The 144,179-nt window shown below is 37.6% G+C and overlaps 1 protein-coding gene across 2 annotated transcripts; it reads left to right on the top strand.

Moving 5' to 3' along the window:
* Window positions 1-33,647: 33,647 nt before the first annotated feature.
* SLC16A12 (solute carrier family 16 member 12) lies at window positions 33,648-140,319 on the top strand. 2 transcript variants are annotated; one of them, XM_072624955.1, is made up of 7 exons: window positions 33,648-33,944; window positions 114,194-114,447; window positions 122,213-122,316; window positions 127,469-127,612; window positions 130,112-130,694; window positions 134,890-135,149; window positions 137,970-140,319. In XM_072624955.1, the coding sequence occupies exons 2-7, from the start codon at window positions 114,338-114,340 to the stop codon at window positions 138,227-138,229; spliced, it is 1,461 nt and encodes a 486-aa protein (XP_072481056.1). In that variant the 5' UTR covers window positions 33,648-33,944; window positions 114,194-114,337; the 3' UTR covers window positions 138,230-140,319. The 2 variants fall into 2 exon arrangements, with proteins under 2 accessions (XP_072481056.1, XP_072481063.1); XM_072624962.1 differs by lacking the exon at window positions 33,648-33,944 and adding an exon at window positions 33,977-34,072.
* The last annotated feature ends 3,860 nt before the right edge of the window (window positions 140,320-144,179 follow it).

The raw sequence follows: 144,179 nt of genomic DNA, 5'->3' as shown, positions 1-144,179 counted from the left end.
ATTTGAATCAACTTCAAAGTCAGTGCTCCTTCCATTATCATGCACTTCCCCTTAGGCTGAGGAGATGAAGCGAGTGGTGAATAGGGAGGTGGGCTAGATTATTTGAAAAGATATCAACATAAATGTTGATGCCTCCAAGAAAGAACCATATTTGAGGTGAAGAAGACTGTGAGTAAGGCACTAAACTCCTTGAAACAAGAAAGACAATGCCTTAGAGACTGGTAGATGCCGAAGAAAAGGATATGAACGCAGGCAGATGAAGTAGAAATCAGAAAAAGGGAGATTTTGAATGATGGTGGAGAGGATGTATTTGGGGACAGCAGTGGGGAGCAACTTGTCCACCTGGCCCAGTGTTTTGGGGAGACATGAGGAAAGAATAGCCAGCATTAGAGAAGGTAATAGCGGATGGGGTGAAGAATCAGAGAATCCAAAAGGAAACACTGAGATTATTCAATCCAACCCTTTCCTTTAACAGTTGGGCTAACTGGCTTGCAAAGGAGTTGAGTGACTTGCCCAAAGTCATTCAGCTACTTAAAACAGAATTAGCTCTTTAGATGCCCAGTTCTGTGCTATTTCCACCAAGTTTCAGTTCAAAAACAAAACCAAACATACACTATGTAATACTTTGGTCAGGGAAGATGGAGGAGGGAGCCATTTAATATGTCTTGAATTTCTTTGGACAAGGACAGTAGAATTGGGAATGAACATATGACAATATCTTCATTCTCCTAGGTTCAGTTTAGACTTCTTCATATTTAAACCTAATATTTCCTGCAAGCACATTACTCAACAAACTCTGTAATCATATTAAAATTTAGGTTATTAAAATGCATTCTATTTATTTCAACCATGTACTTACTTAACATTTTCCCCCAAGTTGGTCATATTTTCCAGATATGAGAGAAAGGTTTCTGTGCCTTAGTGAGGTAGATGATAATGAAGGGGAAAAAAAGTCAAAGAAAAAAGGTATTCTTTTTGGGCCCCTCACACATAATGTTACATTTTGCCAGCTTAGATTGAAACAAACAATTGAATGAATGAATGAGTGAATGAATGAATGAATATAGTTACATAAATACAAACAGCTAAAGCTCTAGCTTTTACATGAAGCCTTTCATGATCTCACCATTTAGTGCCTTCCCTTCCCAAACTCCGTTGTATGAGCATGCTTCATTTTATTGTGCTCTACAGATATGTGATTTTTTTTTTTAAACAAACTGAAGGTTTGTGGCAATCCTGCCTCAAGCAAGTCTATCTGTGCCATTTTTCCAATAGCATGTGCTCACATGTTGTCTCACACACAAAATGTGTCACATTTTGGTAATTCTCACAGTGTTTCAAACTTTTCCATTATTTTAATATCTGTTACGGTGTTCTGTGAAAAGTAATCTTTGATGTTACGATTGTAATTATTTTGGGGAGCCGTGAACTGTGCCCATATAACATGGTGAACTTAATTGATAAATGTCATGTGTAGTCTGACTGCTCCATTGACTGGCTGTTTCCCATCTCTCTCCTTCTCCTCAAGTCTCTCTATTTCCTGAAACAGCACAATATTGGGGAATATTACATTAACTTAGTTGACAAAGCATCAGCAGGGTTGAGAGGACTTACTCCAATTCTGAAAGAAGTTTTGCTGTGGGTAAAATGTTATAAAACAACATCGCATGCTACAGAGAAATCTTTCATGAAAGAAAGAGTCAATTGTTGCAGATTCCCCATTTTTAAAATGAAGAAGTTGGACCAGACAATATCCAAGCCTTCCAGCCATAAAAAATAATCACAAATGTATGTGTGTATATGTATGTATGTGCATGACACACACACATATGTAACTTTGGTTCACATCTATAAAGAGATTTATAATATATCCCCCCATTGTAATAACTTTGCCCTTGGAATTATAGTCATGCAAGAACTAGTTTACACCCCCACTTAGAGAGCAAAATTCTGGCTAATAACTTTCAGCTCTCTACTCAGAAAAATACCACTTTTGTGTGTCTCCCATCTCATCCTCATGCTCAAAGGGGCTCTAGACAACATAAGGACAGGGTCAGCCATAGATGTTTATGAGAAATAATATGAAATCTGGCAAACAAAAGGAAGGCTGGGACAGAGCAGGACATACTGTTCCTCTCAGTGTGCTTCTTTCATCACTCTTAGTACTGGAGTAATTGCTGCAATGAAAACACCTACAGACAGTTCTCACTATATGTGATTTTTACATAGTTCAAATTGCCCTGACCCACTCACTTCCCTTAGCCTGTATAACAAAGGCATACACAAAATAATACCTGTATGAAAGTTACAAAATGTACTAAAACACAGACATAATAAATACTGTACCACAATAATAAACAGAATTATGAAATGAAAGGTAAAGCTAATGATAAAGTACATACAGTACTGTACAGTAAAGTTAACATAGGTGTGCAATGTGTTGCCACTTCCCCACCCACTGCTCCTAAACCTTTATCACTGGTGGTTGGCTGTACAACATTTTCTTTGAAGCTATCAAGACACGTTTGGACAGTGGCTTTCTTTTTTTTCCTCACATATCTGATTATAACAGACAATATCATCGTCAACTAGTCCTTGAACTCTTAAAAATCTTGAAGTATTTGGATTCATCTTTTCAATACAAGAAAAAAAATCACTCAAATGATGAAATGCTTTTAAATGTTTCATTGTGAACCTTTTTGGTTTGACCTCAGGTTCCAAAGCTTCTTCCGCATTCTTTGCAGCTAGCATCTCAGTTATATCTTCATCTAGCAATTCTCTCCATGAGATTCAATCATCTCACGTCATTCTCACTTCTAACTCCAATTCTTGTGCTAATTTTCCAATCTTGTTACTTCTTCCAAGGTTCAATCTTTGTCAAATTGATGAAAATTGGGAATGAAATAAGGGCACAGTTTTTTCCCAACTCTGTTCATATATATTTTTATTATATCTTCCCATGACTTAGCAATATTCCAGATGGGATGGTAAATATTATAGGACTTCCAAAAATCTCTCAATGTCAGGTCTTTTTCTGTATCCAAAACTATAATTACCTGGACAAATTTAATGCATAAATAGTATGCCTTGAAATTTGCTCTCACTTCCTGATCCATAGGTTCTAATTATGAAGTAGTATTAGAGGAAAGGTAGACCCCTTTTATGTTTTCGTCATATCATCCAGATGGGGAGGGTGACCTCGGGCATTATCCACAGTCAGTAGACTCTGGAAGACAATGATGCCATTATTATTACAAACTTCACAATTTCTGGATGGTAAGGGTCATCCACGTTTTAGAGCGGGTGATTTAAAGCACAGTGATTGTTGCCTAGCCTATTCCTTTCAAAGCTCTTGAACTTTCTGTATGGTGCACAAGAACAGGTTTTAATTCGCAAGTCCCTGATGCTTTCCTCCAAGCAGAAGAGTAACAATTTTTTGAAGTTTTATGCCCTGGCATAGCTTTCCCCTCCACTGAGATATGGGTTCAAGACGTCATTCTTTGATAAAATAAGCTAGCTTCATCTCCATGAAAGATTTGCTCCAGCAAGTAGGGACCTTCATTTATTATTTTTTTGCAGGAACTCTGGAAGCTTCTTTGCTCCTTCAATAGCTGCACTAGAAGCCACCTCTCCTGACACTCGACCATTATGAAATCGTGCACGATTTTAAAATCCACACTAATCCCTGCTTGCTGTAAATACTTGTGTTCCTTCAGGGTACTTTACCTTTAAATCTTCAGAGGCTTTGAGCCTTGGCTTGCATCACCATCAAGCTGGAAGAAATATTCTTCTGAACCTGGTCTTCTATCTATATAATTAGTAGTTTCTCCATCTCTAGAAGAGCATCTTCTCTTTGTTTCTGCAGATAAGCCACCTTCGTGTAAGCACTGCCTTTCCGTGCTCCATTATTTGGGCAGCATCCTTCTTTAGGGCGTTCACAGTCTACACAGTAAGGCTAAGTTCATGTGCCATAGATGACCATTTTTGTTCTCCTTCATATTTTCTAATTTTCATTTTTATTTCCAAATCTATTAGCTTATGTCTATGAGAGGGTTTATTTTCCCCCTCAAGAGCACATTTGCCACTAGCTATGATGAAAATATAAGGATCATTATTGAACACAGGGAGAGGAGCAGTATTTCTCACTGTCTGCAGATGGGCAAGAAGTGACTTGGAGATGTTTCTCAGCTTCTCACTACCATTTAGGCTTCCTGCGTCATAGTCATACAGCTGTCTGCTTTGCATATTTATTTTGGAATGTGGATTTCTTTCAGAATTGTTTACTAAAGTCAAATTTCCATAGTGCAAATTTATATAAAATGAGAATTCTCTATACAGCCAGTCCTCATTTAGCATAAGTGGACCATTCCATGGACTTCCCCTTCCCATCTGAGACCTTACCTACTCTGAGGTTCTACACCCTGTAGCTGGAGCAGCTTCAGTGTCTGAGGTACTCACAGCAACCTGAGGAGAGGACCCTGGGCACCAGCACTGCTGCTGCCCCTGCCACCACCTGCTAGAATTGTAATGTGAATTTATGTAAAGTGAGAAGTGTCCGTGGTTATAACCTTGTCCATTTAGGTAGAGGTCATCTCTCATGGCCAAAATTTTAGATATAGCAGACAATGGAGCTGCTGTCATGAGACAACTGCTACCTTTTTTTTTTTCACAGTGACTCCACAAAGGAAGACCATGGCTTCCAATAAATAGGACCTGTGAATTACCCTTTTTGCCACATGATCTCTCCAAGCTTGATCTCTTCTACTTCTAGATTGTGTATGTTTCTGTGAGAGAGAATGTTCCAGATTTTTTTGGAGGGGAGGGCATTTGTTTTGTGCCAGCATGTCTTATTGCCTTGTTTTAGTAAACACTCAAAAAGTTAACTCTGGCTAGCTAACTGGTAGTCACTGGGTAGCACAATGATTGGGGGCTCAGGGCTACAATAGGAGAAGCCCTGAAACTCTCAGGGTTATACCTAGAAAACTCAGGGGAGAAATCCAATAGTTGTCTTCCCTGAAGCTGACCTACCAGTATTACCGGGAGCTAGGCAAGTAATTCCAGAGTGGGTGCTGCACATACATACATATACACATACACAAACATAAATACATACTTAACATAGCCTTGAGGTGACTGCCACTGCCTGAATTTTTCTTCAAGTATACACAAACAAAAGAGATTGCAGTTCATGTAGGAATATTAACCATGTTTTTCAAATTAAGTTTTAATTACTCTGTTTCATATTTCAAATTCCTTTGAAACCCCAGTGCTTCTCTGTTCCCTTTAAAACAGAAGTCAGCAGGAGATATACAAAATCCTGAAATGATTTTGACCTTTGAACCAATCACATCATTTCGGCCAAGACTCATTGTTCTTTATTGCTGCCCATTAAAAATTCATTTTCGTGGACGCTGTTTCGATGACTGTTTACTCTCGCCTCCAGCTGAGGGAAGGTCTAAGTGAAGACATTCGGGACTCACATTTCTTCTTTCATGGATAATTTTTGTAGTGAGTATTCGTTAGCATTTTTCTTGTCCTTTTATCCACAATGTATTTTCCTCTCAATGCTAAAAAAAAGTAAGAAAAAGGAAAAGACTACTGTCAAATAAACTATCGTTTCAATCAACAAAAGGGAGGGAGTAAGAAGTTCAAACTATTGATCAGGCCAGACTGTGTTCTTATGTACAAAATCAGAATATGGTGATGATTAAGAACAGACTGGTCAAACCAAACAATAATGATAATGATGAAAAACCATATGCTTCTAAAGGGTAGCCGTTTTGTTTTGGTTTTAAGAGTGGCATGAAATAAGGATGTGCCAACCTTCCATTTTGCTTAGAAAATATTTATTATATTCAAAGTTAACATTCTGTTTCAGAGCCTCTAAAATTATAACCCTTTTCAACTAAATTTCCAAATAATCCACTGGCTGGAATAGTTGAAGAAGAGTACTTTGCCATTCCTCTAATACCGGTGACCAATGACCAATGGTTGGTGACATGGTTACACTGATCCTGTGGACAAGGCTATAGATTGGGCCCTTGAGGTTTCTTACTGCTTTGTGACTTTGCTATTACAGTAAACACGGTATACATTTTATTCCCATCTGCCCTCCCCAACCCTCTATCCCACACTTCTTTCCTAAGGGCAACAGGGGAGCAGACATAGCATTTGAATGTGACCTGGGACTCCAAAATTTGAATGCATCCTCATGAAGTTAAAGATCCTAGCAGAAACTGAGTTTTATGATCTGGGCAGGACCCCAGAGACCATCTAGTCCAACCATGGCATTTTATACCTATAGAAACTGAAGCTCAGAGAAACCATATGTATCACGGCTAGTTGGCAGCATGTCTAGACAAGAGTCTCCTTCTGCTTGCTGAGCCAGGCTCTTTGCCTCCTCAGGATGCATTAGAATTGCAAGAGCAGTGGAGCGGAATCATTAGGCTTCCAACTAGGACTGGAATGCACATGCCAGAATAAGGGGCCCCCTGCTCCGTTATTTGTACCTTCTGTTATAGACACACTTGCTTTTCTGGCACTTTATGGGCTCAGACCTGGCACTTTCCCGAATTTCTAAGCCCATTACTATTTCCCCCTTCAAAGAAGATTTTGAAAAAGTGTTATTTGACTTAAAGAAGACTTCCTATGGCCCTGCTGCTGCCAATGTGTTCTTGATCTGGAATGATTACATACAGAAAACTCCTGCAACTTTAAAATGGGAGTTCTTAATTGTGTGTGTGTGTGTGTGTGTGTGTGTGTGTGTGATAGACTCCTGTGGGAGTCAAGTGAGACTTTGGACCCCTTCTTAAGAAAATACATAGGATTACAAAGGAAATTAATCACATCAAAGTACCAACATGAATATATACATATATACACATACATGTATGTATGTATACATATATTTTAAAAACCCAACAATTTCATAGAACCAAGTTAACAACCCCTGCTCTATTGGCATTTGGTTAATAATTGTCCAGTTAGTTTTCACTAGATTCTCTGTAACACAAGTTACTGATTTTTGCAGATATAGAAAAGTTCCATCTCAGACTTTTTTGAAATTTTGGTCTATATGTTTTTAAACTGAGAAGAAAGAAATTGAACATTATCTCCTTCTTCAAATATTCATTGAACATCTACTTACTCTGAATGGCTACTATGCTACATGCTATGAGAGACATATGGGAATGACAAGGTTCATGTCCTCAAGGCTCTTCCAATCTACCAGAAGAGACAGGTCATATGGAGGACAACAGAGTATAACCATTACATAAAGAAGAGCAGAAGAAAGTGTGTTCTAAGGTGAGAGGGATAGAATTTAGAAGATGGTATGGACCCAGAGGCCTGGGGCAGCCAGGGAATTCCATATGAAAGAAGTGACATTTGACTTAAACCTTAGAGATGGAAAGAATTTTCCCAAGTGGAGATGAGAGGGTATTCCAGAAAGAGAAGGTTGTGGGAAGAATATTCTCTGAGGAAGACAAGAATTGGAACAAACCAGGGAACGGTTTATATAGGGGAGTAATAGGAGATAAGGTTAGAGATATAGGTAATAGGTTAGATTGTAGAGAATCTTGTATACTAAGTTAAGAAGTTTGGTGGGTTTAAAAATATTATTTTGCTATTTTGGGGGAAAAAAGAGGATCAAAGGTAGGATATGTGCTTAAGATAGATGAGCAATAATAACTGACAACAGAAAGAAAGCAGAACTCAATTCTTATGTTATTTCTGTGTTCTGAATGACTTTTACTAGTAATGACAGAATGAAATGACTAAAATGGAGCTAATATCCTAGATAAGCAAGGAGAATGTTCAGATGCCCTTGATGAATTCAAGTCACCTGGACCTATTGGACTGTATTCTTGGGTACTGAAAGAACTAGCAGATGGGATTGTTGAATGACTGTCAGTAATATTTGGAAGATCATGAAAAAAGTACCAGAAGATTGGAGAAGGGCAAATTTCTCCCTGTTTTCAAAAAGGGGAAGCAAATGATCTGCAAACTATAGGCCTGACTTTGATTTTTTTTGGACAGTTCTGGAACAGCTCATTAAAGAGGTGGTTGGTGAATATCTAGAAGTGATAATCATGAAGAACCAGTCAGCATGGCTTCATCAAGAATAAACCATGCCAGATTAACCCTGTTTCCTGTTTTTGATAGGATTACTAAACTATCAGATGAAGGAATGTTGTGAAAATAGTTTGCCCAGATTTTAGCAGAGATTAACATTTTTTAAAAATCTGAACTTAAAAAAACATCAAATAAAACAGGCATTTCCACATGCATAGTAGAACAGATTGCACATGGAACTGAATTTCTATTATGTACATTAGAACAACTTTTGATAATAAAGTATTTCATACTATTCTGATGGAAAATGAGTTGATAATGCAGTCAGATAGATTCAGCACTGGTTGCATGGCCAGGCACAAAAGGTTTGATATCTGTGTGGCAGGAGATCTCCAGTGGAACACCCCAGGGAACTGTGCTTGCCTCTGTGTTTCACATTTTTATCAGTGACTTAGATAACTCTGCTTATCAAATTTTCATAGGACACAAAGCTAGCAGGGATAGTTCACACACTGACTGATCTGACCGATTGCGCTTGAGTTGGGCTGGATCTAACAAAATAAATTCAATAGGGATAACTGTAAACTTTGCACTTGGATAAGAAAAACAACTTCCCAAGCATAATAATAACAGCTAGTATTTATATAGCACTTAATGCCTTGCAAAGCACTCCATTCTATGTGATCCTTTGTGAGGTAGATGCTATTAAGTTCCCATTTTTATAGATGGGGAAATGGAGGCAGGCAGAGATTAATTGACTTGCCCAAGGTCACATTGCTGCTAAACATCTGAGGTCAGACTTGAACTCAGGTCTTCTTGACTCCAGGCTCATCACTCTATCCACTGTACCACCAGCTGCCTCTTGGGGTGCCTTATGAAGATCACAGCTTCCAGGAATAGGGAACTGATAGTCTTTCTGTATTCTGCCTTTGTCAGGTTTCATTTGGAGTATTGTGTTCAGTTCCTGGCCAAAAGGTTTAAGAAAGACATTGATGAACTGGAGAGTACGAAGAGGAGAGTATCAAGGTGGCATGACATATGACAATTGGTGGAAGGAACTGGGAGTGGTTAGCCTGGAAAAGAGAATGCTCAGGGGCTTGTGAAAAATGTATTGAGGGTTTTGAAGGGCTGTTTTGAAGAAAGAATTAGACTAGTTCTGTGTGACTCCAGAAGATAAATCTAGGAGCAATGGATAGAAATTGTCAAGTGGCCAATGTGGGCTTGAAAGCAGCAAAAACTTCCTGATGACTTGGTTGTTACTGAGTCATTTCAGTGTGTAATTCTGTTACCCTATTGGGGTTTTCTTGGCAAAGATACTGGAGCGATTTGTCATTTCCTTCTCCAGCTCATTTTACAGATGAAAACACTGAAGCAAACAGGATCAAATGACTTGCCTATGGTCACACAGCTAGTAAGCATCTGAAATGGATTTAATTTAAATCCTCCTGATTCAAGGGCCAGCATTCTGTCCTCTGTGCCACCTAACTGCCTCAATTGTGGTTGTTCAGTCATTTCAATTACGTCTAACTCTTCATGTCCCCATTTGGAGTTTTCTTGGCAGTGGTTCGGAGTTATTGGAGTGGTCTGCTATTTTCCTTCATCACTTTACAGATGAGAAAACTGAGGCAAATAGGGTTAAGTGACTTGCCCAGGGGAACACAGCCAGTGTCTGAGGCCAGATCTGAAATCAGGAAGATGAGTTTTCCTGACTCTAGACCCAGAACTCTATCCACTGTGCCATATAGCTGCCTTTCCTAGGAGCTATCTGAAAGAAGAACATTTTACCTCAAGAGGTAGCAGGTTCTCCCTCCTCAGAAGGCTTCAAGCAATGGCTGGATGACCACTTGTTGGGGATGTTATAATGAGAACTCCTTTAGTGCATGGGTTTGCCTAGATGGATACCAAGGGTGCCTCTGACTCTCAAATTCTTTGATTCCAGTAGTGAACCTCTCTTTTTATATAAACTTGTGTGCCAAGTGTTGATTGGTCAGTGCAAACCTACCACAATCTACACTCCAGGGTGTGTAGTCTTTTAGAATACAGGAACCTTTCCATGTCAGGATGAAGTATCATAGTATGACTTCAAGTCACAAAACCTTTGCATGATAGCTCAGGGTGAGGGTCTGAAGGTCTATATGACTGAAGTATTTCCAGTAAACTTCATTTCCCATCAGCTGCCTAGTTTGATCTAGACTTCAGGAAATCAAACCCTCAACTATTTTAGCTTCCTTTTGTCTGTTGTTTTCTCCTATTAGATTGGAAGCTCCTTGAGGGCAAGGACTATCTTTTGTTTCTGTTTTTTTTATATCCCCAGTGCTTAGCATAGTGCTAGGCACCTACTTGTTGAGTTGTTTTCAGTCATGTTTGACTCTTCACGTCCCCATTTGAAATTTTCTTGGCAAAGATAGTGGAGTGGTTTTCCATTCCCTTTTCCAACTCATTAATGTTTATTAACTATGGCTATTGCTAAAAGGAAGATTTAAGGGGATAAAAACTATTCTCCAGAGATCACGTATAAGTAAATTGTACTCGAGCACTATATCTCTGTCTCTGTCTCTGTCTCTGTCTCTGTCTCTATCTCTGTCTCTGTCTCTGTCTCTGTCTGTCTCTATCTCTATCTATCTATATCTGTATCTATTCCTCTGAGGAGGGAGGGGAGTGGGAGTGAGTAGGATGTTTAAGGTCACATTATTCTTCTTAATGACTGAATTAAGATTTTAAAAGGTTCTGCCACACTAGAACATTGGACTGAATCTACCAAGATGAACTTCGATAGACACAAATACTAAGTCTCAATATTGGGATCATCATTTTGTTTGCTCTTGTTTAGACCACTAGATGGCATTATGATGCAATGTTTTACTTGGTTTGAAAGGCATAAGGGACCTCAGAAATTAACTGGCTCAAACCGTACCTCGAAAAGAATTCTCTCTAATGATAATAATAATAATAGCTAGATTGTATATAGCCCTTTAAAGTTCCTAAACATTTCATATGTTTATATCTCATTTGATCTTCACAATAACCCTGTGAGGTAGGTGCTATTATTAAACTCATTTACTAACAGCATCTTTGCTAAGAAAACCCCAAATGAGGTCATGAAGATTCTTCTGAGACTGAAACAACTCACCAGCACCAACATATGTATATATACATATATCACCCTTCATTAGCTTCTAATTTTTATGTTTTAAAAACATTTTGTGTGTTTTTAAAATTTAAATCATGGATCCATTTGAAATTTATTGGGTATAGTTCATACAGTGTGAAAAGTGGCTCTACTCTCGTTTTTGACTACAGTGCTACCATTTTCTCCAACATCTTTTATAAAATGGTGAATTATCTTCTGGTGGTTTGTGATCCTACAATTACAAAACACTAATTTACTAGATCTGTTTGTATGTATATTATGATAATCTAATCTGTTCCACTGATCAATTATTCTATTTTTTCTAGCACCAGATAGTATCATCAATTACTTCTTTAGCAAATCATTTGAGCTCTAGCAATGCTGCTCTCTTTGGCTTACATGATTTCCATGTAAAGGCTTGACTTTGTGTTCATCCATCAGAATTATGTTTTTCCTTTATCTATTTCTATTAAGTATCCCAGTGGTACCTTGATTTGTATGGTATTAAATTCAAAGGTTAATTTAGATAAATTGTCATCTTTTACTCTAACCAGCAGCTAAATTGCATGGTAGATGAAGTTCTGGAAGACTTGAATTTAAATTTAAATCTGTCCTCAAACACCGACTAGCTGTGTAATCTTGGGCAAGTTACTTTGACCTGTACCTCAATTTTTTCAACTGTAAAATGGGGACAATAATAGTATCTACCTCCCAGGGTTGTTGTGAGAATCAAATGAGGTGATATTTGTAAATGCCTAGCATAGTAGATATTATGTGAATGTTCACTATTATTATTAGCTGGACAACCATTTACATTTAATATTTTTTAAATAATTTTTTCATTAGTGTTTATGTAAAAGTTGTTTCTCTAGTTTTTTACATTGATGATTCCTTGATGAGTCCCAAATATTTAGTATGTTTTTATTATTATTTGAAATAATATTTCTCTGTCTATATTTTTCTGTTATTAACACATGGGATTGCTGCTGATTTTGTGGTTCCATCTTGTTTCCTGCTATTTTGCTTAAATCATTTTTGTTGAGTCTCTTGGGTTTTCTAAGTAAATCTTCATACCCATCTTTCAATAGACATTTTAATTCTGTCTTTGCCAATTTTTATTCCTTCAATTTCTGTTTCTTGCTTTATTGCTACAGTTACCATTTATAACTATGTTGTCTCATAATGGAAAGAGTACACAGCTGTGTCTTAGTGGGAACATCACCAGTGTTTTTCATACAGCTCTTACATAGGATCCAGATAAATGTTTTTTTTATCAAAGGGAGGAAAAATCCTTCATGCCTGTGTTTTGTGTTTGATTAAAAAACAGCACCTAAATAGGTGTTGTATTTTATCATAGATCTTTCCTTGATCTCTTGTTATAATCTTCTCATGTGGTTTTTATTATTGATATTTTTATAATTTATTCATTATTGAACAATTGCTATTTTCCCCTGCTATAAATTCAACTTGATCATAAAGAATATTTTTTGTATTGCCATGTCTTTTTTGTAAGTAATTTTAAAAAACAATTTTACATCAACATTTATTATGTTTATTAATTATAACTTCTTTTTTCAACTATCCCTCCCTGGCTTAGGGATCAGGCAGTATAATGAGTCGAGTACAAGACTTGGAGTTGGGGAGAGCTGAGTTTGCATTTTGTTTCAGATGCTAGCTGTGTGACCCTGGGCAAGTCACTTAAACCTCTCTCATTTTCAGTTTCCTCATTTATAAAATGGGGATACTAATAGCACCTTCTTCATAGACTTGTTGTAAGGATCAAATAAAATAACCTATGTAAAGAGTTTTGCAAGTTGCAAAGGCATTATATAAATTCTAACTATTCTTATTATGTTTTATTATAGACAAAGAATTGAGTGGATTGGTATCTTTATTTGTGAAAAGAGTTTATACAGTACAGAGATGATTTGTTTCGTAAATATTTGATAAAATTGACTTATGAATACAATTGATCTTAGTAGTTTTTAAAGTGTCAGGTCATTAATAATCTGTTTAATATCTCATCCTAATTTTGTTTTATTTTGACTATTTCTTATTTTGTCAATTTGGATATTTTATATTTTTGCAGATATTCATTTCTTTTTTATTCTCAAGTTTCTTGGCATATAATTATGTGGAAGGAATTATTCTCTCCCCCATCCCTCCCGAAGACGGCATGCAATCTGATAGAGACTATACACATACTTTCCTATTAAACACCTTTTCACATGAATCATGTTGCATAGAAAAATTATAATGAATGGGAGAAATCATGAGAAACAAAACAAAACAAAAAAGAAAACAGTCTGCTTTACTCTGCATTCTGACTCCACGGTTCTTTCTCTGCATATGAATGGCGTAAAAGATTAAATTACTCTTTTTGGTTTCAATTTTGTTAATTTGGTTAATTTGTCATGATGTTTGTGGTCTATTTATTTTTGATATACTCATTTGTTTCTATTTTTTAGCTATACAATTTAATAATTTTTTCTCCATTTTGTTCTTATAATTAGCAAGAGATAAAAATTCATTTCTGAAGACTACTTTAGCTATCCCATAAGTTTTGTCGTATTTAATTTATGCCTTTAGTAAAATTTTTTATATTTTTAAGATTTGCTCTTTGATGTAAAGATTATTTAGGTATTTATTTTTGAGTCTTTTATCTAGGCCTGTATCTTTTGATTATATTTTTCTTATTGAATACTATTTTATTATTTTCACTATGGTGAGAAGAAATACAGGTAGTGAATAGAGAGTGAGCCTCTAATGCCAGGAAGTCCTGAATTTCAAGCCCTCTCTCTGATATACATGGACTCTCTGACCCTGGACTGGTCATTTAACCTCTTAGTTCTCTAGGCAATTCTTTAAGACCAAAAGATGCAAGGGTAGTACTGACCTGAATCAGTAGAGGCAACTTTTTTTTTATCAGTAGGTTCAATGAAATCAAAGGAAAGTCTGGTTTCTATTTCTATGATGTGTGAAAAGTTTTAAAAAATTTATCTTTTGGAATTTATCAAGAAGTTCTTTATATCCTACACTTTTATATTTTGAATCTATATCTTGCTTGATTTTTGTAGATGTTCATTCCATTACTGAAGTAGAAAGAAAATTTCCTGCTGGTTTTGTTGCTTGGGGGTTACCTATCTCTTCAGTAAGAAAATGAGGTTTCCAGGGCTTCAATTCTAATCCTGCCTCAGATTCCTGAGGAATGATTTTATTTTTGATTCTGGTCTAAGGGGTCCTCTTCAGTGGTGGGTGGAGGAAATTAAATATATCACCATATATATCTTATACATCTATATGTTTCTCCAGAATATACACATAAGTCAGGTAGGAAACAAGAAATTTATTTCTACATGCAGAAAAGGAATATAATAATACGTAATAGAAATCCTAAAATGATGAAAACAGAGACTAATATCGAAGCCTCTTTGGGATCTTTGCAAACAGCTGCTTTGTGAGAACTGCTTAGTAGCTGTCATACATTTCACTGAGAACACACTGATGGACACCAAGCAAGCTCTTTCTTTCAGAGTTTTTTCTCTGACTGTGGCTTACTCTTTCCCTCTCCAAGGGGAAGCCACAGTGGCTATTGCAACTTCTGTTGCTGCTGCAGCTTCTCACTGTTGCTTATACTCTGGTGCTCTGTTGCCCATGAAGGGGGAAGAAACCGATTAACTACTTTTTGAGATCCCACTTAGGTCATTGTCTAAGGAAAGAAGGCACAAACAGGAGATGGCCAGATCCCAGATACAGGCTTGCCAAGGAGGAGATGTGCTCACAGCTTATGTATTGGGGAAAGGGCTTTGTTTTGACTCAGCAGCCAATTAAGAGTCCTCAGTTACATGATATCTGCTCCTGTTCTGAAGGTAGGCAGGAGCAGGGTGAATAGGGCTTTCTATCATGTTTCCGTAAAAAGGTGCTCTTGGTTGTTGTTGAAGTTGTGTCCTACTCTCTCCAACCCCATTTGGGGTTTTCTTGGCAAAGATACTGGAATATTTTGGCATCTCCTTCTTTAGGTTATTTCAGAGATGAGAAACAGAGGCAAAGAGGGTTAAGTGACTTGACCAGGGTCATATAGCTAGTAAGTGTCTGAGGTAGGATTTGAACTCTTGAAGATGAGTCTTCTTGATTCCAAGTCTAGTACTCTATCCACTGTATCGCCGACCTGTCCTGAGGCATGCTATACTGTTATATATAATAGATGTATATAATTATAACAATAGCTAGTATTTATATAGTACTTACTGTGTGTCAGGCACTGCTATAAACACTTTATCATTACTGCCTCATTTGATCTTATAACAACGCTGACAGGAAAGTGCCATTATTACCCCTATTTTACAGATAATAATAGTAATAATGATAACTAACATTTATATAGTGCTTATGTTTCAGGAACTATTCTAGATGCTTTACAATTATTATTTTATTTGATCCTTGCCATAACCCTGGGAGTTAAGTGCTATTATTATTTTCCTTTTACAGATGAGGAAGCTGAGGAAATGAGAGGTTAAATGACTTGCCTAGCTAGTAAGTTTCTGAGGTGGAACTTGTTATCTTCCTGACTCCATGTCTGGAGCTCTATCTACTGTGCCATGTAGCTGCCCCATGGGATTTCTTTGGTGCAGTGAACTCCGTGTGAAGGAACTCCCTCTACCAAGGCAGATCAGCAACTTAGAGAATTGCCTTGGACACCGAGAGGTTAATCAGCCTGCCCAGGGTCATATGGCTAGCATGTGCCATGAATCTAGGTCTTCCAGACTCTAAAGCTGGTGCTCTACACTACATGACCCTGACTTCCTAGTGTTTATCCTCATTCTATCCCCATCTCTGCCTCCTGGCTTCCTTCAAATCCCAGTTGAAATCCCACCTTCTACAGGTGGGATTTCCTGACCCTTTTTACTCTAGTGCCTTCTCTCTGTTAATTATTTCTTGGTTGTACCACATGCACGCGCATGTGTGTGTATGTGTGTGTGTATACACAATATTTTTATATCTATTTGTCTGATGTCTCCCCCATTTGAATGGAAGTTCCTTGAAGGCAGGGGCTATATTTTGCCTTTCTTTGTTTCCCAAGCACTTAGCACAGTGCCTGGCACATGGTAGGCACTTAATAGATTCTTATTGACTTACTGAATGACTGATTATAGACATGTATTTTTAATATAAGCTAGTTGATCTATTCCCTGAGCATTCATACCAAGTGTTTTGCCTCCTATGTATGCATGTCATACTTCTGGTGGTTTTCTGAGAGTTTTATATGTGTCAGCTCCACCTTTCCTGTAGCATAATGAAACACATTCTAAGATCCTTTAGCATCTCCCCCTTTTTCTCCTAATTAAAACTGTTACTCTTTGCACCTTCAGAATGTCTTTCTTCAGAACATCCCTTCCTTCCTGGGCTGACTTCCCCCCTACAGCTTTATGCCCTGGGATTCTACCTATCCTTTGAAAACTGTTATCCTAAAATCTAGAATGCATTTCAGGCTTCAGTATTCCTGGTTTTCCTCTCCTTTATCACCAGCTCTGTGATCTAGTGGTCAGCTCCCTCAAGGTTCCCATCATTTCCACCTTAGTGGTCTGTTAGTTGATTCTTTGTTGGTGAGAAACAGATATAGAGTAATATCACCCTTGATTTTTCCATCTTTTGAAACATTACATTATCGTTGTATCTGTTTTGTATTTGGCAGAGAGAGGAAAAGAGAAAGAGGGAGAGAAGGAGAGTGCTCCAACAGCTGTCTGTGTAATGGCAGCATCAGTATTTATCCCCCTATCTAAGAGGAATTATTCCATGCCTTGAGTCAGCACTGACCCCAAACCCAAAAAACAGAGGATTGATGAAGAAAAAGGGGGATGTGACATCTATAGTGGCTTCTGAAAGGACTTTGGATGTTAAATGAAGGATTGTAGGTTGGTGTCTGGAGGCAATACAAAGTCACTAGAGTTTATCGAGTAGAGCTGCAACATGGTCATGTACATGCTTCAGTAGGGTCACTGATGACTGATTGATGGATGGATTGTAGTGGGGAGAGCCTTGCGGCAGGGGCACCAATGTTTGGGCTATTCTAATAGTCTAGCTGTGAGGTGATGACTGCTTAGAATCACTGGGATGCGGAGAGTCTGGTGAGGGAGTTTGTTTATTATTGACAAACCAGTTCAGATTGATTGTCACCATCACTAAAGAACGGAGTACTCTCAGAGTGTCAGGCAACGGAGGTGAGGAGACCAAAGGCTGGATGTAATGGAACATTTCTTTCTTTTACTTGCAGGCAGGACAGGCCAAGAGATAGGCTTGGGAGCTGGATGGAATGGAGATTTTCTCTTTCCTGCAGGCAGGAAGGATACACTATAAGTGGGAAGAAGTCATTCTAGAAGATGGATATGCAATGGAATGGCATCCCTCTGTCCCCTTGCAGACAGGAAGAAGTATGTTCTAAGAGACCAGCATGTTTTCTGTATTCCATGAGGAAAGAAATTGGTTAGCCAAGGAAATCAACACACAATGAAATAGCATCATTCCAATATCCTGTGAGCAAGAAGAGGTGGACCTAGCAGACCAACACACTCTCTGTGTCCTTTGGAACAGAAAGAAGTCAGCCTCTTCCTCTAGGATTCTCTAGGAGACTGGCAAAATGATGGAATTAAGTTATCCCTCTGATCCTCTGAAGGCAAGAAGAGGCTGCTTTAATGACCAGCATGCAATGGAATGTGATTCCCCTGGTCCACCTGGAGTTGGGTCCACCTTAGAGTATATTTCAAAGAAAGAACATTTTTCTATGTATGCCCATCAAATAAGTTAGCATTCTTACTATACTTGACATATATGTGTGTATGTATGTGTATGTATTATACACACATATTAATGTAACCCTCGGCTCAAAGGACCGATTGCATCAGACTATCTTCATTAGTGGAGATTGATTGCTTGGTGGTCTGCACCTGCATGAGGGATGGAGTTGATAAAGGCTAGAGAAAAAAGACATTCTGGGTTTCTGACTTTCATTTTGAGAGAGAAGTCATGTGGTTCTGATCTCTCTTTAGGTCTCTGAAGGGAGAGCAAGACTGGGAAGCCAACATGTAGAGTGGCTGACAATCTCTATCCTGTCCTTAACCCCAGCTTGCTATACTTTGGGGAATTTCCTTTTAGGGGAGATCTGAGACTATGTTGAGTTGAATTATCTCACTCTCAATAAGAAAGCTCATTCTCTCTGCATTATTTGTTGTAAATTCTCCTATGTATGCTTTCTCTGATTTCTGTTTTATTATCAGATCAAGTAAATGAGTTTATTTGCTATTTGATACATGTGTTCACTGTGGAAATGTCATTTGACTGGAAGGGAGTCAAGTCTTGGATATATGGATTGGAACCTCTTTCCCCATTAAGAGAAAACAATCAATCGTGCAGCTTGAATCTAAAAATTATTTCCCCTAGAATAACAATATTTAAGGGAACAAATAGATATGGTTCTAACCTGATGCCTCCTCTGTCTGAGAAGAGTGGAGTCACTAGCCTTTGGAGCCCATCTCCTGCTTTCCCTTCCGACAGGACTCAGTCTCACTTGGAGAAAGACGGGAGGAGGTTGTTCTAGAGATGTCTATCTATTATTGCCTGTGTGTGAGCCAAATCCAGACAGACTCATGTGTATATAACTAACCAATGCAGACAACACCACAGCAACCTACATAATACATGACTAAACCATGAGTGTAGAGCAGTGATAGAGGTGCTGGACCTGAAGTCAGGAAGACTCTTCTTCATGAGTTCAAATCTGGTCCCAGACACTAGCTGTGTGGCCCTGGACAAGTCACTTAACCCTGTTTGCCTCAGTTTCTCCATCTGTAAAATGAGCTGGAAAGGAAAATAACAAACCACGCCAGTATCTTCTCCAAGAAAGCCCCAAGAGGGGTCACAATGAGACAGACATAACTGAACAACAAATACTATAGAATATTAAGTGTACATGAATTAGCATGGTATATTAAGTATATGCATCTTATATGTATATACTATGTATAAGTTGCTTACAATGTATAATATATTTAAAGTATATCTAACATTTACCAGCATATTCCTGTTAATCACTACTACTGGGTGCTGAAAAGTCACCCCTGTAGTTACCTGGAGAATGTACATGTCCCTTCAGGGAGAAGTTTAACTCTGGTTTCCAATTTACTTAGTGAAGTCAACAAGTGTTTATTAACCACTGAGTATGTGCTAGGTACTGTGCTAAGCAATGGAAATACAAATCTAAACAGATAGTCCCTGCCTTTAAGGAGGTGCCATTCTAATGGAAGAAGAAAGCTCATAGAAGAAAGAACAAATGGAATGGATTCCCCTCTTCCCTTCCAGGGGCAGTGGTGCCTGGACGAAATACAGGCAGTCAAGAGCAGAGCCTGAGAAGAAAGAAGACATGGCTGACCTAGGTCTTCAAATGGAGTTCATAGGAGGAATCAGTCAATCAGGAGCTTTAGGGAAGGAGTGTACTTCTAGCATGAGAAGGTCAGGAGCTGAGTAAAGTAACCTCCATAGCTTCATATGAAATACATAAACAAAAAATGAGGAAAAAGACAGATACGTGCTGGGAACAAGCAATATGGTGCAGTTTGAAAATATTTACCTTGTGTAAATGGGCTGTGAGGTTTGTTTAGGTTTAACTACTGTGGATTAATAAAGCAAACATGGTCACCTTTCTTTTGGTGAGACTTACCTCTCTCCCCTCCTCCTTTTTTTGGTATGAATTGGTAAGTTTCTCTTCAAGTATGAGTGATCCAGTGGATAGAGAGCTTGACATGCAGTCAAAAGAAGACAAGTTTAAATCTGGCTTCAGATACTTCCTAGCTGTATAACCCTGGACAAGTCACATCACTTCTGCCTCAGTGTCCTCAACTGATAAAATAGGGCTTATAATAACTCCTCCCTCATAGGGTTGCTGTCAAGATCCAATGGGACACTTACAAAATGCTTAGGGCAGTGCCTGGCAGAGAGTAGGCTCTCTATATATGCTTATTTCCTTCTCCCCTTCTCTCCTTTTCTTTCCCTTAAAAAAATAGATTAGAAAGTTGATCTGATGAAAGAACTAGAGACTTAGAGTTGGAAGGCATATCACGGGTCATCTAGTTCAGTTCCTTCATTTTGTATGTGAAGAAACTGAGACCTAGGGGAGTTGGGATTTGCCCAAGGCCACACAGGTGGTGCCAGCTTCAGAGATGGAATTTGACCCCAGGTATTCTGACTCCTGAGGAATATCTGTAATAAGTCTTTCAAAAAAACATTAATTTTTATTTATTTTTCTGAATTACACATAAACCAAAATTTTTAACATTTGTTTTGCAAAATTTTGAGTTCCAAATTAAGAATGGTGAACAAAGGATTGAAAGAAAAAAATGGAAGGAGATAGATAAAACCTGTTTGGAGGCTAAGGTTTTGTGTCAAACTATTAATAATAGATGAATCCTATGATTCTGGAATTTGATAAAAGGGATGTTAGAGACCATCTAGTTTCGCTATTAGAAAAATTAACTCTATAAGACTGTGGAATACTGCAGTCCTGTTAAGATCAGTTGATGAATTCAGAAGTTTGCGGAGCTTCTTGATTTTTCCTTTAAATTTTTTGTCTAAAATGTGGTGGGGAGACTGGCCCATGAGAACCCAGTCATTGGAGCTTGTGTAGTATGTCCTGCCTGATTCCAAAAGCTGGTTAAGCAAGCCTCCCTATAGGTTGATATCAGGTAGGGAATATTTCATGTGCTCTGGAGACTGGGCAGGCTCTCATTGACTAGATTGTCCGTTACACAAGGATTGCTCCTCAGGAGAGAGTCTAGGGAGGGGTATGTTTGGAAATGTGAGAGATATAAAAGCAAAATATATTAAAAATTTTTTAAATGCAGCAGCATCCAGAGCTGAACACAATAAATACACCAACTGGGGTTGGGTCAGAGCAGAGTACACCTCCCTGGTTCTGGCCATTACCTTTAAAAAGAAATTATTCATATATTTTACTTTGACATAATGAATACATCTCAAAAAGCACCTCCTACCCCTCAAAATAGGTATACTAATGCACTGTTGGTGGAATTGTAAACTGGTCCAACCATTCTGGAGAACAATTTGGAACTATAGCCAAAGGGCTACAAAGTTGCTTATACCATTTGACTCAGAAAAACCACATTAAGCCTGTATCCCAAAGAGATCAAAGAAAGGAGAAAAAGATCCATGTGTACAAAAATACTTGTAGTCCCTCTTTTTGGTTGCAAAGTACTGGAAATTAAGGGGATATCCATCAATTAGTGAATGACTAAAGAGGCTGTGGGATATAATTGTGATGAAATACTATTATGCTATAAGAAATGACAAGCAGAAAAACCTGGACTTATTTGAACTGATACAAAGTGAAATGAGCAGAACCAGGAGACCATTGTACACAGTAACAGCAGCATTATACCAGTGATCAATTGTGATTTAGCTATTCTGATCAAAACAATGATCTAAAACAGTTCCAAAGGATCTATGATGAAAAATACTATCCACCTCCAGAACAGATTGAAGCATAGTTTTCTCACTTTCTTGGTGTTTCTTCCTTTTTTTCCCCACCTGGCTAATGTGAAAATATATTTTACATGACTTCATGAGTATAATTGATAACATTGCATGCCTTCTCAATGTGAGGGGGATGTGGAGGTGGCAGGAGGAAGAGAACTTGGAATTAAAAATTTTTTTAAATAAATATTAAAATAAATAATTGAAGGAGAAAAGAACAAAAAAGAAACTTAAAGATCTAAAGAGCAGAAGAAAGAAAAATGCCCCAAAATAATCTCTTGAAAAGACTCATTTTTTCCTTCCTCAGGCTTCACATTGGTCCTAGAAAGAGGATGCTTCAACCTCCATCAATACATATCCAATATACCTATAGGCCAAATATATTAACTTTTATTGAGAGCTCTAATTCAGCTTGTTTTGTACTCAGACTTTGCACAGTTGTATATAGATATCTGAGGCCAAGGATTTTGCTGCTATTTCTCTTTTTGGACATTGATTCCTGAGAAATATTGGTGCCTTCCACAAGTATTTCTTTTCCCATGAATAGACTAGTCCTTGTAGTTTCTGACTTTTTGTGGATCAGATAGAGAGGTTTGCCCTACCCTTCGATTTTCTTTTGCATATTTGTTTGCTTATTTTTTTTAAATATTATGTTTTTATTTTCAATTTATTGAACAGACACAAAAATCCATATACAAGTAGAACAGAAAAAGAAGATTTATATAGCTTGTCCCAAAAGTCTTAGTGCAGTTTTGAGCTAAAACTCTGTAGAGCAAGATATTATACATAACATGCTTTTGTAAAGCCTGTGATAAATTGAACATACTGCTTTCAAAATAAAAAAAGAAAAACCAACCATAAGGCAGAAGAAGATACATTTGGTATTCAACTCTAGGTTTTAAATTTCATATCTTAACTCAATCTACAGGGCAGCTAGCTGGCACAGTGGATAGAGCATGAGAACTGAGGTCAGCAAGACTAAGTTTGCTGAGTTCAAGTGTGGCCTCAGACATTTACTAGCTGTGTGACCCTGGGCAAGTCACTTAACCCTGTTTGCCTCAGTTTCCTCATCTGTAAAATGAACTGGAGAAGGAAATGGTGGACTCCAAGCAGGTTCCCAAAGAGTGGAACACACTGAAAAACTAAACAACAACAAAAAACAACCTACCCTTTGGGTCTTATTTCGTGCCATTCCCTTTCATGTGTTCTCTATTCTGATCACAACAGATACCTCTCCTTTATCCTTATTTTTCCCTCTCTAGTCTCTTCCTTTGCTAACATTTTTCAAAAGACTCATGTTACCTACATGACAGCCATGTGACCCTGGGCAAGTCACTTAACAAACTTTCAAGCCATGGGCAATTTTTTAGAGGTTGAAGAGCAAGTATAGATGTGCATTGGTGAAAAATATTCCTCTCTGGGAATTTACTACAGCAATAAAACTAGTTCTTTCCATTTCCCCTCATACTTTGCTTCCCCCAAGTGTATACAACAAAGATAGAAGCTTCAAACATATGAAAGGACAGTCCCTTTTAGGGAAGAATGTGGTGATTATGAGGGCAGCTTTGTGCTGCAGTGGATAGAGATCTGGGCTTAGAATCCGAAAGACTACTGTTGAGTACAAATCTGGCCTCAGACACTTACTAACAGTGTGACCCTGGGCAAGTCACTTAACCCAATTTGCCTCAGTTTCCTCACCTGTAAAATGAGCTGGGGAAGGAAATAGCAAACCGCTCCAGTATCTTTGCCAAGAAAACCCCAAATAGAGCCAGGGAGAGCTGGATACAATTGAAAAATGCCTTAACAAATGATGACTACGTAGGGAGTTTATGTATAGCAGACTCAGATTGCTACATTTAGACATTTCAGGGAAACACATTACTTTAAATGCTATGTTCCTTTCTGATTACAGAAGGTTTCCCAGTACTGTTCATCCTAACAGCTTAAAAACTGTAAGAGAAAAATGTCTAGAGTTTCTTACTTATTAGTAAAGGCTATGCTTAGATAAGGCATAAAGTAGTTTTTTTTTTTGCCTATATGATACAATTTGTTTTTTTTCCATTAAAATTATTGACCAAATAATAGGCATATTTCTCCTTTGTCTTCATGCCTTTTGTTTAATTTATAAATGCAAAGTAAAGGGTATCCTAAAAATCAAAGAAGGAATACACAAATTGAAATTTATAATAAATAGAACAAATAGCTTTTTTAAAAAAGAGCAACAAATAGACAATCCATTAGATAATTTGATTTTTAAAAATTTATTTATTATTAGTTTTCAACGTTTACTTTTATAAGATAGAGTTATAAATTTTTCCACCTCCTTCCCTTCTCCCCTCCGCAAGATGGCATGCAATCTGATATAGGCTATACATATACAATTTTATTAAATATATTTCCACATTAGTCATGTTGTGAGAGAAGAATCAGAACAAAAGGGAAAAACCATGAGAAAGAAAAAACAAATGAAAAACAAACAAAAAAATAGAAAATAGTATACATTAGTCTGCATTCAGATTCCATTGTTCTTTCTCTGGATGTGGATAGCATTTTCCATCATGAGTCATTTGGAATTGCCTTAGCTCATTGCATTGCTGATGCCATGATACATCAGCATCATTAACTTTGTTAAGTAAACTTAACTTTGTTAATCCTAACAAAGTTGGTCATCACACAATGTTGCCGTTACTGAATACAATGATCTCCTGTTTCTGCTTACTTCACTCAGCATCAGTTTATGTAAGTCTTTCCAGATTTTTCTGAATCTACCTGCCTACTATTTCTCAAGGAACAATAACATTCCATTACATTCATATACCACAACTTGTTCAGTCATTCCCCAGTTGATTGGCATCCTCTCAGTTTCCAGTTCTTTGCCACCACAAAAAGAATTGCTATAAATATTTTTGTACATGTGGGTCCTTCTTCCTTTTTTATGACCTCTTTGGGATACAGATCTGGTAGTGGTTTTGGTGGATCAAAGGGTACGCACAGTTTTATGGCTCTTTGGGCATAGGTCCAATAATTTGATTTTAACAAAAGAGAGAAGAGAGTAGTGGAAAAGTGAAGGTTAGATTTGATCAATATGTTATTTAAATCTTTATGTATTTTCTCTCTGATTAGATTGTAAGTTCTCTGAAGGCAAGAACCATCTCTCATACTTCTTAATTTCCCCACCAGAGTCTAAAACAGTGCCTTTCTTACACACAGTAGGTACTCAGAAAACATTTGTTGATTTGATTTCAAGGAATGAATTAATGAGTGAATGAGAACAGTCTTCTCAGACCCTTGCAGCTTGGTCACTCAGTAAAGTAGCTCTTTGAAAACAGGCCTTTTCTTTCTTTTTCTCCACAAAGAAATGGTTCACAAAGTGCTTTTTCCTGAACACTTGAAAAGAATAGCAGCTTGAGAACAGCATAGAAACATGGGCTTGTGTAGTGTGGTTTCCAGTAAATTGTCTCTTCTGAATTAGCACAAGCTTTAAGATCCTTAGACACAGGATGTCTTGCTACTAACATTAATGCAAATATAATACCTAACATTTATATAGCACTTTACAGATTTCAAAGGGTTTTCATACACATATTATTTCATGAAGCAATGAGTTACTTGGAGAAGCAAATAAAACTGAGCGGCAGTCAAATCTCCACATCAGCCCCCATTTGTGTAAAGGATGCTGAACAATCGTGAAAGATTTTAAAGTAACACACTGAGAAAATGAAATTTCTTTCAAATAAGTAGATATTGTAGCTTAGGAAGTTAACTTGGATGAATTGATCCCCCAGAAACAGAGTAATAATAACATTTGCTGACTTTTTTTTAATAGTACTTTGTCATTACAAAATGTTTTACAAACTTTTTATCAATTAATCTTCACAACCATCTTGTGAGACAGATGAGGAAACTAAGTGTCTGAGAAGTTAACTGACTTGTTCAAGGTTCTATAACAAATGAATGGCAGAGCCAAGACTCCAACCTGGGTGTACTGACCCCAAGTTCAGTACTCATTCTATTATGTCATGCTGCCTGGAGTACTCGGTTTGATGTCCAGCTCTCCTGGCCTTGCCTCTGGTTCTGATATTTCTATCAGTCTACTTGGGAAGGCAAGGTTATCATATGTGAAAAAAATTAGAAAATTTTATAAAACTGCATATAATTAAATGTTAAATTGTGTGGTAGAGACCAAGACCCCCAGTTTAAAGAAAGGGGGAGCTGGAGTAGTGGAGGAGGGCAGGATTTATGGAGGAAAAGCAATGTGAGATAGGCTTCACAGGATGGGTGTGATTTAGACAGAGGAGGGAGGGAAGGGAACTTCTGGGAGGGGAGAAGACTCTGAGCAAAGGCATATAACTGAGGATGGCCACGTTAAAAAGAGAACGACTGGAGGAGAGGACACATATTAGGGGTGAGGGTGGCATGGGGGTGGGAAGGAAGAATAAGTAATAGAAGGAGGCAAGATAATGGGAGTTCTTTATGGCCAAGAAGAGGAATTTATGTGCTAAGCAGCAGACAGCCTTTGTTGGTCTTTAAACAGAGGAATGACCTGATGAAAGCAGAGTAAGGAGCATTAGTCTGTCAACACTATGCAGAATGGATTAGAAGAGAGGGAGATGGGAGTCAGGGAAGTCAGTTAATTAATGGCCATCGAAACAAGTCAGATATAAGGTGATGAGAGCCTTAACTGAAGGAGCTATGGTGGAAAGGGAGAGAAATGCAAGAATATTAGAAATATTTCAAATAGACAAGGTTTAATGAATAACTGGATGTCAAGGATAAAGGAATGAAATGAGCTAAAGTTGACTCAAAGTTTCTAGCCCAGAGGACTGGGGAAAATGGTGTTGCATTTTATTTTTTGAAAAATATTTTATTTTTTCTAATTACATTAAAAGCAAATTTTAACATTTGTTTTTTTTTTTTAAATTTCAAGTTCTAAATTCTCTCCCTCCCTCCTTCTCAACTCCTCCCTGAGATGGTAAGCAATTTAATATAGGTTATACATGTACAATCAAGCAAAACATATTTCCCTATCGCTCATATTGGAAAGAAAACATAGGCCAAAAAAACTCATGAAAAAATAAAGTGAAAAATAGTATACCTTTATCTGTATTGAAACTCTATCAGTTGTTTCTCTGGAGAAGGATAGCATTTTTCATCATGAGTCCACTGAAATTGTTTTGGATCATCATATGCTGAGAATAGCTAAGTCATTCACAATTAATCATTATATACTATTGCCGTTACTGTGTAAGATGTTCTCCTGGCTTTGCACACTTCACTTTTCACCAGTTCATGTAAGTGTTTCCAGGTTTTTCTGAAAACATGTTGCCCATCAATAGTATTCCATTCCAATTATATACCACAACTTCTTCAGACATTTCTCAATTAATGGACATCCCTCTCCAACTTCCAATTCTTTGCCACCACAAAAAAGAGCTGCTATAAATATTTTTGTACAAATAGGTCCTTTCTCCACTTTTTTAATCTCTTTGGAACATAGAACTAGTAGTGCTATCAAAGGATATGCACAGTTTTATTAGCCCTTTGGGCATAGTTCCAAAATGTTCTCCAAAATGGTTGGATCGGTTCACAATTCCAAGAACTGTGCATGTGTCCCAATTTTTCCATGTCACTTCCAACATTTATCATTTTCCTTTTCAGTCACATTAGCCAAACTGATAGGTATGAGATGGTACCTCAGAGTTATTTTAATTTGCATTTCTCTAATCAATAGTGATTTAGAGCATTTTTTCATAACTTTTATTTCTTCGTTTGAAAACTGCCTCTTATCCTTTTTCTATTTATCAATTGGGGGAAATGACTTGTATTCTTATAAATTTGACTCGGTTCTCTATATATTTGAGAAATCAGGTCTTTGCTGTAAAACTCACCCCCCCCCCCCAAGCTTTTTGCTTTCCTTCTACTCTTGATACATTGGGTTTTTTTGTACAAAAGTTTTTTAATTTGATATAATCAAAATTATCCATTTTATATTTTATAATGCCCTCTAACTCTTGTTTGGTCACAACATCTTCCCTTCTCCATTTATCCGAAAGATAAACTATTTCTTGCTCTCTTAATTTGCTAATGGTATTGCCCTTTATGTCTATTTTGACTTTATCTTGGTAAAATGTTGGTCTCTACCTAGTTTTTGCCTTACTGTTTTCCAGTTTACCCAGAAGTTTTTGTCAGATAGTGAGTTCTCATATCCAAAATTTGGGTCTTTGGGTTTATTAAACACTAGATTACTATGGTCATTAACTACTGTATATTGTGTACATAATCTACTCCACTGATCCACAAATGATGATGCCCTTGATAGGATGGTAACAGAGGAAATTCAATTTTGTTGAAAAGATACCGGTTTCAGTTTTGGACATGCTGAGTTTGAGGTGAGTTTGAGGGATATTTAAGCAGAAAAGACCAGGTGATAGCTCAAGTAATAGGAACTAGGATAGAATGAGAGATTTGACAGTCATTAGCATAAATGTGATCACTAAAGTTATGAAAATGACTTAATTCTGCCAGGGAGAGAGATTGGAGACATAGAGAGAAATTAAAAGGAGCAAGTGAGATATAAGAGAGAAAGAGAGATGAGGGAAAGATAAAAGAGAAATTAGAGAGAGAACAAGAGAGGGGTCAGGAGAGTGAAGATAAAGTACTAGAGGAGACAGAGCAGTGCTAGAGGCAACATGCTACTCTCATGTAGTTGTTCATCTTTCATTTTTTTTTTTGAAGAAGACCGATGACATCATATGGCCATATCTTGACTTGTGCCTGAATTGGGTTTAAATGAGATGGAATTGCACAAAGTCATCAACTTCATTCTTTCTTCCAGAGTCACTGAAGTCCAATGGCAAGACAAAAGTCAGGACAACTGGCGCTGACTTAGGATGCAGTGGGTACTCTTGGTGTCTTCAGTGTCTGACCAAGCTCCACAAAGCCCGTTGCAGCTGCCTTCATGACCATTGGAACAAATTGTTCTCATCTGACCATTCTTCTGGAGCATGTCTTCACATACTTGGGGCAGACATTCTTTAACTTTTCTACAGTTTTGAGACCTGTCACTTATCCTCAACCTGGTTTAGTGCCTTCTACTGAGAAGGTTTTACTGGGGTGTGGCTGCTGCACAAGCTACAGCTTCTTGGAGCCACAGGTGAGAGTTCGGTGAATCAGGTGGACACCAAAGGTGGATGAGCAGCCCTGAAAAGGTCTCAGCAGAGGTGCTAGTCCTCCCTGAGCACCCCATAAACCCCACGTCAGTTAGTTTGCCCTTCATTCTTGAAGAGGACCAATGACATCACAAGGATGATGTCTTGACTTGAGTGTGACTTGAATTTAAGTGATGCAGAGCATTTAGTAGCATGGAAGCAGGGTGGGAGGTAGGGGGAAGAGGATTTTTAAGAATTTGACTATTTGAAAAGTCATTTGGTTTGAAACACATATTCTGCAGTGAACACAGAAGAATCTAGATCATAATTTTCTTGCTTAATTGTTTCCTTAATCCACTGTTTGGCAGACACTGCCACCTACTCTCATTTTACTCAGACTTACATATGAGAAACCTTTATCAAATATGACAATGAATTTTTCCTTCCTTCCTTCCTTCCTTCCTTCCTTCCTTCCTTCCTTCCTTCCTTCCTTCCTTCCTTCCTTCCTTCCTCCCTCCCTCCCTCCCTCCCTCCCTTCCTTCCTTCCTTCCTTCCTTCCTTCCTTCCTTCCTTCCTTCCTTCCTTCCTTCCTTCCTTCCTTCCTTCTTTTCTTGTCTCAGATTTGGATGGAGACGATGCCTTGTGCACAGAGGATGAGCCCTAGTAAGTGGGAATATTGCTTCTCTTGGTGTTGAGTCCAATATACATCCTTTTTTGAGCAGCTGCAAGGACAAAAGATTCCATTCATAATAAATGTACTTAGAGGTGTCACACTTCTGAGAAACTGATTTGAAAATTAATTCCATTAAATGATGGTGCAATGTGGTTTTTAGTTACAATTCTTGTTAATTATGAGCTATATAGCCATAGAGGTTTAATCAAATATGTTGTAGATCCAGTAAAGCAAATCAACAATTTGCAATTAAGTTGTTTTTGTAAAATTGGTGTGTAAATTGTTAATGAGGAGCCTGGAATACATTTAAATATAGAAACATCATTATAATTTTTGGTCAGGATCCTAGAATAACCTGTAGAAGCTTATTTCTATGATTTTTTTGGTGTCTAGAACCCATCTTGTAGGTTCTAGAATTTTTGCATTGCTAGTTCTAGAATTTACATTCTAGACCTTTCCTTCACTGGAGTCTTCAGGTAGAGACTGAATGAGTGCTTGGTGGGGATATTGAGGATATTGCCTTCCAAAAGTTACTTCCCACTCTGAAATTCTGATATTATTTCTTGGGGAAAAAAATGATAACTAGCTAGCATTGACACAGTGCTTTAAGGTTTACAAAGCACTTTACATGTGTTAACTCATTTGATTCTTTTAAAAAATATTTATTTTTAACTTATGAGATAAAACAAGCATTTCATATTAAAAAAGATGATTGCAGAGGCAGCTGTAAATCTATTATGTACAACTTGCTATTATTTTAAAATCTATAATAAAGTTATCATGTACGTTTTTTTTTGCCTCTTTCCCTCCCCCCAGAGATGGCTACCTTTAGACACAAATATGTATATATGTAAAATCATTTTATACATACTTCTATTTATCAATTTTTTCTCTGGATGCAGATAGTGTCTTCTTTCATAGATCCTTTGTAGTTAATTTGGGTATTTGTAATAGTTAAAATGACTCAGTCACTCAAAGTTGTTCTTTAAATAATATTGCTGTTACTATATACATTGTTTTATTGGTTCTGCTCATTTCACCCCATTATTTCTTGCAAATCTATCAATGCTTTTTTAAGATCAAGAAGCTCATCATTTTTAGTTTCATCATTTCTGCATCACAATCATATATCACAATTTATTCAACCATTCTCAATTGACAGGTATCCCTGCAATTTCCAGTTCTTTGCCACCACAGAGCTGATATAAATATTTTAGAATATATAGGTTCTTTTCCTTTTTTTCCTGGTTCTCTTTGAAAATAGACCTAGTAGTGGTATTTCTGGGTCAAAGGGCATAGGCAGTTTAATAACTCTTTGGACATAATTCCAAATTGTTCTGCAAAATAGTTGGATCAGTTCATAATTCCACCAACAATGAATTAGTGTCCCAATTTTTCCACATCTCCTCCAACATTTGCTGCTTTCCCCTTCATTCATTTTAGCTACTCTGACAGGTGTAAAATGATATCCCAAGATTGTTTTAATCTGCATTTCTCGATTCAATAATGATTTAGAGAATTTTTATATGACTAAAAATTGTTTTGATTTCTTTAAAAACTGCCTGTTCATATCCTTTGACCATTTATCAATTGGGGAATGACTCATATTCTTATGGATTTTACAAAGTTCTTCATATATTTGAGATATGAGACCTTTGGGGAACTGTCTATAAAATTGCCCCCCCCCCCTCATTTTCTATTTTCCTTCTTATCTTGCCTGTTTGTTTCTTTTGTATAAAAACTTTTGAATTTAATGTAATCAAAATTATTCATTTTATTTTTTGATCCTTGCAACAACCCAGGGAGGTAGGTGCTTTTATTATTTCCATTTTATACATATGGTACAGAGAAGTTAAGGGACTTATCCAAAGTCATATAGATAGTATGAGACTGAGGCAGGATTTGAACCTGTGTCTTCCTGACTGCAGTTCCTACACTCTATTCATTGTTCTACCTAGCTGCCCCAAGCTATCTTGGATTTCAACTGGAAAATCTGGAAGCCAGAGAAGTCCTCCTCTACTACAGTTCCAGTATCTAGAAATGAAATCTTTCATCTGTCCTATTTCTGGATTAGAGGAACTTTCTCTTCTACCTCTCTCCACAGGCACATCCTTTCCCCCTCTTTTCCCATTTCCAACTCTCTCAATGATATGAAACCTTTTCCTTCTTTCTACCCACCCACAAAAAAGAGCAGCAGGGATGGTGAGGGTGGAGGGGGTTGGAGATAGGATACAACTGATGGCTTATAATTATTGCAAGGGAGAATTAAAGCATTAGCACCATCAGTGTATTTATTGAACTCACACAGGGTGCCAAGAACTCATACAAAAAGAAATCAAATGTCTAAACTTTATTACTTTTTAAACAATCAATGAATTGTTTTGTGCAACAGTCAAAATTCTCTACTTGGGTTGTAATGCCAAAACTGAAGTGGAAAATTGAATCAGCTAAGAGGGGCTATGTTTCCTTCTCTTTTTCCTCAAATAATTTTAAAAGAAGTCATCTGTCAAACATTATAATGGGCAAATATTTACCTAACAGCAAAGTAGCCTTTTGCTACTTTAAACTTGTTTAACAAAGAAAAACATTTAGCTGAAAAGAAGCCATCTCAGAAGCTAATTTTCAAGAACATCTCTTAGGGGCATATCATGACTCATGTCCTGCCTCTCAATTTATAAGCTCATTTGGAATGGTTTAATGAAGCCTCCATCAAACAATATTTGTTAAATCCTGAGCTTTCAAACAAGGGTTAGTTAATCATCACATAAAACTAGCCCTAGGCACAGTCCTGAAGACATGCCTTTGACATTTATAATTTAGAGGCCTGGAGACCCACGAGTCTTTCTAGAAGTACAAGATGAGAAAAGCCTGTGGGAAGTTTGGGTGGGTGGGTGGGTGTGGAAGAGGCAGATGAGGAAGGATTAATGACTTTACTCCTCAGTCTCATTTAAACTGCCACAATTTATCTTAGCAACAAACAGAAATTGTCCTTTCATCTCATTCTGCAAACTCCAATTTTCAAAGAAAAAAGAAATGTCACCGGTTTGCCTATTAAACCTAGAGAGGTTGGCACTAGGTCGTGTTGGTCCAGAGGTTGCTCTCTCCGAAAGGTACATACATAAAATAAACTGAAAGCTGGTGCTGAGACCGAAGCTCAGTGGACAGGGTGTTCTGCCCTGTGGCCTCAAACAATTCTCTCTTCCCAAGTGTGTCTGTTTTTAAGTCCTGCTGACTGATTCGATCTCCATGACATCTGGGCGACTCAGTTGCTTCATCTGTAAAACGGAGAAGTCAATAGTCATATCCCTCCTGTAATAATAAAGAATAGGATCTCTTTCCTTCAGTTATTATGTGGATTAAACAGCTGTCAAGCATTTAGTAAGCGCCTGTTGTGAGCCAGGCCCCTTCCTGTTTCAGATACTAAGACAAAAACAAAATAGCTTTTGAGCTCAGGGAGTTTACAATTTAAAGGGGGAGGGGACATATTTATCTATCTATATAGATATAGTTCTATCAATACACAATATTTGGACCCACATATGTATATATGTATGTATATCTACACACGGATATAACGTACATATATGTATATGCCTATAGATATATACAAAATGAATAGAACTGGATAAAATGATAATTTTGGAGGGAAGACACTAGCAGCTAGGGGAAGCACGAAGAGCACTTTGAATGTTTTTATTTACTTGGTTCTTATTAAATTCCCCAATATTTCAAATGACTCCTGGTCTGTAAAATAAAGGGGTCGACCTAGATGGCCCCTGCGGTCCCTTTCAGGAGCCTAGCCATGACCTTGCCCAAGAGTGCCTGATCATGTTGGATGGGTTGCTCATGGTGACTGCTCTTCACTAGGTCTCCCTACCTCTCGGTGGTCAGTTCCTCTGGGTTGGTGAAACACGGAGCTTCACTTACATAGGGTGGGCAGTTCCATTAATTACACTACTCGAACACCCTTCCTCCTCTCCCCATCAATGCAGAACTATAGGGCTCCTCCGAGCCCCCAAATCACCCCACCCCCAGTGCAGTGTGTCAGGAGCTCGGAGAGCGGAGCAGCGCTGTGTAATTCGATCTCTAGGGATCGAGGAGCCCGGATTTCTCAGGAACTCCTCCGCGGACACTGGCCAGAGCTCAACTGTAGGCAGCTGCAGCTGCGGCCCCCCTTTGCGGCCGCGGACTCCCGGTGTCACTGCTCCCATTCCCCCCTCGCCGGCCCCCTCCCCTCCCCCCAACCCTCCTCCCCCTTCCCTCGGAAGCGCTGAGTAAGCCCGGAGCCGGGAGGGTAGGCACTAGGCGCTGCAGGAGCGGAGCTGGGGGGTATGTCCGGATCCAGCCACAAGTGCCCCGAAGCTGCAGCCGCCCCTGCGAGGTGAGGGGGCCCCAAGTGGCTCGGGGTGGGAGCTGAGCTCCTCTGAGGAGAGGTCGAAGGATTCGAGGCTGCATTGAAGTGGGGATGGTGGCGGGTGGACGGAGGAGTCTCTGGTATCAGGTTCCCAGGTAGGGGGCTAACCACAGAGAGATCTCTAAGCACCCAGTTGGTCCGAGAAGAAGTGAATCCAACTTCTTCGCTTCCTCCCCTGGGAAGGCATTGGCCTGGGGCTTGTCTACTGATCAGCTGGAAGAGGAAAGGGGCAGACTTTCGTAGACTAGGTGGAGCAGGTAGCCACTTGCGGGTGATGGGTGCGCGGGGCATTTGGAGAAAGGGGGCCCTGGTCCCCGGAGGAGAGGACAGGCGGGCGCAGGCAGGGTCAGCTTCCCTGGCCGTTCTCTGGCGGTTTGGCCCATCGGCGGGCAGACAGAGGCGTCCTGGGTTTCAGGCGCTGGGCTTTCCTCGTTCGGGCTGCTGGATTCGGGTCCGCAGTGCTCCGCGGCTTGGCAGCAGCCTCGTAGCCAACTTGCGCTTCCCAGAAAGAAGCGCAGCGAGAAGGTGGATTGGACAGTCGGCTTCCCATTGACCTAGATTTCTGCCAGCACGGTATTGTATCCAGAAGGAGGAATCGGTGGCCGGTTTCACTAGAAATCAGACCAAATAGACTCTGCTAGCAGCGATTCCTAAGTCGGGAGAGGCAGGCACCCTTCTTGGCTGACCTCTGGATTCTCACGGGGCTCCGTCGTAGCCAGGGCTTAGAGATCCTGGATCTCCCAGTTTTCTGAATTTCCAAATGTAAATCTCATTTCCTCTGGGCTCTTTTCGTGGTTTTGTCTTTTTTCACTAGAGGAAAAGAGTGACTTTTTGCTTGCTCAGTAATAGAACTCTATTAAAACTTCTAAACTTTGAAAGGTTTCTTGATTTCTTAACTGAGTTTAATTCAAAGGAAAGCAATTGCTCTAGGACAGTGACCAAAGATGTTTTCGGTTTTTCTAGAAAGGATAAAACTAAGATGCTACCAACTTGGTAATAAATGACATCGTCTCTCATGTCTCATAGAGTACTTGCTCTTGTAATTGTTTGATGGATTTATCATATACTACTGTATGTTACGGAACCTGCGTTTGTGTCTTAACTCTGTGATAGAATATAAACTCCATGAAGGCAAGAACTGTCATCTATGTCCTCAGCACCTGGCATAGTACTTGTGCATAACTGACTTTACCTTTTGTTGAATAAGCTCGTGCATGGATGTACGAATAATATTTGCAGTAGGTCACGTAGGGCACACTGTTTCCCTAAGTCCTGGGAGTTGTTTTTAGTCTCTAGTTTTCACAGTTTGGAATTTAAACGTAAAAAAAGTAATTCTTCCTAGCTTGAGCTGCAGAGTTAGGTGGCACAGTCGATAGAGGGTCCAGCGTGGTGTCGGGAAGATCATCTTCCTTTGTTCAAATCTGGCCTCAGACACTTACTAGCTCTGTGACCTCTAGCAAGTCACTTAACCCAGTTTTGCTTCAATTCCTCATCTGTAAAATGAGCTGGAGAAAGAAATGGCAAACTACTCCAGTGTTTTTGCTAAGAAAATCCCAAATGGCATCAGAGAGAGTCAGACAGGACTCAACAATAACAACTTGGGTAATTAAAAAATTGTAAGAAGGATCTTTAGAGGACATTAAATCATTTTACAGCTGAGGAAACTGAGGTTCAGAGATTATGTCATATTCAGTTACTTATCTAAGGATAAAGAAAGGGAATAAATGGTAGAACCTGGGGGACTTGAACTTTCCTTGTGATACTAAGTTTGTCACCTTCCCACCTTGTCAAGCTAGCACATTTTGATAAAACAAATTGGAGTAGAATAAGGGTTGAGAAATGCCATATATACACATAAAGTAATGGTTTCCCAGGCCTATTTAAATTAGATAGAGGATGGATACTACAATATGAGATGATTAGTTTTTGAGTTTGCAGTTTGTTTGAATGAGAAAGATATCATTTGCTTGTTCTACAATTTGCTTTTCAATAATAATAACTGATTTCTTGCCAGAAGTAGCTTCTTCACTTAACAGTAGTCACTGCTGACAGATCGACACAAATGGCACATCAATTCTTTGCCACTACAGAAAGTTATTACATACATTTTAAACATATTTCCCCTTTTTCTTTGATGTGCTTAGGGTATAGTCCTAGTGGTGGTATTTCTGGGTCAAAGGGTATCTAGACATAGGCTAGGAACTTTTGGAGTATAGTCCCTAATTGCTTAATGACAGGACCAATTCACAGCTCTACCAAATAGTGCATTATTGTGCCTGCTTTCCCACAGCCCCATCCAACATTTCCCATTTCCCATTTTTTATCAGTTCTGCCAATTTGATAGATATGAGGTGAAACTTCAAAGTTGCTTTAATTTTAATCTCTTTATTAGTGATTTGGAGCATTTTTTCCAATGACTATAGCAAGTTTGGATTTCTTCCCTTGAGAACTACCTGTTCATATCAGTTGGGGAATGCTTGTAGTTTACTTAGAGTTGATGGCAGGATACTTGGAGGTCACCTAATCCAAATACCTTACTTTTATGGATGAAGAAAGAAGAAATTGAGTTTCAAAGAGAAATGAATTCCCCAAAACCGCAGTTCGTAAGATGAAGAGAAAGAAGGGACTTTAGGTAGGATTTGAACCCACTTCCTCTGACTCCATAGGTAGATTGTGACAAAACTGGCTCTAGATTTAGGAAACCTAAGTCCCTTGCCTAATGTTCTTGCTACCACGTAACACTTACTTATTTGCTGCCAAAGTTTAGAATCTTAAGATTTCAAAGTTGAAAAGGACTTTAGAAAACATCCAGTCCATCCTTCTGCTTAACATTATTGAGAAAAATCATCCAAAGACATACTTTTACTTCATATATCATCTTATTTGTTCTTTTGGGAGTAGAGTGGGAAAAGGGAGCCATACGGTTTTATTATTACAATGGCATAGTAAATTCCTTTTACTAATGTAATTCAGCAACTGTTCTGCAATTTACCATCACAGAGTGGTCTGGGGTTAAATGTGAGAGGTTAAGTAATCTACATGAAGTCACAGGTGTCAGAGGTGGGATAGAAGACTTCCAGGGTTAGTTCTCTGTTTACTACTCTATAGTCTTTCATACTTCCTTTCTGAAGGTTGAAAGAGTGATAATAATGACCTGCATCAGTGAAGGCAGTTTCCATGCCACTGAGGACCCCAAGCAAATGAAATAATAGCACCAAAAACCAAAACCAAAATTAAACCCAACATACATTGCAGTGCTTAATTTTATGATTTGATTATTTTATGCACTTCATGCAGTCAATGAAATAACATTTCCTTTAGAATACAACTAGTTAGGAAGCCAGAATTAGCCAGTTAGTAAGGTAGATTTTAATGATATGTGGGAGAAGTATTGCTTTTCCCACAACATTCTGCCATGTCAGTCTCCTAGTGCCCTTGGTTACTCATATTATAAATTTATTAGTTGGAAATACCTAGACCATTAGTTACAAAACTGTTTTTCAGTTTTCATTTTCTTTTATTTATCCCTTTAAACTTAGACTTAAGTTGTCACTGTTATTTTATTGTTGGATCTATTAGTAATTATTTTTATCAGCTACTCCCAACTTTAGAGTTTTCTCGGTAACTTTTACTTAAAACTGCATGATTCAAAAATGATCTGGCATGTAAGTTGAGACATGTTTATTGTGTTTTTTTTTTTTTTTAAAGAAAGGATTATCAAAATGTGCTTGGCTGTTTTTCTGTCACTTTCAGCCAAAAAAAGGTATTTAGTCCAGGCTAGTGGAATGTTGGTGCATTCTTTACCTTTAGCCAAGCACTTTGTGTTTGTATTTAATAAAAGTTTGAAGTCCAGGATCCTAGGACTTAGAGAAGAAAGAATCCTTAGATAGTCAATCTAGTCAAAAACTCTTTATTTTACTGTTGTGGAAACTGAAACTCAAATTCTATTACAAAGTACTTTTGAAAATGTATTAAAACTACCCTAGTTCAGTGCTAGTGGCAGGTTATATTTCATATAATTTGTATATTTTTATTTTATATGCTTAAGACTCACTCCTAAAAGTAGTTTAGTTGTTACTATAGAAAACTAAAATCAGTCATAAAAAGACTGGATGATTCAAGAATACTTTCCCTCAGTCTGTCTTTCCTATGGTTAGAATCAAGGGAAATCAGAAGTTTGGTTTTGAGGTTTATTTAACATTCTGTATGACTGCAAGTAGGTGAAAACTAGGAAACTCCCGGAAATAACAATAATGATAGTTGTTGACCTTTCTGTTGCACTTTAAGGTTTTTAAAGCATCTTGCACACACACACACACACACACACACACACACACACACATACACACATACACACAGCCTCCCTTCATTTTCACAATGATCCCAGGGGACTGATAACATAGATAAATAGATAGATAGATGATAGCTTGCTAGCTAGCTAGCTAGATACTGGAGGCATTATCACCTCCATTTTACATGAAGAAATAGAGAAAGAGAGTAGTTAAATAAATTGCCCATGGTGACACAGATATTAAATATTGTTTTTCTTGACTCCCAGGCTTTCTAGTGCCTCATAATAAATTACTACCATCTGTTGAATCCTGCTCAAGAGATCATTTGTTCAGTTGCTGAGGCATCCAGAAGAGATGAGTCTTTTCTCACTTTATGTCTCTTCTTCATCAGGAATTCTATCCACCATCCAGGCTTGCACTTAGATGAATTTCTGTAGCTAGCTTAATATTGGTGATAAAGCTATAGTAAAAGGAGAAAGGGGAACAACTAGATGATGCAGTGGATAGAACACTGGGCTGGGAGTCAGGAAGAGTCATCTTCATGAGTTCAAATCCAGCCCTAGACGCTTACTAACTGTGTGACCCTAGGCAAGTCACCTAACCCTGTTTACTTCAGTTTCCTCCTCTGTAAAATGAACTGGAGAAGAAAAGGGCAAACCACTCCAGTATCTTTGCCAAGAAAACCTCAAATGGGGTGATAAAGAGTTAGATATGACTAAAATAACTGAACAGTCATGAAAAGGGATAAAGACATCCGTCTCTGCAGTCGTTAACTTTACTGTCTTTATGAAGTCCAGGAGGCATAACAGAATGTTCCCTCTACATGGAAGAAAAAATAGGGCCTGGTATTTATGTGCACCCATGAAGTACTAATAGTCACCGTATTGAATGTACAAAAGACACAAGCCCATAACTTTCAAATCTTAATTCTGAAGAGCAGTACATATCCTCAGATTGCCATCAAAAGCAGTACCTGTTTATCATATTGAATATTTCAACATTATAATTACTTAGTTGAGAATCTAATAGATTTTAAGTTCCTTCTAGGCATTTTTAGGTGAGTTACTGTTTTTTAACTCCTGCACTACATTCCAGCCACAAACCAGTTGAAGGTATACCTACCCACTTGTTGCACATAAGCTCTGGTTCCAGTCGGTGGTTTTGTCCCTCTCCATGGTAGGGTAGGTGAACTGATTTGCCTGAGAAAACACACAGCTGCGTGAGTGACCCAATTCCAGCCCAGTTGAATCATTTGATTTGGCAATTTCATCTCTTTGAAGTTGTGGCTTCAACAATAAACAGGCCAGAGGACATGAGAGGAGTTGCTTTAAAAAAAAGGTAAATCCTTTTAAAGGAAGAAGTCAATGACTTCTCCAGTTTTCAAAGACAAGTCAGTCAAGCAAATGGGTATCAGTTGTCTTAGCTATTATCAGATGGTCAGCAGATCAGAAATCATTGGTACCATATGGAACAGAGGCTGAGTGGGATGCATTTACTATAAGACTGTCCAGCACCAAAGCTTAGTTCAGGTTGACATCAAACCAGTTGAAAAGTGAAAAATCACTCAATTAATGGAGCTATTTAATTATATCATGACTATTTGATTTTTCTAACTGATTTGACTGAATGGTGCTGTGTAGACATAAATTTAGTTGATTTAGTGGGAAAAAATTGGGCGGGGGGGAAATCAAATAAACTACTGAATTATTCCCTCTACTCCAGATTTCTCAGTTGATTGTTATAACTATACTAGGAAACACTCAAATCTGGATACTTGGAAATTACCCATTGATTGAATAGATAGTTGAAATATCCAATGGGATCCGGCACACAGCTTTAACAAGTGTTTGCTGAATGGAATTGCAATGATGTCTGACTTTTTCACTTTTCTCCCTTAATTATGCAAATATGTGAATAATTCAGTCAATTCATTATTGAAGGATTAATTTTTACTAAATTATATAATGTTAAAACATGCAATCTAGTCAAGCCAACAAGAAGAATCAGTTAATTTGCATTTTGGAATCAATTCAACTACATGATCAATTAACATCACATAGGTACAGTCTATGTCAACCCATAACCAAATGGGTTTTTTCTTTTTAATCTTTAACCATTTGGTTGTCATATTGGTGTACCCTTGTTCTTCATATATATTTTTTTTACTGATAAAGTAGTCAACCTTTCTGCTTTGAAAGAAAAACATCTTGACTCCTATAATTGTCCAAGATATTTTAAAGCATTTACAGCCATTTGCATTCAATTGTACAACCATTCAGGGCAACTAGAAGGTACAGCGGATAGAGTACTAGGCCTGGAATCAGAAAGACTCCTCTTCATGAGTACAAATCTGGCCTTGGACCCTTACAACTGTATGACCCTGGGCAAGTCACTTCATTAATCAGTTTCCTAATCTACAAAATGAACTGGAGAAGGAAATGGCAAACCACTCCAGTATCTTTGCCAAGAAAACCCCACAGGAGTTCACAAAGAGTCAAACATGACTTAAAAAACAACTGAACAACAACCACAAAAGTACAAACATTCAGTTCTTCCGATTTCATCAGTGTGGGTCTCTCTACCATCAGTGATTATATAATCTCCACATCTTTATTCATTTTTAACTTTGTGGTCTTATTCAGTTCATTCATTCATTTGGTCATCAAACATTATAAAGTGCTTACCACATATTAAGGCAAGGTGCTAGGCTCTATAGATTTAAAGACAAAAATTCCCTTCAAGGAACTTTCATCATACTGGGAGAGGTGCAATATATGAACAGATTAGTATATACTTAATAATTTGAAGAGAGAAAGATCCCTAACAACTGGAATTGGAGAAGGAAAAAGTGCCTGTGGAACATGGCACCTTCCTACATGTGACCAGTCTGCATTCCCTTCAGGTACTAGAATTATCCCTTCTACCAATATTTGTCATTAGTTATCTGTGTACATTTTGTCCAATAGAATGTCAAGTCTTCGAAGACAGGGATTCTTTGTAATCCTAGTGCTTGGACTTGCACACTGTAGGTGCTTAGCAAACACTGATTGAGTTTAATGATCTTGTATTTTTGAAGGCTAATAGTTGTCAGTATTTCAGCTGATTGACTTTGTATCCTCTCTCTTACTTGGAATGTTATTTACTCTGATCAATTTTTATACAAATCCTTTCATGGACTATTCCCTTTAGCATTTTTTTCATCATCCTTTAATTGTTGTTTTTGTAGCATTTTTTATTGGTCTATACTCTTCTATATTGTTTTAATTTTAAAATACACATTGTAGTGTTGGTTGACAGAGCTCATAATTATTTCTAGTTATTACTACACATCCACATTGAGATTTGATGAGAAATACTTTTCCCACACTTTTTTTTATATACAGCTCTCATAGGGGTTAGGAAGGGCACAGTTCAGGGCATGGAAACTAGCTGAGCAAGTTTTTCCGGGAAGATTCCTCTCTAGAAATCCATATCCAGCATAAAGCAAAAGAACTACTTCTCTGTGTAGCAGGAATAGTAATGGGAGATTTCAGCAGTCAACTGTCCATTGAATTCTGACATCATTGTCAGGAAGCCTAAGGAAGTTCAGTCAGAGCTCTTCGTTTCAGGAACAGTTTTTTATTTGTTACAAATTCACACAAAATCAGCTTTATTTTTCTCATGTAGAAAAAGCCCATCACCTGTGAATGGCTTATTTAGTTGTTAGAGATAGAATAGTTCACATGAGGTGAAGAGTGTGAATGCCTTAGTCTACACTGAAGAATTAACTTTCCAAACTGCCGTTTTTTGCTTGGCTGGATATTTAGAAATATAGTCAATGAGATGATCTAGTAAGAGTGCGAGTGGATCTGCCCATTGGGCAGAGCAGATCTCTTACCAGGCCCACCAGTGATTTATAGATGATGGGATGGGCACATGGTTCCAACCTTTCAATTGGTGGCTGAACCAGCTTGGGGGTGATCCTTCCCAGCTTCCCCTCTCCTCAGATGCTGCTTCTTTCCCAAGTCCCTCCTTCTCCTTCATGTTCCATTTGGGGAAAAGACCCAGGGCCAACATGAAGGCTCTTGGGATTCAGATCAGCCCTAACACTCTGAGGAGGGCAGACCAGTGGCCCCTGCTCACCAAGTGCAGGCTTCAGGGCTAAGGTCACCCTCTATCTAGACCTCACTTCTTAGTAGCCAAAGGATTAGGAGGGGAAGAGGGATTGGGATGGTGGGGGGGGGGGAAGGCAGAGTGGGTGCACTGGGGGGAAGGTCAGGTTCAGAAGCTTGTGACTTTTGATTGCACAAAAATAATTTTAAAAAATTGCAAAAAATATACAGTTAAAAAAATTTAGAATACTGATGGTGGGCAGTGGTTTCATGCTTGTGTATGAAAAGTAACATGTAACACCAAGAACTATGCCAGACTTAGTATGGTCTTGTTTAACAGCAAAAGGATGGGTCATGTGATGGCAATGGGTCCTATAAGTAATTTTTTCTTCCATTCTACTTTCTAACCTGCTGTAGTTATTTGGGTGGCATGCTTCAACTTTCATATAAATTTTCACCCAAGACAGAAAAAAACTGTAGAGTGACAGAGATGGACAGTATTTCTTTGAGTGGGACTGACAATGGCTACAATTACATAGTACAACCCAGAGTCATAGCTAGTAGTCTTCTCACCTGGGGCAAAAAATAGTTTAGGGAGAATAGGGAGTAGAGAAATTAGCGGTTCAGAGAAGAGTCTGTCAAAGATGGGATGGAGAGAATGGCAGAGCAGAGTTTAGAAGACAATGAAACCATGGGCACCTGTTGAAGTTTAGGGGGAGGCATACCTAGAAGAGGAGAACTGTATGGACAAGACCCTGTGGGGGGAGTAGAACTGGGTTGAGGAGAAGGGGCATACAGGCAGGTAGAAAATTAAACTATAAGGTCTACAGGTAACTGTCTCACAGGCGGAGAGAAAGTTTCCCTTAGAAGGACTCCCTCTTCAAATTAGTGTTCTAGGGCAAAGCTCTGGTTACTTTGTCTTCATTATAGATCTGTTAAAATGCAATTGGAGATAATGTTCAGTTCTCTTACCCCACAATTTAGTGTGTGGCAGTAGCTTCATGTGTGATGGCAATAGTGCTGAATTCAGAATCAGAGGACCTGAGTTCAAATCTGTCACTTACTTCTGGAATGACCTTGGGAAAAATCTCTTAACCTTTCTGGACCTCAGTTTCTTCATTTTTAAAATGAAGAAGTTGGTGTAAATGACGAATAAAGGCCCTTGCAAATATATGATCTTACATGTATCTGAAAGATTTAAATTAATTGCAATAGTCAAATTGACCATATATCATAGACATTCCATATAGATGTGATACCCAGAAGATCATGTACAATATGCCATGGGTTCAATTAATTACATAATACAGAAACCAGTATCTACCTTAGAGATCTAAATTGTTTAATCCTCAGACTAGTATATTACCCCAAACTAACTAAACATCTTCAATTTTATACGATAGCTTTTGCTTAAAAAAATTTAGCAAAACAACTCTGTATCTAGCATCATTGGATCTGTCAACAAATTCTTAATTGGGGCTGTGGGAAGTAAAAATCTGCTTTAATGAAGGTTTCTTTTTGTTTTTCCCATGCAAGTGTATGATACAAGCCTCTCTGGGTCTTGAAATGGGCTGCTGAAGATCATCAGGCTTCCAGCTGTATTGTATAGCTTTGTCACAACTCACGTGGGTGGAGTAGGTCATGGGAGAGGTGCAGAAGACTTCAGTTTGGCACAGTGCGGTTTCATCAGCCTCTGAAGTTAGCTGTATCACAAGAGGCCAGCAATGTTGTTTTCCATTTTCTGAGCTGAGTATCCCATTGTCTCATTTCCTCTTTGAATTCTGGGTTTGCATGTCCACTAGATATTTCTAGGGATAAATTATTATTGCTATTAAGTCTTCCTGAAATAAATTTATGGAACCTCACATGTGTGAGAAACTAATAGCCCATAAAGGAATTTACCTACTGCCATGGCCTTGGTCTCTCAACGACCATGTTGTGGCCAACTGAGATAGATGATCTGAAATCTTCATTCAGACTTCTCCACTTCAGTAAGCCTGACATGACATTTTCTCTAACTATATGGGAAGGAGAGAATTAGTCCATAGCAGAATCAAATTACCACAGAATTTCAGAGCTGGAGGAGAACCTTAAGGGCCATCTATTCTAATCCATATCTGAATAAGAATCAAGGGGCAAATGAAAAAGCAGCTATATTATGTGCCAGATACATCATGTAGAATCCCTCCTATGTTATTCTAGAAAAGGTAGAATCACAGAATTTTAAAATCATGCATGATTTCATAGGTCTCTGGGGAAGGAGGGCCAAGGCAGGAAACAGTCCATCACCATGTCCTCTTAGACCACAGAGGAAATCATAAAGACAGCATAGCACTATATGCTATGTTTTGGGGTAGAGCAAAGGGGCCTCTACTTTACCTATCCATTGGTGATGACATATTGGTTTGCTGAAAGATGGGAAGGATTGGCTTCTGTTTTGAAGCATACTTTCTTTTGTTTTAACCATCAAGAATAAAGTTTCTGTATTTCCCAGGGACCAGTACTTCTACGTAAATTTCTAATCCCTCTTCCGTTCCAATGATGACCGCATATACCCTGAAAATATAACAGAATAGGAATATCATTCAAGCTTATATGAATTGTTTTGAATGCTATGCCTTTTGTCAAGTTGTTAATTTCATTGGGCTGGAGGGTGAGGATCATTTGTGTTTTTTTCACCACTAGACTGGGAACTCCCAGAAAGCAAGAACTGGTCAACATTTAGTGATTTAACAATTGCTTTTTATTGTAATGTCCAAAGAATATAGATAAATTTCTTGATTCCAGGTGGTGGAAAATCTGTGGGACAGAGAAAGTGAGTACTGGATCAGTAAAACTTATGTTTTTCTAGCTTAAGGAAAGGACAATTCATGTGGGTTAATTGTAAAGATGTTCAAATGTTGTTTTCCCCATTAGAATGGGAGTTCCTTGAGGACAGGGACTTTGTATTTGTCTTCCCCTCTCCCCCTACCCGGTACTTGGTACAGTGCCTGGAACATAGTAAGCACTTAGTAAATATTTATTTTTGTGGTTTAGCAAATGGGGACTAACTGGAGATTATTTTTTATTTACATATGTATAATCTACAACTTTTCCTCGATCATTTTCTTACACTTGCTTATCCTGATTATCCCATTTTGACTCATATGATGTAGTCTTAGAGAGTTAACTGGAATTCAGAAAAGTTAAATAAATAAAAGTTAAATAATCAGTTAAATGATCAGTTCCATGATCACATAGCTATTGTCAGAGTTTTCTGATAACAAAATCAAATCAGCTACATTCAAAATCTCAAAGAAAAATGTGAATGTCTCATGAAAAAATAAAAAGAAAACAAACACTGAAACTTCAAAACTACTGGAAGAGATTAAAAAGGATTTTAAAAGCCTCATAAGAGAAATACAGGAAAAATTGGAAGAGTAATGAAAGTGATGCAAGGAAATCATGAAAAAATCAGTTTGGTAAAAAAACGGTACAAAAAGTTACTGAAGAAAATAACACTTGAAAAAACAGTAAAAAAAGGTAAAAGATGTACAAAAAAATTCACTGAAGAGAGTTCCTTAAGAAGAAGAATTAACCAAATGGAAAAACATGTACAAAAATTCACTGAAGAAAGTGACTTCTTAAAAAGTAGAATTAGCCAAGTCAAAAAGGATGTACAAAAAGCCCAATAAAGCAATAATTCATTAAAAAGTAGAATTGTCAAGTAGAAGCTAATGACTCCATGAAACATCAAGAAACTAAACCAATATCTCATTGGAAGAGCAACTGACCAAGAAAATAGATTGAGGAAAGATAATTTAAGAATTATTAGATTTCCTGAAAACCATGATCATTAAGAGTAACTAGACTTCATCTTTCAAGAAATTATCAAGGAAAAGTGCCCTGATGTCCTAGAACGTGAAGGTAAAATAGAAATAAAAAGAATCCACCAATCACCTCCTGAAAGAGATTCCAAAATGAAAACTCCCAAGAATATTATAGCCAAATTCCAAAGCAAGCAGTCAGAAAGAAACAATTCCATAGTCATGATAACCCAAGATTTGGCAACTTCTACATTAAAGGACTGGATGATTTGGAATATGATATTCTGGAAGGTAAAGGAGCTAGGATTACAACCAAGATTCAGCTAACCAGCAAAACTGAACATAATGCTTTTGGGGAAAAATAACTATTTAATGAAATTGAGGACTTTCAAGCACTCCTGAGAAAAGAACAAAGCTGAATAGAAAATTTGACTTTAAAATACAAGACTTAAGAGAAGCCTAAGAAGGTAAACAGGAAAGAGAAATCATAAGGGATTCAATAAGGTTAAACTGTTTATATTTCTATATTTGTAACTCCTAAGAATTTTATCATTATTAGGGCAGTTAGAAGAAGTATACATAGAGGTCATGGGTGTAAGTTGGTTATATTGAAATGATATCCAAGAAGTAAAAAAGAAATAAAATTAAGGAGTGAGAAAGAGGGTTGAACTGGAAGAAGAAGGAAGGGAGAGGTAGACTGTGATGAATTACAATGGAGGGGAAAATGAGGATAGGTGGGCAACATTTGGCTCTTATTCTCTTTGAAATTTGCTTAAAGAGAGAACAACATACATAACACTTTTGAGAAGGGACATAGTGGGGAGAGAGAGAGAGAGAGAGAGAGAGAGAGAGAGAGAGAGAGAGAGAGAGAGAGAGAGAGAGAGAGAGAGAGAGAGAGAAACAGTGGTGGGAGGGAGAAGCAGGATGGAGGGAAATACAGTTAGTCATCATAGGTGTATATGTGAATGAGATGAATTCACCCACAAAACTGAAGTGGATAGCAAATTGGATTAAAAACCAGACTCCTGCAATATTTTGTTTACAAGAAACATACTTGAAGGAGAAACACACAAACACACACACAATGTAAAAGTAAAGGGAACAGAATTTATTATGTTTCAGTTGAAGTAAAAGAAAAAGCAGGGGTAGCAATCATGATCTCAGACAAAGTAAAATAAAAAATAGATCAAATTAAAAGAGATACACAGGAAAACTACATTTTGCTAAAAGGTGTATAGACAATGAAGAAATATCAGTACTAAATTTATATACACCAAATGGTATCACATCCAGATTCTTAAAGGAAAAGGTAAATGAGTTCCAGGAGGAAATAAATAGTAAAGCTATACTTGTTGGGGATCTCAACTTTCTCGTCTCAGAACTAGATAAATCTAACCAAAAAATAAACAAGAAAGTAATGATGAATAGAATTTTTAAAAAGTTAGATATGATAGCACTTTGGAGAACACTGAAGATGAATAGAGAGGAATATACTTTTTTCTCAGCAGTACATGGCAACTACACAAAAATTCACCGTATATTACAAATACAGAAAAGCAGAAATAATAAGTACATCTGATTCAGATCATAATGCAATAAAAATACATTCAATAAAGGGTAGTGGAAAGATAGATTAAAAATGATCAGAAACTGCATAATTTAATCCTAAAGAATAAGTGAGTCAAAGAACAAATCATAGGAAAAAACCAACAAATTCATTAAAGATGAATTTGAGACAACATGTCAAAATTTATGGGATACAGCCAAAGTGGTACTTAGGGGAAAATTTCTGTCTCTAAATACTTACATCAATAAAATAAAGAATAGATCAATGAATTGGGCATGCAGCAAAAAAAAACTAGAAAAATAACAAATCAAAAAACTCCCAATCAAACACCAAACTGGAAATCCTGAAAAGTAAAGGAGAGATTAATAAAACTGAAAGTAAGAAAGCCATTGAACTAATAAATAAAACTAGGAGATGGTTTTATGAAAAAAAGAGAAACCAATAAGATAGATAAACTACTGGCCAAATTTGATTAAAAAAAGAAAGAAGAAAATAAAATTGCCAGTATTAAAAATTAAAAGGGTGAATTCACCACCAATGAACATGAAATTAAAGCAATTATTAGGAGCTATTTTGACCAATTAAATGCCAAGATATCTAAGAACCTAAGTGAAATGGATGCATATTTACAAAAATACAAATTGCCCAGATTAATAGAGAATAAGGGGGTGAAACTATTAAATGGCTGAGCTAGAATTTGAACCTAGGCTTATCACCAGGTCTTCAGACACTAAGACTTGTACTTTCTTCAGTATGACATATGGTAATTTCCAAACTGACTTGCAATATATTTTCATAATTTTTGCACGTTTGCAATCATGATGGCTACTGAAATTCATATTCTTCAAATGAAAACTGGTAGACCCCTAGATTTAAGCAATGTTAAAAGAATCTTATTTTATATATTTCCTTAATTCTTTGGCCTATATTCATAAAATCAAAGCTGCAACTTCAAAGACCTTCTAATTCAACATTTTATAGTTGAAGGAACAGAGGAAATCAAGTGACTTGCCCAAGATCACAAAGGTGGTAAACATAAGGAGGAAGATTCAAATTTAAGTTCTCTTACCTTAGAGATAGGGAGCATTTCACTACATCACGATACCTGCCCCCCTCCCCTTTTAGTTATATGGGAGAATTTCCGATCCTTAGCTAAAAATGGTTGTGGCTGCCATATTGGGTTTTTGCCCAATTATAAAAAATTTGGCAAAAAGTATTAAGAAATGGTTGTTAGAAAAGAAAATTCTGCTATTATGTGACTATTCAGGATGGCATATGAGAGAGTGAGAGACAGAGAGAGAGATGGAGAGAGACAGAGAGAGGAAGACAGAAACAAAGACAGAGAGAAACAGAGAAAGAGAGAGATAGAGGGAAACAGAGAGAGAGAAGGAGGGAGAGAGGAGGGAGAAAGACAGAAGGAGGAGGAAAAGAGGGAGGGCAAGAGACAGAGACAGAGGCAGAGAGAATAGGATTTGTAGCTGGAAAATAGAGTTTGAGTCCTGGCTCATTTTGTGACATTGGACAAGTCATTATACTTTGGTAGTTCCAGACTAGCTGATCTCCAAGGTCTCTTTTAGCTCTAATTCCAATGTATATTCCTTTCTCATAGATACAATTCTCCAGAGAGCTTCTTTTCAAAGCATTTCAGAAGCCTGATCTTTTACTTATGGGCTGGAGATTCAGCTCATTCTTCTTTTCCCTGTGAGTGAACTGGAAAAATAGGGCAAGATGTGTTGTGGGACAATTAGTCCTATCACTTCACTTGATCACCACAAGCATATCCAGCAATAATTCAGAAAAGGAGTAAATGAGAGGCCTAAGGGGAAGTGAGAGAGGAAAATGGCAGGAACATGACCTCACTTATTCCTCCCTAAGGCAAACACTGCCTTTTCAAAATTTCCTTGTTCTTTGTTTCAGACATGTATAACTCAGAGTTTGGGTTTATAGTTATGGCAACCATATGTCCCAAATTTCGTGGAACAGTCTTGATTGTAAGAAGTTCACATTCATAGAACACACAGTCCCTAGTATTTGGCACGTCTTATGCCTCTTACATTATTGTGAGAAGGCTTTGTAAAAGGAATATGTGTCAGGGCAGACCATACATCCTGTTTTGGGGTCTGGAAAATATATTCATTATTCTTAAAAAAAAACCCCTCTACTAGCTCACTATTACTTTAGAATAAAATATAGATTTCTGTGTTTAGTTTTTAAAGCCCTCCATAACCTGGCCTCAACCTATCTTTCCAGTCTCTCCCATACTCTGTGATTCAGCCAAACTATCTTTCTCTGTGTTCTTTATTGGCAAAACTTCACCGTCCATCTCTCTTCCTTTGCAGTAGTCATCCCCTGTGCCTGGAACACACTTCCCCTTCATGTTTGTCTCACAGAATCTCTGTTTTCTTTCATGACATGCTTCAAGCATAATTATTTATATGAGATTCTTAATCTGCTTTTAAATTTTATTTTTGTGATTGTTTCTTGTTATAATTGATTTCCTTTGTAATCCTATGTATTCTAGTCTATACATTTAAAAACACTATTTTGAAAAGCCTGTAGGTTTCACCAGTCTTGCCTAAGGGAAAATTAAAAAAATGAAAATAAAAAAATGAAATAAATGAAATAAAAAAGTTTAAGAACCCCTGGTCTTCAAGGTCCCCCTCAGTGGCTACTGTCTTCACTACCAAACTACCTGGAATTCACCTTTATTGTACTTATTTGTATCTATTCTCTTTATGTTTATTCTGCATATACGTAAGCTTAATTGTTTCACATTAGAATGTAAACTCTTTGCAAGTAGGAATTGTTTCATTCTTTATAATTGTATCTCTAGCAGCAAACACAATGCCTGGCCCATAGTAGTAGGTGTTTAATAAATACTAGTTGATTGATTATAATCATAATGAATCACGTTGGTTTGAGCAGGCTTTGTTGGAATAGTGCCCTCGATTTCTGCCTATGCTGGGCATTCCTTTTGATTGACACAGAGTGAGATTCCTTCCATAGTCTGTTGAGATAATTCCATGAAATCTTGTTGCATGCTTGAGTGAGGGCTTTGACTAGCTCTTGATCAGGTACAGCTCTTCAGTGTCTGGTTTGATAGGGCTGTCCATAGAAGTTCTTATCAGAATCTAACAGTGGGCTAGGAAACCATTTCTCAATCCTCAAAATAATTGTGATGTTTTTGGAAAGTAATATAGCATCTCATTGTCAAACTCTTTTTGAGTGAGCAGGTAGGTAATGTTGACAGAGCAGTCTCTCTTGACATATACATGTTCCTAAATTACAGCTGCTTTAATAAAGCATGTCATTGAATTAAGATCTGATTCCTTAACTGGTCATAGTGTTCATGACCAAATGAGTTGCTTTATGTAAAAGGCTAAAAGTGCTGTAGCTTTTGTTATTATTCATCTCCTTGACCATTCTTGTTCTTGTGACGTTTGTTTTCTGCCGATAGTGATACTGAACTTCTTAAAATTATACACCACAAGAGCTAGTTGAACCTGGCATTGTATAGATAGGGAAAAGACAAAGTTCTTTGATGTGCCCAAGGACATACAATTGGTGACAGGACCTGGGTTTAAATCCTGACTTTTCCGTGTATTTGTGAATATATTTAATTAAGGCTTCATTATTGTGCTTTAATCTCACCATCAAAGTTATAGTATCCTATTTTTTTCTGCATGTGGTCAAAGACTACAAGGAATTCTGTCTTGAACAGATTTATAGTTCCTTAATAAAAGACTTTTCTTCTCATGTAGTAATCCCAAACTCAAAGCCATTATTTAATAATGGGTGTCATCCCTTAGTTTTCCAATATTCATGGCTACCCACATCAGTTGCAAACATGCGAGACTGAGTGTTGGAGGCCAGTTTACATGGTGAAGACAGGCTAGCATGTCACCTTTCATTCCTCTCCCTATAGGTGAGGGGAGTCTAATAGGCTTTGGCCAATGGTGAGCTGCTGCTTTGTGGGGCAGAATCATCAGAAAGCTAATCTTGTTTCACCACAGAGACACTACTCTCTATAACTCTCAAAATTGGTCTCCTGGTTTATTTACTGTCTGTTATTCCTCTTCTGTGGAAGGAAATGACTCCATCAGTGCTATTATTAAAAAAATGTACACTGATGGGCAATCTTTTCTCATGACAAGATATTGACACCATTTGTGGAGAACTAAATACATGGCTCTCAGCCTGAATCTTCAAGGCTAGTCTATGTCTTTGCTCAAATTCATTTTTAAGCATATAAAATATCCTGTGTCTTGTCTCTGGATGCAATATGGGTCACATTCAGACCCACAACAAATATAATGAAGACTTTTCCTGGAGGTATTGCAGCCAAGGTCACACGTGGCATGACTAACGAAGACAGGATTAAAAGCTCAGACCATCATAGCTAAAGCCATTGTGAACTTCTTGGATCCTCACCTGGTTATTGGGTCTACATTGTTCCACACACTAAACCACAAATCTCACAATAAATTGGGCCGGTATCGCTATGGTACATCAGCAAGGAAGGTGGTGACAAAGGTAACTGGGAATAGCTGCTCTTTTTCAAAATTCAATCTTATTGATTTACTTATTAATTTTAGCTGCTCCTTTTATAAACCAGATTGAAGGGACTCCTGTAAGTTCCACTTTCTGCTACGCTGCATCAGCTGTGCTTTTCTGTTTCCATGTTCAATGCTAACATTTTGTAGGATTCACAGCAGAGAGGAGATGGGAAGAGCATTCTATAATGGATGAGCAACCTGAGGAAAATCAAAGAAGTCAAAATAGATGAGACATTTTTATGGGGATAGTGAATATTTGTGGGAATAATGTCACTTCTCCCTGCCTAGAGTGGTATCTTCAGGTTTGACTGAAAAAGTGTCCCTAGTTCCTGAGAGAGTTACTACACTCATCTCTGGAATTGCTGTCCTGGGCTGAGCTGTCTTGATTGGTAACTGAGTATTCATTCAGCCAGTTCATTATATCTACTCTTTCTAGATCCCATGCTTCATGTGCCATCCATTGCCCATTCAGGATATCTTACCACCTTATGCATACTTTCCCACTTCCCTTTCCATCTTTTACTATAGGTTCAGCAATCAAATCAGTACTGCCCTACTACTTGTAGAAGTGACAGGTCAGTTGATTGTATGATAGTTCAACTCAACTCACTTGTGCCTTCCCAGACACTCCTTTCCTGGACCACCATCCCCATTTATGTGTTGTGTCCTTCTATTACGGATTAGAATGTAAGCTTCTTTTGTGAATGGGATAGATTACGTGACTGCTGAGGTAAAACTCCAATTTGTTGTTTTGTTATCCAGATGACAAGACTGTCTGGTTTTTGTACTTTTATCCCCAATGCTTAGCATTGTTTCTGTCATATAGTACTTAATAAATGATTTTTTTTCTTTTTAAGAATCAATGCATTATTTTATACAGACATTGGTTCATTAATTGATCATTCTGGTTAGAGTGGCATATTTCTCAAGAGAAGTAATGGGAGATAAGATTGGAAAAGTAATTTGGGATCTTCTTTTTGAGTCTTTAATGCTACATTAAGGAATTTGTATGTTATTCTGTATATGAAGGAATCATAGAAAATTTCTGAGGAAGGGTATGGCATGATAAAAATGACATTTTATGAAGATTAATTTGTTAGTGCTATGAATTTTTCAAGTTTCACAGTATGATATGGTTATGATGGCAACATATTTCTGTAATTCTAAGTTAGTTTTTACAATGATATCATTTTACTGCTACCACATTTACAATGATATCATTTTACTGCTACCACATCAAATCTGTATTTGGGGAATTAGGAGATTTTCATTTCACTATACACTGCATACATTTTTTTTACCATAATTCCATTTTGCTAATATGATACAAGCATAGTATAAAACTCAGTAGGTGGTAGAAGCAGTAGTGAGTGGTGGGAGTGGTGGCTGGTCAGTCAGTAAACATTTGTTAAGAGCCTACTATGTATAAAAGACAGTTCCTGCTCTCGAGGAGCTCACAATCTAATTGAGGAAACAAGTAAATAACTACTTAAAACAAGGCATATATATAGGATAAACTGGAAATAGCCAACAGATTAATCAGCTAAAATTAAGAGGGATTGAGAAATATTTCCAAATGAAGGCAAGATTTTAGTAGCCTCTTAAAGGAAACTAGGAAAGTCTGGAGACCAGTAATTTACTAGACTGTTAGTATCCAATTCACATAGAAGTAGGGGTCACTAAAGTACACATCAGGATCCCTTTGGGCTGCATATCAACTTAGAAAACCACACGTTTATATGTTTCTTTTTAAAAATAATATATCCGCACATAAAAATCAGATAAGAATGACATTTTAATTGGTTCGGGCCATACTCAGGAGTGTTGTGGGCTGCATTTGATCCACAAGCACCATGTTTGACACCTTGGTACTAGATTGTAAACTCCATAAAAGTAATCACTGCATTTTATCTAAGGACTATATCTATCCCCAGTGCCTATTGAAAGACTTTGCACATAGAAAGCATGTAATAAAGGTTTGTTGAATTCTGATTATGGTTTGCCAAATTGTTTCCAGGATCCATTAACTGTATTCCTTTAGTACTCCTCATCCAAAAGGCAGATCAAGGTTGATACATGGCATTGCAGGATCTGAGGAAAAACTCTGGGACTATTTTTTTCATTTGCTGTTGCCAGTGTAGAAAAGGTGAAATCGTCCTTTCTATCTGTCAGTGCTTTTGAAAAATATGCTTCCTTTGGACTGTGCAGAATTGCTTATGACATGAAGGGTCACTTCTCTAACCTTTCTTTATCTAAAAATCTTTTACCTCTCCCTCATATTTAATTTTCCTTCATTCATTTCCATTAAAAAAGCATCATAGAATATAAACACGCCAATTACTTAAACCAAGCTCTTTGTTGCCTCTGCACACCACTACTATTCTCAATCTTGCCTCACTGGAAAACTACATGGCTTCCATGATGTTACTCTTTAGTGCAACTTGCATTTTGTTCTTCATGGCTAGTGCTATGGATCAGCATTGAGTATTTTCAAACATAGAGATCTTATCATGGTATGATGGCACCAATATAGGAAAAATTACTTTCCAGACAGTTGTAACTACTCAACTGACAGACTTGTTATATAGTAGTGTAATAGATGAGATGTATGTAATGCAGTTTTAGGTTCATGGAGGGACTGATGAAGACAAATTATATGTAGTAAAGGAATTACATTTTAAATGATGTATAGCAAAACAGCACCACTAGATCCAAGATTGTTGCTTCATCTCTTTATTCACTCATAAAGGTCTACAGAGATTTCTTAAAAGAATACTCAGCTTCAGGGAGGGAGGAGGTGCGAGAGGGAGGGAAGAAATATGTAACTCAAAAATTTTTAAAAATGAATGTTAAAAATTGTCTTTATATGTAATTGGGAAAAAGTAAAATATTATTTAAAGTTAAAAAAAGAATGCTAAGATTAGTTGCGAAAGTCATATGATTGGAATAGAGTGTGAATCTTGAAATGTAAATGCAAGAGATTAATCAAATCAGAATTAATAAAATAAATACTATACTAGAAAGAGTCATAGAGTGAAAGGTCATTCAATAATACTAATTAAATAAGAGCTGGAGACTACCTTTACATTGTTAGTTTAAATTGGAGTTGCTAAACAAGAAAAGTTAAATTTTTCTTTTTTGGGGGAAATTCAGGTGTCTGAGCAGTTGGGCAACCTCTTTGTAACTTTGCCTCTTAGAGTGTTCCCTGGGGCACCATGAAGCTAAGTGATTTGATCATGGTCACACAGCTAGTACCATGGGCAGGACCCTCATCCAGGTCTTCCTGACTCCATGGCTAGTCCTCCATCCTCTATACCATAGCATGCTAAGTTTAATCTTTACTTGGCTAAGATGTTCATTTTCAGTGATTTGGGCAGCATTCATTTGCATGTGAAAGTCTAAGGTAACCATTCAGTTGACATCTTGGGAAATGAGATGTTTAATATAATTAAAAATTTTAGAAAAGAAAAAACTCTTGTAAGCACACAAATTTTTATATTAAGTATTGTATGGAATTCTTTTATAAATGCATCCCATACTTTCCTGACCTCTCAAACAGAGAATATTGAACATTTAACTTTTTATATTTTCTTTAAAAAATTAAGAAAATTCTAAACTTAACTACCAAAAATTTACATTTTTATAGTAGAACAAAAGAGGCTTATATTTAAAACAATATTTATAATATATGTATAAGTATATTTTAAATGTAAGTAGTATATCTTCTTACATAACATGCATATATACATGTATTATATTGACGTGTATAATAATCCCACATATTTCTTTCAAACCTCTTTGTCTGCTTCCTTCTGAACTTCCTTCCAACCTTTTGTGCATTTAAAAAAAGTTTCCATAACTCTGTTTTTTGCATCACAATTGCTATACCTCATTTCTTTCTCAAGTCACATTCCTCCCCTGATTAAGAACAGAGGAAAAAAGACACCTTGTAAGAAATAAGCCTAGTCATGCAGAAATAAATAGTGGCCATGTCCAAAAATGTATGTGCCTCTGTGCACTTTGAGTCCTCTCCCCCAGGACATACACTCTATCAAGTAACATGCTTCATCACACTCCTCTGGAGACACTGCTGATCATTGCACTGATCAGATTTCTAACTTTTTCAAAGATATCTTTCTTTACAGTGTTGGCTTCTCTCAGTTCCATTCACTTAACTCTGCATTATTTTGTCATACCTGGAATATTCTGCAATCATCTCCTTCATCGTTTCTTGAAGCAAAAAAAAGTTTCATTACATTCATATGCCACAGTTCGGTCATTCCAAATTGATGGACATGCCTCTAGTTCTTTTACTTTTTAAAATCCCTCTTCCGTATCAGGAAGTTTGTTTTGTTTATGGCTGTTTTCTTCTTGGTATTATTCTCCCTTTTTCTTCCCTCTCCCACAAACCCTGCTTGTTTCCCTACTGAATTTGAAGAATTCATTCACCAGTTATTTTATGTGTATGTATGTTCAACCTTCCTTTGTTCATTTCAGGTGAGAATGAGGCTTATTTCATGCCTATTCCCTCTCTTCCATGTTTGTATACTCTTTTCACACAATTGAATTATGAGAAACTATTTTCTTCCTTCTATATTAGAGTATTTTTTTCATCCTCCTTTCTCTGCCCTCTCCAAACACTTAAAACAAAACCATTTCACTCTTGTTTCAGGCTTTTTTCTTATTTAACTTTTGGTAATACTATTTGAAGAAATTAAGTCTCTAAAAGGATACTTGTTTCTTCTTCTACTAGAATGTTGGCACTTAATTATCATACAATTCCTTCCAATTTCTCAAAGAAATTGACCTCTAAAGGCGTATCTCTAATTTTATAATTATATTTCAATATAATTTGATCTTTTCAACAGGGGTGCTTGGAATTCTTTATTTCATTAATGATCCATTCCCCCCCTTTTAAAGCAGATTGTTCTTGGCTATAAGCTTCTGTCTTTTGCCTTTTGGAATATTGTATTCCATGATCTTTTTCCATTTATAGTAAAAGCTGTCAGGTCTTGTGTGGTATAGATAGGTTTCTTGGTACTTGAACTCTTTTCTGAATACTTGCAGTATTTTTTCCTTTGACATGGAAGCTGGGAATTTTGGCTGACATTCTTGGGACTTTTTCTTTTGGAATTTCTTTCAGGCAATTGAAGAATTCTTTCTCCTTTTACTTTGACCTCTGTTACAGATAGATCTGGATGGTTTTCATTTGTGATTTTTTGAAATAGAGTGTGCAAGCTTTTTTTTAATCATTGTTTTCAGCAAGTACAATGCTTCTTAAGTTACCTCTCCTTGACATATTTTCCACGTTGATTCTTCTTGATATCCTATATATTCTTTTTTCTTTGTTTAATTTTATTCTAATGTAGCATGTCTCATGGAATCATTTATCTCTGGATATTCTGGTTTTTATGGGATTAATTGGGTAAGGTTTGCCACTTTTTTTCTTCTAAACTAGTTATTCTCCTTTTGGTTCTTTCCTCAAGAGATCTGATTTCATATTTTTTCTTGAGCTTCATTTCTTCTAGGTATTCTTGCAGCCCCTGTAGAAGACGGCATGTTTTCCCTTGACTCTCTTGTTACAATTGCTATGGAGTTTCTTACTTTTTCTTTTTGGGGACTCCAGATCTATTATATGTTTTGATAATTATCATTGTTTCCTTTGATTTGTTCATCTCTCTAGCTTTGTGCCAGGGTCAGGTTTTGCTTCCTGCTGTGCTTTTGGGTGGGTTGGTGGCCCTTTTTGGTTTCACCCTTGATCCCATGGATTCCATTGACCTTCACCTCCTCAAGTTGTGTCTCTTGATTTTTGAAGTTCAAAGGTATTGTTTCTTTAGTATTGTTCGCTTTCTGTGGCTTCTTGGGATAGAGTGCTAAGAATCCAAGTGCTTCTAGGCTGGGATATCTCTTTCTCAGTGCCCCTATACCACACTAGTCATTGTCCTGATCCTAGGACTTTCAAGGTCTCCATCTGGGTGTTATCAAAATACCCCGGCACTTTCTGACCTCCCTGGGTCTTTGTTTAGGCACTCTCTGCTCTTGCTGTTTTTGGACACAGACATTTGCAGGCTGCACATATCTTTGGCTCATGACTGGTTGCACTTGGAGGTTGGACTTGTTTGCCTATTCCGGTTCCGATTTTTTTTTTTTTTTGATGACCTCTCTTTCCTTTTGCCTACAGGCTTCTGACTGACTTTTGTAAAGTTTTGGGGTAGAAGAAGACACTTACTTTAATTTCTCAGTAGATTTCTTGATAATCATTTGGTTTGGTTTGAATTCCATGTTTTTGCTAGAGTAGGTTTGTTAGAACTATCAGTTCTTCTCTATTCAGGCCGCCATATTGGCTAGAAGTCTCCTTTACTTTTTTTTAAACTAAAATTCAGGGAAAGTTTGTAAGATTTTAAAAACTCTGTTGGCTTTTATTGGGAGACCTTAAATTTCATTTTAGTGATTCTAAATATTAATTGTGACTAAGTATAGTGATAGAACTAGAATGGTGGTGTAATTTAAGAGCTGAGTTTTAAGTCAGATCCTGGGCTCAAGAACTCGTTCTGTCACTTATTTCTAGTGGGACATTGGGTAACCTGTCATAAAGTTTCCTAATACTCAAAATGGAGGAAGGATAAACTAGGTGATCTCTAATTTCTCATATAGCTACACATTTTATGATGTAAGAGTCAGTATTATCAGCGTTAATTATTGCACTATGCTGTATGTAACAGTGATGATTAATTATTAAAGTCTAAGAACCTGGAGGGCTATTTGCCCCTACATTAAATGTTTTCAGACTGCTATGCTTCTTTAGTTCTTATGTCAGAATTTTATAGTTTTTCTTTCATCCCTCACTGTCAGATTGTTGAATCTTCCCACTGCTGTCCATGTCTCTCTTAAACATCTTCCCTTTTACTTTAATGTCTTTTTCAATTTGTTTTCAGTGTTATATGAGAAAAACAAGATAGCTACAATTGTGTTAAGAATAAGAATAAAAAGGCTATTAGAACTTTGAGAGGCTCTTCAATGCATAGACTTCGTGACATTTATTTACTTTGGCTGTTCATAGGCGTTTTTTGGTCATTGGATAAGTAACTCTTAGGTTGGTGAAGCATTAATGCAATTTTATCAACACAGATTAGGCACCTCAATTTGTTTAAAATTGTTTAGTTAGTTAGACTGGCACCTCAATTTATTTAAAAAAAGCAGCTCTTCATATTCCTATGTGTTAGTATAAGGTACATACTTTTAAAATGTTCCTTGAATGAATGAATGAATGTTCAAGCACAGTTCCTGTCAGGCAATATTTGCTTAGTCTAGTTCTAGCTACATTTAAAATCTTTATTTTTAAAAATTATTGAGTCTTTCAGACGAATGAGACTTTTTGCCCAATTAGACCAAGTTAATGAGCTCCTATTCTAGCTTATGACAACTGTATAAAATGAGTCTAACAACTCAGGGATGAAATGTTTTTAAAAGTCTGAGTAGGCCCCTGAAGGAAAAATAGTCATTGGGTAGAGTTTGTTTTTCAAAGTGACTTCACAGATTCATTTCTACACTGAACCTAATGGGGGTTCATTCACATTGGAAATCATTCACGTCCTGCCCATTAACTGGAGATGTCACCCTCCTATCTGTCCTGGGCCTTCTCTTCTCTTTCTACATTCTCTTTCTTAGTGACTTCATGAGTTACTATGGTTACATCTCTCTGAAGATATGATCATCTTTCTGAAGATGATTCCCAAATCTGTGTATCTAGTCCTAATTTTTCTCATAAGCTCCATTTCCCAATTGTCTTTTGGACAGCTCTACCTGGATGTCTCACCAGCATCTTAAATAACACGTCTGAAGTAGAACTCTTATAAACCTACTCCTCCTTTAAACCTCTTTGCTTCTATTGAGGTTATTACAGTTTTCTCAGTCATACTTGTTTCTAACCTTAGAATTATCCTTTAGTCTTCCCTTTGCCTCAATCTCTAGATTTTAATCAATTGTCAAATCTTGTTAATTCTACTGTCACATCTCTTTCATCTATTACTTTCACTCATATGACCACCATCCTAGTTGACCTGTTGCCTATACCCTTGGATAACCTTCTAATTGATTTCTCTCTTTCTAGTCTCTTGCCTTTCCAATCCATTCTTCAGACAAGCTGCCAAAACAGTTTTCCTAAACCACAAATCTGACTATGCTACTTCCCTGCTCAAGAATTTTAGTGGCTTCTTTTTACTTTTAGGATAAAATGCAAAGTCTCAGACTGGCATTTTAAATCTGGCATTTAAAACCATAAAACATTCTCTTCTACTTTTCCAGACTTACTTCCACACTCTTCCTCATATTCTGTATTCCCACCAAACTGCTCTTTCTCTCCCTTGAATTAGGTGTCTATGTCCCACCTTCACGACTTTCCATAGGTCATTGAATAGGATATCCACCATCTTCACATCCACTTCCTAGAATCCTTAGTTTCCATCAAGACTCCCACTCAGGTGCTACTTCCTATTAGAATCCTTTCCAGATCCCCCTAGGTTTTAGTGCCCCTTTCCTCCTCTAATTAATGTGCACTATCTTATTTGTATCCATGTTGTATGTCCAATCAGTGTAAGTCCCCTAAAGTCAGAATCTTCTTTGTACTTTTGCTAATTATTCACTCTTACCTTTAAATTAATTATTATTATTGCTACTACTACTTTTAACGGGAACTATGTTTTTATTGGTGTAGGGAATTTCTGATGAGGTATCTTCCTTCACCAAAGCAGATTGACATTTGTTTTGAAATTTATAGTCTTACAGAGTGACCTGGGACACAATGTTTGATAATTTTCCCAGGATCTCATGGCCAGTATGTATGAGAGGCAGGACTTAAACTCAGGTCTCAACTCCTTGGATAGCTCACTATCTCCATAACTTCTTCTCTTATTTGTGGTGGAGGAAGAAAGGGATAAGGACTTTATGGACTACACTTAGCTTAATTGAGTCTTCATCCTCTCTCTCCCTTCCCTATTCCTGCCTGAAAATGTTACTTAATCAATACTTACACACAGACACACAGACACACACACAGACACACACAGATAGAGAGAATATGGTAGATACTATCATTCCCTCTTTTTAGCCTTCAATGAACTCCTCTGCATGTTAAAAGGGTTTTTAGATGTTTAGAACATCTGAATTCCTAGAAAAGCAAAGAGGGTTGCCATGGACTATATTAAGTACTTTAAAATGAAAACATTAGTATTAAGGCTCAAACACTGGATTTATATATAGTAACTATGCAAACTAAACTCTGCTCCAGAAATAGCCCCCTTGCTCCCAAGAAAATTCTGTTTGGGGGGAGGTGGTTATAATGTATCTAAACAAAGGGTATTGTAGGCAGCTTTTTGGGAAACTTTTGTTTAGAACCTGAAAATTTAACCATATGTTGCTGGCTTAGAGTTTTAATTTTGAGTTCTTAAAGATTAATAAATCCTTTAGCCTTCTTCCGTAGTAAGGTTTCAAATGAGACCTTACATTCTTAGCTTTGAATTCTTAGGGAGCTGGGACTTACACTAATATGAGTGGCCACAAGGAATTCAAGGGCAGAGGCATCCTGCAAATATGGTGACCTAATTGCTAAGAGGCTGGCTAGTTTTGAGATTCTATTGGATGCAAATGCTTTAATACCCCCCTTCTCCCCAATACACACTCCTACCTTTAGACTTTCTTTGCTCCCTTTCTACCCTGTATCACAGTCTGTTTTAATCTTTTGATGTTGAAAATTCACTGTCTGAGTGTCATGAATTCTTACGTTCACTGACGGGAAATTGCTGAAATATTTCCTGACATGGCATCAGAATGAAGAAATTATTTAGATCTGAACATTTACCTCTTTCCTTGCCCCTTCCCCTTCAATTCCCCCACCCTCAGCCCCCATTTCCCACTGAAGCATCCTCCTCAGTGCCAAACACAATGTGCACGCTCGATAAATGTTGGCTTGTATTCCCACTCCAATTCTCCTTTGTGTCCCACCCTTTTATTATGCTGGATCATCCCACTGTATCTTGAACATTTACCCCAAGTAACTTTGGATTATACATTGCCCTTACCTGCTTCTCATTAGCCAGTCTATTGCTAAACCTTGCTTTTCCCTTACTAATATTCCTTGAATTTCTCCCTTCCTCCCTGCCTCTTCAGCCACAGCTGTGTCTAGGCTTGCATCATCATTGACTTGCTATATTTCAAACTCCTCCCCAATGAATTCACCCCCACAAATGTTTTCCATTCTCCAGTTGTTTCCCAAATTCACAGTCAAAGTTGTCTTCCATTACTGTGATCATACCATTATCATGACCATTCCAACCTTTAGCACTCTTCTTTGCCTTCCCAGTAAGTTTTAGGTTTGATCCAAGGTTCTTTCTCTGGTCTATGTCTCTCACCTCCTTCATTTAAATAGCTATTGTAATCCCTCTCCATGCAAATCTCATGATTATTTTTTCACTCTCTAGACTCACAATCTGTACTTAACCCTTCGCTTGTACATATATCCTGACTCACCAACCTGTAGTCTAGGAGTCCCTAATCTGGGATCTCTAGACCCCAGATTTTACAGGGTCTGTGAACTTGGATGGGAAAAATTTCACATCTTTATTTTCACTAACTCTTGACTGAAATTTAGTATTTTTCCTAATTATTTAAAACATTATTATAAGAAAGGGTTCATAGAATTTACGAGATTTGCCAAAAGGGCCTGTGACCAAAAAAAGATTAAGATCCTTTTCTATATATGATTAGAGGATTAGGGTAGCAAAGAAGCTCCTTACTTTTCAGTACAATATGAGCTCTTTGAGGGCAGGAACTGGATTTTTTTCTGTCTAGTTAATTTTTTATTCATAATTGTTACGACCAATACTTGTTGAATTGAATTTGCAGATTCATTAGAGTCTGTTTTCTTGTAAGGGTGGGAAGATTATACTTTATGGAGCTGAAATGGAAGAGTTGAGCTTAACCTTCCATTAAGCTCATTTGTATCGCTTTTTTTCCCACTTTAAGATGGGTGGACCCAAAGGACCTTTCATCTTCTAGCCCTTTGTCACCTCCCACAATTATATATATATATGATACATAAAATCCATTGTTGCTTAGACAATATAATCTGGATGTAAAATATAATTTTAAAAAGATAGAAACTAGTTAATGGATAAATAGATTTATAATTTAATATTAGACCAGAGGAGACAGTTGCACAAACGGAACTTGCTGACTCATCCTCTATATTCCAGTTGTTCTTTAACTGCAATGGCACCTTCTTAAAAATGTATCTGGCAAAGAAAGATCAAAGTTCTTGTCTGCTTTGACAAGGTACTTCCTGTCCTCTGTTTTCTTGATGTTGAATAGAATATGGATCCTGAGAACTTTTTTTTTTTGAGGGGGAAAAGAGGAGAAAGATTTTCTGTTTTTCCTTACAATGGTAGCCTTTGGTATGGTAAAGAGATATGGATGAAAGAGAATATGCTTTTGTCTTATCTTTGGCCAGATTGAGAGCCAGGGCAGATGTCGGAGATTGGGGATTCCTGATCCTCTGCCAAATGCAAGTTAAAAACAATCACCTTGCTCTCTAGCCTGGTCTGCCCCGCATGAGGTGGCTGGCAGCTGAAAACTTTAATGCGCACTGTTTATGGAAGGAGAATTACCTTCAGCAATGTCAGAGACACACATGCAGTCATAATGACTGGTATTTATATGGTAGAACCTCTTATCCCAAGGGCTCAAGGCACTTAACATAACACTCATTTCACCTGCCAAAGAAATACCATCACCTCTAAGTACATTACCCTGGAGCTAACGATTGAGGGCAAAGAAATTCCTAGTTATACAGGAAATATTTATGTGGGCTACAGGCTACCCTGAAGTCCAAAATAAAACAGAAAACAATACCTACTATGTGCCAAGGAATTGTGCCACGCACTCTGTGTAGATTATGTACCAGATGATAATCTCCTGTCCCTTAGAGCTCAGTATAGTCGTGGACATTTCTGAATCTGTGCAGTGCAGGGTCAACCCTGGTAACTGAGGTTAAATAATCTACTTTGAGGATTACATTGGTTGTCTGTGTTGCCAGATGCTCTTAATAATAATGCAGCACATTTTTCTCTGCTTAGCACAGTTTTTGGCACAAAGTAAATGTTTAATAAATGGTAGTTAACTAACTTTCATTTGTTGGCCTTGATGACCCAGAGTCAAGCTATTGCCTCAAGTCATGTCTGAAAGCTATGTCCCCTACTACACAGTGCACAAGTATAGGAATAGGAATAAGGAATGGATATATGATTTAATTGGTATGCAGATTTCCCAGGAGAGAAAACTCCCTTTACCAGTGCAAGTTAGTACCTATTCTGGAAGTTTCAGTCTTAGGGGGTTGCCTAGAGTAGTGATTTTCAAACATTTTGGTCTCAGAACTCCTTTACACTTTTAAAAATTATTGAGAATTGCAAAGAGCTTTTGTTTATGTGGGTTATATCTATTGAAATTTACCATATTAGAAATGAAAACTTATAAACATTTAAAAATATTGGATTCATTAAAAATAATAACAAATCTATTACATGTTAACATAAATAACACTTTCAGGGAAAAATAAGTATAGTTTCTAAAACAAATCTGGTGAGAAGAGTGGCATTATTTTGCATATTTTTTCAAATTTCTTTAATATCTGACTTAAGAGAAAGCAGCAGGATTTTCATATCTTCTTATGCATTCAATCTGTTGAAATCTATTAATTTAGTTGAAATTGTTGAAGAAAAAAAGTTGAAGAAAATTCAAACACATGCAGATATATAGTTGGAAAAGGAAGGAGGATTTTAATAGGCAAATCATCTCTTAGTGTTATTATGAAAATAATTTTGACCTCAAGGACCCCCAAGGAGGGTTTCAGGGACCCCTTGGGGGTCTGTAGACCACTCTGAGAGCAGCTGGCCTAGAATTCTGAGAAAATATGTGACTTGCTCAGAATCACATAGATGTTACGTGTAAGAGACATAGAGCTGCGTGGCTTTGATATCATCCCTCTATTGACTACATCAGAAATGATTTTTCTAATGTTAATAACTAATTTATATAGTTCTGTTGAGTTTGCCAAGCTCTTTTTTGGTACTTTATCCCCTCTGAGCCTTACAATAAATGTGTGAAACAGATGCTGCAGGCATCATTACCTCCATTTTATAGTAAAATCATTATTCTCCTTTCAGGCCACTTACATAGTTTTTCAAGCAGCTTCTTCCTCTCTTGATGTTTATTTGCACCTTCTGATATTTGTTCATGGTTATTGCATCTCCCATGCCGTTGTTTAATTTAGCTGTGCTTTCTTTTCCTAGCATTAGGTATGAGGAACAGTGTGGGGAAGCCAAAGTAAATAAGGCACAGAGTCCCAGAAAGCTGGAGTTGAAAGAAATCTTAGGCATCATCTGGTCTAATCCCCTTCTTTTGCAGATGAGGAAAATGAAGCTGAGCAAAGGGGAAATGACTTGGTCAGCGTGACACAGGGACTTAGGGACAGAGGCTGCCCTTCTCTCTAGCTGGCCTCTAAACTTCTAGGTCAGTGTTTTCTCTACTACACTGGGGACCTTGACTTCATGGAGCTGATGATGAACAAACAAAACAGGACAGGAAAAAGTGAACAATTATGGTGTCAAGATCCAGGAGAATTGGAGGAAGCTACAGAAAACATGCAAGGCAGCCCTGACATTGAGAGGACAGAAACATCAAGGGGAGTGGTGGGAGCAATACATCCTTGGCAGAAGAAAGTAGAGTCAGCTCATGGGGAGCAAAACCAGTCTCTTTCTTATCATAATTCAGCACTTTTTGATGAGGATAACAGGACACTTGTTATGAGATAAGATGGACTGAAACCAATGAATGGATGATAGGACATTTATTATGAAGTAGAATGGGATGGGATCAATGAATGGATGATATTTATTATGAAGTAGGATGGTATGGGGCCAATGAATAGATGATAGGTCATTTTGTTATGATGTAAGATAGATGAGAACAATGGTAGGATCATAGGACACATGTTATGTAAGGTATATAGGTGGATAAAAGGTGGATAGGACCAATGTGTTAGCACACTGGTACAAGAACTGAATGAGTGGTTGTAGCAGATCTTCTGACAGCCAGATCTAATTGTACTTGGTGACCTTGGAAACCCTCCTCTTTACTTTTAAATTAGGCCATCACATTTTCTATGAGTAGTATTCTAAGAGTTCTGGACTTGGCAGGTCTGAGGGTTTTTTTAATCTTCTATCTTAAGGCTTAAAAACCTGCCACATATTTTAAAATAAATGTACATAAACACTGAAACAGACTTAATATGTGTAGGTTATAGAATTAGCATGGTAGATAGAATTCTGCTTTGGGACAGGAAAGTGTAGCCTCAAACTCTACCTGTAATATATCTTAGCTTTGTGGTTATGTATGTCCAGTCACTTGTTCTATGTAACTTGAATAAAACTCTATATGGATCAGATGGAGATGGAGGAATCATCCCCAACCCTGATGGCTTTGCTTCAGATTCTGGCATTAAGACAGGCCTCAGTAGTATCAGGGCACAGTATTTGAACCTCAGTTTCCTCATCTGCAAAATGAAGTTAGGGAGTTCTATAGAGTTGTTGTAAGGCTCACATGAAATGTTGAAGAATTGAAAACTTTAAAGTGATATGTGTGTCATTTATTATTCATTGTGGAAAGAACACTAATTTGGGGGTCAGAAGACCTGGGCTCAAATTGTGGTTCCAATACTGGATGCTTGTGTGACTTTGAGTAATCTTTGGGACTTCAGTTCCTTATCCTTGAAGCAAAGGGCAGAGCTTAGAAGATCTCTAAAGCCCATATCAACAATGACAATCTTTGATCCTACTTGGGAAATAAGATATAAGTAGAGTATAGCATGAAACGACCATGACACAGTATATAAGCAACTAGTGTTCAGAGAGTAAAGGAGTTATTTAAACAGGCTTGAGCAAGGCTTCCTGGAGGAGGTTAATTTTGAGACAGATTTGAGAAGAGAAAAAGGTTGTTAGAAATAGGGTAGAATTAGGGGTGCTTGAATGTGATGTTTGAAAGGCTGTTCAGATAAGACCTTTGAAACAGCTCTTGTAAAGTCTTATTTTTTTCTCTCTTAGGCAGGATGGGAGAAGAGCAAGCTGCCATAGATGTGTCAATCAACTATAAATATGCCAGTGCTAGATTTGGAAATACATGAATTGAGGTTCCAGGACCATGGTACTAGGACAATCTTATCAGTATATTCTCTCTTAAGTGCCTTGGAGCAGACTTTTCTTTACACAGTTTTTCAACTGAGAAAACAAAGCAAAACACAAAACCGTTGTTTTTGGCTTCCAGAAGGGAGGCTTTGATGAAAGCTGTCCAGCTGTCCCAGAAAAGCCAGGGATCCTGGAGAGGGTGACCCTTTTACCCTCTATGGCTTAGGAGGGTATATTGTTGCACCTGCTGGGCTGGGAATGGGGGAGAGGCATCGAGTTCTGTGCAGTTCAAATAAAGCTCTGTGTGGGTCAGATGGCAGTGGAGTTAAGTCAAGTCAGCAAACATTTATTAAGCTCCAGCTATATGCTAGGTGCTGTGCTAAAGGCTAGGGATATAAAGAAGGGCAAAAAAAGTCCCTGTTCATAAGAATCTCAGAGTCTAATGGAAAGGCATTAGACAAACAGCTCTGTTTAAACATCATACATGCAGGACGTATAATTTTAGAGGGAAGGCACTAAGATTAAGGATATTGGGAAAGTTTCCTTGAGGAAGGTGGGACTTCAGATGAGAACTGAAGGAAGCCAGGGAAACCAAGAGGCAGAGAGGAGAAGGGAGAAGAGTTCCAGGCATGGAGGACAGTCAATGAAAATGACTTTATGAGGAGTTGGAGAGAGCAAGAAAACCAGGGTTATGCAATCGCAGAATATTTGAAAGGGAATAAAATATAAGAAAACTGGAAAAATAAGAAAGAACCAAGTTATGAATGACTTTAAAAACTAAAAAGAGGATTTTATATTTTTTATTGGAGGGGGAGATTGAATGGAAGATGATGCGGCCAGATCTACACATTGGGAAGATCACTGTAGCAACTGAAGAGGGATGGATTGTAGTAGGGAGAGACTTGAGGACCAACCAGCAAACTATTACAATAATTCAGGCATGAGGTGATGAGGGTCTGTACCATGGCAGTAGCAATGTTAGAGAAGAAAAGTGGGCATATATAAGAGATGCTATGAAGGTAGGTTAGGACATGGCAACTGATGGGTTACAGGAGGAGAAAGCAAGGAGTCAAGGATGACACCTCAGTTGCAAGCCTGAATGATTTGGGAGGATGACAGTATTCTTGATAGTGATAGAAAAATTAGGAAGAGGGGAGGATTTTGGGAGAAATAAAATGAGTTCAGTTTTGGACAGTGTCTAAGATAACCCAGTTGGAGATGTCCAATAGGAAGTTGGAGATGCCAGATTGGAAATCAAGAGAGAGATTAGGACTGGACAAATAGGTATAGAAATCATATGCATAGAGATGACAGTTGAATCATTGGGTGATGATGGGATCACTAAGCATGATAGTATACAGAGAGGGGAGAGAAGAGGCCAGGAAAGAGCCTTGGAAGATAGCCATAGATATTGGGTACAGCCTGGATGAAAATCCAGCAAAGGAGACTGAGAAGGAGCAGTTAGACAGAAAGGAAGAGAGAGCAGAGAAGAGAATATGAAAGGGAAGAGGGAGACTGACACTGTCAAAGACTTCAGAGAGGTTAAAGATGAGAAAAGATCGTTAGACTTGGCCATGAAGAGATGACCAGTAGCTTTGGAGATATCAGTTTCATTTAAATGATAAGAGGTCGGAAACCAGATAGTAGAAAGTTAAACAGAGTGAGAGAAAAGGAAGCTGAGGGACTAATTATAGATGAGCTTCTTGAGAAGTTTTACATGAATGGAAAGAATGAATCCCTCTTGTACAGTGGAATGTTGGTCTTGGCAGGGCAAGAAGAGTCATTCTCAATTCTGGTGACTTTGCTTCTAACTTCTGGCATGAAGACAAATCTTAGTAATATCAAGGCATTAAAGTATTACTCTACAGATAGCACTAAGATCCATTATGTATAACACTGTCTATAGTAAAACTATATGTTTATGAGTATTTTTTATACATTTCAAAGAACCTTCATATATATACAATCTCACTTAGAATTCAAAAACAATTCTGAAGCATCATCCCCTTTTTGTAACTGGGAAGACTGAGATACACACACACACACACACACACACACACACACACACGAGTCATCTTTGATGGAGCTGAGACTGGAGTCTCCAGACTCATAATATTATATACTCTTTCCACTGAACCATGCCATTTCACCAGCTATACGGTCCAAGTTCACTACTCAGGTGCATCCACTACTCAGTACTCTTTTCTGCTTTGTCTAGGTAGACATGGTCTCTGAGGTTTGAAATATTGGGTGCAAAATTATAAGCTCTTCAGCAGTTTAATTAGAATAAAACACATTCCTTAGTTGTACAAAAATAAACCAATTTTTTTTTATTATTACTCATTTTCCTCAAGAACAAATAAAATTAGAATGAAAATTTAACATCAATTTTCCTTTGACTCAAAGAAGAAGCTACAGGTTGTATGAGCCAATAAGTAGGTGTTAGTAATGTGGAACATTCCCAACAATGGTGGCTAGACTGCTGGAAAGTAATAATGATATTGCTGTTCCTGCTACTGCTTCTAATAATGCTGGTGATGAAGATGATAGTGATGATAATAATTAACATTCTTGTAGTTCTTTATTGTTTGCAAAGTACTTTACATATATTATCTCATTGGAGCTTTATATCCATCTGGTGAAGTAGGTAATGCAATTATTATACCCATTTCTTGGTTAAGAACAGTGAGGCCGAGAGAGATTGAGTTTCTTGTCCAAGACAACCATTAAGGATCAGAGATTGGATCTGAACCCAGGTCTTCATGACTCCAAGTCCAAACTCCTATGCATCCTGTGACATTCCAGATACAGGGAACAGCTTGTAAAAAAAATGAGAGATGACAAGTAAACACTAAAAACTAATCAACAAGCATTTGTTAAATATCTTCTGTGTGCCAGGCATTGTACCAGACACTGGGGGTACAGAAATCAACATTCCCTACCTCCAAATAACTGGTGTTCTTTTTGAAAAAAAGTTAATTTTTTCCATGTACATGTAAAAATAATTTTTAAACTGCATTCTTTGCAGTTTTGAGTTCCAAATCTCTCCCTCTCTCCTCATTGAGAAGGCAATACACAATTAGCTTACCAGAGATGACAACATGCATATATAAAACCATATGCAATGTAAATACAAGGAAGTCTGTGGAAATAGAGCATTGGTTGCATCAGGAAAGGCTTCTTGAAATAGGTATGACCTGAACATGTCATTATCTTCCTAATGTCATGGTCCTCTTCCAGAACAAAGGATAAACTATAACCTTTGAGTAGTCCAAGCTGCTCTAATGGGGACCCAACTGGCCAATTCCAGTTGGGCAACTCAGCTCATCCTGTAATTCCCCCCTCTTCTTTCCCTCCTCTTCCCCTCCCCCTCTGGAAATGGGGCATCATACACTTACCTGAGGGTGTTCTACCCAAAGGAAGGTAAATTTTGGTGGCTGAAACCTACCTAGTTATCTCAGTGTTTACTGGCTAAATTTCTATCTCAAAAATCAAGCCTTAAACCCAATTCACTCTGGATCACATTGATTGGAAAACAGTAAGTCCCTGCCCAACCAAGCACCACTTAATGGTTGCTTTTTGGGATCTCCTGGCTCAGAGTGAATGTAAATAGTGACTGTTTCTCTTTGCTCAGGAAGCCTGAGGGTCTTCCCTTTCCAGTTTGATTTTTTTTTAATTAAAGGGGCCATCCTTTGATTCCCTTCTTCAAGAAACTTATTCACTGAATGGATGTTGCCTCACCCAAAGTGAGAATTTGGAAAGACCTTAGCTTAAAAAAGCTAAGGTCTCCTACTGCATTCTGGGCCATCTTCAGTCATCCTGATCTATATCTAGCCACTGGACCCAGATGATTCTGGAGGAGAAAGTGAGTCTGGTGACTATGCATAGCCCTCCCTCACTCAAATCCAATTCATTCCAAGTCATGTCATCATGTCCCTGATGTTATGGTCCTCTTTGAGAAGGAAGGACAAACCACACATAATGACCTGAACTGAATCTAGGAAGAAATATAGGATTACCTGGAAGCAAAGGGGAGGATGGAGTGCCTTCCAGTCATTGAGAACGGACAGTGAAAAGCACATGGAGTATTGGGTGTGTGAGAACAAGCAAGAAGACCAGTTTGGATGGATCATAGAGCATGGGAAGGGATACAGCTTATAATGACACTGGAAAAGTATATTGGACCAGGTTGTGAAGGGTTTTAAAAGTCAAATAGAAGAATTTCTGTTTTATTTTTTTTATTTTTTATTAATTTATTTAACTTTTAACATTCATTCTCACAAAATTTTGGGTTCCAAATTTTCTCCCCATTTGTCCCCTCCCCCCACCCCAAAACACGGAGCATTCTAATTGCTCCTATCACCAATTTGCCCTCTCTTCTATCATCCCTCCCTTCCCTTGTTCCCATCTTCTCTTTTGTCTTGTAGGGCCAGATAACTTTCTATACCCCTTTACCTGTATTTCTTATTTCCTAGTAGCAAGAATAGTACTCGACAGTTGTTCCTAAAACTTTGAGTTCCAACTTCTCTTCATCCCTCCCTCCCCACCCATTCCCTTTGGAAGGTAAGCAATTCAATATAGACCACATCTGTGTAGTTTTGAAAATGACTTCCATAATAGTCGTGTTGTGTAAGACTAACTATATTTCCCTCCATCCTATCCTGCCCCCTATTGCTTCTATTTTCTCTTTTGATCCTGTCCCTCCCCAAGAGTGTTGACTTCAAATTGCTCCCTCCTCCCATTGCCCTCCCTTCCATCATCCCCCACACCTTGCTTATTCCCTTATCCCCAACTTTCCTGTATTGTAAGATAGGTTTTCATACCAAAATGAGTGTGCATTTTATTCCTTCCTTTAGTGGAATGTGATGAGAGTAAACTTCATGTTTTTCTCTCACCTCCCTTCTTTTTCCCTCCACTAAAAAGTCTTTTGCTTGCCTCTTTTATGAGTGATAATTTTCCCCATTCCATTTCTCCTTTTCTCCTTCCAATATATTTCTCTCTCACTGCTTAATTTCATTTTTTAAAGATATGATCCCATCCTATTCAATTCACTCTGTGCTCTCTGTCTCTGTATGTGTGCATGTGCATGTGTGTGTAATCCCACCAACTACCCAGATACTGAAAAGTTTCAAGAGTTACAAATATTGTCTTTCCATGTAGGAATGTAAACAGTTCAACTTTAGTAAGTCCCTCATGACTTCTCTTTGCTGTTTACCTTTTCATGTTTCTCTTCATTCTTGTGTTTGAAAGTCAAATTTTCTTTTCAGCTTTGGTCTTTTCAACAAGAATACTTGAAAGTCCCCAATTTCATTGAAAGACCATTTTTTCCCCTGAAATATTATACTCAGTTTTGCTGGGTAGGTGATTCTTGGTTTTAGTCCTAGTTCCTTTGACTTCTGGAATATCCTATTCCATGCCCTTCAATCCCTTAATGTAGAAGCTGCTAGATCTTGTGTTATCCTGATTGTATTTCCACAATACTTGAATTGTTTCTTTCTAGCTGCTTGCAATATTTTCTCCTTTACCAGGGAACTCTGGAATTTGGCCACGATGTTCCTAGGAGTTTCTCTTTTTGGATCTCTTTCAGGCGTTGATCGGTGGATTCCTTGAATTCTTATTTTGCCCTCTGGTTCTAGAATCTCAGGGCAGTTTTCCTTGATAATTTCATGAAAGATGATGTCTAGGCTCTTTTTCTCATCATGGTTTTCAGGTAGTCCCGCAATTTTTAAATTGTCTGTCCTGGTTCTATTTTCCAGGTCAGTTGTTTTTCCAATGAGATATTTCACATTATCTTCCATTTTTTGATTCTTTTGGTTTTGTTTTGTGATTTCTTGGTTTCTCATAAAGTCATTAGCTTCCATCTGTTCCATTCTAATTTTGAAAGAACTATTTTCTTCAGTGAGCTTTTGAACCTCCTTTTCCATTTGCCTAATTCTGCTTTTGAAAGCATTCTTCTCCTCATTGGCTTTTTGAACCTCTTTTGCCAGTTGAGTTAGCCTATTTTTCAAGGTGTTATTTTCTTCAGCATTTTTTGGGTCTCCTTTAGCAAGGTGTTGACCTGCTTCTCATACTTTTCTTTCATCTCTCTCATTTCTCTTCCCAGTTTTTCCTCCACCTCTCTTACTTGATTTTCAAAATCCTTTTTGAGCTCTTCCATGGCCTGAGCCCATGGTATATTTATTTTGGATGTGTGGGATACAGAAGCCTTGACTTCTGTGTCTTTCCCTGATGGTAAGCATTGTTCTTCCTCATCAGAAAGGAAGGGAGGAATTATCTGTTCACCAAGAAAGTAACCTTCTATAGTCTTATTTTTTTCCCCTTTTCTGGGCATTTTCCCAGCCAGTGACTTGAGTTCTGAGTTTTCTTTCCACCCCTACTTCACTTCCAGATCTGCCCAGCCAGCGCTTGGGGTCTGAGATTCAAATGCTGCTTCCCAGCCTCAGGGCTTTTGGCGGGGGCAGGGCTGCTATTCAGTGTGAGATCAAGTTTAGGTGCTCAGGTGTGGGCAGGGCCGCCCAAGGGGGCTCAGCTCCCTCAGGGGGTTTATGCAGAGACCTTCAACAATGGATCCTGGCTCCTGCCTGCTTGGGAAGCCCCTGTCTGCCATCCCCCTGCTGCAGCAAGCCAAAAAGACTCACTCACCGCTGGCGCCTGTGGGTGGAAGGACCTGCGTGGCTGCTGGAGATTCTGTCCCTGAAGCCTGCTGGGATCTGCTCCTCTCGGTGCCGTGCGGCCAAGGCAGGGCTGGGCTCTGCTCCAGGTCCGGTGCATGATGGATCTTTTGTGTCAGGTTTTCAGGGCTCTCTGGAACAGAAATCTCATCCGCTCTGTTGTTCTGTGGCTTCTGCTGCTCAAGAATTTGTTTGGAGTTCTTCTTTACAGATATTTTATGGGTTGTGGGTTCAGAGCTAGCATATGTGTGTCTTTCTACTCCGCCATCTTGGCTCCTCCCCCGAATTTCTGTTTTATTGTAGAAGCAAGAGAGAACCATGAGAATTTACTGAGTAAGGAGTGGTGTGGTCAAAAATCAGTTTGGCATCTTTGCTGAGGATGGATTGAAGTGGAAAAAGACTTGAGACAAGGAGATCATTAGGAGTCTATTGCAAGAGTTTAGGCAATAAAGTTGTGGCTAGGTGAGCAGTGAGAAAGGCTAATTGTCTAATTTAGCTGAATGTGAATGTAGAGTATGTGAAGGGAAGTGATGTAAAATAAGGTTAGAAAAGGAGGTGGAGCAAGTTTGCAGAGGATCTTAAAGGATAGGCAAAGACACTAATTTTACTGTATCATCAGTACTAGCTATTGAAGGTCTTTGAGCTGGGTAGTGACATGATCGGATCTGTGGATTAGAAAGATTACTTTGGTAACTATGTGGTGGATGAATTGGAAATTGAAGAGACTGCAGTAGGAAGACTAATTAGAAAAGCAGTAAAGGGGAAGCTAGGTGACGTAGTGAATAAAGCACAGGTCATGGAGTCAGGAGGACCTGAGTTCAAATCTGACCTCTGACACTTGCCACTTCCTAGCTGTGTGACCTTGGGCAAGTCATTTAACCCCAATTGCTTTGCCTCCTGCCCTTCCAAAAAGAAAAAAATAGAAAGGCAGTACAATTGTCCAGATGTAAGGTGATAAGAACCTGAGAAAGGAGGGGACAGTTGTGAGAGATGCTATGGAGCTAGAGTTGATGGCACTTGGAAACTGTTTGGATATGGGGGTGAGGAGGCGAGAGGAAGAGAAAAGTGATGAATATTTCTTTACTTTTTTTTAAAAGAGTAATTTATTTAAAATTTTTTAAAAAACAATTTTTACTTATAGTTTTGAATTCCAAATTCTATGCCCTCCCTTCCCTCCCCCTTCCCTGAGACACTAAGCAATCAGATATAGGTTATACTTGTGCCATTATGTAAAACATTTCCATATCAGTTATTTTGTACAAGAAAATTTGAATAAAAGAAGAAAAATTAAAGAAAGAATGTGAAAAATAGCATTCTTCAGTTTGTGTTCAATCATATCAGTTCTTTCTCTAGAGGCAGATAGTAGGCTTTATCATTAGTCCTTTGGGATTGAAGTGACTGACATATCAAGACTTATTGAGAAGTTATTAGCGCTCTCAATAGAAATGGAGTATTTGGTAGGAGGGGCTGAATTAGGAGGAAAGATACACTCAGGTTTTTAAAATGATGAGTTTGTTTTTTTAAAAAATATTTATTTTATTTGAAATTTATGAAATAAAACAAGCATTTCCATAACATAATTGAATAAAAAAAGATGATTGTCCATGGAACTTCAAATCTATTATGTACAACTTCCTATTCCTTTTAAATATATTATAAAGTTATCATGTACATTTCTTTTTCCTTTTTTCCTTCCCTTCTCCCCCCAGATATGACTATCATTGGACACAAATATGTGTGTGTATGTGTATATATATATATATATATATATATATATATATATATATATATATAATATATATATGTAAAATCATTCTATACATACTTCGATTTCTCAGTTCTCTCTCCAGATGCAGATAGCATCTTCCTTCATATGTCCTTTGTCATAAATTTGGCAACTTATAATAGTCAAAATGACAGTTTGAGTTTGAGGTGATGACCAGGAGAAGATATCCAGCAGTCAGTTGAGGTATGAGACTGCAGTTGAGGAGAAATATCACAACTGGTTATAAAGTGTTAGAGGTGATCTTCATGGAGCTGATAATTGACCCCTTGAGAGAAAAAGAGCTCCCATGGGAAAGAATGTCCAGGAGGTTGTCCTCTGCTTGGTTTTGAAGTTTTTAAATAAAAATCCCCAATTAACAATAATGATGTTTGATGATAATCATTATGGCTAGCATTTATTTAGCACTTTAAGTTTGCAAATAGTTTTGCCTATACATGATATTCCAAAAGTTACTTAGTATATAGGTTGAAGCTCTCATAGCTTAAAATTTTAAGCTAATAGAGTTTAAAATTTAAAATAGTTCAAAGTTTTAAGCTTTGAGAGCTTCAACCTGTACTAAGATGTTTGAGGCACCCTTGTATTATCTCATTTCATCCCTACAACTCTAGGAGGCAGATGCTATTATTATCTGAATTTTGCAGTCCAGGAAACTGAGGCAGATAGAGGTTAAGTGACTTGCCCAATGTCACACAGCTAGTAAATATCTGAGGCAAGTTTAGAATTCTAGTTTTCCTGACTCCAGATCCAGTGCATGTTCCCCTTCCCTGTAAAGCATAATTTTCTAATCTTATTAGTCCAATGGGGAAATGTTGCTAAATTCATTCTTTCAGAAACTAGAATACATTATTACAGATATTCAATGACTCTTAAAAGTCTTGCAATCAGTTATCTGCAGATAGCAAGGGCTAAGTTCCAGTTGGAAATACAGTGAATGTTCAACCTCACAATCTTTTTCTTCACATCTTCCAGTTCCCTGATGATATGTTCATCTGATAGTTCACATATGCACAGTAGAGACCTGGTGTCTCTCTGTTAGGCTGCTAGCTGTTACCTTACCTATGAGATCTAATTAGGAAATTAAGGCAGTGTCTAGACCAGCTGTTTTAATTCATTAGATTGGACTATTCAGCTAAACAGTTGACTGATATTTTTCATCAGATTAACTGTCTGAATGGATAAGAGTAACTAGGTGCGCTTTTGGGTAGGTGTAGACAAAGTCTGTACATTCTGTTCCTTGGATTAGTGTAAGCAGAATTCCTCTTTATGGCACCAAAAGGAGTTATTTGGGCAGAACAGGTGGAATAATAAATAAGACTTTATGGATTTCAGTTTCCTCATCTGTAAAATGATAGGCTTGAGGTAGATGGTTCTTAAGGGCCTTCCCAGCTCATACAAAACTAACTTGAAACTAAGATTTTGTGGATCATCTACAAATCATGAGATCTCCTCTCCCCCCCACTCCTTCCCTCCCTACCCTAATAAATACAGGACTAGGTAAATGAAGGCACTTTGTCATCCTTAGATTCTATGACTGTCTGAATACAAAAAAAGCTCTACATATCATTCATTTAAAAATTTTAAAATATTGTATGCTTGAATCTATTTATGCCATGTCAGTATTCTGTACTTATAAAGTTCACACTACCCTCCTCTCCCTCTTTGTAATAGCCCCTGGCAAACTTTCTGATTGGTTCTTGGGCTTAGAAGTCAGATAGCTAAAATTGTAAGAGCTATAGAGCCAGCTGGGGTATAATGGATAGAACAGTGAGCCTGAAATCAGAAACACTCATGTTCAAATCCAGCTTCAGACAATTACTAGCCTTATGACCCTGGGTAAGTCACTTCACCTCTGCCTACCTTAGTTTCCTCAGTGGTAAAATGGGGATGATAATCATAATAATTATGGCAAATATTTCCCAGTGTTGTGAGGAATTTATAAAATGCTTAGCATGATCCCTGGCACAAACTAGTAGGTCTTTAAAATGAATGTTTCTGTCTTTCTGATATTTGAAATAAAGGAAGATATACTCTTTGAAAGAGAGATATACAGATGTTTTTCCAATGAAGAGAATCATAGATCTATTTATAGATACCAGAGGTAGATCTTCTAGTCCAACCCCCTTATCTTACATATGAGGAAACTGAGGCCCAGAGAGATTCTATAAATACTCTAAGGCCCCACAACTGAGCAGGATTTGAACTCAAGTTCCGTGACTTCAAGATCAGAATTCTTTTCCATTGCATTCACACTGCCCCGTTAGATTTAGGTGTGTGGACTTTGTGACATCTGTTGCTCAAAGACCTTTTTGGTTTTGTATCTATTTCTAAGCTCTTTTCCAGATAGGTGAGATTTCCAGAGAACTGAGAATCTGGCTAGACAATACATAAGTATATTTCCATTTTAGTTTTTTAACCAATTACATGTTAAGTATAGGGTACTGAAATACGTCATTGAAATTTGATGGTCAATATAGTTCTGCCTTCTAAGGAATTGTCAGTCTAATACAAGCCACACAGCTAACAAACTTGAGGTGAATGAAGGGACATTAATTACAATTGTGTAGGTAGAAGCCTGAGTGCTAAAGGGTTTGCCACACTGGTTAGATTAGCCAGTCAAGAAGGATTTAATGAGAAATCTTCAGGGGGGTACATTTTTAGCAGGATTTTGAAGGGAGGGAATGCCACAATTTCAACAACAATTTATTAAGTGTTTTCTATGTGCAAAGTACTCTGGTAGTTTGGCAGAAACAAAAGAGAGATCTAGATGGGAAAGAAAAATTTTCTATTCATCTTTCACTATCTGCTCTTGATTTCATCTTCTGTGACTTGTAAAAATTTAAATCAGCTGGTGTGATCCATCTTGGTCCATTCAAACAGAAACTCCTTTTGTTTTCCCTCTTGGATAGCATTTTTCTATTCACAATTTAATTATTTTTAAAAGTTTAAATCAATTTTCATGATTATGACCTTGACAATCATGACATATGATCTTGACAACTGTCAAGAACCCTGAACATTTTCATATTTAAAGAAGAGAAAAAGAAGATTGTGTATTAAACTGTGAATCCCTATTGTACTGTTTTCTGTTTGATTTTTTTAAAGTATATGTAGCACAGGACATGGCACCTGACTCTTTTCTTCTCACTCCCCACCTCCCAAGTGCCACCACCATTTCTATCTTGGCTTGACACACTCTCACACAGGTACACTGTTGCAAATCACTCTCTCAGGGTAACAAGTAACCCTGGTGTTGCAGGACTACACTTTTACAACTAACACTTGTAATTCAAATGTGATTCCCACTGAATAAATCAGCCAAGATGAACTCTTTTAACTCTTAATCAGAAACATATACTAACCAGAAGACAAAGCAATAATTAAAACATCCCAAACAACATAATATTTCACTCACAAACAAGGGAATTCTCTCTCACCAACGCACAGTGTCCTTGGTGGGGACCATGGGTACAAATCACAAACCCATAGTAAAGAAATACATGAATAGGAAACACATTGCTAGGGCACGTCACAACTCTGGATTGTGGGTTTGATGATGCCTTTTGTCTGCCTCAGAAGTAGTATGCGCAAGAATTCACTGATGTGGGCTCTCTGTTCTGCTTGGTTGGCTAATTTTCTGTTGTTTGCTCCCCCTAGATCATTGCACCACCCGGCCTCTTGCTTTCCTCCTGGGAGGGTCGTTTCTCTGTTGGTTGCCCTCCTGTTGAGGCTGTGTAAGCCTAGTTTCTTTAGTAGGTCTACTCTCTTGAATGGGGGGTTTCTGAGGTATTTCTACATCACAGGTTTTAGGTAGCAGGGTTAAGTTCTGTGGTCTCTCCTAAGTCAATTATGCTCCCAGGTTAGTTCATGTTTGAGTCTTAAGCTCAGTTGTATTCCAAATTCAGCTCTTCTTTGAGACCTAATAAATTCAACTTCGCTCCTAAAAAGAGATGGAAAGTCCACTGCCTATTCCCCATACAGGTCTTCCAAACAGTAGGTGGCAGAGAAAACTCAGGTATATTCTAAACCTTTCAGAAGGACCAGTTTTTGCTAACGTTATTTCTCCAAAGTAGGGTCTCTTGTGTGAAATAAATGACTTCCTCCATCTCATGGTGAGAAACTAAAATCTACATTTCTGCTCTCCAAGACACAACTAAGAAATATACATCTGTCTCATAGTCAACTACCAAACAGTTTTAGCTATCAGGATATCTCAGCTATCGATCTCAAAATTCTGATGTCAGTCTTATGCAAAATAGATCCTGGCAAACAGGGCAATTTGGCCATAACCTCTGTGTATCCCACCCCCTCCCTGTTATTTCCATGAAGCTATTTTCCTGATTCATGACTTCCTAGCCCAGATCACCATTTCTTGAAGGACCCTTGCTTACTTGACCCTTACCTTGACTCAATCTCCAGATTATTTTACCCTGCCACCAGCATCTTTGCTTTGATAGTCTTTCCTTATGACTTTCCTTCTCCCTTTACATGTTGTTCTTGAGGGAAGGACTGTTTTGTTTATTTGTATTTGCATCCTCAGCACTTAACACATTGCCTAACACACTGGGAGTTGTGGACCCACAAAGTCCATGGGCTGCACGTTTGACACCCCTGTTGTACCCCACACAGCCTTTCTGTCCTTCCATTTTTATCTGTAAATGCTCTTATCAGGATTTGGCTCAGCTGGTTCTTGTGCTATACTTATATGCACTTGTGGTTTCCCCCTGCTGTTCCTAGTTTTCCACCATTCTTTTCCTTATTATTTTGTCTCTGAGGAAAACCAGTGCACCATCTTTCCATTTTGCTTCACCTTTTTTATGTATTCTGCTTCCATTTGATTTGAGAATATCCATTTTCTGGTTGTTCTGCTCTTTCAGTGAGGTGGCAACTTGTTCACACATTGGTGACATCAACATTTAAAGCAGTGCTTGTAGGTGCTCTAAAACTGTGATTCTCAATGAGCTAAAATGTGATTCTTAACTATGATAACTAAAACGGATTCATTTTTAAAAAAAATGTCGATCTTGTTTTTATCTAGAGAAAGTTGAATTTGGTACTAATAAAAAGAGAAGGTGTAAAAATAGCTTTAAAGGACAGAAATTAAAAAACCTTTGGAAGAATTGTTAGCTTAAGTAGTAAGATGAGGAGACAGAAAACGATCACTTCTTTCTCTGGTACTATGTATTCTCACAAATAGAAAGTCAGTAACTACTGGTGGCTCAGATACATGTTTTGGTTCTTTTTAAAATGGATGCTTCTTTTCATTTTAAGTTTTTTAAAATTTATTTTTAGTTTTCAACATTCACTGCTAATATGATTTTGAGTTCCAAATTTTTCCCCCTCCCTCTCTAAAATGGCATGTAATTTGATATAGTCTGTACTTGTACAATCATATTAAACATATTTTCACATTAGTCATGTTGTAAAAGAAGAATCAGAACAAAAGGAAAAACTGTGAGAAAGAAAAAAGCAAAGAGAGAGAGAGAGAGAGAGAGAGAGAGAGAGAGAGAGAGAGAGAGAGAGAGAGAGAGAGAGAGAGAGAGAGAGAGAAAGAGGGAGGGAGAGGGAGGGAGAGGGAGAGAGAGGGAGAGAGAGGGAGAGAGAATAGTATGCTTCAGTCTGCATTCAGACTCCATAGTTCTTTCTCTGGATGTGGATAGCATTTTCCATCATGAGTCCCTTGAAATTGTCTTAGATCATTGTATTTCTGAGAAGAGCTAAATTTATCAAAGTTGGTCATTGTACAATGTTCTCCTGGTTCTGCTGACTTCACTCAGCATCAGTTCATGTAAGTTTTTCTAGGTTTTTCTGAAATCTGCCTGTGATTTTAGAAATCACAGATAAAAACTATGATTCTTGAGAGTTCTCTTTTCCAACAGCTGTCACCACCACTGAAGAAGACACAGGACTGAGGCCCATTTTACTATTCCTACCCTTTTCAGAGGTTGCTAATCTGAGCTTTGGGTGCTAGATATGGTCCATCTCTAGAATTGTACGTGAAATTTTTCCAGCTTGGTACAACCCAATACAAGTGAAATTCCACTGGCAAGTTCTTGAGAACACAGCGTCACTTACAGATCAAACACAGAGCACTGGGGTAGAAGTCTTGTGAGGGGCTTTGTATGTAGTAGGGAACTCTTGCATTTTAATAATCTTGTGAGACTCTTAACAACTTTTTTAATTGTATGATTTAGACTAATTTGTAAACCATATTTACTCAAATACCTTAATTTTCTCTTACGACTCTAAGTGACCAGTAAATAGCCAGGAAATCATGCTAAACAGTAACTTTTTAAATCTTAACACAAGTAAATTGTGATTTCAGCAAAATAGGGAACTCCTGGACTGAATTCATCAACAGAGAGAGCAGAATTCATCTATGACTTTGTTTTTTAAGGCACATTGAGATGAAATGATTCGACCAGATATTAAAAGTATCATTTGAGCTTGAGTCTTTCTGACCCCAAGCCCAGAATTCTTCTCCAATACGCCTTGCAGTTTTTTATTAGTGTTGCTCAAATTATTCTCAGTGATAGCAATTTACCTATTTAATGTGCTTTGGGATTTTTTTTCCTGCTTTCATTTCAAAGATACGTCCTTCAAGGGGAGATTATTTTGGCTTTATTATCCACGTCTCTCTTCTATGTTTTGATTGTTGGCTCTCTCATGTGATACCAAAATGCTATGAAAAAGAACATTACATTCTAATAAAATCCGGTGCAATTGATTCTACTTATCTATTTACCAAGGTATAGCATATCACAAGGGATAGTAGCTATTTAGATAAAATTCCTAAGAGAGCTAGATGGAATATATATGTGTTTTTAAAAAATGTTTACTTTAACCATGTGTGTGCAGATATACAAGACCAAAATGCTCAGGATATAGCAGACCTTGAAGGCCCATTACAGTTTATTTCCCCAGAGCTACATAGGCCACAGAAAGTCTGGGAGAGAAGGTTATCCTTTAGTAGGAAAGAGTAGTCCACCCAAGTATGAATGAAAGAATTCAGTCTGGTCTATTCAATTCAATAAAATAAGCTCTTATTAAGCACCTGCTGTTTACCAAGCACTGTACTGTATGTTAGGGATACAAAGATGAAACAATCCTTGATTTCAACTATCTTACATTCTGTTGGGGAGAAGATGGAGGGAATGACATTCACACAGGTGAGTAAATATGAGAGATTTTGAGGAGAGATTACTAAAAATTAGAGGCCACAGGAAAGAGGTGCAATTTGAGCTTGAGTTGAAGCTAAAGATTCTAAGAGGTTGAGCTGAGGAGGGAGTGAATTCTGAACAAAGACATCCAGGCAGGAGACGAAATGTCAGGTTCAGGGGAAAACAAGTCAGCTTTGAGGGACAAGAATCTAGGCTGAGGATCTTGACGGAGGGCTTCTCTTTAAAGTTGCCTTGCTATTCCTCTGAACTTTGCATTCCATTTGCATTTACTTCATTTATTTGCTGTCCATACCAGTTCTAGCCTCCAGTTAACAAGGCTATATTGAATCCTTCCTATGGACAGAGCACTGAGCTAAATTCCAAATTCCAGGTAGCCTCATCTCTTCCCACACTCTCCCTCTTTCATTGTACTTTTGGAAGTTATTAGAGTGAAAAATTATTTGTGATGAAAATGAAAAAAAATTATTTGTGGGTTTGGGTAAATCCATTACATCAGCAGCTTAATGATGAAATATTGTTCAATCTCATTTGTAGTAGTGTTTCTAGGTGCTTTTAAGTACAGTACCTGATTTTTTTTTGCCTAAGGGGAAAAAAAGAAATGGATTTATTTATATGGTAGTTTCCTGTTAGAGAATCTGCTTTTTTATCTTTTTTCAAATCACTTTTTTTTATTTGTTAGTAGCACATTCTGGTGGAGGGTCTCCAGTAGAAAATAAAACTGCCTCTTCGAAAAATGGTCTTTTAAAACATTTTCACGACCAGTCTCAAACTATAAACAAAAATCTGGAGCTAAGTGGGACACTTTAGATAGCTCAGGATGCTTCAGATAAAACAAATGTATTTCTTTTGTATGTTACTTATTTCTATTTTATTTGACTCTGCAGAAACCTCTACTTCAAAAACAAAACAAAACTCCCCTCAGTCCTTATTTTCACTTTTTAAATAATCATATTTTTAAAAACAGCAAGGAAATCCAAAGCTGATTGCACAGGGTTAAGATGGTAGTGGGTGGGTAAGTGGGGAGAAGACTGTCCTGACCTAGCCCCAGAAGAGGTGATATCAAATTCCTCAGCAGCAGGACTGGCAGGAAAGATGCCTTCCTGCCAAACCAATCATGAAGTTCCAATAGAAGAGTGTCGACATTAATTTGAGTCACCCTGGAGCCTGAGAGAGTGTTAGGCAGTGGGCAGAGCCAGTGACAGTGCAATACTGTCTTCCTGCTGTCTCCTTATATCTTATCAGGGGGTTCTGCCCCTTCTTACCTTGGAGGGGCCCGGATATTTGTAAAATGAGGGCATTGGACTAGATGACCTCTAAGGCCCCTTCCACCTTTAGATCTGTGATCACCAAGGTCCCATCCAGCTCTAAACATATGGTCCCGGGATTGTTTTCCTTTCATTTGTAATGACTGTAAAATTACAAAGTAGAATAATCATAAAAAATAAACACTAATTTTGATAAGCATTCAAATGGAGTATTACATCCTACGCCTCTAGCCAAATCTCCTGCTGCTCTCTATCACTGCCCAGGATTGCTCAGAGGCCCTGTTGATATGACTAAACCCAAGGAGAGAGCTGAGTCATTAGCTGGTGAATTTGAGTACCATTTCACCTGGGACTTGTTGGAGACTAGCGAGATAGGAGGCTGGAAAGTTAGTTTGTACCAAGAATTTGGAAGCCCTTGAAAACTAAAGAATTTGGCCTTTATTCAGTAGACAATGCTAGTGTTTTGGGAAGATTAATCTGGCAAGATATATAGGGTGGATTGAAGGGGAGGAGAGATGAAAAGATTTTGTTTGGTTATTCTCTCGATCTTTCTTTCTCATCTGCAACATCTCCCTATCTACTAATTTCTTCCCTATTATCTTCAAATATGCTCAGTTCTCAAATCTCCTCTTTCCTAGGTCTCCCTATGTGACCCAGACTGGAAATGCAGCAGCCACTCATGGACTGAGTTTAGTATGGATTAACAAAGGAGCTTTGACCTTTTCCATTTACAATCTAGGCTGGTTCACTCCTCCTTAGGCAGCATGGTGGTCTCTTGCTCCTGCTCACCTGTTGGTGCCTGCTTCAGTACAGAACCTTGGTTCACTCAGCCTGTTGTAACTCAGAATTTCCAAGCTCAGACTATCCACCCGCTTTAGCTGAGGAGCTGAGATTTAGGCATGTATCATAAGGCCTAGTTAATTTTCCTCTTTGCATTCTCCCCACTCCTTTCTTAGCCAAACTGGTAGAAAATTATCTGTCTCCACTGCCTCCCCTTTCTCTCCTCACTTTTCTTATTGCTGTTCAGTCATTTTTCAGTCATGCCTGACTCTTCATGACCCCATCTGGGGTTTTCTTGGCAAAGATACTGGAATGGGTTGTCGTTTCCTTCTCCAGATCATTTTGCAGATGAGGAAACTGAGGCAAACAGGGTTAAGTGACTTGTCCAGGGTCACACAACACTCTTTGCACAGCACCATCTAGACAGCCTTACTGCTTTTGCAATATGACTTCTGACTTCACCACTCAATTAACACTGCTTTCTCCAAAGTTATCAGCAATCTCTTATTTGCTAGATCTGGTAGTATTTTTTCAGTTTTCGTCTTTTTTCCCCCAGCCTATTTGTGCATTTGACATTTGTTGACCACATTCTTCTCTGGGATACTCTCTCCTCTGTGGGTTTTTGTGACACTATTCTCTCCTGGTTCTCCTATTTGCCTCTCTGTTCCTTCTCCATCTTATTTGCTTGCTTATCATCCCCTAATCGCAGGTATTCTCAAAGGTTCTATCCTAGGTCATCTTTTCTTTCTATACTTTCTTGGAAACCAAGGGGTTTAATCACTTATTTAATTAATTAGCATTGGTATGTACACATATGTACATGTCTGTCTATCTGTCTGTCTATCTATCTGTCTGTCTATCTCTAGCTCCAGTGTCTCTCCTAAGTTTCATTCCACATAGCCAATTGCTTTGAAACTGGATATCTTAGAAACATTGCAATCTCAACATGTCCAAAAACTGAATTCATTAACTTCTTCCTCGCTCTGTTCCAAACTTCTCTATTTCTTTTCAAGGCACCACTATTCTTCCAACATCCTGGGATCATAACCTTGATGTTATCCTTGACATCTTGTTCTCCCTCACTCCAGATATCTGGTCAGTTGTGACACATAGTCATTTTTCTCTCTATAACATCTCCTGCATCTGAGCCCTTTTTTCAGTACACATAGCGAGCACCTTAGTTCAGCCCTCATCACCTCTCACCCAGAGTACTGTAATAGCCTCCTAATTGGTCTCTATCTCAATTATCTCCCCTCTCTAGTCTATCATCCACACAGCTGCCAAAGTGACTTCCTTTAAGTGGCCACATCTTGGCCACCATTTCCAAACCATGTCACCTGCACTTTGGCTATTGTCTTTCACCTTCTTAGCCCTGTCCCACTGGAAACTTGGACTCATCCTACATTTGCCTAGGTGAGCTTTAACCTACTTTTAACTGGAATTAGACCTCCACATCACTGCCCTGGTCAACATTTCTAGATCATGATGTTTTGTGTGTCCTACCATCTTCTGTCTTTTAGGAGCTTCCTTTTAGATGTTGTCTTCTTGCAGAATTTAACTCCTCGAGGACAGGAATTGTCTTGCTTTCTTATATTTGTATCTCTAGCACTTTGCATAGTGCCTGGCACATACATGGCAAAAGTTTCACTCATTCATTCACTCACTCCATTCATTAATAGATTCATCCATCCATCCATCCACCCATCCATCTATTCATTCATTCATTCACTCCATTCATTCATTCATTCTTCTCTCTCCTCTTCACCCCTAAAATCCAATTGGAGGCAGCATGATATATGATGTAGAGGGCAATGGTTTTGAGGAAAGAGAACCTGGGTTAAAATTCTTACTCTTCTACCTATTCTCTTTGTAACACCAAATGATACACTAACCTCCTTGGTCTCTTCATCTCTAAAATTAGGTGGATGGACTAAATGACCAAGGGATTAAAGTCCCTTCCAGCTAGCTCTAAATCCATGTTTCTATGATTCTGGCTCCAAGTCTTGTTAGTTCTTCTCTCACAATAATCCCTTTCTGTACCTTAACAAGGTTATCATTCGAGTTCACACTCTCATCACTCCTCTCATCTATTGCAATATCCTTTATATATATACATATATATACAATTTTATTGATATCTTTTGTTTTGACATTGCCCAAGTTTCCTGCTCCCTTCCTCCTCCCCCATCCCAAATAACAAATAATTTAAAAAAAGAAAATAAAAAAAGAGAAAGGGATCAGGAAAATTAAACATCATATTAAAAAAAACTGATGATATAGGAAATGTTCCATACCTTTGGACTCCTAGCTCTGCAAGATATCTTATCTTTTCTTGGGGACAGGCTCATTCTTTGCAATCTTTGTTGTCAACTATTTGTAATGGTTCTTTCCATTTAGACTATTGTAGTCATATGTATGTTGTTTCTCTGGTTGTACTTCATATTTTACATCAGTTCAGATGGTTCTTTTGAAAGTCCTTTGTATTTATTGCATCCATGGTTTCTAAGAGCATAATAATATTCCATTACTTTCATATATCAATCGCCAGTTGAAGGATGTCTACTTTTTTCCTAGTTCTTTGTCATTATAAAATATTTCTTAGTAGATCTATTAATGATGCCTCATACCAAAAGGAAAGCATCCTGATAAGTTAAATTTTCTGTTTTGGAGTAACAAGTATGCTAAATCATCAGCCTTGGAAATATTCCAAATGATATATAACTTGCTTACTATTCAAGCACTGTGAACAATATTAAATCATGAAAATAAAGATCTATAAATTATTATTGAGTTTGCTATCCTACATTCCATTGGGACAGAGAATGGATTACAAGGAAACTTTGAAGATAAGTCTTGCACAGGGGTAGGAAAACCACTGCCTGGGCTTTGTTCAATCACTTTCAAGTTTTTTAACCACAAGAAAGTCACTGATACCCAGGTATGTCCTCCTGATTTTTCAGACTCTTCCTCTCATACTTGCATGAGTGATTATGCTGTTTATCTATTCCAATGGTGGCAGAGGAGAAATAACAGATTCTTTATTAGTGTCCAGAGAACTGACAACCTCTATCTTCTAGCTCGACTCCTTCCTAGGTGGTCGTGATCTTCTCAGGCTAGAGTATGTCTCATTTTTTTATTACCTAATCAAACTCTTGGTTTAGGTTCCAAGTGCTGGAAACTCTGCCTTCATTCTTTCTTTCATACTGCATTTCAGTGGCCTTTCACCAAGTGAACATGGCATGAAGGAGTGGATGTAGTTTGACAAGCCCAGTTTCACCGTATATAGTTCATTACTTATGATCAATGAAGCAGAAGGAATAAAACTCAGTCTATTTTTCAAATGATCATGTGGCCTGAGTACCAATACCTAGGCCTCTTTCAGCCATCTTGTAGGCACACTCCAAACCCAGCAACACACTTAAGGGACTTAGATTCTGACCTCCCCATCAAATGTGTCATCTAGGTGGATTAGTGGCTAGAGAGCTGGGCCTGTAATCAGGAAGACCTGAGTTCACATTTTGCCTCCAATAATAGCTTTGTGACCTTGGATAAATCACTTAACCTCTCTTTGCTTCAGTTTCCTCAGTTATAAAATGGGGATTATAATTTATTGTGAGGATCGAGTGAGGAAAGATTTGTAAAGCACTTAGCATAGTGCCAGGCACATAGGAGGTACTTAATACATGCTAGTGATTAGTAGTAGTAGTAGTAGTAGTAGTAGTAGTAGTAGTAGTAGTAGTAGTAGTAGTAGTGATATATGTTCCTACTGAAAACAAGCAAGTATTTCCTCCCCCATCTGCTTTTCTTCTATTCATGGTTTCTCAAAGGGTCAATAACCAGTTGGGTCAGGGCATAATTGTGGACCCAGGGCACTGATTCTTCCTCCAGCTCCTTTTCCTTGCTCATCTTGCTGTTGTTGGCCAAGGGTTCTAATCCTGTTCTTCATTTCTTGGTGGGGCTGACATATCAGCACGTTTATATAGTTTGCATATTGTTCCTCGTAGCTACCTCACTGCTGAAAAAGAAATGGGGTGGACTCAGTGACAGGCTTTGTCACTGAGACATATTCTTCTTTCCACACCATAATTCTTCCCTTTCCTTGAACTACCATCTTTGCCTGACCATTTTGCTTTATTTCTGGCCCTTTTGGTCTCTTAAGGGACCATCAACTAGGACATTGAAAATTATTGCTAAGAAATTATTATTATTCATAATACAGAGGTCACTCTGAACTAGCAGATGAAATCAAGATCTACAAATACCTGGTCTCCTCCAGGCAAGACATACTGACCTTAAAGATATCAAGAAAAAGGATGTTAACAAATATTAAGGGACTCTGAAATAAAAAACTGAATTGGAAGAAAAGGTATGGGACAGGCATTTATTTCTGAAGCACACAAGAAATGCTAAAACAAAAATCTCCTCAAGAGCAGACTTCACATAAAAGTGGTATTTGAAGTATGTCTTGAGTGAATAGAGGGATTTCTGAGGTGAAGCTGGGAAGGGAGGACCTTGTGGTCATGGGGAATGGCACTTGCCAAAGGCATAGAAATTAAAGATAGAGTGCCATGTGTGAGGAGCAGAGGGAAAGCCCACTGTGGCTGGATTGCAGAATGCAGGAGAGGGAATAGTGTACAATGAGACTGGAATAATAGATTGGGGCCAGAGTGTGAAGATCTTTAAAAACTAATAAAAGACTTTATAGTTTATCCTAAGCCAATAGGGAGGCATTGAATGGAACAAGTAGGGAAGTGATATAGGTCATATCTGTGTTTAAGGAAATCCATTGTGGTTGTTGTGTGAAGGATGGACTAGACTGGGAAAAATCTGAGGCAAGGAGACCAAGTGGGAAGCTGTTGGTATAATTTAGATAGGAAGTGATGAGGATGAGTTGTGGAATGTAACCTAAAGCGATACCTCTGGGTGGAGCTTATCAAACAACTAAGATCCAAGAGTGAAATCAAAGGGGTAGATTTCACCCACCTCCATGGATGAAACCCATATGACCTCAGCTAACCATAAATATGTTGCTAAAGAAGCATTGTACAAATGATTATCATGCAGATTTAATATTTGTAGAAATAGGAGTTTATGGTGACTATTATGGACCAGGTTATTGTAACTCGAAACTAATGAAGGGTTATCTTCAAGGAGTCCATTCTTAACAATCAATGTAGATGATACAAAGGAGTGATGGAGAAAAATGCAAACCATCATTATAGGTTGTTAAAATTTCCTATCCACTGACTGCCTAGGGAGACATGATCTGGTGATTAGAATTATGCATTAGAAGTTCACTGTCTTTTGTGCACTAACAGATGACAAATCCCCCTTCTACAACTACAGATCCCAAAATATCCTAAAGTAAACTACTGGAACCAGACAATTGTCACAGACTGAACTTTTGCCCCAAGTCTCCCAGACATAACACTGATTCATAAAATACATAAGGACATTGTTTTTAACAGATGTTTTAAAAGCTTTCGAAGTATAGAGACGTGGCCAAGGAAGTTAAAAGAAAAACAACGTATTAGGAGAGGGTGAGATAGTGTTTCTGTTGACCTGTACTGAAGTATGCTTTCAATGAGCCTGCAGAGGTGAGCTTACATACTAATACTTTTATTCATCTAGAAAAAGCAGTTATTTTTATTACCTATGGAACAGTCCCTACAGCATATATAAAGGAATAATAAGATGACAACTTATTCCCAAATCTGAACGTCAGTGAAAAGGAGATGATAATCATAATTAATAATAATAATAGCATATAGTTACATAGCACTTTTAGACTGTCAAAGTGGCGTAAGAAATTATTTCATTTGATGAAAACTCCTAATACAGTAGCAAAAAACATGAGTGCCCATTCAACCTATTTCTAGGACTGAATGAGGCTTAAGCTGGAGCTGGGGCTGAGGGTGCTCGCCTGGATTTAGTCACTTTCCAAAGTGAATGTAAACCACTCAGTGATATGTTATCACAGCTACCTATTATATGGTAGTTCATAAGAAGATTTATTTTTCTGCAAAATTTCACTCAATGTTAAGAAAAATATATTTCATTAAGATAAAGACAGACAAGAGGAACCTCTCTCCAGCTTCTATTTTCTCTCCTGCTTCATCTGCAAGTGTGACTGCTACTCTTCTACTCAAAGCCCATAACTGACTGCCATTTGCTTATAGTAATACATGGAGGCATATCTTGGGGGCTTTCTCCCAGCCTAGCTCCTCCGGCAATTCAGAGCCAGCCATTGCTCCATTTCCTCTCAGAATACTATGAGTACCTTGGAGGACCAGTGAGGTGCTTTTAATACTGTCAGATCAAGCCACCATTCTTATATATATATATATATATATCCCCCAGTATCAGTTCACCCATGCTGATTAGTAGCTCCTCAGTACCCCTGAAATCAGTGATTACTACCCCACTCTCAATTTAAGTACTTGGTTTCTACTCAATATTGATAAACAAATGCATCCCAATTAACCTTTAAAAAGGAATATTTGCTGAGAAGCTAGCAACAATAGAAGTCCAGAAGCATTCCCCCAAATCCAAAGTACATTCATTTCCTAGACCTCTGTCCCTAAGAATAGTGGCCTCAAACTTAAAGTGGTAGCTAAAAGTATTTTTTTCCACTACTAACTTCACTTCTGGGTACAGTATAGCCAATGGAAGAAATGGTACCCTTGCTTGTAGGGCATGACATCTTAATGGTCCAATTGAGTCACTGTTGGGTTGGGTAAAGCAGACCATTTCTTCAAGACCAGTGCCTTCCTAGGTTGACTGCTGAATTTCTGGTGGCTCCTCCAACCTTTCAGTACCTTACATGGCCCTGTACTACATAAAGTAAGGAAGACAAATAGGAGATGGCCTCATCCCAGACACAGGCTTGTATATGGAGCATTTCAGAAAATAAAAGAAAGGTGCTCCCTTCCCTCCCACTGCCCCTCAGGAGCTCAGAGGGCCCTTCTTGCACCTCATGGATAGCAGGATAGAAGTAATGTTCTTCTGTTGGACTCTTGTATACACACTCAATTCTGACTCAGTAGTCTATTAAAAGGCTTTTCTCTACCATGAAGCAACCAGGCAGGAAATAGGCATAGCATATCTGTACATACACTGAATTAGATCAGAGTAGTGTCATCAAGTACTTCCAGATGCAGGCTATTCCTGCTCTATATGGTCTGTTGGTACCAGACAAGAGCAGGTTTTCATGGTTGAAGGACTGGGCCCTCATTGGCCAGTCTTAATCCCCATCTACTAACAGACACATAAATTACTCAGCTTGGCATTTAAGAACTTCCTAGTTTCCTTTCTAACCTTCTTTCATATATTGGTGGGTTGATTGTTGTCTGTCATTTTCAAAGAAGACCAAAATGACGTTGCTGTTTTGGCATCAAGGTACAGTGTGTCATTCACTGTGTCCCAGGCCACTACCAGTCGTCTTGACTTTTGTCTTGCCACTGGACTTCCATGACTCTGGAAGAGAGAATGAGACTGATGACTTTGTGTAACTCTGCCTCACTTAAATTCAATCCGTAAGCAAGTACATATGCATATACATAAGCATCACCCATTACAGCATCACGTCACTGGTTCTCTACTAAAACAAAGGACAAACAACAACAATGAAATTTATAACCTTCATTTGCAAGATTTTCCTCTAACAAGCACATATAATCCAGCATAATTTGAACTCAGTTATCTAATACTATTTCTCATCCTGTTGCTTCTTCTCTACTGTCCTTCAAGAGTCCATGCCCCGGAGGAGGAGCCCTAAACTCCCTAGAGCCATACTTCATCATCTCCCCTCCTCCATGGCCATACCTTCCTTTGACATTCTGCTGACCAAAGACCAGATAAATCACTGGGTTATTTATTCTGGGTCTTCGGTAAAGTGTCCTCTCTCCTAATAAGTGTCTCACAGAATGCAGAGGCTATAGCAGACTCGGTAACAAAGGTCAATATGCAGCTTTGGGCCCAAAGGTCTTGGACTGACAGCCAAAAATTTCTGGTTGAAGCAAATAATTATTTACTGCCCTGTTACTGAGTAAAACAGCATGTTGTTTAAAAAAAAAAAGAATTAGTAGAACAGAAAAAAGGAAGTAATGACCCCTTCTAAAGAATAATATTTTCAGGGGTGGCAGGAAAGGTTGACATAGGTGATGTACTTGCATTAAGTAGTGTGTGACCCTGGACAAGTTACTTAATCTCATTTAGATTCAGTTTTCTCATCTACAGTATAGGCGTTATAGTACCACTTACGTTACAATGTAGTTGTGAGGATCAGATGAGGTAAGGGATGCAAAGAACTTTGCAAATATTAAAAAGCAGTGTATAAATGTTAGCCGTTAACAGATAAGGGGCAACCAGGTGGCACCATAGTGCACGTTGTGCCAGGCCTGGAGTCAGGAAGACTCATTTTTCTGAATTCAAATCCACTCTCAGATACTCTGGGCAAGTCAATTAACCCTGTTTGCCTCAGTTTTCTCTTCTGTAAAGTGAGCTGGAGAAGGAAATTGACAGTGTCTTTGCCAAGAAGACCCCAAATGGGGTCATGGAGGGTCAGACGCGACTAAAACAACTGAACAACAAATTACATATACACGTATATATGTGGAGAATGCACAAAGTTTGGTTCCTTTGCTATGCTAGGGAATCTGCATTCCTTGAGGGCAGAGAGCAAAGATATCTTATGTTTTTCTAGATTTTTCCTTCACTCTGGCTCCCAGGTAGACCTGCTTTCTTCATGAATGCTTCTCAGCATGACCACCAGCTCGTACAGTTTCAGTTGTGAAGGGGGATGATAATAATAAATGATAATTAGAGAATCCCTTTTGGCTACGCCCAGGTTCAGAGTACACTTTGAATAATAGTCTATTCCAAACCATGACTTCTAGCCCTTACTAATGCATCTTTATGTCAGACCATGCCAGATGATACATGAGTTCAGTGCAAAAGCCATTTAATGAACCAGAACGGCAAAGTAAACAACAAAGAACTTAATCTGCCTGCATTCTATCTGAGTAAATTCTCTGTACCCATATCAAATGACTACCTTTTCCTAAGCTTCCAGGGAAGTGCTAACTAAACATTCTGGTTAATGTCTGTTGCTTCAACACTGTGGGAGAGGGAGTGTGGTTTACTTATTCTCAGCCCCCCATTGATGATTATGGCCTGAAGTTGTCCAGATTAATCCCTTGACTGAACTTTGGTCGAGCAGCTAGAAAACAGTGTTGACTTCTCTTGGTAGCAGAGCAAGACAATTATCCTCAACATCTGGGAGAGATATTGACGTTTCAGGACACTATAACCACGTCTAATTTCATGTCTCTCCCTACCATGGTTATTTCTCCCACAGTTGGTGCTTTTTAATTATTTAAGACTTATTTTTTGAAACTTTTCCTGTTCAAGCGTCTCCTGATTCAGTGAGCCTATGCAAGATGACATTGCCACATATTGATCTGATACACAGCCTGTTAAGAAGTGTAGTCCAGAGAATTTTCCCCAATGAATGATTGTTTTTTGGCCACCTGAATTGTGAGAAATTGTGAGACAGAAATCCATCTGTCCATGGATATATTCTCTACATATTTAACTAAGAGGTCGCTAACTTATAACACCCCCACCTCATGAGTGCATATTGAATTAATTTTATAATATAATATTATCTATGCTTTATTTCATTATTATTTACTTTGCTAAAAATTTCTCAATTATAATTCAACCTGGTTCCAGGATAGTCAGAAGTGTTGTGGGCTAACACTTCTGCTCTAAGGTTTGTGAAATGCTTTATATATCTTATCTTATGTGAGCTTCACAACAATTCCAAGAATTAGGTATTATAGAGAGTATTATCCCCATTTTAAAAATGAGGGGGCTGAGGCTCACAGAGGTTAAGGGACTTGCTCTTACTTATAAAGCTAACAGTTATTAGAGTTAAAACTTGAACCCAGGTTTTCCTAACTCCAAATTGAGTATTCTTTCTTTTTTATTTTTAAATTCAATTATATGTAAAGACATTTTTAATATTCAGTTTTTATAAGATTTTGAGTTCCAAACTTTCTCTCTTCTTCCTCCCTAAGATGGTAAGCAATTTGATATACATTACATAGGTACAGTTACATAAAACATATTTCCATATTAGTCATGTTGTCAAAGAAGAAACTGAACAAAAGGGCAAAAAAAGCTAAGAAAAAAATAAAGTGAAAATAGTATGCTTTGATCTGCATTGCCTCCATCAGTTCTTTCTCTGAAAGTGGATAACATTTTCCATCATGATTATTTTGGAATTACATTGAATCATTGTATTCCTGAGAACTAAGTCATTATAGCTGATCATCTCACAATGTTGCTATTACTGTATACGATATTTTCTTGGTTCTGCTTACTTCACCTAGCATCAGACCATGTAAGTCTTTCCAGGTTTTTCTGAAATCTGCCTGCTCATCATTTCTTATGGAAAAATAGTATTCCATTATATTTATATACCACAACTTGTTCAGTCATTTCCCAGTTGATGGGCATTCCCTCAATTTCCAATTCTTTGCCACTCCAAAGAGAGTTCAGCATTCTTTCTGCTGCACCACACTGTCAAAGTTCCTGAATAGGGTTCCCTTCTGACTACTTTTAGATTGCTTACTAATATGCATGATTTCCCTAGTCCATGCTGTTAAATGAGGTGGCAACCCTGGACTTATTCTTCTTTTGTTTAAGGGTTTGGAGAACAATTCTTTCTCCCTGGTCTATACCCACAAAGGGCTTATTTTAATTAGCTTCTAGTTTGTGTGTTAAAGAAATGAGCTCTTAAGTAGTTGCTGGCATCATTGCCTAATACTCAAATGGACTTTCTGTGGCTATTCAATGAATACTTGTTGATTAATAGACTCTACTATTTTAAAAGAAAGTTGGTTGCCATGTATAAATATTATTTGCTAGGTTTTAATGGGTTTCTTTGCTTTCCATGTGTTAAAAGAATAGGAATTCTACATAAAATGGCTTTTACTTTCTCCTCTCACTGCACTGACAGTGTATGAATTGAGATTGCCCAGCAGATTTAATTAGCTTGGGGAAAATATGACATTTGGTATCTGTAGTTAAGAGCCCTTTTCTAGGGATAGAAAGTGGGGACCAAGCTCAGCTAGATCTGATCTCCCAGCTTTAACTACATTTCATTTCTTCCATACTGATGTGGTTGAGAGTAAATAATGAGCAGTACAAGTCTACAGTTGCAGACTAACAGATACTCATGAACATCTCCACACCCCCAAATGATAATAAGGAGATTTGGGACAAAGCACCAAAGGTTCTTAGATGCATTACACCTCCCAGCCAGAACCTGACTCATCCTTGTACTTACTACCCTTAGTCCCACTTTTTCATCACTGAGCAAGTACAGGGCTGTCAGGTCCAAGCTGAATTAACGTAAGAACAATCATTATCTGGCTTCTTAAACCAAATAAGTATCAAAATGATAAACTATCATTTGATTCAGATATTCCCTGGCTATTTGGGGACATCCCAGTTGCACACAAGTCACTGTTCCTGTTCCCCAAAGACACTAATTGTAATTCAAATGCCCCTTTTGGCCAACATGAATGGATGAGTCCATACTGTATTTTATCTATTAAGGTAATTAACTATCAAACACCTTGTAGATTTGAAACAACCAATTGCTAGTTTATGGGGTCCAGTAGGATTTGGACCTGGTGTTTTGTGTACCGAAACCTCAAAGGGATGCCTTAGTTTAGCTTCTTGTCCTCAGTTACTGTGTCCATTCTGTGACTTCCTCCTTCTCCTCCATTCCTCCTAATCCAGCTTCTCCTCATCCTATAGCTCATTCCCTCAGGGCCAAGTTCTTCCTGCCATCCAAGGTGACAATGCAATAATTTGATAAATTCATCCTATTAATGTTCTAATGGGAGAAGTCTATAAGAGTTCCTCATGGCCTTCTGTACAGATCTTAGGCTATACATGTGCATTCTAATATACAATTTCCCTAGTCTTAAAACAATATTTAGGCTATTATGTTGTACTGCATTCATTCAAATAAATTAAATAACCAAAATATATGCATTAGCACAGGTCATAGCTCATTTAAAATTTCCTCAGCAACAATTGACTATATACAGACTAATTCAACCCAAATTTGTCACAAAATTCTGGTAGTTATTACCTACTGATTCCTAGATATTCTCCTTTCTTCTTGACTGAGTTGAACATCTGATTCACAGTTGTTCTCTCCACCCTAAAACCTGCCCTCAGAGTAGGGAACTGCAATATTCATATATCTAGTCCTTCAAACATGCTAACTTCTCAGATCTTCAATGTTCTAAATTCTCTGCCAATCTATCTAATTACAGAGATGGTCATTCTGCTGGTTTTGCCATCACCCAGATTATCCAATCCCAGGTTAGTGAACTCCAAAATTCTTTATCTTATCATAATCTTTTATCATTCCATCTTTCCCTGTGTCTTATGTCCCCCTAGCCATGTTCATCATCCTTACCATGGCCTCTAACCTCTGTACTCTTCAGTTTCCCCTCCCCAGCCTATCACCCATAAACTGACTACAATCTCCTTCCTTTCCTATCTTAATCCATTAGTGAACCAGTTCAGCTCTACACTATCCTTGTTCAGATGGCTCTGGAGAAGTGAGGCTGGTGACCTGCATAGCCCTCCCTCACTCAAAACAAAGTCAAGTGCAAATCATGTCATCATTTCTCTGATGGCATGGTCTTCTTCGACAACGAAGGATGAACACACACACACACACTATCCTCAACATTCGAGTCCTTTGTCGCCTTTATCCTATCATTCCTTGCTAAAGCCCAACTTTGCATTATTTTTACCATCTACTGACTTTGTTTCTATCCATTTGTTGCTGTAAAATAGTTAGGAAAAATAATGAAACCATGCTGTCTGGGGCCACTACAAATTTATGTTACATAATCTTCCACTGGGCCATCACTGTGACAAGGAAATCTTTTTACATTTCCTTAATGGGTTTGCTCTCCTAGTCACTATAGCAACAATTACAAACCTTTTTAATAATTTTTCATGTCTCCCATGGCACCTCCTGACCCCATTCTCTCAGTTGAAAACTTTTCCTCATACTTCATATGCAAAAAAAAAAAAAAAATAGGAACATAGATTGAGAGCTCCTTTATCTTTCCTCCTCCTTATTTTGGATCATTCAGATAATTCCACCCTTATCTAATCTCCTTCATCCCTGTCTCTCATGAACAGGTGGATCTGCTTGCCAAGTCAAACACCTTTACATGAACAAGTGATATCTTTTCATTCTATCTTTTCGAGCATATTGCTACTTCTTTCATATTTACTCCCTCACTAATCTTCAATTTCTCCTTGTCTACTATCTGCTTCCTTGCTTCCTACAAACATTACTATGCCTCTCCTCAGTATATGACATTCACTTGATTCATCCATCACCACTAGCTATCATCCTACATCTCCTTTCTTTCATGGCTAGCCTAACTTAATCAGTGCCTCCTCTCACTTTCTATCACCATTGTAGTCTGGCTTCTGGCCTGTCATTCAAGTAAAACTGCTCTCTCCAATATAAAACATGATCTCTTAATTGTCAAATCTAATGACCTTTTCTCAATCCTCATCCTCATTGACCTCTCTCTTTTATTTTTATCCTTTTAGTCTTTGACACTGCCAATAACTCTCCATCTTAGACACTCTCTTCTCTAGGTTTCAAGACACTAACCTGTCTTGGTTCTCCTCCTATTAGTCTGACCACTTCTTATTCTCATTTGCTAGATTTCCCCACCCTCACCCTCACTCCCATCATAGTCGCTAATCAGCAGTGTCCCTCAAGAGTTTGTTCCAGGCCCTCTTTCTTTGTCCCTCTATCACTTGGTGATTCAGAGTTCAATTTCATCTCTTTGTAGATGATTGTCAGACTTATTTCTCCATCTTAACATATTTGCTGATCTCCAGTCTCATGTTATCAAATGTTTAGTGAACCACTCAAACTAGATTTCCCATTGTCATTTTAAGCTCAACATATCTAAGTAGAACTCATCTTCCCCATCAAACCCTTTTCTCTGCCAAGCTTTCCTATTACTGTTCAAAGCACTGTTATCCTCCTAGTTGCCCAAGCTCACAATCCTCAGTATCATCCTACCTACCTACCTACCTACCTACCTACCTACCTACCTACCTACCTACCTACCTACCTACCTACCTATCTATCTATCTATCTATCTGTCTATCTATCTATCTATCTATCTATCTATCTATCTATCTATCTATCTATCTATCTATCTATCTATCTATCTATCTATCTATCTATCTACCTATCTTTCTTTCTTTCTTTCTATCTATCCATCCTTCCATCCATTGATTTATTTATTCACTCATTTATTTTTGAAATGAGGAGTGATTTTCACAGTGATGTTTGAGGAAAACATCAAGAGTACAAACTTTATTTTGCTTTATTCTACCCCATAGATTGTGGGGCTATTATACTCATCTACATATTCAATTTGTTTCCAAGTCAATCTTTATAACAGACCTTTACTCCCTTGGCCATCACCATGAATCACCTTACATCTGAACTGAAGCAAGGTAATAGCCTTTTGGGTGGTGTCCCTAACTTGGTCTCTTCTCATTTCAGTCCATCTTCTACTCAGCTTCCAAAGTTATTTTCCTAAAGCACAGATATGGCCATGTCACCTCCAACTCAATAAACTCCAATGACTCCCTATTACCTCTAGGATAAAATGAAATAGAACAAAATTCCATTTGGCTTTTCAAGGCTTTTATAACATAGCCCCTTTCTATCTTTGAAGTCATTTGACACTTTACTCCTCCATACTATGATCCAGTGACCCTGGCCTTCATTTTTCCCTCACTCAAACATGATACTTATATCTCTCCCAGTTTTGCTCCTTTATTAGCTGTTCTTCATGCCTGAAATGTTCTCCCTCCCCATCGCTATGCCTTGTCTTACCTACATTCCTTCAAGACAGCTCACATCTCGTCTCCTTCAAGAGACCTTTCCTGAGTTCCTTCTTCCCCCACCCAACCTGCTCATTGCCAGTAACTTCTCATTTATACCACCTATATATTGTACATACATAGTTATTTGCATGTTGTCTCTCCCATTAGAATGTGATCAGGATCAGGAATGAGGTTTATGGAGCTTAGCAGTGTCTGGCAAATGGTAAGAACTTAATAAATACTTGACTTAATTGACTGAATGTGTATATGTATATATTTCACATGAACATTTCCCTCTGTGGATCATACTTGATGGATTCTGAAGTCCTTTTTGAATTTCTGTGATTTTGTAATTAGTAATGTGAAAGTATTACTTATCTGTTGTACACCATACTCTGGATTTAATTTCCTAAAACAAAATTCCTCCTTAAGGTTCTGGGGTACCTCTGAGGGATCAAGGAAGTATTTTTCTAATGTTATTGGTTAGGGCCCTCTTCTTGTTTATTTTCCCCAATATTATTATTTGAGAGTCAGGTTAGCCAGTCAGACTTAAATATCTTTCAGAGCATGGTATTTACTGCAAAGATATAGCAAGAAGAGATATCACATACCTCCCCTCCTCCCCAAAGCTTGGGACACATTCTCTCTTATATTACCCTGGACCCTTGGGAGAGTGGACTCAAACTTAAAACACTTTCTACATGGTATTTGTCCCACCATATTCACTTCCAAATTTGGGATAGCCTATGGATAAATCCTTATAGCTCCCTCTTGGCTATCGTTAACCTATGCTGAATCAATCAGGTCACTCAGTCATCTGGCTTCTGGCAAATCTCAGTGTGGACTTCAGTTCCTGGACTTCTGGAGCCTAATACTCTGATCTTTTGAAGTTTACACTTTTGTAGGCATATCTTATACATCTTCATCTAAAGTCAGGAACAGTAGACAACAGGGTCATACATTTGTGGGTCCTATGGTTCAGGTATTGATAAAGTGACTGAAGGCTTACAGCAGTCCTTACCTCCTCACTTGAACACAGCCAGTCAAAAGGCTTCCCTTTTGGAGTATCTTTTGGTTGTAGTCCTGTTCTGCCTCTGAAGCACATTGGCAGGTATCTCTTTATCAAATGGCAGTTACAGAATGCCTGTGAATGCTTCAAATCAGAGCAAGGTCCTTCCCCTATATACCACCATGCCCTTTTAGGTGCAGACCCCCTAGCCTCTTCCACATGGTTTGGCAGTAGGCAGATCATGATTCCCCGATTCTGGGATTAGACTTCTGTTGGCCAGGTCCTTGATTCATTGACAAGTAAGGTGCCTTGGTTACAGCTGTAAGCACAGTAGAGCAGTTTAACCAAGATTCTTCCAAATGCTTCCACTAATATCATGTTAGTTTGTTTATTTGCTTTACGAAAAAGACTTAAGCTATTCATAAAGAAAAGGCAACTGCTCCAATATATTTAGATAACTAAATTAGTATTAGCTCACCCCAACGTCTCTTCCCATTAAGACATAACATCTGTGAAATATCACCTTTTTGGAATGACATGATCTGTTTGGGTGGGCAGAACCATACCCTTGTGGGGTATCACACACACACACACACACACACACACACACACACACACACACACACACACACACACACACACACACACACACACACACACACACACACACACACACACACACACACACACACACACACACACACACACACACACACACACACACACACACACACACACACACACACACACCTTGTGTTTCTCTTCTATTTTTCTAGTTGCATATTCAGGTTCCTAAATTCTTATGGCTGGTTTGGAAGCTTTATCCTGACTCCATCTCTATTAAAAGGGGGTAGAACGAAGCAGTTATAAACCCCAGGGGCTTCCTGGATGAGGATGTTGCCCCACCCATCCCAGAGGCTGCATGAGAAGTTTAAACTTATTCAAATCCACTTAAGCTCTTTGGGCCTTCATTTCTTATTTATTTCATAGGATCGTTGAGAGGATCTGGCGAGATCAGACTTGTGAACGCGTCTTTAAGGCTTCACAAATACAAGGCCTTCTTAATGATGGTGCTTTTCTTGGTAATAATGAAACAACACCTGGCAGATTTTGATTTTGTATCCCCACCACCTAGTACAATGCCTGGCACACAGCAGGGGCTTAATTAATGCTTGTTGGATTGAATTGTATTTCTTAAGTGCATGTATTCTCAACCTTTGGAAACCTTTGAAAGGAAGGCTTCTTTCAAAAATCTGCTCTCTGACCTAAAGGAAATTGAGGGTCTGACTCTCTAATCACAATAACTGTGTTTGTGATTGTTGCTTGTATCTTTTATTTGTTTTGGGATTTGTAAAACTGTGCTCTTTGCTTTAAAAGACCTCATAGGATATTTCTTTTCTAAATATTAGTTTATGAAACATGGGAATTCCACACTAAACTAAAACAAAAGACAGGAAATCATCAGATCAGAGCAGAGGATAAAGGATAACAATGTTTGATTCATTCTGGAAAAAGAAAATGTTTTTATTTGGGCAAGGGCTTATCATCTACATAGTGATCCATATTATATGATTATATATATTCCAGCTGATTAGATTTAATCTATTATGATTAGTCTTGAGAAAATTTCTAGGATTTTTTTTTTGCCCCAAAACAGTAGTCTTAAAATATACAAGTGTACATCATATTTAACCATGGGTTTTCTTTTTATCCAGTTATTCCTATCATTTTCATGAGTGCCTTTTGAGTTCTGATCTAGAAAATTTAGCTTATTTTTTTTTCTGTTCTATCATCTGTTATAATATATAGATAAAAAGCGGAGTGGAAAATTAGATAGAGGGTTCACTTGGAGTCTGCAAGTCCTAGGCCTAGGTCCTGCCTTTCTTAGTTACTAGCTCTGTGACCATGGGCCATAGCTTAATCTCTTTATGCTCCAAGGCAACTCTCTAAAATTATAAGTATGGAAAGGGTGTCAATTTCACCTACAGAAGGATTTTGCTATACGATGAGAATCCCTTACAGCTGTGAGATCTCAGATCCTGACGGGCTTGCCTTCTGTTCCTTCTGTCCAAACAAGGCTTGCTTTACACAATAAAAAGTTTTCCAAAATTTGGGTCAATATTTAAAAAATATATAATCTATCACTTTGCTGAGATGTACTTCATCATGTAATTTTGTTGGGATTTACAGTTTTTTTTTAAGGTCAATAGATCAAGCAACGGTTTGACTAGATTTTTTTCCTCCTTCCTTTTGAATGAATTGAAAACAAAAATGAGCAATCAATCTATCAATCAGTATTTATTAAGCATCTATTATGTACCAAGCACTGTGCTAAACTTGAGATACAGAAAGAGGCAAAAGACCATCCCTACCCTCAAGGAGCTTATAATCTAATGGCTATATTGTGCATGTAGATACAAACTATACTGTTTCTCCTTTATTTTCATGAACAAGAAAAGATGCTGAATCAGGGTGTAGACTAATTTCATAACCTAGATTCTTAAGCTGGGATCTGGGAACTTGCATTTTTATTTATTTATTTATTAATTTTATTTATTTTCAGTGTTCTACAATAACTACCATATGACTTAGATTATTATTTTCCCCTCCCTCCTCCCTACCTCCCTGAGATGGCATACAATTTTGTATAAGTTCTACACATACATTCCTATTAAACACATTTTCACTGTAGTCATGCTGTGTTGAAGAATTAAAATGAGTGAGAGAAATCATCTAACAAATCAAAACACAATACACACACACACACACACACACAAAATGATCTGCTGCAATCTGCTATTGAATTTCATAGTTCTTTCTCTGGATGTGGAAGGCATTTTGCCTTAGAAGACCATTGGGAATTTTTTTTTTAAGTCCTTGCATTGCAGTGAAGTTCCAAGTCTACCAGAAAAAACTCTCACACTCTGTGGTCATTACTATGCACAAAGTTCTCCTGGTTCTGCTCCTTTCACTCAGCATCAGATCATATAAGTCTGACCAGGTCGCTCTGAAGTCTTCCTGTTCATCATTTCTTATAGCACAATAGTATTCCATTACATTCATATACCAATTTATTCAGCCATTCCCCAATTGATGGGCATCCCCTTGATTTCCAGTTTTTGACCACCACAAAGAGAGCTGCTATAAATATTTTTGTACATGTGGGCCCCTTTCCCATTTTTATGATCTCTTGGGAATACAGTCCTAGAAGCGATATTGCTGGGTCAAAGGGTATGCATATTTTTGTAGCCCTTTGGGCATAGGAAACTTGCATTTTTAAAAAGTTGATAACTGTGTTTCAATATACTTGGTTTCCTTTGTAATCCTATGCATTTAAAAAACATCTTTCTTAAAACTGAGTTCCAAATTCTCTTCCTCCCTTCCATCACTCCCCTATTACTGAGAAAGTAAACAATTTTATATGTAGTCATGCAAAACATATTTCCCTATTATTCATGTTGTGAAAGAAAACACAGAACAACTCCCCTTTCCCCCTGCTTCCCCATTGGCAAAATTAAGAAAATAAAAAAAAAATATGCTTCAATCTGTATTCAGACTCTATCAGTTCTTTCTCTGGAGATGGATAGCATTTTTCATCATGAGTGCTTTGGAATTGTCTTAGAGACAATTGTCTTAGCTAAGTCATTCATGGTTGATTTTCACACAACATTGCTGTTTCCGTATACAATATTCTCCTAGTTCTGTTCACTTCATTTTGCATCAATTCATATAAGTCTTTCCAGGTTTTTTTGAAAGCATCCTGCTCATCATTTCTTATAGCAATATAGTATTCCATAGCAGTCATATACCACAACTTGTTCAGCCATTTCTCAATTAATGAGTATCCCCTTGATTTCCAATTCTTTGCCACCACAAAATGTTGGCTTAAATATTTTTTCTGTTTATTATTAACTTTATTTTTTTAATTTATTTGTTTTCAGTTTTCTACCATCACTTCCATAAGTCTTAGACTTTCTCTCCCTCCCTTCATCCTCCTTCTCTGAGACGGCATGCAATCTTATATGGGTTCTATACATACATTCTTAATCACATTTTCACATTAGTCATGCTGCATAGAAGAATTAAAATGAATGGGAGAAACCATGAGAAAAAAACAAACTAAAACAAAACATAACACAATAGAAAATAATCTGCTTCATTTTGTATTCTGATTCCATAGTTCTCTGGATGTGGATGGCATTTTGCCTTGAGTTCTTTGAGAATGTTTTAGGTCCTTGCATTACTGTGAAGGATTAAGTCTATCAGAAACAGTCCTGACACGCTGTGGCTGTTACTGTGTACAATGTTTTCCTGGTTCTGCTCATTTCACTCAGCATCAGTCCTTCCAGGTCTTTCTGAAGTCCTCCTGTTCAGCATTTCTTATAGCACAATAGTATTCCATTACATTCATATGCCACAACTTGTTCAGCCATTCCCCAATTGATGGGCATCTCCTTGATTTCCAATTCTTTGCCACCACAAAAAGAATTGGCTTAAATATTTTTGAACATACAGGTCCTTTTCCTCTTTAAAAAAATCTCTTTGGGATACAGACTTAGTGGAGCTATCTCTGGGTCAAAGCACTATTTTATCACATTTTGGGCATACTTCTATATTACTCACCAGAATGGTTGGATCAATTCACACCACCCCCAACAGTGCATTAGTGTCCCAATTTTCCCATATCTCCTCCAAAATGTATTATTTTCTTTTTCTGTCATATAGCCAATCTGATAGGTGTGAGGTGGTTTCATTTCTCTAATCAGTAAAGATTTAGAGCATTTTTTTCACATGACTATAGATAGCTTTGATTTCTTCATTTAAATTTCTTTCACCATTTGTTAATTGGGAAATGATTTATATTCTTATAAATTTGACCCAGTTCTCTATATATTTGAGAAAGGAGGCCTTTATCAGAGAAAATTGCTATAAAATGTTCCTCTAATTTTTGGTTTTCTTTCTAATCTTGGCTGCATTGGTTTTGTTTGTGCAGAAATCTCTTAATCTTATGCAATTAAAAATTATCCATTTCACATCCTGTAATACCCTCTGTCTCTTGTTTGGTCACAAATTCTTCCCTTATCATAGATCTTACAGATAAACTATTCCATGCTCCCCTAATTTGCTCATGATATCACTCTTTATGTCTAAAACATGTACCCATTTTGACCTTATCTCAGTATAGGATGTGAAATGTTGGTCTACACCTAGTTTGTGCTACAGTGCTTTCTGATTTTCCTTGTCCCGAAAGCACGATTCTTTGAGTTTTTCAAACACTGATTGCTATGGGTATTTACTGTAGTATATTGTATACCTAATCTATTTCACTCATCTACCACTCAGTGTCTTAGCAGATTGTTTTGGTCCTTACCACTGTGTTTGAGATCTGGTACACTTAAGCTACCTTATATTTTTCATTAATTCATTAGTTCTTGATATTCTATCTTGACCTTTTATGAATTCTGTTATTATTTTTTCTAACTCTATAAAATAATATTTTGGTAATTTTATTGGTATGACACTGAATAAACTAACAGATAAAATTGTCATTTTTATTATATTGGTTTACCCTCCCCATAAGCAATTAATATTAATGCAAAGATTTTTTTAAAAAACCTTAATAATTAACAACAAATACAAATAACAAAATAAAACACGAAATAAGGAGTAAAACTTTACATAAGCTTTTAGCATTGAACACAGTATAGTCAAATGACTTTATAAACTAACCAAGAAAGAAATACTTTGTCCTTTTCCAAATTCATTTGAAATTCTACCACTTTTGCATAGTCTGAACTTAATTTGGTGATAGATATACCTGGATTCTTGGTTTTATTTTGAGAGTGAGGGAAGGGGATGTTGGGGTTTGTCCCTATGATTTTATTGGTGTAGCAAATTCCTCAATAAAGAAATTTTCACTGCTGGTACAGATGAGCAGATCATCTGTAATTAAGAATCTTAGAGCTTTGTCTGGAATGACTAAGAGGTTAAAATGATTTAACCAAAGGTATACAACTAGTCTATGTAGGAGGCCTTCCTGACTCTTAAAGGCCATCCCTCCCCATGATGGTACCACACTATTTCTCCAGACTCATATATACATAAAAGGGACATAAGTGATCATTTTGCATGAATTCCTTGGGCTTGATTTAAAAGAGGGGTGTGTGTGTGTGTGTGTGTGTGTGTGTGTGTGTGTGTGTGTGTGTGTGTGTGTATGTAGGGTGGGGTGGGGATGTGCTTTGGCTTATTCCCAGAGTGAGACATGCTATGTCTTCTCCTCAGGGTTCTATGGAACCTTGAGAGGTTTGGGGGTATCTCTTCTACTGACATTTGTTTGAGTCTCCTCTGAAAGTGTTCTTCTCATTGTTAGGTGCTTGTAACTAATATGTTAATGTTCATGAAAGAGAAAGCAAGGATAAATGTACATATAATCCCTTTTCTCCCCTTCCCCCACCTCAGTTCTGTTTCTACATAGTATTGGTTCCACCAAATTCATGTCTAAAGGTAACGTCCATACTGGATGAAAGTTTGATCAGCCATGGTTGGACTGCAGTTCTGAAAGTTACTGCCAAAGTTTGCTGCTTGAGGTACTGATGCTGTGCTGACTGTAACATATAGCCAGAACACCAACTCCCAAATTCCTGTGTCTTATATCCCAACCTTTCTGAGCTTTCATGGTCAAACTGGTCTCTTCCTAGATGCTGTGGGTTAGGAAGTCATCAAATGAAGCTAAAGGAGTAATGTTCATTGTGGTAGATACTGACATGTCTGTTTTGCATGCTATCAGAGAGCCTCCCTTTTACTACACAGTTAGCCATGGAACTAGTTGTGGAATGTATATGCATGTTCCACAGTCTTTCCAAGGAATTTCCTTTATAAATCATTATGATTCTCCTGGAAGAAAATTCTCAAGCAACCTCAACATAGAAAGCTTGCATCAGCCAAATAAACACATGGAGTTTGTACATGAACTAGACCCCCATTATATATGATATACATATATATATGTACACATACATACGTATATAAAATCTAATAACTGTATATTATACATGTCTGAATACATATAGAGCTGTCTGTTTTCTATACAGTCAAACCATTTACTTGTCAGAGCTAATATCAGAATTTACAATATACAGGACCAGTAATGAGAAAAACATGTGAAATCTACTTAAAAAGATCTAATGTTGACTCATTTAAATGAACTACTGAAAAAAATTTAAAAAATAGAAGGAAACAAGCATTTATTAAGTACCTACTTTGCTAAATGCTTTACAAATATCTCATTTGATCCTCACATCAACAGTGGGAGATAGGTGCTATTATTATTCCCATTTTACAGTTGAGGAAACTGAGAGACAGAGATGAAGTGACCAGTGTGAAACAGCTAGTAAATATCTGAGGTTAGATCTGAACTCAGATCTTCCTGACTCCAGATCCAGCATTCTATCCACTGTGTCAACCAGCTTGCTCTAAAATAGACAAGAGAAGTAGTCAACTCTGACTATAAAAATTTTATTCGTTATGTTCAACTGAGGTACATTATTTGAAGCAAGGTCAAATAAGTCTAGAAAATGCCTTAGGAGTTAGCAAACATTTGACTTATTTGACAAATGGAAAGAGATGGTTATCAAAGACAACACTAGGTTAGAATACAAACTTATCTGCAAAATCCTGTGAAGAGGATATATTGTATAATTACAAGCAGTATCAATTCATAAAGCCAAGAGGGACATTAGAGGGTAATACTTATCTGAAACATGCTTGGCAAGTATCCAGATAAATAAAGTCATTCTAAGGTCATTCCAAGAGGAAAAAAAAGACTACAGACAGAATAGTAGAAAAGACTTGAGAACATTTTACATTTAATTCTTTTCTTTATTAAATGTAATGAAATCACCATACTTGGACCTTTAAAATCACTGTCCCTGAGATGCTTACAGAGGAAGTAGAAATTGCACTAAGAGAACAAAGACTAGAAAATTAGAAAATAGAGTAGATTCATGCTGTAGATATTACAGTTGGAAGGCCACTGAGAGATTAATACACACGGTATCTTAAAGGAGGGGAAGATACTAGACATGTGGAAATGATCTTGGACCTTATGGACACACACACACAAAGTAAACAAGGGCCATCAATAACCATTGATCTGTAGGTCTAATTGGAAGCATCTGAGTGGCACAGTGGATAGAGCACTGGGCTTGGCATCAGGAATACTTGTCTTGATGAGTTCAAATCTGGCCTCTGACACTTAATAGCTATGTGACCCTAGGCAAGTCACAACCCTGTTTGCCTCAGTTTCCTCATCTGTAAAATAAGCTGGAGGAGGAAATGACAAATCACTTCAGTTTCTTTGGCTAGAAAACCCCAAAAGTAAGGGAGAGGCAGACATGACTGAAACAACTGAACAGAAGCAATGTGTCTAACCTCCCATCTATGCAAACTTTGAAGATCATCTAGACATTGACTAAGATTTCCTTAAAAAGAATATTTAGTAGGGAATACTTTCAAAAATGATATTAAACGATTAATCACATCTTTATCATCTTCATAATTGACTGAAAAATTTCATGTAAGACCATACTATGCTTATTGTTGATTATGAAAAAGAATTTAATTGGATACAGTAAAATTCAACCTTACAGGCTCTCTTACAACATGGAGTCTCGTATCCACTTATCAAGAACTTCAGGATTTCTTGGAAGATGTAACAACATAAATAGACCTATCCAAAGACCCTCTGGTAATAAACATTAGGTGAGATATATGCTCTTGTCAAAAATATTTGTCAAAGTGATGGAGATGGAGGAGATTCAGTGCAGAATTCAGATCAAGGAGGAATTTCCTGCAGATAATGAAGTTTTCAGATGCTGATTTGTGGATGACATTTTGTTGATTTCATCAAACTCTAAGATATTGCAGAGTTTCCTGGAAGAAATGCCTAAGCATTTAAAGGAATTTGGTCTGCTTATCTACACGGGAAAGACTAAATGGATGAAAAGTGTTTCTTGCACATTTTCAATATGGATCTGAATGGATTCCCTAAAGACCTTTTCTGCAGTTTGACTATCTCGGGTAGAGAGTAAGAAGGATAGTGAGTTAGACCTAGAGTTGAAAAGAAAAAAGGGAACAGGTTAGATTGCTTTGAGGTAATTGCAAAGCATCTTTGCTGATCCCAATCATCCCATAAGTTTAATACAAAAATCTTACCAGTATTGTTATATGATAGTGAGGCTTGGATCTCTGTTGCCTCCAAATAACTAAAGATGAACATCACATTAAAGGGCATTGGAAAGGTACATTATGAGTATGAGAATATTTAATATTTAATCAATAACAACATTTAATCAATGAGGAAATTCAAAGAAAAACAGGAGCATATAGGATGTCCTCAAGGAATTATAAGACAGAAAAAAGACAGATTGATAATAAGACAACAGTGAAACGGAATGGTAGCCAGCCAGAAGGCTTCACTTTTGTTTCATGATGTTGGGAGAAATTAAGGAATGCCTTTGGCATGTTGGATGGACCTTGTGTAGTGAACTTTTCAGAAGAAATGGCAGAACATTGTTTAGTCGGTAAACATGTATTAAATGCCTACTATGTGCCAGGCACTGTGCTAAGTTCTGGTGTACAAAGAAAGGTAAAACACAATCTCTACTCTCAAAGAACTCACAGTCTATTGGGAGAGATAACATGTAAACAACCATGTACAAACAGACTATACACAGGATATATTGGAGATTATCAACAGAGGGAAGTCACTAGAATTAAGAGCGGTTGGGAAGGGCTTCCTGTAGAAGGTGGTAGAAGGAAGCCATGGAAGTCAGGACTTCAAGATGAGGTAGAAGAGCTTTTGATGTATGGATGGTCAGTCAGTGAAAATGCTCAGAACTGACAGATGGGGCATCTTGTTCAAGCTAAAGCAAGGAGGCCAACCTCAATGAAACAAAGAATCCACAAAATGTAAAAAAGGACGGGAAAGGTGGGGAGGAGTAGTCTACATTTATCTAGTCACTATGCTCCTCTGCTCAGAAGAATTTCCTCTATTGTTCCCCCTAGACTTCTAGCGCTAGCATTTTTGTTTTTCTTTTAAAATCTCTTTTCTTTCTAGATCTTATCTTCTTATATTCTATCCATCTTTTTCAACTCACACAAATTTGACTTATTTGTGACAATATCTTATCCCTTGCCACCATTTCCCATACCTCACCACCTACTCACTGTGCTCCTAAAGACTGGTCACAGATAGAAAAGGGAGCAGATATAATCTTTATTCCTTTCATTACCACTCTACTACTATCACTCAATCATTTCCAATTTGCAGTTTACTCCATTCATGCATGTCCCTGTCCAGATTCTTGAGGCAAAACTCTCCCAGTATCCACTCCATTCTCTCCTTCTGTCTCTCTGTCTCCATCTGTCTGTCTCTTCCTCTCCTTTTCTCTCTCCTTCTATTTTCCTGTTCCCCAAGTGAACTCTTTTTCTCCTACAAAAAAAAATAGCTAAGCGAAAACAGGTGGATACAGTGACCACATCTGACAGTGTACATGTTTGCCCTTCGTCTCCCACTTCTTTGTCAAGAAGATGGAGGTATTTCTCCATATTTCCTCCATTTCCCCTCCTTTCTCAAGGAGGTCAGTATATGACTCATCATCTTCCTCTTCACTTCATTCCATGCTTTTATTCCGATTGATTTACTGAAAAGAGCAGAAAAAGAATCTGTGTGTAAAGGATGAAATTAACTTATAAAGGATATAAGGCATTGCAACTTTCATTTCTCTGAAATGACAAAAGAAGAAAGGAAGGAAGGAAGAAAACTAGCCATTGTATATGAACAACTGATAAAATCAAATTGTGAAGAAATATAGTTTTCCTATTAAAATTTGAGAAGAGACACAGATTGTTAGGGGAATCAGATGGAGAATTGCCCCCTTCACAAATTAAATTGGTCACATGTACTTTATGTTGGAATATTTGTATTGGCATTCCCTCAAAACCTCTGGCTTCCCAATTCTTCAAGCACCTCAACTTTAGTGACAACTTCTGCCTTCTCTCTATCTGAGCTACTTGCAAAGTTGGTTATACCTTGGCGCTTACTGTTACTCAACACTATTCTGCTTCCGTGATCTGTAAAATGAGGGACTCATTAGCATCATGGGGTCCCATCTGTGTCTAGATCTATGATTCTAGAGGAGATGACATGATATTGTGGACTAAGTGCTGGATTTTGAGTTAGAGGACCTGAGTTTGTATATCAACTTCCATTTATTATTAATGGGATCTAGTGCTACTCCAACCAGATTTCACTGATTGACATCGATTAACTTTTACAAGGTGATATTTACTTTGAAGGTATAGCAAAAACAGAAATACAAACATTTTCTCCTATCACCTCAGGGCCACCCTCCCTCCTGTACTTCTTAAGGGGATGATGGGCTCAGACTAACAACAATTTCCCCCTAATTCATCAAATTCACATCTAAATGTAGACTTACTGTCTGCTGGCAGTGGACTCCCCTCCTAGACTTGATGACTCTCTCTCCTGACTTTTCAACACTCACAAGGTTGTATTTTCTAATGACTACTTCCAATGGCAGTACTTTCTGGGCGTGTTATTAAACCCTACATTGAGCTTATAACATTTTTATACTTGAAGAATACTTCCCTTTGTTAACATTGTGGCTAAGATCAATATTATTGGAAAAATAAAGTCACTTTGGAATTCTAGTATAGTCAGAAGCTCTTAAAGTTTCTGTCACAGTAATTATGTCTTTAGAGATCCAATCCTCTCATTTAAAAAATGGAATGGTCTCATCATGCCAGTGTCCTGCTACTTCTGAGGGATGCATGCTCCAAAATAAGGAAGGACTCAGAATCAAAGCAATCTTAGAAACTGTCTACAGAACCCATGTGGGAACAAGATTCCTTTCTATAATATCCCTGATAAGAGATTATGCAATCTTTTCTGAAAGACTCTACACCCACAGCCCCTTGAGGTAGCCTATTCCATTTTTGACTAGCTAATATTTTTAGGAAGCTTTTCCTTATGTCAGACTAAATTCTGCCTCTCTGTAACTTCCATAAAATGCTATCCAAGACATAGTTGTCATGCATCTTGTGTCAGAGTCATCACTGCCTTAGTGCAGAGGGGTCAAACCACATGCATGAGGTTTGCAACACATATGCTGAACCAGATGAAAATATAATTGGGAAATATTTAACAAAATAACTAAAGTACAATAAAACACAAGAAATATTGCATTTTGAAACTGTCATTATACAAACAACAGGAATCCTTATGTAGAGTTTAGTGCCCCTCTCCCCTTTCTACTTGAGTTTGGCATGACTTCCCTGGTGTATTCTATGCCGAAGACCTCAAGCACCACATAGCACAGCCCAAAGCATTCAGCCCTTCCCTCCTCCCACTCCCTGCGTAAATACCAGCACTTGGGGAAAATCACTTGAGTAATTAGAGCTACAATCTTCTGCTGCAATGGAGTCTCATTTGTTTCGTTTTTCCTCCTTCTCCAGCAAATTGTGCAGTTCTGTGATCCCCAATATAAAGACCAAGTTTAAATACCCACCCTCCCCTCCCCCATGCCCTTTCTGCATTTATCTATTGCTGACAGGCAACTGCAAATTGGGAGTAGGATGGTGCTCTTATAAGGGTTAGTGATAACAGCTACTCAGCCACTCAGATCAATTGCCTGGCTTTCCTCCTCTTGGTAACACAGAGGTGGATGCCAAAAACCACGGAAGTGAAGGGAATTACTCAAGATTTTAATTGCTTAGTTGTTCAAGTACTTAGCAAAAGCCAATATTAGAATCCTGATTCTAATTTTGCAAACCAGTGCTCTTTCCATCATACCATACTGCCTCTCCATGGTGGAATAACTAAATGCACATTATAGTACATATGAAAGATGCAATGGGATTTTACAAGAAATAAAAATTCAGTTTTGACTTATTGCAATGATTAAATGCAGGCATGGCCTAATTTTGATTTCAGATGGCTAGTGACCAATGTGCCAGGTAGCATTCCATGCCACCCTTGAATGCCAACAGGAATTCATTGGGACAGCAAACCATCTCTGAACTAAAACTGAGTCTTTTGGAGTAACTTGACCAAGAATAGAAGTCATCAGTTCTAACTATGGCAGCACCAAAGAGAACTTTGTACATTTCCCCGCCTGATGGAGGATGGGGTTGGATGATTGTGGCCGGCTGTTTCCTTGTCACCATTTGCACCAGGGCAGTCACAAGGTAGGTGGAAATTCCTTGATTACTAAAGTTTTCTTGTTGTTCAGTGGTGCTCTTGCTTTTTTTCCCTTCTAGGTTTGCATGGTTCTTTGACTGAGTCAGTCAATCCATTAACTGATTTTCTTATAAGCACTCTATCTTCTCAAATATCTCCATTTATTTAGCAGTGTTCTTGAGTTATCTCCATTTAAATTATCTGCAGTCTAAAATGTTACTATTTAGAAAAAACCAGGACTTAGAGACTTCTTCAGACATTCTTCTTCATAGGCAATTCACAAGGTTTTGAAAGATGTTTTAACTATCCCTCTCCCCAATTAGCTGAGCAAATGGCTTTTGTTTGTTGTTTGTTTTAAGGAATAAATTCCTTAGCTATTAATAGATTTCATACTATTTTCTTCGCTTAAAATTGTATGCCCTTAGGTTTAGGGCTGAAAGGTTCATTAAACATGATTGAATTCAACCCTCTCATTTTATAGCTGAGAAAACTGAGGCTCAAAGAAAGAAGGTGACTTGTCCCATAGTGTCTCAGAGCTTTTGAAAAATAGCTTTTAAGAGTAGTAAAGCAAGCATTTGCTTTGTGTGATAAATTAGGTGTAAACTTGGACAAATGGACACATCAGATGACCTCTGCAGGTTTTGAGAGTTCATTCACTATTTCTTAATTTGGAATTTGCTCAGTCATCTTTAAGGGGGACTCAGAGTGAATTGAATGTGCAGCTCTGAACCCACACTCTCAAGTCACCCCTAAGATAAGCTGATTGAAAAAAAGAATGGCGTCGTGACAATCTATTCAAAAGTCAAGACAAGTCAAGAAAGAAAACACATTTTAAAAAGGCAGATATCTGTGTGTGTGTGTACACACACAATATACATATGTTTACATACATGTAATATATATGTTTATTTTATATTTATATGCTATATATAAATATTTTTTAAAAAAGAAAAGAGTAGCCTATACACATACAAGCTATTATTACAGATTATATAACTGTGTTCCCTACTGGTGCTTTACTTGAAATGGAAGTTTTCATTGTCTTTTGATTGGATGTATCCTTGGTGATGAAATGAGCTTGCCCTAATGATAATTTAATGGTATACTCAACTGAGGGAGTAAGACATTCTCCAGTAAGAAAGTCTAATGCAGAGAAGAGGCAGGCATTTGGTTGTCTTACAACTTTATTGGGATCTTCACTGTTAATCCCTTCCCCAAGGGAACTCAAAACTCCTAGGGACCCTGGATGTCACCTTGTTGAACCCCTTCATTTTGGAGATGATGAAACTGAAACCCAGAGAAGGTAAATGACCTGTCTGAGGTCACATGGATAGCAAATAGTGATCAAACCAGCATTTCTGTGGTTTTGAAGTTGTTCTCCTTAAAAGCATCAGGATGTCAAGTTCATGCTTGCCAACTCTTCACCCATTCAAGCAAAAGAGAGAATAAAATAAATAACTTTATACAAAGGTCTGGATGTAGACATATTTTCCCACAACACTGATCCCTCCCTAGAGAATTTTTAAAAAGTTATCGAATATATTGCCTGATAAGAGGGGGGATAAAGTTGGAGAGTGAGCACCTAACCCTATATCTTCTGTTATCTGTAAACTTGGATAAGATTTTCCTATCCCACAGAAAACACATGCACAAGAGACAGAGCCAAGATGGTGGAGAGAAGGCAGGAAGAAAACTTATGTACAATGTTATGGTTTCTGGCAGCCTTCGTTTGAAGTTTAGTTTAGGAGTGAATTACAAGTGGAGTTATGAATCATTCATTGGACATAGAAGGCAAAAAAGCCTCCTAATACAATTTTAGACTGCATTGAAATATGTACATACATATATATGTATATATACATGTCTACCCAAATATTCATGTATGTGCATAGACATATTTGTGCATATATGTACATATATATGACACACATTATTTTTGTATTCTACCCTGTTCAGACCATACCTGGAATATTATGTTCCATTCTAGACATTTCATATAGGGAGAATAAACTGTAGCACATTTCAGATGGAGTGTGGTCATGATATTAAGGATCTCAACCATATATTATGAAGATCCATCAAAGGAACTATGAATATTTAGGCTGGAGAAGAGAAGACTTAGTGGGGGATAGTGATCCAGCACAGAGTAACTGCTTAATAAATGCTTCCTAAGTGACTGCACAATTCTTGGTATATAGAAAACCCTTATTAAATGCTTGTTGATTGATCACTTGATGTGATCGATGTCAACAGTTTTGAAAGGGGTGTTGTGGGGAAGAGGAACTAGAATTTTTTTTTTTTGGTCCCAGAGAGAGCAACAGACAGATGTTCCAAGAAAGGAAGACCTCGGTGTAACATAGAGAAAATCTTTCTGATGATAGAATTGTTCCTGAGTGGATGGACTACTTTAGGGAGAATTCAAGCAAAAACTGGATGATCATTTGTTAGGGATATTACAAAAGAGGTTCATGTTCAGATACTGATTGGCTAGATGATTTCAGAGGTTCCTTTCAAACTCTGAGATTCTTTGCTTCTAGAAATTGAGATAATAATAGGGTCAGAGGTAGGGGTTGGGGGAAGAAGACAGAAGAAACTCATGATTTCATTGTTGCCTGAAGAGCTGAAAGGCAAAGATCTAACTTATTTACCAACAATTTTTAAAATACAATCATTTAGATTAAAAATATAGGTAAATGTTATCAGTTTAATATAAAGTTTTTAATTCTTACTTAATTTTTAAAAGTATGGGAATCTTCTATTCTCTTAATTTTTCATGGAAACAGATGCTAACTTCCTACTCTGGAAAGTGGGGAATGTCTAATATTACCTTACCAAGAAATCTACTTTCTCCTTTCATGGAGAAAATTTCCTCTTTTAACTTTTGATGTTAGTATTTACACTGATTCTGGGAAATTATATTGCATTTTCAGAACTATAGACAGAAATGAAATGACTGTTTGCTACTGTGTATCAGTTCTAGATGCTGGATGAAATGAAACTGAAATTCAGATACTATCCATGAGCTGAAGTTTTCCAGCACCTGATTTTTAATGGCCATTTATTTTCAAAGTGTGGGGTAATGTGTCCTCTTTTAGTCTAGTTAAATTTTGTGCCCTTTTCTCCTTCCTTAAAAAAATACCAAACCCTATTTCTGCCTTTTAACTTAAAATTCAGGCATAACATTTCACTTAAACCACTTACTTATTTTTGTCGAATAAGATGATAACAAACAAAAATGTTTGAGCCAGTAAAAAGGGTAGGTAAATTTTTGCTAAGTATATTCTGATCTCATTTTAATGTGACACAGATCCTCCAATGGATCTGTGACCTCATTATAAGAGCATTCTGCTGCTGCTGGAATGAAATACTTCTCTCCATTGGAGATCTTCCATCAGAGCACCACATGCATGTGATTTTAAAGTTATAGAAGACTACTGAGAGAGTGCATTTATATTTTCCCTCGGTTCCTAAGTGCTGATTTTTAAAAATTCCATTATCTATAAAAGGAGTTTGTTGATAGTACTGATTTTGTACGTGCTTCAATCCAATGACACCGGCCTCCTTTCATGAACACGATCTTCCATCTCTGGGCTCCAAATATGTTCCCTTGCTATCCCCTATTCCTGGAATATTCCTCCTCCTTATGTCTGCCTAATGGCTTCCATGGCTTCCCTTAAGTCCTAGTTAAAACCTTATATTCTAAAGAACTCCTTTCCTAACCTCTCTTAATTCTAGTGCCTTCCTTCCTTTAATTATTCTTTATTGATCTTGTATGTGCTTTTTTGTAAATGTTTGTTAGCTTATTTCTCCCCCATTAAACTGTGAACTCTTTGAGGGCAGGAACTCCCTTTTGCCTCTTTTTTGTTTCTTTAGCACAGTGCCTGGCACAGAGCAGAAACTTACACGTCAGTTGTTTTCAGAGATCATCCTTGCAGAGGCCAGTGGGGAAATACTGTGCAGAAGCAACCTGGAGAGAGGAAGGCCGATATGTGAGTTAGAGATGTGGAGGGTTAGCCAGCACCGACCTTAGAGATCAAGTCCAATCCCTTCAGTTAACGGATGAAAGTCAGAACTAGATCTCTGATGTCGCTGGTATAGGGAACACCTAGACGGGAAGATTCCCTCCACCAGTGCAGGTTGGGCACCTTCACTGCTACTTAGTGTCTTAGAGAATTGCTGCCCTAGAATGCTGAGAAAGAAAATTACTTGGCCAGGGTCACTATGTGTTAGAAGGAGGACTTGACTCTTTGGTCTTACTGGCTTTCTTGGTTCAGACACTGCACTAATGAGAACTGGGCAGACGGTGCAAGTCTATATACTGAAGTCTATAAGTGTGTGGGCCTCCCATTTTGGAAGCTGGATGCATACATATTCGCCCCCCCCATACATATAGAAATACACACACACACACACACACACACACACACATACACATATATATATATATACACATATACACACAGACATATATACACATACATACATATATGTATATATTTCATTAGGGGCAGCTAGGTGGTACAGTGGATAGAGAACCAGTGCAAGAGTCAGGAGGACCTGAGTTCAAATCTCACCTTAGGCACTTGACACTCACTAGCTGTGTGACCTTGGGCAAGTCACTTAACCCCAATTGCCTCATCCTGGGTCATCTCCAGTCATCTTGATGAATATCTGATCACTAGATTCAAATGACTCTGGAGGAGAAGTGAGGCTGGTGACCCGCACAGCCCTCCCTCACTCAAAACAAAGTCAAGTGGAAGTCATGTCATTATTTCTCTGATGGCATGGTCTTCTTCGGCAATGAAGGATGAGCACACATATATTTCATTATTTTTATCTTTATTTTAACTCGTTTGTAGAAACATAAATCAAAAACATTGTTCAGAAATCTCTGTGGTACTTGCTGCCATAAGGTCAAATGAAAGGAGGAATAACTCTTCCCCTCTCATGCTCCCTTAAACTATAACATTAAAGAAATGAACTAGTGACATTTTAAAATAATTTGTTCTTAGGATTCTTGTATATTTAGGTGATAAGGTCAACTGTTACTCCTGAAATGTTTTTTTTTTCTCTCAAGTTCATTCTGGCCAGAGGTTCTTAACTTGGGATCTCTGGACCCCCAAAGAATCCTTGAGCAGACTTCAGAGGAATCTGTAAAGTTGAATGAAAAAAAGTACATATTTATTTTAATATAACTTGTTTCCTTGGAAATCTTATGTTTTTATTCTATGCTTTTAACAATATTCTTTTGAGGAGTCCATAAGCTTCACCAGACTGGGTCACCATGAAACAAAAAAGATTATGAATCCCTGAATTCTAGGTTGTGTTTATATCCATTTACACACATTGGTTTGATTGTCTTGAGTGTGGTGATGGAGAGGGAGTGAAAAAAATAAAAATAATCAAAAAAAATTGTGTAGTTTCTCAGACACAAAAGCAAAACTTCCCCCAAATGATTCAGCACAAAGTAAAAAGATTAAGATAAGAGTTGATGAATGTTCCTCAGCGATATCATGGCCTATGAGGCCCAACCAAGATTAGGTTATTACAGATTTATGGTCACATGAAAGGGAGTCAGTGAGACATTATAAAAATGCACAGAAAAGACGAGAAGGAGGACAAGTAGGGCAGCTCTGTAACTAATGTGCTGAATTTTATTGTATACTTTTAAAAGATGTACAAAACAAGTTGGGATTTCTTTTATTCTTTGCATATGGAAATGCTTCTATTTGATAATGTTTGACAAGTTCTACAAATAAATAAATACTAATTTTCAAAAAAATAGCCAAATGAGAATAGACCATATTTAGGCATCTGGGAATAAAAAAGAAAAAAAATTCTGTTGAAAAGGGATTAATGGAAATCATTAACCTTGGATTTGGCCAGAAAAATCAGATTTTTTTTTTTTGGCTTGTGCACAATTTGTCTGTTCTGAAATAAATATTTTCTAGTTTTTGACATGGTTTTCAAAAAAAGCTAACGTGTTCTTTGGCTGTATTAAATGAAATATAGGGTCCTTTGGTATTCATTCTTTATCAGACCATGTCTGGAATATTTAATTCAGCTCTGAGCATCACATTTTAGGAAGAACAATAGACAGCAAAAAATAACTGAAATTTCTGAGGCAATATAGGATAGTGGATAGGCATCTGGCCTCTGAGTCAGAAACAGTTTGTTCTCCTCTGACCCACCTGACTGTGTGACCTTGTATAAATCATTTGCCTGCTTGGTTTCCTGAGCAACAGTCGAAATTTATAATTTTGGCATAAATAGAGGAAGTTTCCTCGCCAAGAATTCCCTGTACTGATGAAATCACAGATCGAGACAGGAAAACACACACACACACACACACACACACACACACACACACACACATACACACTTAAAGTTTGCAACCATACGTCATCTTATTTGATGTTCACATCCCCACGAAAGAGCTACTAGAAGCATTATTATGCTTATTTTATAGATAAGAAAATTTAGGCGCAGATGTTAATTATTATTTTTATATAATTCTTTTATTTTATATAAATAAATAAAAAATATATAAATTTTTAATTAAACAAATGTGAAGTCATTTGTACCCATTTGCTCATGGTTAACGTAGCTAGCAAGTATGAATAGACAGGATCTGAACCCAGGTCTTCCACATATAGCACTCTCTCTTTTGTAACATGACCTTTTAGGGAATGAACTGTGAGAAAGGAGATTGTTGATTTTTTTTTAGGTTTAAATCTGTAAAAGTGTTTTAAATTAAATTAGTGCAATTATCAAAAAAAGTTATGCAAAGCTCTATGTGTATTATATAACACACTAACTCTTAAGTTTATTCCATTTCTTCCTGGAATGACGGGGATCTCTAGCATTAGGCCTTATGCAAAAATTGACTTTATCTGGGGATGAAGCACTACATTTTAAACCCTTTTGGGCAAATTCGTTACAGCCACTTCTTGGAGTCAAGGCAAGAAAGGATTTGGGGCTTTGCCTTGCATCCTCTTTCCATTGTCTTCACCATCCTGATTATATACACCTTCTACCCATCTAGACCCTTGTTCCACTTCTCTCTCCTATGCCCTAGTCTTTGATCATTGCTACATTCCTCCATAATCTCGTCTTGGATGAAAATAAAGGTTTAAAGGACTATTCCAGGATGCTATGGATTGTTACAAAATGGTGGGATGGATATGGGTGTATTAAAAATAAGTATCAAGTAGTGATCCTGCCTGAGACTCATGCCTTGGGGCTTTATTACATCTCATACTAGTTCAAATACTGTATGAATTTCTTAAATGAGACAGGCAGTATGGTGTAATTGAAAGAGTGCTGGACTCAGAGTCAAAAGAGATCTGGGTTTAAGTTCTGACTCTGACACTCAGTTGTGTGACCATGGACAAGACACAATCTCTCTCTGAGTCCCAGCATCAAGTGAAATGGTGTATATAAAGTGCTTTGCAAATCTTAAAGGGCATTTAATGTTGTTATTTTAATTAATCTAAGTTTTCTGTAGTCTGTGTTGACTTGGAACTGAACTATGCACTCAACTGAGCAGCCATAGTCCTTGGTACTTGTAAAGCTAGAGACTGATATGAATATATATTTCTGGTCCTCTTTTGATTTTTCTGGTGATCATGCTTAGAATTTCTGGGAGTGCCAGTTCAGATCCATGAAGACTTGAATAGTCAATTACACCAAACATTTGAGTCCTGATCAAGTCAAGTCTGTAGCCCCATGAAATCCACCCTTGGTATAAAATTACTGTTTTGTGTTTTTCAGATGTATCTCCATTTTTTTTGTGGAGTTCCAGACATATTTTGCTCAGGATTATGCACAAACAGCATGGATCCATTCCATTGTAGACTGTGTTACCATGCTTTGTGGTGAGTGTTACCCTTTAAGGATAAAGAACTGACTTCTATTTAATTGTATCTGATAGCGACTTCCTATCAGCTCTCATTATGGAGTTTTCAAACTGTAAGGATTATGGTGAGAACTGATTAAGGGAATATGAGCAATGTTCTTTCAAAATTAATTTTTAAATTTTCAGTTCCAAATTCTCTTCCCTGCTCCAGTCCTTCCCCCATCCATTGAGAAGGCACGCAATGGGATATGCATTATACGTGAGAAGTCATGCAAAACATTTTTATAGCAATAATCTTTCTTAATAATAATCTCAGTCAAACTTAGCTTAGTTTGTGATAAGTAAGATATCAGCTGTGGCCAGCTGGTGGTCTTGTGATTAATATATAAGAAAAAAAAACATATAGACTACATGATTTTTCCATAGAGAAAGATTCAATGCTAGGAATTGTTTGACTTGACTATTCGTTATTTTTGAAGTAAGATGCCAGTAGGTATTTGGCTTCTTTTTTCCATGTCTTTTTAATGTCTTTGACTATCTTTGTTAAATTAAATTTGAAGTTTGTTATTAAATGAGTTTCAAAATTAATTTAATGAAGCTTATTGAGACACAGAATTAAATGAGCTCTAAATGGAACTTCGTTCTAGTTTATTGGGTTCATATTTTGTGGTAATAGATTTTTTAATTCAATTTTGTTTTATTTTCAGTCCTAAGTTTCTCCCTTCTTCCACTTTCCCCTACCCATTGGGAAGGCAAGAAACATGATATCCATTATTGATAAGAAATAATGTAAGACATATTTCTATGTGAGTCATATTCCAAAAAAGAAAGAAAAATAAAGAGAAAAAAATGTTTTAATATGTACTGAGTCCATCCTTTCTCTCTCTGGAGGTAGATTGCCTTTTTTCATCGCGAGTCCTCTGGAGTTGTCATGAATTGTTGCATTGATGAGAGTTGCTAAATCTTGATTATCTTTACAGTACTGCCATTACTATGTTCTTTTTGCTCTTCATTATTTCATATAAATCTTTCCAGGATTTTCTGAAACCAATCCTTTCATTATTTCTTATAGTGAAATAATATTTCTTTATATTCATATACCATAACTTGTTCAGCTATCCCCCAAACAATGAGTATCCCTTCAGTTTCTGATTCTTTGCCACTGTAAAGAGAACTGCTGTACATATTTTTGTACATATGGGTCATTTTTAAAATTTGATCTCTTTGGGGTATAGACCTAGTAGTGGTATTGCTGGATCAAAGCGTATGCTCAGTTTTATAGCCTTTTGGCTGCAGTTCCAAATTGTTCTCTAGAACGGTTGGATCAGTTCACAATTCCACCAAAAGTGATTTAGTGTCCCTATTTTCCCACAATATCTCCCACATTTTTCATTTTTTGTCATTTTACCCAATCTGATAGGTAGGAGGTGGTACCTCAGAGCTATTTTAATTTGAATTTCTCTAATTATTAGGGATTGAGAGTGTTTTTATGTGACTGATTTCTCTCTCTGAAAACTCCCTGTTCATATCCTTTGACCATTTATCAGTTAGAAAATAGTCTTTATTTGTATAAATTTGCCTCAGTTCCCTTTAGCTTGGAGAAATCAGAGAAATGTTATAAAACTTTATTTTTTTAAAATAAAGGTAAACTGATCAGTGAGATGTGGAGTCAGAGGACTTGGGTATAAATATTGCTCCATCTCTTAATAATTGTGTGACCTTGAATGAGTGATTTCTCTTCACCAACTCTCAATGAGACAGCTAGATAACACAGTAGTTAGAGTGAAGGACCTGGAGTCAGGAGGACCTGAGTTTAAATCTTGGCTCGTATGATTTGCTGTGTGACCTAGGTGTGTCACGCTCCTTTGTGTGTCATGCTCCTCGTCTGTAAAAAGGTAAAGTTAGACTCAGTGGGTTCAGAGATTCCTTCCAGCTCTCAATCTTTGGTTCTGTGATCTGGTTTCTCATCTGTAAAACAGGATTGGACTAGAAGTAAGTGGTCACATCGATTTAGAAAACCACGAATTAACATTATGCTGTATTGTGTTTTTATTCAGTTTGTTCAACATTTCTCAATTATGTTTTAATCTGGTTTGAACTAGATGCTCTAAAATGTTTCATATCTTCTATCTTGAATTCTATTATCCAAAAACCTGTACATTCCCTTCATGCCCCAAATCTGTGATCTTGGCCTTGATGGCACATTAGAATTAAGTGAACTACAGAAATCCTCTAACCTAGAGGTAAAAAAAAGAAACTTTTGCTCATTTTAGATCTGATCAAATGAGATATTTGTTATTAAAGTGGCTCTGAAAGGCTTTAATGAACTTAATTTAGTTAAAATAATATCAATACAGTCTAGAATTATATAATTGTTTCATAAGAAAGAATCCAAAGAATCTCGCAGATCTCCTTGTTCCCTGGGCCTTCTCAGATTGATGCTAGCAGAAATCTCTAAACTTTTAGTTCATGAAACTATGCATTTGAGACCTTTACAACAAATCTACTAGTATCTTTAGAAAAATGTAAACATGTTCAAGAAATTAGTTCCTTTGCACTAAAACATAGACCCTTTTTGGAGAGGAATTTGATGTCCACTTTAAAACTGAGTTTCAAGAAGACAGGGCAACAGCCCCTCACTGACAATAGTAAGAGAATTTAAGAGAGCCAATGTATTAAAATATAAGCAATGTCTGACCTCCTTTTTGAAGGAAAAACTGCCATCAACCTTGTACCATAGTTATTTATCTTCATGTTTAGTGAGGAGGTTAACTGAATGAATATCCTACTATGTTTAAAGTGGGATAAACTAGGGGAGGTACAAGGGAAAATAAAAGAGGATTCTTGCCTTTGTGTAGACTTTGTATTAGCATGCCCAGTGAGCTTTGCTGTTTTACCCGAAGGATCATGGGACCTTTTCAACCGATTTGTGGCTGAAACCTCTTATATATGTTGTCTCCAGGCACTGCAGTGTGCACCCTCTTTGAGAGCAGGGGTGATTTCTGCTTTTTTATGAGTATCTATAGCTCTCAGGAGTACTTTACACATATAGTGAGTGCTTCATAAATGTTTTTTTCATTCACGTATTCATTCATCCAAAAAGATGTTGAGTATGCTGAGCGAGGGAATACTTGTTCAATTGTGAGTTAGACTTGATGGCCTTTGGTGTCCTTTCCAAGTCTGAGATTCTGTGACCTCTGAGAATACTATCACTCATATCCACTGATGCAAGACTGATCTATTTGGGAGTATATAGCCCTTGGTCACCATTAATGATCAGAATGCCAATTTGAGGCATTAGGTTAAGAAAGGTAATTTTGGAAGTGGCATCTTCAAACTCCACAGGCATGCTGTACTTAATTCAATATAATCACACCTTAAGAATAGATAAATCCAGAGCAGGGAAGATATACCTCCAAAATGACATCTGGGTGTGACCAGCCTCTTCACTAAATTTACATATATTTAACAAATGGCCAATGATTGAGTTTCATCTAGCAAGTGAGGAGAGTTGGTACCTTCACAAATTGTGGCAATTTATTTCTGTGATACTTGAGGCCTATAGAAAATAGGCAGTCAAACTGTTTTTTTTACAGTAGAGAGTCTTGACAATCCTAATTGTTTTACTATAGCAGAGGTAGCTTGGCAAAGGTAGATACAACTAAAAAATTTGCCTGTCTTTATAGACCAATTACTAAGCTTCAAGCTAGGCAAGAGCCTAGAAATAGCAGTTCTACTTTCAGACTGTGATAAAGGGGTAGGTGAAATTTATAAATGGAATCTTTTGGTAAAAGTCTGATAATACTTTGTAATAGGGATCTGACCACATTAGCAGCAACAGTATAATTCTATTTAATTCAACAAACCTTTATTAAGTACCCCTTTAATGCAAGGTACTGAGTGAAAGACTGCATATAAAAATAAGTAGAAGACAGACTGGTACCAAGAAACTTTCAATTTAAGATTTGTGAAAAATATTGAGGTGCAAAAAACTATGGTATAAAAGAGAACATCCTAAATGCAAAGTAGAGGTCCAAAAGAAAAAAAAAAGGTGCTATGACAGATTTAAAGAGGGAAGGTTCATTTACATATGATAAATATCATATAAATACAATAGCAAGAGCATTGGCTCTTTTAATTGGATTAACCTCAGTTGTGACCACATCAAAAGTGGTTTTTAACAAACTTTACCAAAAAAGCAAAAAAACAAAAACAAAAAAACAACCAAAAAACCCAAAACCTTCCCAAATCCTTCTACAAAAAACAAATAGATTTGATAAAAAAAATTAATGTCTTGGAACATACTAAGATAAATAAAACCTCTTCTTCAGTCTCAACCAGTTATGGTCTAGTAGAACAGCTATTTTCCCCATTAAACAGTTTATTTGGAGGAAGAGGTTTTTGGATGACTTCAGGGTTGACTTCTGATTGACCTGTATCTTGGAATCATAGGATTTAAAGCTGGAAGTAGCATTAGAGATGACAATAACAACAAAGAATTGCTGTCATTTATGTAGTGCTTCCTACATGGTAGGTTCTTTATTTTATCCTTTCAACAATCCTCGGAAGGAGGTGAATTTCTGTGCCCAAGAAGAGAACATGGGCTCCTGAGAGGTGATGGCACTCCCCCAAGGTCAAATAGGTAATCATGGACAGTGAATAATTGTCCTAGAATCCTCTTACTCCAAATCCACTGCTTTTCCCATCATACTATACCGCAAAATATGAAAGTTGTACTAAATGCGAAGCGCTCTAAGATTTATAAAGTACTTTACATATATTCATTTGTGCCTTGTACCAACCTTGTGAACAGATACTTCATTTACAGATGAGGAAACACAGCTACCTCCAAATCACGAGTTACAACACTGAAGCTTTTTTCTCTATGTTTTTTTCTGCATCCTCTTGAGTTAGCCATATAGCAACCCCAATATCTTTCCCATGAGTCCTCTGTCACCATTTCTTGCCAATAGTATAAGAAATTTATTCTTACATGAAATACCAGATGCACAGAACTTAGCGACTTTCCTGGTCAAGAATTGAATTAGTTGTTTTGGGAACTGCTTTGAGATCTTGGGGAAATAGGTCATGTCAATGCAAAGCTTCTGCCATGCCATTTCAACGTGCCTTTGAGGCTTTGATGTTGACCATACTTATTGCTATTTTTGAAGCTCCGCTGGGGAGTGTTATCAGTAACTACTTATCCTGTCAAGTGGGAATCATGCTGGGTGGCTTGCTTGCCTCCACCGGTCTCATCCTGAGTTCATTTGCTACCAGCCTGAAGCACCTCTACCTCACTCTTGGAGTTCTTACAGGTAAGGGCAATTTGTCACACCTCCTTTCTCCCCACACCTCTCAGGGCTTGACAATACATTATCAGAGAAACAATTCATTAACTATTGACTCCATAATCTCAATAGTTTTTCTGGTGTTTTGACATATTTAATAGTTAAGAAAAAGAGCTGAGAGACTCTACTGTTTATACTACCCTCATCATCCTGCATCATCTCTTAAGTTCATCTGCATCATTAAAATTAAATACTGACTTCCTCACATAGAGAATTCTAGCTGAGTCATAATGAGGAGGTAGCTAGAGAACCACAAGTCTGTTGATGGGGGTTATTGGAACAACTTTATTGCCAGGAAATGAAAATCCTTCTTGCAGAGTGTGTGTATGTTGCTAAAGTAATGGAGACCTCACTTCTGTAAAAAAAAAAAAAAAAGTCTGTACCAAATAAAAAGACCCTTGTAAACAAAACGCTGATAATATGAGCTCTCCCAGTGCCAAGGAAACTTCCTTTAGGAGAGTAATAATGGGGGAATCTTTTTCAAGAGGGGCAGCTTATATTAAGCAGAAGGCAGACAGTGCCTTTGTTTTGCTGGGAAAGCTTAGGAAAGAAATGAGATAATGTGATCAGCTGGCTAATGTTGACACAGCAATTTGACTTGCAGCTCCAAGGACAGCCTAGAACACCACTTGCTTATTTCCAGGCACCACACTGTAGGAGGTGGCCCGAGTTAGGGTTGTAAAGAATGCAGCCTTGTAGAAAGATGATTAAATCCTTCCTTCTACATTAGCTAGCAATAATCAAGAGGTTTCTGCTGTTAGACGCTGGGGTTTATTGTGGTGTGGTATGCTTCCTTTTTGATGGTGTGATGCTGTGCCACAGAATGACTTCTTGTTAAAACCATTGCAGCATATAAATAAAAAGAGCACATACGTTTTTATAACTCTTAAGGACTTACAAAATGATTTCTTGTCAAGAACCCTTTGAGGCTAGAGTTCTTATTATGTTTATGCTTATTTTATATATGAGAAAAATGAGACACAGAGAGGCAAATTAACTGTCTAAAATCATGCAGTTAGTAAGTTTCAGAACCCGGATTTAATCTAAATCTTCTGATGCTGAGTTCAGTTACCTTTCTGCCAGACTATTTAAAAGCCAATGGAATAGAATGAGGTATTTCTAAAGATTTCCCAGGACTTTACCTCTTTAAATATCTATGTGCAGTAATTATAGTCAATAAGTATGAGGTTATTACTTTCAAGCATCAGATTAGAATATCTTCCCTACCCATCTGTATTCAATTTCAGTGATGGCGCTAGAGAAGAAAGTGAGGCTGGTATCTTTGTACATCCCTTCCTCACTTAAATCCAATTCACTTGAATGTCAAGGTATTACCTCCCTGATGTCATGGTCCTCTTCCAGAACAAAGGGCAAACAGCAGCAGCAGCAGCAGCAGCAGCAGCAGCAGCAGCAGCAGCAATAGTGCATGGAATAATAGGCATTCTTTTTATCATCATAATTTATAGAAATGTCCAAAATATCATTACTGCCTTCCTAGATCAAGTCAAGTGGGGAATGAATCAAATATCTGTATCATTTAAGGAAAAACAAACTTAAGAGAAGGAGATTTTTTTTCTATTGGAATTATTTAAACAGTTTGCCTACTTTCAATTTAGTAAATACATTATTTTAAAGCTCTTTCTTCCACTTTTGATTCCAGTCATAGTTTTAAAATATTTCCTTTCCTGAGAGAAGAATACCACTTATTTACCACAGAATGCTTAGATTTTGATTGGGGAGAGTTTTTTGGGTTGGAACTTTAAAGAGCCTTTACACAGGGAAGATGTGGAAGGTCACTTTTACCTTATTCCAAAGAAATTTGTCACATGAGGTTGCTTTGCATTTAATTATTTGTAGGATTATTTGATCAAATAATCAAATGAGATAATATTTGTAAAGTACTTGGCATATGGTAGGTGCTTAATAAATGCTTGTTCTCTTAGTATTGGAGCAACAGTGATGACAAAAAGGATTAGTAATAATGACAATAATAGCTAACATTTATCTAGTGCTTACTGTGTGCCAGGCACTGTGCTAAATGCTTTACAGATATCATCTCATTTGATCCTTGTAATAACCCTGGGTGATAGATGAGGAAACCGAGGCAAGCAGAAGTTATAGTTGTCCAAGGTCTCAACAGCTAGTAAGTCATCTGAATCTGAATTTGAATTCAGGTCTTCCTGGCCCCACACTCTATCTACTGCGCCACCTAGCCGCCCCAAGAGGAAGAGCAGCCCTATCTTTAATATCTGTTAGCTGTGTAGCCATAGGCACGTCATTGAAGCTCTCAAGTGCGGTAGATGACTGTAACACTGTAAGCTGCAGATAGGTTGTCAGTTTGCATTCTACACTGGGAGTTCCCCCCACGTTGATGAAATGAATTTGTCTGGACAAAAACAAAACAAAACAAGAAAAAATAAACCATGATAGTATATCAATACTAACAGAGTTCTCTTTATTTCCCAGGTCTTGGATTTGCACTTTGCTATTCTCCAGCCATAGCCATGGTGGGCAAGTATTTTAACAAGAGGAGAGCCCTTGCATATGGCATAGCCATGTCAGGGAGTGGAATTGGGACCTTTATTTTGGCTCCGGTAGTTCAGCTCCTGATCGAGCAGTTCTCCTGGCGGGGGGCATTGCTCATTCTTGGAGGTTTTGTCTTGAACCTCTGCGTCTGCGGTGCCTTGATGCGTCCCATCACCCTGAAAGAGGACCATAAAAACCATCCCGAACAAGACACTGTCTCCAAAATGCCGAAAGAGGACTTACCACCTTTGTCTCCCTGTTCACCTTTACTGAAAGAATGTACTCAGCCCTGTTTGTGTTGCTGCCTGCAGCAAGAATACCAGTTCTTACTCATAGCAGACTTTGTGGTGTTTGCCACATCCGTCCTTTTTATGGCTTATGGCTGCAGCCCTCTTTTCGTGTACCTGGTGCCTTATGCTCTGAGTGTTGGACTGAGTCATCAGCAAGCTGCATTTCTCATGTCCATACTTGGTGTGATTAACATTGTTGGCAACGTTACCTTTGGATGGCTGACAGACAGAAGGTAAAATGTATGAAATAACAGTTGCATGTCCATTGGGGCACACCTAGGAATCCACTTCTCCCAGGTACCTATTATATAAAATGCTTGATGTGTTAGGAGGCAGTTGTGGTATAGTAGCAAGAGCACTGGTTTTGGAGTAAGATGACAGGTTCAAATCCTTCCTTTCCTGCATAATTCTTGTGTTACCTTGGGCAGTTCATTACATCTCTAGCTTTTATTTCTCACCTGTGAAATAAGAGAATTGGATTATATGACCTCCAAAATCCCTGACAATTCTAAATCTTATGACCTTATGTTATTCCATTTGCCTTCAAGATACTTGGAGGCAGGTGTGGTGTAAAAGTACTTAACCTCCCTGAGCCTCAGTTACCTCATCATGCATAAGGGTGAGAAGCAAATAATATAACTTACAGTGGAGGTTTACTGGTCCAAGACATGGAGAAAAAAGCTGAGTAGTTTCTTCAGCAAAAACTCCAGTTTATCTGGTTCCAAGAGACTCCATCATCATCATCATCATCATCATCATCATCATCATCATCATCACCACCACCACCACTACCGTCATTGTTGTCATCATCACCATCCTCGTTATTCAGCATTCAACTCATTACAAAATACTTTCCTATCCATTACATCATCAGATCTTCCCAACAATCCCAGGTTCATGAGGTAGAACGATAGAAATGATCCAAGAATAATTAGCAACAGAAAAAGGCCAATTACAGTGAATTTACTTCAAAAAGGGACCAATGTTAATTTCATACCAATAATGGAGGGAGAGGGTTAATTGGAAATTTATCTTGAAAAAATAAAGTTTAAAATCCCAAATCTTGGTCCCTTTGGAAAAGAATTAAGAATTAAGAAAACTTGTTTATTGATTCATGATTTGTTTCTCATCCTAGTGTCTGTCACTTAGAAGTCACTTAGGCTTAGCATCATTCTCCAGTGTGAGTAATTTCTTTTCATTCTAACATCTTATTTTTAACACATATACATATGTGTGTATAGGTGTATGTAAACAACTTCATTTAACACCAAAGAGAGGTCACATGGTATAGTGTAAAAAGCACTGGATTGAGTTATAAAGTCAGTCTTCTTACCCAATTTCGTCACTTTTTAGCTATGCAACTTGGATAAATCACTTGATCTGTTAAAAGTTATGTTTTCCATAGGGATGCACAATAGGATCCAAATTATCTGAATAATCAGGATCCCAGTTCCCAGAGTTACAAATTTACATTTTGTTTAGGTTCAGAGCTATGTATGACATGATTATTGAGAAAAACCCCTTCTACCAGTGTACATGGGCAGTAGTCCAGCAATTTAAAGTCTAAGAGAGTTGCCTGAGAGCTTTGGAGGTTAAGTGACTTGCCTGTATGGATCAGAGGAGCCCTACAGGAACTTCTTCAGTGCTTCCTAATTCTGAGGCTAGTTGTATATCTGCTACACCAGATCTGTTTCCCTAAGATGTTGGTTAGGGTTAGGGAAGCAAAAGCCATCAGGACACAAAAATATTCAGTAATGAACTAACTACTCATTAAATTGATCCTCTCCCTTCCCCAAAGACCCTTCTGTGCTTAAAATGAGCAAAGTCAGCTTGATTGTTGGAAACCCTTCAAAGAATGATCTAAATCTCAAAGAATTAAGGGAGGCCCTTGGGCAAACTGATGAAGCCCTCAAATATTGTTTCAGTAGTAACTCTCCTTTAGGAAGAAGGTAAGATCATTCATAAAGTAAAGGATATCATGTTGTGTTATCATATCATTTTGACAGAAAAGTTGCACCACAGAAACAGTGAATATTTGATGTGTTCTTTGTTCTTCCTAAGAATTAGTGTATAGGTGTGGTTAAAATCTAAATTTTTGTACATCAAATGAAATAACCTATTTTAAAAAATAATTTTTAGTTTTGTTTTTCAAGATAAACTTCTAGCTAACTTTCTTCCCTCTCCCCATTATTTGCTATGAAATAAATGGTGGTCCCTATTTTGAGTAGATTCACTTTAGGTGACCTTTTTCTGTTACTAGTCATCCTTAGATAATTTCTAGCTCTCTGCCTCATGAAGCTGGGGTTGTTGTGAGGATCTAATGAAATGATGGATAGGAAAATACTTTGTAATGAATAGAGTGCATAGCAATATAATAACTTCTGTGTGTAGTACTTTGAAGTCTAACAGATCATTTTATGCATTATTTCATTGGATTCTCTCAACAACCTCAATGGGTGAGAACTACAAGTACACATTCCCATTTCACAAATGAGGAAAATGAGGCTCAGAAGGGTTAAGTGACTTATCCATGGTCACTGAACTAAGTGTTAGAAGATTTGAAAGTAGTCTTTCTTGACTGAATCATTTCATCCTGCTGCCGCAATAAACACAAGCTAATATTACTGAATGGGAGAAGGGAGTGAAATCTTTGATCACCTGGCATGAATGATTATGAGAGTTTTGAATCCCACATTAGTAGACCAGTGATGACCTTGGCCAGACTACCATGATGGCCTCTTTATTCATCTCACTTCTAGGTTTTTCTCTTCTTAAAGAAGTCTATTCATTGAATGGGTACACCTCACTCAAAGTGAGAATGTGATACGACCTTAGCCTGAAAGGGCCAGGGTCTCTTGTTGCATCCTGGGCCATCTCCAGTCATCCTGATGAATATCAGGTCACTGGATCCAGATGGCTCTAGAAGAGAAAGTGAGACTGGTGACCTTGCACAGCCCTCCCTCACTCAAATCAAAGTCAACCGTAAGTCATGTCATCATCTTGATGTCATGACGTCTTCAAGAACGAAGGACAAATGCAACAACACAAAACTGCACCAAGATGTTTGGGACTCTCTTTGATTTTCCATATTGAGCTAAATTAATCTTCCTAAGTTATAACTCAGGTGCCATCTCCTACATCAAGGCTTTCATTATTTCCTGCTGCCACCAACCCCCCCCCCCAAACCTCTCCTAGCTCTCAGTACTTCTTCCCTCTTAAAATTGTTTCATATAGACTTTATACACACTTTGTATTTATTTGTCTCTGGACATGCATGGTATAATGGAGAGAGTGCCATAAACATGTAGAATTTGGGAAAGTATATGTCTAAATATATTTAATATATATATGTATATACCTATAGTTATAGAGAAACATATCCAAACTTAATGGTAGCCTTGGGGGGGAGGGTAAGAAAAGAGCAAAGTAAAAAAATGCACAACAGAGAACAAAAGAAAACTTACAAGAATGCAAAGAAAAGATGGACAGTTCTGAACCCGAAGTGTATTATTTATCATACAGCCTTTCTTGAAATGAAAATTTATTCTTCAATATTTTGAATCCTCTCTTATGATCTGCTATGCACATGACATACTTTTTTTCTTTCTTCCTTTGTATTTAAGCTCCAATATTTAAGTTTATGATATGTTTTTAGAGAGAGTGCTAACTAACCCAGAGTCAAGATGGCCTCCATTCAAGTCTTGTGTCAGATAGTCCACAAGATATGTGACCCTGCAAAAGTACCCTAGCTTCCTATTTGTAAAATGGGGATAATATGAACACCTACTTCCCAAGGTTGTTGTGAAAATCTAGTGAGATATTATTGGATTATTGTATACTGAGATATAGAGTGAGATATATTGTTGCTGGGCAAATCTCAGTTTGTTTTATCCAGATGAGCTATAATTCAAATAGAATATATGCTCCCTAAAGGCAAGGACCCTTTCTTTTCTATCTGAATTCCTCAGTGCTTAGCATAGTGCCCTGTACTATTAGTAGGTGCTCGAAATTGTGTGTTGAGTTGCATTGAATTCAGTTAACCTATTTAACTCAAGTAGGACCATAGATGAAGCAACAGAAAGCAAAAGAATACATAAAGGAAGGAGTATTAGTAGCAGGCATGATATCAGGATTTGGCTCCTAGTGCTAATAATGGATGGCAAAATTCTTTCATTTTTTAAATTTTATTCCTCAGTTTTTCTGTTTCTCGCCTCAAACCTCCCTACTCCCAAGTTGGAAGGAAAAGTCAGATAACCCATAGGAATGTGCATTGACTTTTTCAGTGGTAGAATTTTGTAAGAGAAGTTGCCTCCAGAAGTAATTGTAGCATTTGCTAGTTTGCACTCCAGGAGTTAAAAGAAAATTCCTCAATGGGAACAGAGCAATATCTGTGCTCTCCATGCTCACTCTTTTTCTTCTGATCCACAGGTGCCTGAAGAACTCCAGATATATTTGCTACCTCTTTGCTGTGGGATTAGATGGTCTCTGTTACCTCTTCCTTCCAATGCTCCAAAGTTTCCCCCTGCTCGTGCCTTTCTCTTGTACCTTTGGGTACTTTGATGGTGCCTATGTGACCCTGATCCCTGTAGTGACCGCTGAAGTGGTAGGGACCACCTCCTTGTCATCGGCGCTTGGTGTGGTGTACTTTCTCCATGCAGTTCCATACCTTGTGAGCCCACCCATTGCAGGTCAGTTTCACGGAGAGATAGTCTCCCTGTTTGGTAAGTGAACAATTGTTAGTCACAAAATACAAAGCAAGCAAACAAACAAACAAACACACAACGAGGAGGCAGAAGATTTGGAAAAGAGAGTGACACAGTCTCAAAATGGCTACCTTCCAACTTGACATTCCAAACAGACTTTTCTTAAACTACTTGGACACTCTGGTAAGCACTCCTTTTTCTTTCTCTCTTTCTCTCTCTGTCTCTCCCCCTTTCTCCCTTTCCTTCTTTCTCTTTCTTTCATCATATGCATTTAAAATGCATTATACATTTATAAATATCAACATATGGACACATTTATATAATGTATACTTTAAGTCACATAATCATTTTTATTTAGTATATATAGCATCATTTCATCTACAGGCCATTCTTAATTATACACACTGATGGAGGGAACCATTGATGTATTTAATTCAAAACATCATGCAATTGAAATTAACTCCTATCTGATCTCTGCAATACATTAAATTCATTTCTAGGTTGTTTTCTTTTTCTCCCTAGTCTAGGTTGCAAACAGATTTACCCTTCTGTTTATCTTTTGTCTCTATTAAAATAGTTTTCAGGGGGCAGCTAGGTGGCCCAGTGGATAAATTCCAGGTACTAGAGTCCGAGAGACCTGAGTTCAAATCCTGCCTTGGATACTTACTAGTTGTGTGACCCTGGGCAAATCACTTAATCCTATTTGCCTGTTTCCTCATCTGAAAAATGAGCTGGAGAAAGAATGGCAAACCCTTCCAGTTCCTTGCCAAGAACACCCAAAAAGGGTCACAAAGAGTCAGACATAACTGAACAATGACAACAAAAGTAGTTTTTGTTTCCTGATGAAGGAGTTCAGAAGTGTTGTTAGGTACAGAAGTCCTCACTGAAAAAGGGTTAGGCATCTTTAGAGTGAAAGAGAGAGAAGGCAAAAGATGAGATTTTGAGTCAGTGACTAGAGAATACTGACACCATTGATGGAAATTAGGAAATTAATGGGAGAGCAAATGTTTTTAAGGAAGGTGAGGAGTGCAGTTTTGTACATGTGGAGTTTGAGGAGCAATGAGACATCTAGTGGATTTGTACAATAAGAAGAAAAGGATATGAGACAAACTAAGGAGAGAGGTAGGGCTGGAAATGTGGACTTGGGAGTCATTCAGATAGAGATCATTGGTGAAACCATTAGAGTTGGCAAACTATCTGAGGGTCAGTATAGAAGGAGAAAAGCAAACTCTTAGGTACCTTGAGGAACACTCACAGATCAGGGGTAGGAGAAGGATGAGAATTCCTCAAAGAAATAGTATTTGTGCTCTCAGCATCTACTTTGAACCACAGTGGACCACTACTAACCATGCATGGGCTCTGCTTAAGCAGCAAACTCAGGGAAGATCTGCGGCTGCTTAACCAATGTACCTGGGAAATTTAGATCATTTCCATGTTGGGTTAATTTGTATTACACAAGATAAAGGAGACATACATATGAATGTTGAAGGTCTCCATGGAGAATGCTTCTACATCCTCCCTTCCAAGCCCACTCCAGTGTTCTAAAACATTCTGGAATTTGAACTAAAGTAAGGTCACTGGGGCTTAAAACAGTTTTGCCATTACCACTTCTAATTATTTGGAGTAAGTGAGAACTGAACAGTACAGCAGATAGAAATCAGGTTATGGAGTCAGGAAGACCTTAGTTCCAGGCCTCTTTCTGATTCATATTAGTAGCATGAGCACAGAAATGTCTCTTAACTCCTTAATGCCTGATGGCAACACTTTAAATGTAAGTTACAGACCAAGATGTTGCTGGTTCTATAACAGTATGGGATGTTTCCTTTGGTGCAGATGTCATAGGGTAGTGTATCTGTTCTCCTGTTAATTTCTTTGAAATGTAAAATCAGATTGGTCAATTGTATTAGAATAGTTTTCAAAAGAAAACACATTCATTTGTGTATAGCTTATACAATAATTTTCCCCCCAAATTTATTAATTTATTTGTTTTCAGTTTTCAGCAGTCACTTCCATAAGTTCCATATTCTTCCCCCTCCCTTCCCAAGACGGCATTCAATCTTCTATGGGTTCTACACATGCATTCTTCTTAAACATATTTTCACATATTGCACAGAAGAATTAAAATGAATGAGAGAAACCATGAGAAAAACAAAACATAACAAAGGAGAAAATGCTTGCTTCATTCTTCATTCTGACTCCATAGTTCTTTCTCTGGATGTAGATGGGATAATTTTTTAAAGAAATTGTTTTTACCCCCTCAGTTCCATGACTTTGGTTACCAAGTATTATTCTATGGTTCAGACTATGGCTTGTGCCTACTCCCTACTCTTCAGCATTCAGCTCATGACTGATTGCTTCTAGATTGAATTTGTTGCAGGATACAAATTCAGAATAAAGATTACACTTTGATAATCTGATTATATTTTAATAATAATAAACCAAATATTTAGTTAACAATATTTAACTATATTTATATATACAAACACACAACTATATTTTAATAAAGCTGGCTTCTTTGTAATTTTATTTGTTTTATTTTATGCATTTAAAATCATTATTCTGAGAACGTATCTAGAGGCTTTTCCAGACTGCCAAAGGGGTCTGGGACACAAACAACATGAACACTCCCTGCCTTGGAGGATATATTTTGAAGCAAGTTGCTTAGTTCAATGACCTACATGTTCTATACTATTTGGATCTTGTAACACATTCTCTAGTAATAGCAAATAACTCAGTCTTAGGAAGGGGCAAGTCATTGAACTGATGCCTTAATAAAGACAATGTTTTGTTTTGTTTCCCTAACAGGATGGCTGGTCGATACCACTGGCAGCTATACTGCAGCTTTCCTTCTTTGTGGCTTTTCAATGATCTTCAGTTCTATATTACTCGGCTTTGCTAGACTTCTAAAAAAGATGAAAACATCCCAGGTGCGGTCTCTTGACGAAGATCCTGGCCCCAAACTACAGCTTTGGCCTAATGGAACAGTAGCTTATTCTGTAGCCGGAGAACTAGACCAGAAGGATGGGGACTTGATGACCACCGGAGTACCTAGTTACAATACATGACCAATACCCAGAGAGCCTGGAAATATTCAGAGGTGTGAGAGCTGGGGCCACAGTGTAGATTCATACTCTGCCTGAAACATGATCTCTCAAGTGAATGATTCTCTGTTATATTTTTATAGGGGAAACAAGATAACTGATATAAAAAGACAAATGACAAAGGAAAACTGGACCCATCTGGTGTTTTTCTTTCTTATTCCCAATATGTACTGGTCAATTCTAATCTTCTTTTGTCAGCTCTGCCACAGGGGTAATATAGGGAAGTAACTAAGATAACTGATTATAATTAGAAATAATGTTGTAACACTGAGAATTGGGCTCTGTTGGGCAGCCAAATTTGTACATCTAACTGTAGTTCTTGACTTTTTGTGTCTTCATCTTTGACCTTCTTGACCTTCACCTTCCTTGATCTGCCTTGACTTTCTTCAGTCAGGCACAAGTTGAAATGTTTAGCAACTTGTTCTACCTTTATTCTGTTACTTGAAGAAAGAAGATTCTAAACATTTTCTAGTTCAACCTAGACCAAAATAGGACTCCCTGTTCAATTCTTTCTCTCAATTTTTTCCCATTTCTCTCCATTCTGCCCATGTCTGTAGATCATCAAGTTGATGACTACTGCTTTCCAATTTGAAGGCTACTTTCCCAATAACTTGAAGGCTATTTTCCATAACTACCAATGTCAAGCTCTTTCCTTAAAGATGTAGCAAATGACTTACAGTTGCCAGTATGCAAGAGTCCACCTCAGGTTTTCTGGATTTTGTTTTTTTCTTCCCAAATATAATTTGTATTTCTGGACATTCCGTTAGAAGCATCAATGACTTAGCAATTTTTTTAATGTCATAAATGGTCTAGACAGAACCAGTGAACTCTTCCACCATCATAATTCATGGCAAGATTTTTGTGTTCAGCCCTGCACATTGTTTCTCAAACTAAGAATTTTAGGTAGTTCTCATCAGATTGTCCTTCTTCATGTGCTATAATGAAGACAAAACATCTTTTATACTGCATTCATTTTTTAGTCCCACTGCTGTTCTTCTATATGTGTATAAGTTATCAGGTCCTCCTTGAGACTTTCTATTGAGTGAGAAAATGCTAATGGTTACTGTAAATGCCAGGCTTGCTGCCTTCATTAAAGCATTGGTCAAGGAGAGAGGAAGGATGAATTTTCCTGGAGGGATTCAAATCACCTTTTGGAACCTCGTTTGGAAGAGGAAAATAGAGAATCACTTCTACACTTTCAAGTACATATGCAAGAAAGGAACCCTGTATTGTCTTTCTCCTCTTTTCTTCTGTGAGGTTTTATAATTCTCAGAATGAATTTCATAGCATGGCATAACAGTTGAATGCTAAGAGATCATCTGGTCCAACTCAGTAAATTTGCAGTTCAGTAAAAACAGCCTGCAAAGGTTAAATAATTTGCTCAAGATCATGCAGATAATTCTCATGGTGGGGCTGGGGTAATAGACTCCTTATTCAGTATTCTTTTTGCCATCAATCCCTGATCTGCAGGCAGAATTTTACAAAGGATCCCTCTTCAATTCCAGAGATCCCCAGAAATATCCTTACATGTACCCTAGATGGTTTGGGGCAACTTCCTTTAACAAGGGTTACTTAGAGAGCAGCCATACTTGCATGTAAATAAGAGAACAAGTTACCCACTCCTCAGCATATATGCTCAGCTGAGAGCATAACCTTTCAATAAATCATGATTGAAATTCAAAGCATCATCATGGTTAGTATGATGTCATCATGGTTTGTTGATATCAGGAAGACCTGGGTTCCAAATGCGCCTCTGACCCTCCTGAGCTATCTGACCAGGGGCAAATTATTTTCTTTTTCTGGGTCTCAATTCCCTCATCTATAAAAGGGGAAGATGAGAATAACAATACCTACCTCACAGGGTTGTTGTGAGGATCAAAGGAAGTAATGAATGTAAATAACTTTATAAATCTTAAAGCAATCTTAAAAATAACTTTATAAACCTGAGAAAAATGGGAACCATTAATGGAATAAAAATGATACTTTCCCTTTAGGTTTCAGAATAAAAAATAAACTCTATCTGATGGAAAGCCAATGTTACATCAGAGGAAACATTTGAATGTTTTCTGTTATCTCTTAGGTGGATTTTCTTTATGTGCTTTCAACCCTTCTGCATGTACCCAAAAGGCATGTAAAAAGGATCATCTAGGCAGATTGGGAAAAGAGGAAGGGAGCAGTTATGGCAGTGATAGCCCAAGTTGGTTGGTGTCTCTAAGATACTAAAAGAAGAGGGGCACGTATATTAGGGAGATCCTTTGTGAAGGAAACATGGAGAAACATGTAAGAATCCTACATGATGTGAAGACATGGAGGGTTTTTGCTCTGAACCAGGAAGCACAGAGACTGATAAGGTCATGAATTCACCAAGGTATCACTGTCATTCATATCTTTTTTTTTTTTTAATGAGAAAGTATCTGTCAAAGCCTGCAGTTAAATGAAAAAGAGAAAAAAAAAAGGTAACAACCCATATATGGCTTTCAATAGCACATAACACAAAATCGTTTCTTGAATCTGCATAATATTTTTGTACTATAGATATATAGGGGATCAAACATGCTTGACTTTTTCCATATACTCCTAGATATTTTTTTACAAGTTGCTTGGGGAGAAATATTTATGCTGCTTTAGAAATATTGAAATATTACTTTAGAGTCTCAGAAAGTTAATGAGAAGCTGCATAGACCCCTGAGTTTTTCTGGACCAGAAGCCTTTGGTATATTTCAAATATGCACAATTGTCCATTTTGATGTTTATTTATTTGGGGAGCAGCACTATAAAAACCCCATAGGAAGTTATAGATACTATAGCTCTGGAACTTTGTCATTTACTAATTAAATCCCACTCTTGGAATGCTATGTGCCTATACTTTGGTTGCTCCACAGGGCATTTGTGGGAAATGATGGATTTCATAGAAACAAGTTGTGGTGGGTTGAGTTCTTTTTCTCAAATATCCCATTACCCCATTGCATAGGTACTGTGGAATTAGTTATAGGTAAAAAAAATGCAACAAAGTGATTCACTTTTTGGGATACATCATATTTAAATTATAATCTTGCTGCCAGATTCAATTATTTATCCTGATATTTTCTTATTTCAATAACACAATGAAAAAAGTTTACAGTTTTGTGTTTAAACTAAACTTTTATTGGTTCCTACATGGACCTCAGACAAAGGATCTGGTCAAGATGGTTTGAGAATTGTTCCAAATGGATACTTCGCTACTCCAAGAATGTGTGATTTCATTGATGTTGGTGCTCCTCCAACCAATGAAAATTACATCCCCTTTAAAATTAGTAGACAGTTTTTGATGGTTGCTGCTGTGTCCCCTTCACCCCCAAAATAACAAAGCAAAAACATTATCAACCTGGGAATAAGCCTCTGAAATGTAAGACAAAAGACATATAATTCGTCATTGAACCTATCTTGAAACCTTTCCAATTAAGTAGGCCTGTTTAGAACTTGTCCCTTCTATGAGAGATAATTTGCCCCATTCCATTTCTCCCTTTCTCCTCCCAATATATTCCTCTCTCACACTTTAGTTTTATTTTTTTAGATATGATCCCTTCCTGTACAACTCACCTGTGCTCTCTGTCTCTCTCTGTCTTTCTGTGTGTGTGCGTGTGTGTATAATCCCTCCAGCTACCCAGATACTGAGAAAAATTTCAAGAGTTACAAATAGTATCTTTCCATGTAGGAATGTAAACAGTTCAACTTTAGTAAGTCCCTTGTGATTTCTCTTTCCTGTTTACCTTTTCATGCTTCTCTTGATTCTTGTATTTGAAAGTCAAATTTTCTTTTCAGCTCTGGTCTTTTCATCAAGTATATTTGAAAATCCTCTATTTCACTGAATGACCATTTTTTCCCCTGAAGTATTATACTCAGTTTTTCTGGGTAGGTGATTCTTGGTTTTAATCCTAGTTCCTTTGACTTCTGGAATATCATATCCCAAGCCCTTTGATCCCTTAATGTAGAGCTGCTAGGTCTTGTGTTATCCTGATTTTATTTCCACAATACTTGAATTCTTTCTTTCTGGCTGCTTGCAATATTTTCTCCTTGACCTGGGAACTCTGAAATTTGGCCACAATGTTCCTAGGAGTTTCTCTTTGGATCTCTTTCAGGAGGTGATCGGTAGATTCTTTCAATATTTATTTTGCCCCCTAATTCTAGAATATCAGGGCAGTTTTCCTTGATAATTTCATGAAAGATGATGTCTAGGCTCTTTTTTTGATCATGACTTTCAGGTAGCCCCATGATTTTTAAATTGTTTCTCCTGGATCTATTTTCCAGGTCAGTTGTTTTTTCAGTGAGATATTTCACATTGTCTTCCATTTTTTCATTCTTTTGGTTTTGTTTTGTAATTTTTTGGTTTCTCATAAAGTCATTAGCTTCCATCTGTTCCATTCTAATTTTTAAAAACTATTTTCTTCAGTGAGCTTTTGAACCTGCTTTTCCATTGGACTAATTGTGCTTTTTAAAGCATTCTTCCCCCCATTAACTTTTTGGACCCGTTTTTCCTATTGAGTTAGTCTATTTTTAAAGGTATTATTTTCTTCAGCATTTTTTGGGGTCTCCTTTAGCAAGCTATTGATGCACTTTTCATGATTTTTTTGCATCACTCTCATTTCTCTTCCCAATTTTTCCTCCACCTCTCTTGATTTTCAAAATTCTTTTTTGAGCTCTTCCATGACCTGGGACCATTGTATATTTGTTTTGGAGGTATAGGATGCAGAAACCTTGACTTTTATGTCTTTCCCTGTTGGTAAACATTGTTCTTCTTCATCTGAAAGGATGGGAGAGAATACCTGTTCACCAAGAAAGTAACCTTCTACAGTCTTATTTTTTCCCCCTTTTTTGGGCATTCTCTCAACCAGTTACTTGACTTTTGGATCCTTTGTCAAGAGTAAGGTATACTCTGGGGATCTTTAAGATCTTAGTTCCTCCAAGGTGGCACAATCAAGGGAGAAGAGTTTACTCCCTGGCCTGGCTCCTGGCTGAGATTCAGATCAGCTGCTCCATTCCCACAGGGCCTTCAACAATGGAAGCTGGCCACTGCCTGCCAGGGCCACCACCACTGCAGCTGCCACCTGGGGCTGGGGCTGGGGAGGACTCTGCTCCTTTGTCACAGAGGTGAAAAAGCCCTCTTGTGACCTTTGAAGTGCCTTTGGCACCTATGGGTTGAGGGATCTCTGAACCTCCACTGCTGCCACTGCCGAGAATTCCACCCCTGAGGCCTGCTCTGGCCCTGGTCCTCCCAGTGCCATGGCCCAGGCTGGACTGTGCTCTGCTCCACGTCCAGTGTGACAGATCTTTCCCCTGTGACAGACCTTTCCCGTGGCCTTCCAGGTCACCCTGGGCTGGAAATCTCCTCCACCCTGTCATTCTGTGTCTTCTGCTGCTCTAGAATTTGTTGAGAGTCTTTCTTTGCATGTATTTTATGGGCTGTGGGAGAAGAGCTAGAGTATGTATGTCTTGCTACTCTGCCATCGTTGCTCCACCCCTCACATTTCTTTTTTAAAATAATATTTTATTTCCCTCCAATTACATGTTAAAACAATTTTTTACATTTAAAAAAAACCTTTGAGTTCCAAATTCTATCCCTCCCTCCCCTTCCCTCCCCCCTTCCCTGAGATGGTAATCAATCTGAAATAGTTTATACATGTGCAATCATGTAAAACATTTCCATTTTAGTCATTTAGTTCAAGAAGACTTTGAAGGAAAGAAAAAAATAAAGGAAAGAAAGAGAAAGAAAGAAAGAAAGAAAGGAAGGAATAAAGGAAAGAAAAAAGGAAGAAGGTAAGAAAGAAAGGAAGGAAGAAAAAGAAAGAAAGAAAAATAGCTTGCTTTTGTCTGTATTCAGACAGTATTAGTTATTTCTCTGATGGTGGATAGTATGCTTTGTCATGAGTCCCTTGGG

This window comes from Notamacropus eugenii, chromosome 1 (genome assembly GCF_028372415.1).
Source record: "Notamacropus eugenii isolate mMacEug1 chromosome 1, mMacEug1.pri_v2, whole genome shotgun sequence".
Lineage (NCBI taxonomy): Eukaryota > Metazoa > Chordata > Mammalia > Diprotodontia > Macropodidae > Notamacropus > Notamacropus eugenii.
This window is presented reverse-complemented; position numbering and strand designations above follow the sequence as displayed.

What these genes read in the sequence shown, in the direction of transcription:
- SLC16A12 (XM_072624955.1), top strand. Translation starts at nt 114,338, where the DNA reads ATGGCAGCACCAAAGAGAACTTTGTACATTTCCCCGCCTGATGGAGGA. An exon ending in CACTCTTGGAGTTCTTACAG is followed by an intron (nt 127,613 to 130,111) that starts GTAAGGGCAATT and finishes TTTATTTCCCAG; the next exon opens with GTCTTGGATTTGCACTTTGC. An exon ending in GGATGGCTGACAGACAGAAG is followed by an intron (nt 130,695 to 134,889) that starts GTAAAATGTATG and finishes TCTGATCCACAG; the next exon opens with GTGCCTGAAGAACTCCAGAT.